Source organism: Leguminivora glycinivorella, chromosome 20 (genome assembly GCF_023078275.1).
Source record: "Leguminivora glycinivorella isolate SPB_JAAS2020 chromosome 20, LegGlyc_1.1, whole genome shotgun sequence".
NCBI lineage: Eukaryota > Metazoa > Arthropoda > Insecta > Lepidoptera > Tortricidae > Leguminivora > Leguminivora glycinivorella.
In genome coordinates, this window is record NC_062990.1 from 8,764,580 (window position 1) to 8,908,758 (window position 144,179).

At 38.5% G+C, this 144,179-nt stretch overlaps 3 protein-coding genes across 4 annotated transcripts in view; 1 reads left to right on the forward strand and 2 right to left on the reverse strand.

Moving 5' to 3' along the window:
• Positions 1 to 4,331, reverse strand: part of LOC125237159 — a 10,751-nt gene extending 6,420 nt beyond the window's left edge. Inside the window, exons 1-7 of one of the 2 annotated variants that reach the window (XM_048144141.1) lie at positions 4,142 to 4,327; positions 3,691 to 3,732; positions 2,897 to 2,941; positions 2,637 to 2,663; positions 1,147 to 1,179; positions 833 to 883; positions 16 to 36 (exon numbers count right to left, since the gene is read on the reverse strand). In XM_048144141.1, the coding sequence (XP_048000098.1) occupies positions 16 to 36; positions 833 to 883; positions 1,147 to 1,179; positions 2,637 to 2,663; positions 2,897 to 2,941; positions 3,691 to 3,732; positions 4,142 to 4,210 (288 nt within the window). In that variant the 5' untranslated portion in view covers positions 4,211 to 4,327. Of the gene's footprint in view, positions 1 to 15; positions 37 to 832; positions 884 to 1,146; positions 1,180 to 2,636; positions 2,664 to 2,896; positions 2,942 to 3,690; positions 3,733 to 4,141 lie in introns of both variants that reach the window. The other variant, XM_048144142.1, reaches the window with a different exon arrangement.
• A 12,441-nt stretch (positions 4,332 to 16,772) lies between these two features.
• On the forward strand, positions 16,773 to 17,624 carry LOC125236918. Its single transcript, XM_048143835.1, has one exon. The coding sequence runs from the start codon at positions 16,773 to 16,775 to the stop codon at positions 17,622 to 17,624; it is 852 nt and encodes a 283-aa protein (XP_047999792.1).
• A 12,493-nt stretch (positions 17,625 to 30,117) lies between these two features.
• On the reverse strand, positions 30,118 to 106,297 carry LOC125237037. Its single transcript, XM_048143970.1, has 5 exons — positions 106,268 to 106,297; positions 105,042 to 105,170; positions 95,037 to 95,119; positions 52,551 to 52,689; positions 30,118 to 30,223 (listed from the first exon to the last, which is right to left on the reverse strand). Coding segments are annotated over exons 1-5 (426 nt in total). The 5' UTR covers positions 106,269 to 106,297; the 3' UTR covers positions 30,118 to 30,149.
• Positions 106,298 to 144,179: the final 37,882 nt, after the last annotated feature.

The following is a 144,179-nucleotide window of genomic DNA, read 5'->3' on the forward strand; positions in this document are numbered from 1 at the left end:
TATAAAATGTTTCACCTTGGCTTTCTCTTTAGGATGCTAAAATGATAAAAAAGAATTTCAAATTAATTGGTCAAGTAGTTCCGGAGAAAATTGGCTGTGACAAGGGTACCGTTTTCCTTTTTGAGGTACGGAACCCTAAAAAGGAATCACATGTGCAAATAAGAAAATTTTAATTTTATTGTCCTAAGTCCATTTTCACATTATCCGATCCGATATCGGATGTCGGAAGGATTTCAATGGAAAAAATCCAAGATGGCGCCTGTGTACGTAGCCGAATGCACAAACGCTCACGAAACGCTCACGATAATATCTCTTTCGTAGCTATTTATCTCTATCACTCTTGTGTATTGGCGCGACAGAGCCAGACTACCTTTCTGCGGCGTTTCGCGTCGCAGAAATGCCATTCGGCTACGGGGCCTGTAATCTATGGGATATCGGCCCGACATCCGATATCGAATCGGATAATGTAAAACGCACTAAGGGCCAATCAGGGTGGCTAGCCGAATGGCACAATCGCTCACGAAACGCTCACGAAACGAAGCGCTAGTAGATATCTATCTCTATCGCGCTTGCGTATTGGCGCGACAGAGCCAGCGGCGTATCGCTTTCGTTTGGCGTCGGAGAAATGCCATTCGGCTACGGGGCCAGGGCGCTACTAAACCGACGTTGGCCTTTTATGACCAAGGCTTTTTTATAGGTTTCACTGTCCACTTATTTTTTTAATACTTTGTCTACTGAAATTCGTGAGCTCTTTCGATCCTAATATTACAAGATATAGCCTGGTGACAGACGGACAGATATACGAACAGACCGAGACACATTAAATACCTACCAAAATTTCATCCGCTATCGAAGATGTGAATTCATCCAGAGCGGTCTTATTCTGAAATGGACATAGAAAACACACATGAAACAAAATAAGGTACATCGGGTCAAATAGTAGGTAACACTTCAAAGTGGAAATAATGTTATTGTGTATTTTGCCCATACTTAAATATTATCTTTGCAACTTATCAGTAAATATGTTAGTTTGGTAGGTAAATTGTTGTGAAAAAAAGTTTAGGCAATCGTATGTCGACCTTTTCTAATAGGTATTTTACGTATTATCATTGTTTTATTTTATTAAAGAGCTCCGTAAGTTCGTACCTGTAAAAGCCGCGACACAAACTCACGTTCGCTCTGGGAACATGGAAACATCATAGATTTAGAATTATTAAACTAGATTGTTTAGTTAGGTCAAAAAGTGTGTCCACATGAAAGGTAATTGTTTGGGCTGGTGTCCCTCTCGCACTTGCTGACAATGTCAACATTATTCAGTGACGTCATCACTGTCATAAATTGGGGATACCAGTCAATTTTCAAAGTTACTACTAAATCTACTAACACCCAATTGAAAGTATTTTTTAATTATACAAATCTTTGATTTACTGGCATCAAAATAATTACATTATAATTATTTTCAAATTTTTTGAAATATATCGAAACCCTAGTTTGAATATAACATTAAAATAAAATAAGAAGTTATAAAGTCAGGTAATATACAGATAAAAATACTACTAATATGGGAACCTCGTTAACACTGGCAACACGTGCGAGAGGGACACCAGCCCAAACAATGCCCTCTCATGTGGACCGTTTTCGCTAGTCTGATACGATCGACTTTCTGTTTCAGTAATAAGGTTTAATTTCGTATGGCAAAAAATGTGATTGAGCTGTCCCCTGTAAAAGTCTTTGGGAAACATACAAACTAAAATTCAGAAGATTAGGCATCAAACAAAATACATACAATATACGTACATATACTTTAGAGTATTATCAAGGTATTATTACTTATTTTTAGTAGTAGTAGTAAACTTTACTGCACAGAACAAATTACAAGTATAGTGGATAATTATAATGGTTAAATGGGATATGGGTTAAATTTGTGGCATAGGCGAGAGGCTGGCAACCTGTCACTGCAATGCCACAGTTTCGTTTTCTTTCAACCCCTTATTTGCCAAGAGTTTGGCACTGAAGCTTTAGTAGTTTCATGTGTTCTGCCTACCCCTTTATGGGATACAGGCGTGATTGTATGTATATATGTATAATGGTTATGTACAAAGGCGAGCGTATCCCTTTAAGGGATCTCTTCCAGCTAACCTTAGAATAACTGAGAGAGGAAAATAGTACCTAAATTGCGGGCAAACATAACTAAAGTGTATCGGCATATATACAAAACGTACCTATCTTTACACATAATATACGTCTGCAGGATTAATAACCTAACCACAAAATTAAAATTTTGAAAAAACCCCCGACCGCGACATAGTAGACCGATTTTCATGAAACATGGCTAAGAACACTCCCGTCCCGACTAACTCAGCTTTCAGACAAAAATAAACTAAATCTGAATCGGTTCATCCGTTCTGGAGCTACGATGCCACAGACAGACAGACAGACAGACACGTCAAACTTATAACACCCCTTCGTTTTTGCGTCGGGGGTTAAAAATGAGTAATAATACTTACTCTGAACTACATGTTAATTTGAAACTAAAGGAAACTGATTTATTTTACAAGGTGGCAAAGTTGTTTAATCGCACGTGCCAATATTGAGACCCGAGCAAGCGAGGGATTCCAGTTTATTGTTATTCTTACCGCCGTCAGCGTTGGGGGCAAATCTGGCTGAAATTATTATAGAAATTAGTCGATTCTGTCACAAGGGAGTAAAACTACATAAACGCGCGCCACTTTGATCCCAAGAGGGAACAAAAGCCCGCTTTCCAAATTGATGTTCCTGATTTCTGATTTTAGTCTCTAGTGTAGAGAAAACTTTAAGGATTATTTTTTTATACAAAATATTATTTATTAAACAAGTGTAATTAATTTTAAATAACAAATATACTTAATACACTTACAAGATTAGGGTTTTGACGTCGTAAAACTCCGTTGTCTTGATTACTCTGAAAACCGTGAAGTTACTTATTATACATTAATATCCTTGTAGTAATGTATTTTAATCTCTTTATTTACATTAACATATTTACATAATTATATAAGAAACTAAGACTAAACTTAAAAGCTAGCTAATGTCTAAAATAGGCCCTTGAGGCATTACACCAAGAATACTGGCGACATGTCCTCGCTGTATCGCAATGCTGATACGTTGGACGAGGAAGTCGCCAGCTCTTCGGTCACCAGTTACCTCAACCAGACGCTTCGCGATTTCTGTGAACAACTTGTTCGCGCTGGGGCCCCATGGACCTAGAGTTTCTACACCAAATACATTATACATTAATTCCTGGTTCTTCTTCAAACTCAAGAGCTGTGCTCTTGGCGGTGGAGCAATCGGGTTAGTAAGTAGCAATTGGTCTAAAACGCAAAATGTCTACATTTTTTTCCGTTTTATCTTAACTAAAGCTATATCGAGCCCCGCTTACGCGGTTTTGTGCAGTTTAGCGTTCGGCCATTTGAAGATACCTAACACACCTTCGGCGCCCTCTAACTTAGTTTCGGGCGAATCCCGACGCATTCGGTCCTAAGCCGCGCATTGGCGCCCTCTGACTCTCGCACTCGGTCCTAACAAACAGACACACACACTTTCCCATTTATAATATATAGTATTTCCCATTTATAAAACCGTCTTGTAAATGATTACATTTATTACTGAATTCAGTTGCATTGCAAAAATTGTGCATATAGGTGTACTTACGATATTAAAATGTCGCATTTTTATATTAGTTCCTGAACTCTCCTGAAAGTCGAAATTAAAATTTCACTAGAATTTCACGTTAACTTTGTACCAGAGGATATCAAAAATGTCATAATAATATACAAAACACATGAAAGTAATGGAACCAATGCGTTTTAACATTTTTTGAAGACCTAATTGGTCCTTAGACCAAATTATCTTCATGGAATATACTTATTGTAATTTGTATTTGTTGTTTACCTACTAACAGTTAAACTGTTAATAAATACGTTAAAAAAGCAATAAAATTCAATAATCGAAAAATACATAATTTACCGAAATTCATATTAAGTACATGTTTCGCTTATTTTGGATCAACAGAAATCTTTCCTCATGATAGTCATGAATGTCATGATACAGTGTTTAGAAAAAATATCAATAATTTATTTTTCAATGAAAAACAAAATCTAACCTCATCTCCGCGGCTCCGACCTAGGACTACAAGAGGATCCAGCAGATATATCAGTAGTAAGACCCGCATTGTGCCTGTACAGTACTTCTACTTTGACTAGCAGATCTGATATTTCCAGCGTCGCGTCGGTTGTATTTGAGGGCCTTGAAGAAATGACAATCTTTGACGCTACGCGGTGATCGAACGCAGTCGCCTCTGTCACGCCACTGGTATAATTATACGTAGCCAAATGCCCAAACGCTTACGATAATATGGTTATCGTCTGTCTCTATCGCTCATCCGTATTGGCGTGACCATAGATTAAATATAACAAGATTATACCATCCCATACATTAAAATGCGACCGCCTAAGACCGCGCTTACACTCCACCACACATAGATGGCGTCACAAAAAAAATGTCTTGTAGCTTACGATTATACTTGTAGATTTTAAGTGTCACTTTTGACATAGATTTACGGCTCGGAATTGACACTTAATGCCAATCTACAAATAATCGGTGGCAACAAGGCATTTTTTGTGGCGCCATCTATGTGTGATGGAGTGTAAGCGCGTTCGTAGGCGGTCGCATTTTAATGTATGGGATTGTATGATCTTGTTATATTTAATTTATGGCGCGACAGAAACAGACTGCGCGTCAAGCGTCAACAATTGTCATTTAAGCTAGGCCAGCAGAAGAACTACAGGGTGGCTAGCCGAATGGCACAATCGCTCACGAAACGCTCACGAAACGAAGCGCTAGTAGATATCTATCTCTATCGCTCTTGCGTATTGGCGCGACAGAGCCAGCGGCGTATCGCTTTCGTTTGGCGTCGGAGAAATGCCATTCGGCTACGGGGCCAGGTAGAAGTAGCTACGTTACGCTGAAGCAGCTTAAGGCACTGGTCTCACCGCGAGCTAGTAAGCTATGAGCTATTGGCTATAAAAACGAAAAAAAGATAAGCACTCCCGTGCAAATAAGAGACACGGCGATTTTGATAGCTCACCGCTGGGCGAGTAACTATAAACATCGCCGTGTCTCTTTTATTTACACGGGAGTGCTTATCTTTTGTTCGTTTTTATAGCCGATAGCTCATAGCTTACTAGCTCGCGATGGGACCAGTGCCTAAGACACTAGTCCCACCGCGAGCTACTCGCCCAGCGGTGAGCTACCAAAATCGCCGTGTCTCTTTTATTTGCACGGGAGTGATTATCTTTTGTTCGTTTTTATAGCCGATAGCTCATAGCTTACTAGCTCGCGGTGGGACCAGTGCCTAAGCGATTGTGTCGTTGGCTAAGCACCCAGGGTACAGTCAACAACACAGCTGTGAATACTAAGTTCCAGAAATATGTATACACACCGTCTGTATACATAATTTTGTCACTTTGTATTGACAGCTGTGTTGTTGAATGTACTCCCACTACTCCCTATCGCTCTACCATCGTCGCCGTATCGTCGCTAGCTCTCCCAGTAATAGCTCTCTTGGGGGTTGGGGGCCTAGCCGAATGGCATTTCTGTCGACAGAAATGACCCGCAGAATTGTAGTCTGTCAATACGCAAGAGCGATAGAGCTACGAAAGAGATAAATTTTATTATTATCGTGAATGTTGTGTGAGCGTTTTGAGAGCTACGCACACAGGAGTGGCGCGACAGAGCCAGATTGCGTGTCGATCGGCGGCTAACGTCAACTATTGTCACTTTGGCTAACGCCGTGTCTTGCGTCTCATCTCGTCTACTTCCATTTCGATAAGGTTTGATTTCGTATGCGTCGCATCGCCGTCGCGCGACCATTGCGCGACCGTCGCCCACGCAAGCCACGCCGTAAGTGGTAGTACAGTCGAGTTCAGAAATATGTGTACAATATTTCACCCCATTGCATAGAGTTCAGGTGAAGAAATGTACACATTCGAATGTATTTAGTAGCACAATTGTTGTAACATTCTTCAGAAATAGAAGAGCAGTACCTCCTGGTACAGGCTATTATTAAAGCTTAAAAGGAGGTTTCAATCATTAGCTTTAAGATGAACATTGTAAAAGTATAATAAACATTTTTCATTTAAATTTTTCACATAATTTATGAACTCAACTGTACAGCGACCTATTCACAATATCTTAACAACTTAACTTTGAATACTTGAAGCAGATATTTCCAGCGTCGGTTATCAGATAATTAAGATATTCGACGCGCATCCATAGCCATTATGAATTTGATTTGGTTTGCAAACATCTGAAATTTCCATTACTTGTTTATAGGGGATTTTGTAATAGTTTCAGTCAAATACGATAGTTTTCTCCCACACATGAAATCTAAATACATATACCGGGTGCCCGGTAATGAATGGACAACCTTTAATACCACCTGAAATTTTAAAAAGTGTGAAGATCTCGAAAACCAGGCGACTTTTACTAAACCTTAATGTCGATTTTCTGGACCAGTATAAGGTGCCCTCTAGGTGGTTAAAAGGTTGTCCATTAATATCCATTAAAATTTTAAAAAGTGTGAAAATCTCGAAAACCAAGCGACTTTTACTAAACCAAAGTCGATTTTTCTGGACCAGTATGAGGTGCCCTCTTGGTGGTTAAAAGGTTGTCTATTAATTACCGGGCACCCGGTATAAAAGAAGAAACTGACTGACTGACTGACATATCAACACACAGCCAAAACCGCTGGTGCTAGAGATTCCAAATTAGGCACGTAGGTTCCTTATAAAGTGTAGAGGAGCACTAAGAAAGGATTTTTCAAAATTCACCTCCTATGGGGGTGAAATGGGGGTCCGAAGTTTATACGGAAAAACAAGGTTGCGAACGCGGCGAAGCTGCGGGAAAAAGCTAGTAGAGTATGTGCGGAAAGAAGATTAGCGATCTCTGTCGCGCCCATACGCAAGAGCGATAGAGATAGATATCTACGAGCGTTTCGTTTCGTGAGCGTTTGTGCATTCGGCTACGCATGCCGCAAGGCAATCATGATCGCGCGATAAATGATAAAACATCGGGCCGTCCCTATGGCCTGATGTTTTGTCATTTATCGCGCGACCATAATTGCCTGCCTGCCGGCGTATCATGCTGCCAATTTTATCACTTATCCACGTGGATAAAGCATCCGTCACGCTTTAGCAAGTATGTCAGTGTGAGAGTGACAGATGTCTTATCCACGTGGATAAGTGATAATATTGGCAGCATGATACGCCGGCTGGTCTGTTACGGATTAACCCTTAAATCCATGACCTTGACAAAGATTTATTCAAATTAGAACTGTGACATGTTGTCAATAGAGTCAAAAGTGCATGATGCATATATTTATATTCATCACTATGTATTATAGTAGGTACGTCAATGGCGTTTAAAAGGTTAATACAGACTTCCTCTACAATCAGTTTATATTTGAAATAAAAATACTATTATAAAAATACTCCTTTATTAACTAATTAAGTGGTGGAAGTAGATCGGCTGGGATTTAGCTTGGAAAAACTGCGCACCACAACTCCAGCGTATAATTCAAACGCTGAAAAAAAAAGAGTACTTAATTTTGTAAAAACTGTACCTAATACGGGGTGTTTTGTAATTATACTCTGTCAAACAAGTCTGTCAGTGAATAAGAACAAAGAAAACTATATGCATCCTTTTCTTTAGGGTGCTAGAGAAAAGGATACCTATAGTTTTTTTGTTCTTATTTACTGACAGACTTGTTTGACAGAGTACCTATAGGTCAATGGCAACTGTGAAAACTGTTGCTAAGGAAACGATTGACAGTGGATGGATAGGATAGCAAAAAACATAAGGAAAAAAGTTTAGTTTTTTGTACAAATAGTAAGTACTGGTACTGGAGAAATAATTACACGATTTTTGGTTTTTCTATCTGGGTTATTTTTTTGCACTCTGTATGTTTTTAAGCATCTTTAATCTCCAATCTTCATTAATTTGAAACTGAGGAAGGATCCACGATAAATATAAAAAAAAAATTTCGAGTAACAAGGACTCATATATCTAATAATTTCATTTCACAACATTTACATAGTATTGACACAGTATAATAAAGAGTAATATCGTACAGTATGGCCACTCCCACTCCCCGCTGAAAGTGCCGCCCACCCCCTCGCGGTTACCTCACAGTTACCGCATATCAAAAACGCGAACAGTCGACCTGTCATATCTCACTCATACAAGCATGGTACGCGTTCACCTACACGAGCTTCGACTGTGTGCTAGGAACGCGCCTCTTTCATATCCTCGTGGCGCCCCAATGTACTTTCTAAAGTACATAATGTTTTCAATGGAATTTTAACTTTCACGTAAACAAATAAAATATAATTGCTTTTGTTTCTAAAATTTTTCGAACAAATGAAATTGAATTAAATCTCAAGTATAATAAAAATCAAAATTCCCTAGCAAAATTATTGTATGGGTGGTGTTACGAGGATATATTTGATAGCCAGTGTCCGAGGTGTGGTATTGATCCAAACACTTACCTGCTACGATTATAAGAAGAGGAACAGTAATAACATAATTTCCAGCAACAATTGTGAATATCCCAGTTATTAAATGACAGAAAAATGATATTCCAATCTCTATTGTGAACAAAACTGGATTTGAAAGATTTGCGCAGAGGTTCTTTTTATTCTGTAAAAGAAATACATCAATGTGTTAAACTTTCGTGACATACAAAAACTTTCAGTAAAACTTTTAGCAATTAACCCTTAAATGCATAGTGATATATATGCATCATGCACTTTTGACTCCATTGACAGCGTGTCAAATTCAAATTTAAATAAATCTTTGCCAAAGTCACGCATTTAAGGGTTCAAGAGTCGATTAAAATAGGTGATATTGCAGTGACAATTTGCTCATCGCCACAATAGAACCCGTTTAACCCTTTACCAGCCGTATAGGTGGTACCGACGTTTCATCCACCAGATACGTGTCAACGCGATTTACACTCAACAAGAAAATATTGTTGCCGTTTATTTTTGTATGAAAAGGTGCAACGATTTTTTCAGAAATGATTAACTCGTCCCTATATTACACGAAAATGATATACGATTTGCCCTAGTCACTAACAGCAAAAAGAAGTAATGCATAGATTTCACCGAGGAAACCGGCCCTTTCCCTTTGTCTTTGTGGGGGGTAGTGACGTGCGATATCATGACTATTGAGCTAAATCGGATCAGTTTCACCCAAGGAACAATTATGTAAAGCAACATGGCCACAGGTAAAAGAGCAAAGTCGCTAGTCTTACTTATCGTTCAGGTTATCAAAGAGAAATATTGTTAGGGAAAATGAGCATAGTTTGAAAATTATAAATTCTAGCTTTATACTTCCATTGACAATATTGTAGATAATTTTATGAAGAATATACTTCTCCTAGACATCGTGATGATAGCTTTCACAGTTTTCATGGAAATATTAAAAAACTGAAATCAGGGATACATAAGTGGGGGAAAGAGGGGAAACATTGACACCTCGGCGTGTTTCTACTTCCATATTTTCTTATAAACCCATAAGCTATATACATGCCAAGTTTCATGTTTTCTGCCAGACCGGGCTGTACATCTGGTTAAGAACTCGGACTAAATATGTATAGTTTTAAGTATCTAAGTTCATAAGATCTCTTTCTTTCTTTTTTCAAATGTATGATGGTTTCTGCAATAAACGTTTTTCTATTCTATTCTATTCTATTCTATTCTATTCTATTCTATTCTATTCTATTCTATTCTATTCTATTCTATTCTATTCTATTCTATTCTATTCTATTCTATTCTATTCTATTCTATTCTTCTATTCTATTCTATTCTATTCTATTCTATTCTATTCTATTCTATTCTATTCTATTCTAAATAGGTATATGTATAATATATTACTCGGGTTAATCCACAGCATAGAAAGAGGAAGCCGCTTAATATCATATGGAAATTCATTAAAAGTATTAAATACATCTGCCATCCAGCTGAAATTATAAAAAAAATACATTAATATTATGACTTTTTAACCCCCGACGCAAAAACGAAGGGGTGCTATAAGTTTGACGTTACTGTCTGTCTGTCTGTTCGTCTATCTGTCTGTCTGTGCCATCGTAGCTCCCGAACGGGATGAGCCATGTCGCGGTCGGGGTTTTTTTTTTCAATTTTTTTGTTGTGGTTAGGTTAGTTCTTTGATATGTGTAATTTATTTCGGTTTGTTATAAGTTTGACGTGTCTGGCTGTGTGTATGTCTGTCTGTCTGTCTGTCTGTCTGTCTGTCTGTCTGCCTATCTGTCTGTCTGTATGTCTGTTTGTCTGTCTGTGTGTCTGTCTGTGGCATCGTAGCTCCCGCACGGATGAACGGATTTAAATTTGTTTTTTTTTGTCTGAAAGCTGAGTTAGTCGGGAGTGTTCTTATCCATGTTTCATGAAAATCGGTTTACTATGACGCGGTCGGGGGTTTTTTCAAAATTTTAATTTTGTAAAAGTGGGGTTATTTACGTACAATATTTTTCGAGTAATCCCAAGTGAATGAAGGCCAGAGGTCCGCTTGATGTCACGTAGACTATAGCTATTATAATGCAGCCCGTGCGCAAACTTAGGAAACGGCAGCATCTGTTCACCATTATTAAAGAAACTGAAACACACCATATGTATTCTTATATGTGTTTAAGCATTTGAAAAGTCTAAATAAGTTTTTTTGCAAAAAAAATATTTTTGGAACAAGCTTTTATCGCCGACTGTACCCTTCTTTCAACAGTCATCTGCTGCTTTCCGAGGCGTTTCTAAAACCCCTTACTCGGGGATAAGACGTTTCATAACAGAGTTCCTAGGACCACCTTTCTTCTCCATCATCAGATCAGCTCCATGATACCATAATATTGCATTGTCACGTGATTTACATTTATGCAAAATTTTAGGTCAATCAGAAAGGGAAGTGGGTCAAATTTACCTTCTAAGTTTTGACCCAAACTAACATACTTCATATATACATGGCAAGTTAAACTTGTAAACTTATTGTGACTTGTAGCTCCTCATAGAGGCGACGCGCACTAGGTCCCCATGGCCCCAAGGTTTCAACCCCAAACGCCGCAAATATGTAGCTACTGCCGAGGTTGGCATACTTGCGACGTTTGAGGTCTTCAGCCGAGGATGCAGCCGCACCAGCACCAAGTGCTTGGAATATGGGACGGAGCTAGGGTGTCTACACATGTAGCATCCCAGACGAGCGGCCGACCCATACTCCAAGGCACCGGCGTCATTCCATCAGGCCGCTTGCCATCAACCCTGGCCAGGCCGTTGGGTTCGAGGGCGGCCGGCACTTATGCGCTAGCAAGGGCCCTCCGGATGGCGTGGCGAGGAATTCTCCCGGCACTTCGGCTGCATGAGAAGCCGTGGTGGCCAAGACTGTCCACCGTAAACTTGTTGTTAAGATAAGCTTGTACTTAATTCAAATTGCAAACGGGACTTAAGGCGCAACAGTTACATGTTTTTGGTAACTATAAAATGCCAATGCCAATGATTACTATTATTGGGTATTTTTGGTTGATCTAACGTGGTCTAACAGACCAATTTTAATACACTGGTATGTTTCCTGTTGAGTCAATTGTAATAAATCGTACATTACCTGCTGACCCTGCTCACTCTTCATTCAGAAAATCATTTTAATCATTTTGCATGTAAATAAACAAGCAATTTATTAAAGGTACACTTGTCTTCTTTGACGTTTCATATTATAAGAAGGCATTTAGAACTAAGGTTGCAATACTCAAAAATTAGGTTATGGAGATCAAAGTGTTAAAGCCTGACCAGAAATATATGAATGCTAGCTTTTGTCCGCCGCTTCGCTCGCGTTAGAAAGGGACAAAAAGTAGCCTATGTCACTCGCCATCACTTCCACTAAAGCCTGTCAACCAAGAATTTTATATATATCTCTGGATAGTGCGTGCCGACCAATGAGTTGAAGCCAGGTTCATTCACCTTTACTCCTATGTTCTATCTCATTCCAACACTGTGATGTATTGCCAGATAAGTTAATAAAAAAAACGTATAAAACATTCTTCAATCAAATTGACTTACTTTTCTTTGTATTATACAAAAAAAAAACTCAATCAAAAACCTTATTTCTCCGGTATTTACCTCCTGCGTACTATGGGAACACTAATAATAAAAAAATATGCCCGATATGTCAGAATTGTCAAAATTCATTCACCGATTCAGAGATTTATTTTGCAAAATAAACGTTTTTCGACGATTTACTTAAGTTCTGAGCTATATATTGCATAGTGAACCATTGTGGAAGTAAATGGAAACCGAAATCCGACGTAAAATTTCACAAGTAAGTACTTATTTTACCAAAATGTTCATAAACCTCACTGGCAATAAATTTTCTTCTATTTTGCTTGTAATCTTGGTTACTTCTTATCATTATATTGTTTTCATTGTCTCAAATTATATCAAAATTCCCACGAATAGGTTTAGAACGATAAATATGACCTTTAAAGAAAAATAATGCTATGTGTGGTTTTACGACTAGGGTGACCAATCTTTTTCTTGCATGGTATTTACTCTTATTGAATGGAGCTAAATCTATCAACTTGGTACGGTTTCTATGTTCATAGTTCATATCACAGTATAATAATACCAACTTTATATAATTTATGTCTTTACAATTAACATGAATAATATTAAACTTTTCAGTGTTCCAAAAGATGAAGGAAGGAGGCAGCATTGGCTGTTGGCTGTCGATTGTACCGATAAAAGGAAATGTTTCAGAGCGTTCGACAATTTGCAGATTTGCACTTTAAGCCTGAAGATTATGACACAGAAAGAAATTTAGAAATTTTACCTGTCCTAACTACTGGGATTTCCCCCACATTGTTAATTACCACACCGGGGGTTGATAGCTACTGGGATTAGTTTTCCCAGTAGTTACTACCAAAATATTATTGTGATGGTTTAAAGTGACCAAAACACTAAAATATATATTCCATTGCATGCTTTAATAAACACAGGTGTCAGTTAGTAAAAGACAAATACTTATGTAACTCCGTATAGACAGATAAAGTCTAAGAAAAAAACGTACCTCAAAACCATACAGAAAAAGGTACGGTGAGCTAGATGGCGATACACCTTTGGGGTAGGTACGCTCAGATAGATGGCGCTAATATTAATATTTGACATTTTAACACATATCAATATCATATCAAGCTGAGAATATTGTCAAAACGGAGGTTCAAAGGTTTTAAGCCTGTGTCGAGAGATGTAATACGTCAAATTCCGCGGGATATCCCTAATGTATGCTTAATCATGGACACCCTAAAGAAAGAGATGCAAGACCGGCGTGACGTAATTCAAGGTCAAATTTTCTGGCTTCAAAGTAATGTTCGGCGTGCAACATCCAGTATGTATATAAGATTCTTGCTGTCAACCAAAGTTTGGCAGTAGCAATGTACATACATCGAACTAAAGTATGGTATCCCTATAAAACGAACAAAAACCAGCAATGTACGTCGAACAGCCACAGATATTTTTTTTCAAGGGGCTGGGAATGCCTTCATAATAAAAAAAGTATATGAAACGCGTATACTCATCCTTTACTTCCTTACGAATTAGATAATGTATTAAAAAAGGGACGGATATATGCTAGTTATTTCTCTTTTTCGTAGGGTGGAGGTTTCCACAGATAAGATACAAATGACACGCGAATATCCACCGATTTTCAAAACTAGTGTTGCTAGCCCGCGATTTTTCAAATTTGCCGCCTTTTTCTAGTGACAAGATTTGGTTGAGTTGACGGTCTATATCTCCAGTTAAAAATCACGTCAATTCGTCGCACCGTTTTGATGTGAAAGAGTCTCTCTGTAGACTGTACTAAGAAAAAAATGTACTTTTAAGATGCCTTTTTATTTAGGGTTCCGTAGTCAACTAGGAACTCTTATAGTTTCGCCATGTCTGTCTGTCCGTCCGTCCGTCCGCGGATAATCTCAGTGACCGTTAACACTAGAAAGCTGAAACTTGATATCAATATGTATATCAATCACGCCGACAAAGTAGTAAAATAAAAAGTGGAAAAAAATGTTTTGTTAGGGTACCCCCCCTACATGTAAAGTGGGGACTGATTTTTTTTTTCATTCCAACCCCAACGTGTGATATATTGTTGGATGGGTATTTAAAAATGAATATGGGTTTACTACAATCGTTTTTTGATAATATTTGTATTTATTCTTTATTCTTTATTGTATTGCAGTCATGTTCATAATACATTAGGTGTTACACAGTAAAGAGGTAGGTACATGACACCCTGTAAGGGTATTAAATATTTCTTAGGTCTAGGTGCATGCATTTTTTACTTAATAAATATAGCTAATTATAGCAATAAGTATATAAAATTAATTGGAAACATTAGAACAATTTTGAATAAATATTATGGTTATGTCAAGGTTAATTCCAAGGTCAGATATTTTAGGAAGGGTATGTTCGACACAAATTATTACAGGAGCGATAACAATATAGATAGGTTCTAAAAGGAGGGATAATTTAATTCATGTATGTACACGTACAGGTACTATAGGTAATATTATTCCAGTGTTTGGTCATTTAGGAATTCGTCTATTGTATAGTATGCTTTCTCTAAAAGAAGTTTTTTTAAGATTATTTTTAAATTTTGTATCATTCGGTTCTTGTTTTAATCTATCTGGGAGTTTATTTGTAATTTTTTCGGAAATAATCGCTCCTAAAGGAAAAAAAAAGTGTGCCTCTAGCTTTTGAACCAAACGTTAAAAAATATGAAAAAATCACAAAAGTAGAACTTTAAAAAGACTTTCTAGGAGAATTGTTTTTAAATTGGTAGGTTTAGTAGTTTTTGAGAAAAATACTGAAAACTACGGAACCCTACACTGAGCGTGGCCCGACACGCTCTTGGCCGGTTTTACTTAAGTGCAAAGATTAGAATATTCAAGAGCAATTACTCTTTGAAAATTCACTTATAAGACAACTGTACTTTTAAGTGACTAATAAAACGTTTAATGCAGAGTATACTAAGAAATAATGCTCTATGAGGTTGCTTTTTTAAGTGCAAAAAATAATCAAGAGCAATAGCTCTTTAAAAATGCACCTATGAGATAACTGTACTTTTAAGTGACTAATAAAACACTCAATGCAGAGTCTACTAAGACATAATTCTCTTTAAGGTTGTTTTTTTAAGTGCAAAAAATAATCAAGAGCAATTGCTCTTTGAAAATGCACTTATATGACAACTGTACTTTTAAGTGACTAATAAAGCACTCTATTCAGAGTCTACTAAAACATAACCTACTTTAAGGTTGCTTTTTTAAGTGCAAAAAATAATCAAGAGTAATTGCTCTCTGAAAATGCACCTATAAGATACTTAACTGTACTTTTAAGTGACTAATAAAACACTCAATGCAGAGTATAATAAGACATAATGCTCTTTAAGGTTGCTTTAAGTGCAAAAAATAATCAAGAGCTCTTCGAAAATGCACTTGTAAGACAACTGTTCTGATAAATGTCTTAACAACGGGATGTTGATTCGACGATAATTGTTCCGATAGTCGTTTCAGCGAACGGTCTCATACTCAACACACTTAAGAGACTCTCGCTAGAGAGAGACTCTAACATCTTAAGAGGCTCTCGCTAGATGGCTGGATCAAGGGCCAGATGCAGAAGGCGGTGATCATGGACACAGCGCGGACAGTCCGACGGTTCCTCTCTCTGCAGCCCTTAACCACCGGCAGCTTGGGCCCCGCCCCGCTGCTGGCGGCACCCTAGGTTAGGTTTTTTATGTGTTTATATATTTTGTATTGTTTTGTAAGTGGTTTTGTATTAGGGTTCCGTAGTCAACTAGGAACCCTTAATAGTTTCGCCATGTCTGTCTGTCCGTCCATCCGCGGATAATCTCAGTGACAGTTAGTACTAGAAAGCTGAAATTTGGTACCAATATGTATATCTGTGGCGACAGGTGTATTAAATATATTGTTAATAAATAATCAATATTTGAACAATAATATGTTTTAAAATGCTGTTACGCTTCGCGCGACGTAAGCGCGGCGTTGAGGTACTACCTTATCGCTCGGGCCGCTCCGCCGCAGATCGGCGGGCGAGCGCGCTTTCGTGTGCGCTCGGAAATCCCAGCCAGTCGGCAATTTATCACTCTCGAGGCTGGACGCATGCGCTCGCGCCGCCCGAGCTAACGGTTAATGCTTACGCGCCGACTCGCTTGCATTATAATATTCGGTTTGCTTGTGCGCCGCTTAATGCTTTAAGCTTACGCTTTTAATGTGTGCTTTCTTTATGTACTTTTCCTATCTTCTGTGCTATTTCTGACTTCCTCTTTTACTATACTGTGCTGTGCTTTGTACTCTTATTTTCTCTACTTGTGCTTGTGACTCTTGTGTGCCGTTATTTGACAATATAACTTATTAATGTGGAACTAGCTTGTTTTACTTATCTCGCTAGGCTAGTTCACCACATAATTGGTGACCCCGACGTGATTGGACGGTTGTGTAACGGACGTTTTAAAATTTTGCCGTGTAACGGTTATTTTTCAATTTTAATTTATAACGAACGTTTGTGTTTTAAATTTTAACAGACCTTTTTATCGTTTTATCTTTTAATAAGCACTTAGTATTGAGAACAGTTTTAACTTTTTATAGACGTTTTACAATTTTAAATATCAAAATGTCTGATACCGAGGTTGAGACACCTAGAAGGCCGGTGCAGGCCCCTGGAGCGGGGGCCGGCGCTGGTGAAGCAGCAGTGAGTCACATTAGCGTAAAACCGCCGCCGTTTTATCCGGATAAGCCGACTATGTGGTTCGCGCAGCTCGACGGCCAGTTTAATTTGACCAAGATTACGAGTGACAGTACCAAGTTTTATCACGCCATATCGGTTTTGGAATACAAGTACGCGGTAGAGGTGGAGGATATTATTACCAACCCGCCGGCGAGTGATAAATATGGTACACTTAGAAGAGAGCTCATAGCTCGGTTGTCGAGCTCTAAGCAGGAGCGTTTGAAACAATTGATGTCGAAAGAGGAGCTCGGCGACAGGAAGCCGAGCCAGTTCCTGCGGCATATCCGGAGTTTAGCGGGTGCGGATTATCCGGATGACTTTATCCGGCACTTGTGGATGAGCCGGTTACCGACGGTGCTACAGAGTATTGTCGCTTATCAGGACAACTTGCCCTTGGATACGGTAGCCCAGATGGCGGACAAGGTGCATGAAGTTACACCGCCGGGACCCGGTTATCAGGTGGCTGCGGCTTCAGCATCTAGCGTTCCAGTTTCTGTAATCGACCAGTTGCACCTGAAAATCGACGCGTTGACGTCGAGGCTTGACGCGATGTCCACCTCCCGGGGCCGTCAAGGTCCGCCCCGGTCGAGGTCCCGCGGCAAGCCACGGAACCGTTCCCGGAGCCGTTCGCGGGCGGGCAAGCCCAGTGGCGACGGCCAGCGCCTATGCTGGTACCACTACAAATACGCGGATAAAGCAGATAAGTGCCTTTCCCCCTGTGCGTACTCAAAAAACTAGTTAGTCGGTCGCTTGTAGCGACCAGTGATGGTGTTCCAGTGTCGAAGCGTTTATTTGTTACCGACGCAAAGTCGAAAGTGCAGTTTTTGGTGGACACCGGGTCCGATTTATGTGTTTACCCGGTTAGTTTTTTGCGTGCGCATCGTCGTCATTTACAAAAGACTGATTATGAACTTTATGCTGCTAATAACACTGCTATTAGTACTTATGGCTGGCTAACCTTAGCGCTTGATTTTAATTTACGCCGTATGTTTTGTTGGCGTTTTGTCATTGCTGATGTGAGCAAACCTATTATCGGAGTGGATTTTCTCTCGTTTTATAGTTTGCTTGTCGATGTTCGCTATGCTCGTCTAGTCGATGGAATAACTTTGCTCTCATCAGCCGCTGTAGATGCTTCAGCTTGCGAGTGCGCGCAAATCAAGGTCATTACTGGCAATGTGCCATTTCATGCCCTGCTTGAGGAATACCCGGACATTATTAGGCCTGCCGGTAATCCTCAAGAGCGTAAATGTAAACACCAGACGCAGCACTTTATTAAGACTACGCCAGGTGCGCCTGTGTTTTCAAGGCCACGGCGTTTGGCACCGGATCGCCTCAAAATTGCGAAACGGGAATTTGAGGATATGGTACGCTCGGGTATTGCGCGACGATCGGAGAGTCCTTGGTCGTCCCCGCTGCACTTGGTACCTAAAAAGGACAATGGCTGGCGTCCTTGTGGCGATTATCGCGCTCTTAACGCACGGACTGTTCCAGATAGGTACCCAGTGCGGCATATCGCTGATTTCTCGCATAACCTTTTTAAATGCAAGGTTTTTAGCAAGTTAGATTTGGTGCGCGCGTACAACCAGATTCCCGTCGCGCCTGAGGACGTTCCAAAGACGGCGATCACGACTCCCTTTGGACTTTTTGAATTCCCATTTATGAGTTTTGGTTTGCGCAACGCAGCGCAAACATTTCAGCGGTTTATGGATGAAGTCCTTAGGGGTCTTGATTTCTGTTTTCCGTTCATCGATGACGTTTTAGTAGCCTCCGCTGATGACACTGAACATGTAGCTCATTTGAGAGCCGTTTTTGAGCGTTTCAACGAGCACGGTATTTTGTTAAACGCTAACAAATGTGTATTTGCGGTACCTGAAGTAGAGTTTTTAGGTTACTTGGTTTCGTCGGAGGGTACTAAGCCTATAGGAGCTAGGGTTAAGGCTATCCAGGACTTTCCTAGACCTAAGACGATTAAGGATCTGAGGCGTTTTCTAGGTGCGCTTAATTTCTACAGGCGGTTTATTACTGGCGCTGCTAAATTACAGGCTCCTCTCCATGCACTGTTAAGTGGTCCAGGGGTGAAGAGCAACAGCCCAGTTGTCTGGACTCCGGAGGCAGGGGAGGCTTTCGATGCTTGCAAGTCAAGTATCGCTAATGCCGCTCTCCTGGCTCATCCAGACCCTTCCGCTCCTTTAGCGGTAGTTACAGATGCCTCAGATTTCGCGATTGGTTCCGTGATACAGCAGCAGGTCGAGGGTCATTGGCAGCCGTTGGGATTCTTCTCTCGCAAATTGACACCTGCTCAGACGAGGTATAGCGCTTACGATCGCGAACTTTTAGCCATTTACGAGTCAGTGAAGTATTTTAGGCATATGATTGAGTTGAAGCCGTTTTTTATACTCACTGATCATAAACCTATAGTCTCTGCTTTTAAAAAGTCCCTCGATTCATGTTCTCCGCGGCAATTCCGGTATCTAGATTTTATATCCCAATTTACGTCAGATATCAGGCATATATCGGGCGAGGAGAATGTTGTCGCGGACTCACTATCTCGGATTGATGCCATCACAGACGGGCTAGATTTGAAAGCTTTAGCTTTATCGCAAGCTACAGATACTGAGCTTCGTAGTTTACTTAGTGACGGTTCATCTCTGGATTTACAGAAAAAATCATTTGGATCTGACAAGCTGTTCTGTGATGTATCCCGGCCGATTCCACGTCCTTTCGTTACATCTGAGTTTCGAAAGCAGGTATTCGACGCTGTTCACGGACTCAGTCACCCTAGCGCTAGGAACACTATCAAATTAGTGACTGAGCGATATGTGTGGCCTGGAATTAAAAAAGATTGTAGGATGTGGGCGCGTGCATGCATTCCATGCCAGCGGTCTAAAGTTTCACGCCACGTGCACGCCCCGGTGCATGATTTCAAACCCCCCACTGGTAGGTTCTCGCACGTTCACGTCGACCTGGTTGGCCCTTTGCCTGTGTCGAATGGGTACAGATACTGTCTCACTGCTGTAGATAGGTTTACTCGTTGGCCTGAGGCAGTCCCTTTGTACGACATTACGGCGGAAAGTGTTGCGAAGGCCTTCATTTCGACGTGGGTAGCGCGTTTTGGTTGCCCGCAGAATATTACTACGGATCGAGGCAGGCAATTCGACTCCAATTTGTTCCGTCAGATAGCAACCATGACTGGATCGCGTCATTTGCAGACTACTGCGTATCATCCAGCAGCGAATGGGCTCGTGGAAAGGTTCCACCGTCATTTTAAGGCTGCCATAATGTGCCACGCAGATGAATGCTGGACTGAAACCCTTCCACTAGTGCTCTTAGGTATCCGTAGTGCATGGAAGGAAGACTTGTCTGCTTCGACCGCCGAGTTAGTTTACGGCGAGCCGCTAAGACTTCCCAGCGATTTGTTGCAATCGACGCCTGACCAGCTGACGGACTACACCGACTTCTTGTCGCGTTTGCGCCAACATATGAAAAAGTTGCAACCAACAAGAGTCGCTCGCCATGGTTCTGGCAAAGTTTTTATTTTTAAGGATTTGGCAACTGCAACTCACGTTTTTGTGAGACAAGATTTTGTTCGTAGGTCGCTACAGCCACCGTATTAGGGCTTGCATTCCGGAATTCCGGAATCTCGAAATTCCGGAATTTCGGACAATTTTTCCGATATTACAGTTCCGGAATTGAAACACATAATCTCGAAAATTCCGGAATTGAAAAAAGATATATTTTTGGACAAAAACGTGTAATATCAGCCTGGTTATTTTGCAAAACTACCACCGCGTCTATAAAAGATATGTAAATTCATTAAGTTAGACACTCCTCGGATTCAGGTAGTGCCTATTTTATGACCAAAGGGTTGCATCCAGGGCTAGTTAGAGCGAGATAGTGTAGTTTTAACCCGCTAATATTATACCATTGTCACTTTCTGGTTTTGCTCTCAATTGTTTTAGCTAATAAGTGAAATATATAATCATTTTAAAGTAAATATTTGTTGTAGAAAGTTTTGTTTTGTGATAATTTAAAATTACTATCCGGGAGTTCAGTGTTATGCTCGAATACTGAAGGACAATTAAACATAAATAAATAACATTAGGTACATTATTAATATTATTATTTTATCGGCGTTATTTATGCTCAATTTATTAGATCGAACTTAAATTTCAGTAATAATCTAAATTAATCGGTATTAAAGCGGCATAAACTCAAAATTTTACTTCTTTTCTCATAGCACTGAATATTTTAGGCATAGTCTTAAGTTCAGAAGCAAATCGTAGTATTTTGTATTACATTCATTCACAAGCATAACGTCTTAGTTACTTTATACACTTTTCACAAAGACGTGTGCATATTTTACTAAACTCTATCTAAGTCTATTACCACTTACCACAAAATCAAAAGATTTGAGAAGCAAATGTATGGAAAATGATGTATACAGGGTGTCCCAAGACTATGGGACATGAACGGAAAGTACCTTAAATATCGTAGATAGGGTATTTTGCTACAAGAAGACTTTATTTTATTTTTAAAACTAAGTAAAACTCCATTCATAGATTTTTAAATAATTACATGGTTAAACCGGGAATCAAACCCGCTACACGAGAAAAAAAAAACATCCTGTAATTTTGTCATACCGATCGATAGGCTTCATCATAAAGATTATCTTTCTCTAAATAACATAGTGTCGGAGATAAAAGGAAGACCATGAATTTTAACATTTTACATGGCAGACTCCTTAGCCTTAAAATTTGTCCATACATTAAAAAAAAAAAAAATTTTTTTTTGAATGCAGTTTTACCAAGTTTTAAAAATAAAATAAAGTCTTCTTTCAGCAATATATCCTATCTGTGATATTTTAGGTACTTTCCCTTCATGTCCCATGGTCTTGGGACACCCTGTATAAAAGAATGATTTATTTTTTTACAAAAAATTAAGGTGTAGGTACATGTAGGTACAGGTACCTAGGAGTAAATCATAAAATCTGTCTTTTGGGCTAGCTTGGATATCTTTTGTCCCTACTCGAGTCTGATAAAGGTAATTCAATATTTCTTTTATTACAGTTATGTGAACAAGACGTTATGCAATTCTTGTAAATTATTACTTTTATATTATAAAATAAATAAAAATAAAAATTCTTTATTTCAGATACATACATACATACATACATACAATCACGCCTGTATCCCATAAAGGGGTAGGCAGAACACATGAAACTACTAAAGCTTCAGTGCCAGATACAGTACGATCCATAATAGGTTAGTAGATACAATTACACAAAAATCCTTACCGACTATGTTAGTATAACTACAAACTAGTTAAAGAAAACTAAAACTAAGACTATGTACACTTAACAAACTAACAACACAATTGAGCAGAAATTTATTTATTCCTGCCCGTCACTACTGCCACCCAGTATTCAGTGACAGGGCAGTTAAGGCGCCCTTCTAATGCATGAAGGAGGCTGTTGCTGCTGCTACGCACTCTTCTCATCAGCGAGGCAATTCTCTTCCGCCTAATTGCAAAGAAGTCGTCTGTGTGCGCTTCCGCGAACATGCCGGAAGCACTGCAGTGTTTCGGTAGCCTCAGCAACAACCTCAGGGCATTGTTGTATTGCACACGCAATGTGTTGTATGCCCTTTGCGTAAACCTTACCCACAGACTGCACGTGTAAAACGTCTGACAGTATGCTTTAAAAAGCGTTAGTTTTACCTGTTTGTTACATCGTGCAAATCTGCGGGCAAGCATATTAGCACGTATCGACATAGCTCTCCTTTCTCTTTCTATGTCATGGTCATCGCTTAGATCTTCCGTGAGTATATGTCCCAGATACTTAAACCTATGGACTAGCTTTAGAGGTACGCCGCACAGCATGATCCTAGGCTCAGTTGTTGGGTTGTATTTGCGTGCTTTAAAGATCATCACCTCACTCTTTGAAACGTTGTACCTAAGACCATGCCGCTCAACATACCTCTCACATATCTTGATCAGTCTCCGCATCGAGTCGACCGAGGGGCTCAGCAGCGCCATATCGTCCGCATAGCTTATGTTATTAAAACATGTCCCAGTAATATGACATCCGACTCTTGTGCTACCAAGCTCCCCAATCAACCCGTCCACATAAAGGTTAAACAGCAGCGGCGATGTTAATCCGCCCTGCCTCAAGCCACATTTGAGCCTGTACTCTTCCGACTCCTCTCCAGCCCACCTCACTCGATTGACCTGGCTGTTGTACCAGTACTTTAACAGCGCGACACATTCCTTGGGCAGTCCGGATTTGTCTAGCTTGTCCCACAGTACGTCGTACACAACCAGGTCAAAAGCTTTCGACAGATCTAAAAAACACGCGTATATAGGTGTATTTCTATCCTTATAGTACCTGACAGCCTGCTTAAGGCACAAAATTGCGCTCTCCGTCGATAGACCCGGCCTGAAACCGAATTGGGCGTCATGCAGCTCTATATGCTTGCAAAGTTGTGCATTAAGCAAGCTGTCCAGGACCTTGGCAAGTATCGTGGCGAGTGAGATGGGCCTGTAGTTACTAGGATCCGAGAGGTTCCCAGTCTTATTCTTCGCGATTGGCACAACCACTGTCCTCGTGAGATTTATTGATTTTATGATTATTTCGATGCTCAATGGATAAAAAAATAACTTTAACGTTGACCACTATCAGAAAACTGGCAGTAAAACCTCGTTTGTATCGTTAACTGTAGTTCGAAATACCTTGCAAGACCGATTTTGACGCAAAATGGGCTTTCCTGTAAAATTACTAAAATGAAAATTTCAGTGTTATATGCCTTTCAGGTACGGAGTTATTGTCTTAAACGTCGATTTATAACAAATTTCAGTTTAAAATTGTATTATTTCATCAAAAATCCACCAGAAAACCAAACCAAAAAAAATTGTTCAATTCCGGAACTAGTTCCGGAATTCCGGAATTGAAGTCCAATCTCGAAAACCAGTTCCGGAATTGAAAACCGTCCGATATTGCAAGCCCTACACCGTATGCTGGCCCCTACAGGGTAGTTGATAGGTTGGATAAATATTTTAGAGTTGACATCGCTGGTAGGGAAGTTTCTATTTCCGTCGATAGGTTAAAACCTGCCTACATCTTGTCGGAATCGTCTGGCCCTACCAAAACGTCATCGACCGTGCCGCCCAGCTCAGTTGTCGTTCCTTCAGAACCTAAAGTGTCTCGCTCTGGTCGCCATATACGTTTCCCCGACTATTATCGACCTTAGGTTGTCGACCGTAAGGTCTCGGGGGGGCTGATGTGGCGACAGGTGTATTAAATATATTGTTAATAAATAATCAATATTTGAACAATAATATGTTTTAAAATGCTGTTACGCTTCGCGCGACGTAAGCGCGGCGTTGAGGTACTACCTTATCGCTCGGGCCGCTCCGCCGCAGATCGGCGGGCGAGCGCGCTTTCGTGTGCGCTCGGAAATCCCAGCCAGTCGGCAATTTATCACTCTCGAGGCTGGACGCATGCGCTCGCGCCGCCCGAGCTAACGGTTAATGCTTACGCGCCGACTCGCTTGCATTATAATATTCGGTTTGCTTGTGCGCCGCTTAATGCTTTAAGCTTACGCTTTTAATGTGTGCTTTCTTTATGTACTTTTCCTATCTTCTGTGCTATTTCTGACTTCCTCTTTTACTATACTGTGCTGTGCTTTGTACTCTTATTTTCTCTACTTGTGCTTGTGACTCTTGTGTGCCGTTATTTGACAATATAACTTATTAATGTGGAACTAGCTTGTTTTACTTATCTCGCTAGGCTAGTTCACCACATATCAATCACGCCGATAAAGTGGTAAAATAAAAATTGAAAAAAAAATGATTTGTTAGGGTACCCCCCTACATGTAAAGTAGGGACTGTTTTTTTTTCATTCCAACCCCAACATGATATATTGTTGGATAGGTATTTAAAAATGAATAAGGGTTTACTAAAATCGTTTTTTGATAATACTAATATTTTCGAAAATAATCGCTCCGAAAGGAAAAAAAGTGTCCCCCCGCTCTAACTTTTGAACCGTATGTTTAAAAAATAAATCACAAAAGTAGAACTGTATAAAGACTTTTTAGGAAAATTGTTTTGAACTTGATAGGTTCAGTAATTTCTGAGAAAAATAAGGAACCCTACACTGAGCGTGGCCCGACACGCTCTTGGCCGGTTTTTTTACTTTTATGATCATATTATAAATAGCCTAACTTAACCTCCTGGATCCTGAAGGTATTAAATCTGGAAAAACTGAATTTTTTTTTAAAAATCGATTTAATAAGTAACCAGTAACGTAGGAAAAATAGTAAAAAAAATCATAGTGTTTTCCCCTCGATTTTTCCTTATGGGCTCAGGCGAGTACATGGGGACTTTGTCCTCACTCGAGACACCAAACAAATAAAACAAAATACTACAGAAATCAACTTTAATTACATAAAAAAATATAAAAAATACTTATTATTTGAAAACTATATTATTTCAGTCTGAAATAAACCGAAATTCTATGAATCTTGCATAATAAACACAAAAAAATACTTCTATAGGTACTTAATAGTACAGGCAAAAAATAAAATTTTGGTTTGATATTAAACTCTTCTGGAATAAATTGTGTAGGTACTATTAGTATATTAGTACATGTGTAAAAAAGGTACGTTAGTTGCATATTAAGCAAATTACTTGAATGAAAACTAAACTAGAAATTACAGTAACAATTTTCCTTACTAAATAAATAACATTTTATGGCTGACATTTCTTAGGACATTTTTATATTATCTTAACATAATTATTGTTACGAAACCGTTCAAAAACCACCCTGGTTTTTGATCCTGTCTTCGTTAGGTTAAGATATTCATTTTTGTAATTAAAAATCAATTTTCAATTTTATAAATTTAATAATAATAATTCATTTTAATTTTAATTCATTATCATGTAACTGTTGACATTTCAATTTGTATATTCTTTCATTAAAATATTCAGTATTGTTCGAGTCGACATTATGCATTTTATAAATCTTCAGTATTAATTTATTCAATTTTTAATTTCATGTTATTGGTAATGTTTTAATTCATTCACATACTACTTGACTATTTTTTAAATAAAATATTCATTGAATTGTATAATTATAATAATATTTCAAATCTCTAGTTAAATCTAAATTTACAAATGGCAATGTGATAAGTTCAAATTTGACAGCTTTTAGAGCTTTTTTAAAAACTTACGGTTATTCAGCTCCACAACGACAATTCACAGTGTCACTTTCTTTGTTCTTTCCACAATTATTCATATTTATACAATTTGTAATCCATATCCATGTAACTTGGATTACATGGTCCTTACGAAGCCTCTGGATTGTGAGAGGACAGGACTGTGGCACCGAGTCAGGCTCCACCTATGCAACGGGTCTTCATCATCGAAGCCGTGGGTCGACCAGGTTGGCGCAGGGCGTATTCAGCTGCGTGCAGGTTCCAGGGCTTCCACTCATCGAGTCCCATCCCATCAGCCAGGATCCAGGACGGGTGAAAGTCGCGACGACCACACGCAGCATCCCATTGCAGTGGGCATCCATCCGTGACCAGCAGTCAGTCGCGGGATCCAGCCAATTCAGCGCCAACTAGACCAGTCCAGGAGTATTCAGTGGAGATCGGCGGGAGCCAATATTCAAGATCAAGCAGCATCCAGCACAGGAGGGAAACGAAAAAAGTGAGATCGTTCCATTTCCTTTCTTATTCAATCCATATTCCTTTGTTTCTTCCTTTTCTGTGTAGCTGCACTATCCATTAGGTATTATTCAATCATACCTACTCAAATACCAAATTCATTGCTTTCCCATTAAGTGCAGAAAGTTAATTCATTGCCATCATTTGGATTAGAAGCCAGTAGACATTTCGATAGGATTATTCACTAGAGATATTCATTTTAGTAGGTATAACCTCTTGACCCAGTTCACAGTAATAATATTTAAGATTTTAATATAAACTATCACTTTCACATAATTCCTATATAATACGATAACAATAATTCAATAATTTTGTAACTTTATTACGCTAATTTCAATTAAAAACTTCAAAAACAATAGGCAAACACGTTCTTAAAACAATCTTGATAACTAACTGCAGTGCAAATAAGTCGTAAACAAGGTTACGTAATACAAGTGCATACCTTTGATTCGCATAGCAAATAGTTTTAGCGCCTGGAGATTTTTTAAGAGCAAAGTTTTTATTTAAGGTCATAATTTGTACCAATATTTATAGGCTCATTTTTTAGCATTTTATTATGCCACAATGTCATCGGAACATGATTTTCATAAACTTAATTACAAGCTTGGACTTATTAAAGGCAAGCTTACTGCTTTTCACAATTTTGTGTCGCAACTTGCTGCTAAACCGCAAGTAAACGAGTTACAGCTTGCAGAGCTGCAGCTTCGATTTGACAAAATAGGGCTTTTATACAATGAGTTCGATACATTGCTGCTAGACATAGACATATTGTCAGAATTCACAAGCGAAGAGTGTATAGAAGATGAGCGGGTACTATTCGAAGACATTTACTTCGCTAGCATGTCGCTAGCGAAAGTACTAATTCATAAGTATGCAAAACTTAATTCAACAGTGAAAGTGTCCACTCAGGCTATCAAAAATATGTTAGATAGCACGATAAATACACAAGTATCCATATCCGCACATAAAACTCCCTCAATTACAAATATTCCGTTAATGGTTAGGGAATTAGATTCAAATGTTCCGAGTGACAGTTGTACGATACAATGTCAGTGTCCAAAAGCTGCTCATGATCAGCAATCCACGACATCCATCGCGTTTAATGAGCGGCCGTCAGTCCAGGGATACTCATTACAGCGAACTTCAGTTGCCTCCCTTTCTATGGAGCGTAGCTTGGAAGCCAAACATGGCAATACAATTCACAGGTGCAGTTACGATCGTGGGGTGGGAAGACCGAGCAACTCCATTCACATTCAGGTTCTTCAACGTTCAGGGTTGCTCAGTTCAAAACATCAGCGTCAATATGTATACATTTTTATATTCAAATATTACCGCCTCACGTTCTTACATGCAGGGCCTCTTTTGAATAACGAAACGATACAGCTCTTGATAGGTAACGTATCAAGAGAGCGTGAGGCGTTTCATTTATACTGTTATCACGTTATTTATTACACACTTTCACATAGGTACATTACACCTACTGATTCAAATTATGGTAATTTTCACCCAAACATATTTCAGTCCTTTCGTTCCTTTCCACTTCCTGATGGGCGATCCACACATTTCGTTCCACATGCATAGATTGCAGCCTCCAAGACATCACCGGTTCGTGGCACTCAGCAGCAGGACAACTTGGAAGGCATCCATGGCAGCGACGGTATCTCACGGTCTGCAACAACGTCTACCCTCCCCCTCGGCATACAGTTGAAGTCACAGACTTCAAGGCGGGAGCATGTTACGAAACCGTTCAAAAACCACCCTGGTTTTTGATCCTGTCTTCGTTAGGTTAAGATATTCATTTTTGTAATTAAAAATCAATTTTCAATTTTATAAATTTAATAATAATAATTCATTTTAATTTTAATTCATTATCATGTAACTGTTGACATTTCAATTTGTATATTCTTTCATTAAAATATTCAGTATTGTTCGAGTCGACATTATGCATTTTATAAATCTTCAGTATTAATTTATTCAATTTTTAATTTCATGTTATTGGTAATGTTTTAATTCATTCACATACTACTTGACTATTTTTTAAATAAAATATTCATTGAATTGTATAATTATAATAATATTTCAAATCTCTAGTTAAATCTAAATTTACAAATGGCAATGTGATAAGTTCAAATTTGACAGCTTTTAGAGCTTTTTTAAAAACTTACGGTTATTCCGCCTCCAACGACATTCACTGTACCACTTTCTTTGTCTTCCACAATTCGGATTAAAACCAGCACCAAACTACAGTCCGCTTATTATTTCTACCACCACTACGAAGACCTGAGACCAGCGAAGATTTTACATTATAGTTTAGTTTTAATTCAGTATCTAACTTTAATCTTCAGTTTTAGATTTCATAGGACATTTTTATCCTACCTTATAGATTAAGCTTTAATTAAGTAACTTAAATTCTCAGTTTTACATTGATTAGGACTTTGGTCTTACATTAAAATTTAGTTTTTAGTACATGTGTTTTTCGGTATCAGTGACTAAATATTGAAGATAATTATTTTGTATCTTAATTTTATTAACAATACAAAATAATAAGACTCACAATATTGACTGTTGTTTGGTATGGAATTCAGTATACATAACAGTTTCTCTGAATAGTTAGATACGGATACCCAAAGAAGTAGTACCAAATGCTCTAGCTATAATTTAGAGCATGTGGTTTTACTCTTTTTCCAGTTTGAAGGCATCCTTGTTTGCTTTTCAGTCATCATAGGCATATGACGAGCCATTTTGCTGATGAAGTCTAAATGAAGAAGATGCATGTGCAATCTCCATCTTCGTCTCTTTATCTTTTGGAGCCAGTTCACCCTCAGAAACATCTTCTTCATCACAGCTGACGGTGTTTAGCTCTAATACAATTTTATTCTATCTGATAACTTCTGATATATATCTTCTTCTTTCCTCTATTCGACAGTTTTTTAAGCCTGAAAATCGGAATTAAAATGTAATCAACTTTTATGTGAAATAAAAAATCTTACATTATTGAGACCGGTTGTACTCATCCGAGAACATAACTTACTTGTTTAAATCCGCTAGTACTCACACGAGTACATAAACTTCAGAGCTATATAAAACCAAAGTTTTTTAACTATATGGATGAAATTTACTTACTGGCATATGAAATACATTATATATTTATTAATTAAAACCAAATAAAAATATATAATTAGACTTTCAATGAGATAAATTCGGATTTACTTACCGCGGGACACCGTGTAGCCGATAGTGACAGATGTCAAAGCCGCACTGATCGCTGATTGGCCATCTGAGGCCAGGCGTCTGTTTTATTTGGTTGACAATTTCGTTCGGTAACGTTCTATGCCTACAAACTTGTTGTGCTGCTTTGACATTTCACAGGAGATTTTTTTTGATCTTATGTCCTCAAGTGAGGACCGGGGGATCCAGGAGGTTAAGAAGGAAAATAAATAAAGGAAATAATAAAATGATAATAATTTAATCTAAAAATTGAGAAACAAGTGTATTCAGGTTTCATTTTAAAAGGTCCGACAGGCTTCATAGCGCAGGACTCTAGGCATCGACTGGACGTGGTGGTTTTGACTGGTCATAACTGTAAACCACAAGGGCCGTGTAGCAGTAATAAACTGAAAAAAAAAAACAGATAATTTATAATGGATCATGGGCCCCTAATTTAGTAACATTTCACACTAAGGGCCGGTTTTTTAGTCGCCAGATAAACATATCTACCAGATAAAGTAATCACTATGCTTTTTATCACACGTATAAATGACAATGACAGCTAACATTTATCTGACAATAGTACATTACTACAGAGGCCGGGACAAAGGGGGTTGCCGGCCGAAGACATATAGACGGCCGAGCGAAGCGAGGCCGGATAAGTCTGAGGCGGGCAACCCCATTTCCCGCCGAGGTATGTATAGTGCTTTTCTCAAACATGGTATGAAATAAATAAAGTCTACTGAAAATAGTAACTTTGGATGGCTGTATCTCCTAAACGGTGCGTCGTAGCGCAAAAATAATCGAATTTTCGTTCCCCTTTGATGCCCAGTATACGCTTATAGAAAAACAAAAAGTTAAAAAAAAATTAAAAAAAAAACGAAAAATATTTTTTTTGTATGAAAACGCACCCAAAATCAAATATTGTCTAGGGCCCGTACCAGTTGCAGTTGGCACGTCTATAAAGCCCCTTATAGTTTTTTTTTAATTGGCTAAATACCTGGATGTTATGTCACAATTATCTGTGTTTGGAAATTAAAAAAGAAGACTTTGCCCGCCTTGTCCTGCAAGGTTTGTATGAAATTCCATTATCTATCAATCGTCCTAGCCGCACCTGCAACGTCATACTTCGCTGCCAATTATAAGGCACATAACATCAATATTTCATACCATGTTTGAGAAAAGTACATAACACCCAAAATAATCGCTGTCAACCCCGCATTTTATTACAAAATGATTCAAATACTGTAGGCCTAAAAGTAGTGTGTGGGGGTCGCAGTTCTAACCTTTTTTTTTTAACGAGGGGAAATGCGTTACGCATACCATCCCAGGCGCAGGGACCGGCCTGGGATGGTTATGTGGGACTCCCATTTAGGATAATGAGACCCATGGTTTACCCACTAAAACCCCTCGATTGCCGTCTCAGGGCTATAGGACGAGGTCTCAGGCACGTTTCGGCACTCCTCCGCAACCTCGCCAGCCACTAACAAATACATCTGTGTGGGATTTTATGCCCTCCCAATCACTATACAGCGCGCCTTAGATGCAGCGTGCTGACCGCCCCAGGGACCTTTATGTAGGCGGCAGACGTCCCCGAGTCTGTCGCCCACAGCATGCCCTCTCATCTGGAACATCGTAGAATTAATGTCAAACCAAAATCATAGGTGGCGCTACGTGCCACGATTAGCCATTATGACTTATGATTATTTAATAAATTTAAAGGTCTTAAAGGTATTATTTTAGTCTCATGCACTAAGAATATGGGCGATTCTCTGTAAGCTCGTGAAGGTCCCATACAAATGCTGTCCTGTCAATTTTTTTTAACTATTGCCAAAAATCTGAGTTCTATGTTGACTAAAATTAACTATTATTTTAGTTACATAAGGAGACCCACTGAATTTATACGTAATTTCCGAGTTATTAACGATTTTCTAAAAAATCGTAACAGGGGACTGTTTGGGGCATGAGGGGACTGTTTTTAACGTGTCATGTATTTAGATAAAAGTCATTTTATATTGATCAGTCATTTATTATTTCTATGGCATATTTGCACATCAATAATCAACAGAAGCTTTTTTAAGAAAATCTCAACAGAAATAAAAATTTCTTTTACCAGGGGACTCTTACCAGGGGACTGGGTGTGGCAGCGGTCCAAACGCGGGTTCACCTCACAAGTGATGCTCTGACACTAAACAAAATGGCGTCTCGCCGCCGCATTAGGCATGGTAACCAACTTCACAGCGATCGCGTTTCGTTTCACTCAAAAATACGTTTGCGAACATAGTGGTTATTTTTTAATATGGCTAAATATTTTAGGCAGGGGACTGTATACAAATTCTGGGGACAAAGTTTACTGGACTTTATTAAATAAATAACCAATTAATCAGACCTCGTTATACTACAATAATATAATTTAATAATTCGATTGTTTTGATTTAACTGCCGCTTGTATTTAGTTTTAATATTTTTTTCGTAACTTTCACTTCTAGGTGGGAAGACAGTGATGGGGACAGCCAGGGGACTGTATTTTTAGAGCTGCTATTACGTGTAGTAAAAGGCTTAAAATAGTTATGGTTATAAAAATGATGGCCCGTAAAGATTCGAGGTTAAAGTTTTATTAGACGTGCTTATTATTTAAATAATTGAAGTACTTTTTGAAAAAATCGGCCAGGACAGCCGATTACAAGCTTACAGAGAATCGCCCATATCATTAATTTAATACGCAAATCCACAAAAACACGAATTCAATGCAATATTTTTCAAAATTCGAATCTAAAATTTATTTCACGACTGAATACAACATCAGCAAACTCGCATTGAACGTTATTGAGTCTTCTAAGTATTATTACCTCTTGTCACTAGATGGAGCGACTGTGCATAACGTACGTGATATAATTCGAATAGCCACTTGAGTGCGGGCCAGTCATACGCTCAAAAAACCAGTGTAAGGGCGCTCTCCGGAACCATGATCTTCTTACGCGTCTCGACGGCACATTTTAGACTGGTTACGTAGCCGTATTCAACTCGTGTGCACTCCGTAACCACATTGTATCGTTAATGAAACTTATGAATGAAGGGCGCCGTTGGTAAAACTAAAAGCAATATGTGAAGCCTGGCGTCCACTAAGCGAGTCGTCACTAATGCACGCACTTTCATAACAAATTCAGAAGGCGAATTAACCCTTAAATGCATGATTACGACTTACGACCGTGGGCCTGAATAACCTGAAAGATTTTTTGATGTAAAAACAAACCAAAAATATTATATGACTTTTTGTAATTTTTGAACAAAATTCTTTTTTTGTATTTTTTTAAATATTTTTCACATAAAAATCAAATATTATTGATAAAACTTGCACTTATAATTTTTAAGAAAAAAAAACCGCCTTCCTTTGGGGTTCTGGTGATAAATACTTTCAAATGTTGGATTATGTTATCAATTCGTCTGTATATTTTTTAAAGTTTGTTATTCGATATCTCTGTCATTTCAGAACCAATTTTGAAATTTGGATGATTCTGAATTACTTACAGATGAGATGAGAATGATTATCAGAACGGAACTATAACCAGGGGCGGCTCACTCTTCATCAGCAGTTCCACTGCACCAAATGTCACTGTTCTGGACGTAAGTGCATGCTGTTCTTATAAAAATACCAAAGTCACTATTAGTGTGCCGTTCAGATTTGAGGAGTTCCATTCTGACCATCATCAGGAGTTCCACTGCACCAAATGTCATTGTTCCGTACGTAAATGCATGCTGTTCCTTTAAAAACGGAAAAATCATCATATGTATGCCTTTCAGATTTGAGGAGTTCCCTCGATTTCTCCAGGATCCCACCACCAGAATTGGGTTCTGAGAAAAATGGGACCAATCTGTATGCATATACATTCAATCAAAAAAAAAATTTCAAAATCAGTCCAGTAACGACGGATATATCGAGGAACAAACATGTATAATGCCCGGGCATTATCAATAATGCCTAGCTGTATTGGGCAAAGCGATTAATCATTGTCTAGACGCCATTTTTTATCACATTGCCCGGTCATTATGATAATGATAAGTGATCGTTGGGCAATTTGATAATAAGTTTAACAAGTTTGCATGAACGCCATTTTTTATCACATTGCAAGGGCATTATGATACTGCTACGTGATTGTTGGGCAATTTGATAATAAGTTTAATAAATATACTGGGTGTTTCCTAACAAATAATTAAATGTAAATTGTGCTTCTTGAAAAAGCATACTTTTGTTGAGTAGACTTGAACAATTATGAATGTTTTTCGTTTTTTTTATACAAATTAAATACCTATTTGCTTGTACGCCCTCATCGTTGTAATTGAAGTAGACTTTAAATTTAAAGTATAAGACTGTCTTCTCGACAATGGCCTTAATAAAAATCAATTCTTACAAATTATTTTAATAAGTCGTTGATCAAATAGTGGTCAGTAAACAGTTTATTGAAAGATAATCTATAGTTAAATGAGTTTCACAAAACGTACTTATTATAAAGCTCTTTCGGTGGCCCAACGACTGCATTGTCCCAGAGTGTGCTGTACCATATCGTCTGCCACGCCACATTTGACGCGATCCTCCAAGGTATCTCTCAAGACTCTCTGCGGCTGCCCGTAATAAGTCAGCCCCTCTTTTTCTGCTTCAAGAGTACCAGAAACCGACTAAGCCGACTGACCACCATTTGCAAATGGTACAATTTTATAGCCCGGCCCCGCCTACCACGGCTTAATGTTTGTGGGAGCATTCTGCAGAGCTAGTTCATCATGCATCTAAGTTTATTAACAATTGCTTTTTGACACCTAAAGTCCTATTTTATCCCTCTCCTAGCGAGAAAGGGACACCTAATAGAATAGAATAGAATAGAAAAACGTTTATTGCAGAAACCATCATACAGCATCACATACATTTTTAAAAAAAGAGAGAAAAAGAGAGATCTTATGAACTAAATACTTAAAACTATATTGCTTATTACAATACAACAAAAGATGCTGATGCTGCAGATAGAGGCCACAAAAGGACTCCACTCAGCATATGCTCCAGCATATAATGCTACAGCGCTGGTCTTCCGTGAAGCCCAGGAACTAAGAAGATAGCTCAGAAAACTAAAGGCAGTGTCAATATAAGGAACAAAAAAAGTAATTTGATTAAAATAAGGAAGTGGATAGCAATTATTTGAATAATATATAAACAGGTCTGTGAATGTAAGTATTAAATATAATATAAAGTGAAATATATAAATATTACGTAGTTGATAAATAGACATCATATTTTAAACAACTAAATACTCATAATTATCGTTGTAACGCCGTTCTGACATATAGAAAATCATTTATGTAGGTATTAGGTAGGTACGCACAGTGTTACGGCTAAAGGCTACTTGCATTAAATTATCTAAATGTGATGTACGGAACGCGAAGAACACGGCAGTTGCAAGTTAAAAAGATATTGCTTGAATTTAAGTTTGAAGGAGAATAATGTTTTGCAGTTGCGTATGGGAGGGGGTATGTTGTTCCAGCACTTCGTGGCAGAGTAGCGAAAACTGCCACGAAATGCTGCGGAACTGCCGTGTCTTGAACAGAGGAGCCGAATCGCTTCTCTCATTGGGCGGGAGGAAAACGATAACTTTTCAAATAGGTAATGAGGTTGCTTGGAATTTATTATCCCAAAAAGTAAGGACGCAAAGTGTAAAGACCGTCGTGAATTCATCTTTAGCATCTTGCCACTATTAAGATAAGGAGTAACATGAGTACGTGGAGGGATGGGAAAACAAAAGCGGGCGCAAGCATTCTGGATGCGTTGAAGGAGTGCCCTCGAACGAGCGAGCAAGCAACCGTTAATCACAGTATCGACATAGTTCAGTTTGGATAGTATTAAGGTATCGCACAATTTTATTCGAAGGTCGACACTGAGGTATTGACGAACCTGGTATAATACTCTCAGTCGATAAAAGCAGTTCTTAGTTACATCGAGTACATGTTGTTCAAAGCGTAAACGTTCGTCTAAGAGTAGTCCAAGGTTTCGTGCCTGGGCGACACGTTCGAGGCGACTTCCTCCGAGCATTACGTTAAGGTCAAAACTGGTGACTTTGTCTACTTGGCCTTTAGTCCCAAGCACCAGAAACTTTGTCTTGTTGGGGTTAAGAACTAAGTCACACTGCCCTGACCAAACATCAATACGATCGAGATCCTGATTCAACAACTCCAAGGCAGTCTTGGTCTCCCGGGGATGGAACGTTTTGTAAATTTGTACATCATCTGCATACATGTGATAGTGACAGTTCTTTATGCAGCTCGTAATGTCTGCCACGTACAGGATAAACAGAACTGGACCCAGAATTGAACCCTGCGGGACTCCACAATTTAAAGATGAGTTCAAAGAGTAATCCGTTAGTCCAGAGCGATTACGCAGTCCAACTTTTTGGGAACGCCCAGAGAGATAGCTATCGAACCATTTTATGGTTCTGCCGTCGAAACCATAATAAGTAAGCTTAGACAACAGTAGCGGTATATTTATAGTATCGAAGGCACGTGAAAAATCTAGGAGGACTAAGATAGATGCCTCACCTTTGTCTTGTCCTGTTAGTATGTCATCGATTACGTCAAGGAGTGCTGTGGCTGTGCTGCGTGCTTTCCGAAACCCAGATTGCTTACTTGGTAAAATATTATTCGTTTCTACAAAATCCGTTAATTGCCTACATACTACTTTCTCCAGGATTTTCGACATAAAACAAAGGATGCTAATAGGCCTGAGGTCCTTTAAGTCCGTAGGTTCAGTTGTCTTGGGTATAGGCCGTACTATAGCCGATTTCCAGTCATCTGGAAAAACACCGGTGCTGATGGATTGATTGATGATATTTGTAATGATATGTAAAGTCTTAGGCAACGTGAGTTCAACCATGTCCAACGTGATGTTGTCAGTACCAACCGCATTGCTTGAAAACGACTTAATTATTCTCAGCACAGTGCCCTCATCTACTGGTTTCAACGTGAATTTCGCTGAACCAAATCTATGAAACTCAAAATACATTAAACTGGCTATGGTGACACCTTTTCTTGAGGGTAAATTAAGAAAGTGAGAGTTAATCTGATTTGGGTCGCTGAAGTTAAGCGGTAAAACATCATTACTTTTTTTAAAATCGGCGATGTTATTTTTTATGTTTTGCCACATAATTTTGGGGTTTTTTTGATTATTTGTTATGTATGTTTGAAAAAAGGCTGACTTTTCAGTAAAAAGAGCTGTGTTAACAATGTTTTTTAAATCCTTATAGTATTGTTTATGTGACTCAAGCCCAGTTCGGCGAAATCTAGCGTGCGCCACATCACGCAGCCGCATCATTTCCCTAACTGTATCAGTGATCCAGGGATGATGTTGTTTTTTTATTAAAATTCTTTTAAAAGGCGCGTGAAGGTCAAAAAGCTGTAAAATGGAAGAATTGAAATGGAAGAGAGTATCATTAACATTATCACTAATAACCACACTAGGCGTTTCACCATCTTTGCCATTTGTGAAAGTACACTTTTATTAGCGCTTACCGGTAGCTCTGCCTTATGGCTCTCGCCCTCCCCTGACATCATCTATGTCTCACTAAAACTCGAGGCGAGCTCTGCTCTGCGGTCTATGTTGGACTTGACGTTTAACTTAGCCATCCTTGACATCGAGAGGTCCTACGGTACTGCAGATGACTCGCGACTGTGTCCTTTGTAATTTGATATGAAACTGTATACAGTCCCCTGAACAGATCGTCACGAAAGTCTGCTGAAGCTGCGCCAATCCATCTATTAGCTTTGCTACATGTTTTGCATATCTCTGGACCGTGGGGTCCCGGACCTTTGGGAGGCATGCGTGTGGCCGAAGCCAACAGCACAAAGGCCCTTTAAGACATTTTAATCTAATGGCAGGGGATACACGTGGCGGATACCATACCCGAGCGCACAATATGATATGATACAACCGGAGATGGTCCCCTCCAGGTGCAAAGACTATTGCAGTGCAGCACTTTTGTGCTACGATGGGAGCTAAAGTTATGGGTTATTTTGTAAGTTGGATGAACTGGATAGAGGGCTATGGGAGGAGACTATCGGACACCTGCCATGACAATAAGTCTCACAAGTTACAATTTTAAAAGACAGGCGGTGACTCGCCAACTCATTGAGTGGGCCCTGCAAAACCGCCGCACACACGGTGCGACAACAGAGCAACACTTGAAGAGTGGCTGAAAGGTTGTCGAGAGGTGAGACTGCGGTAGCCAGATTCCGGTGATCCTTTCAGCAGGCCGCCGGCGTTATGACAATTTCCCATTTATAATATTAATATGGGTTCTCATACTGTGTAATTTTCTTTGTGTAAATAAAATAAAAAATGTCTATTCTTGGACCAAATTCAGTTATTTGGTGTGTTATTATTACTTTGCCCAACAGAGGATGGGCACTATGTATAATGCCCGGGCAAAATTCAGCTATTAGGTATGTTATTATCACTTTGCCCAACAGAGCATGGGCATTGTGTATAATACCCGGGCAAAATTCAGCTTTTCGATATGTTATTATCACTTTGCCCAACAGAGGATGGGCATTATGTATAATGCCCGGGCAAAATTCATCTATTCGATGTGTTACTATTACTTTGCCCAACAGAGGATGGGCATTATGTATAATGCCCGGGCAATTTAATTATTTGAATAGTTATTAATTATTAAACTGCCCACTCACAATGGGCATTATTCATAATGCCCGGGCATTATGTATAGTGCCCAATTTATCAATTGGTCCATAACATATACATTGACGACGCTTTGGTAGCTTCCGCGAATGAAAAGCAGCACCAGGAACACTTGCGTTTAATTTTTAGGCGTTTTAGTGACCACGGGATTCTGCTTAACCCTAATGTTTATTCGCTGTACCGGAAATAGAGTTTCTAGGCTATCTGGTTTCTTCTAAAGGTTCGAAACCCATTACCGAATGAGTTAGGGCAATCCAAGATTTCTCAAAACCAAGAACATTTAGAGATCTAAGACTTTTTTGTGGGTGCAATCAATTTTTATAGGCGTTTTATGCCCAATGCTACAAAAGTACAGGCTCCTTTGTATTTTGTGGGACTTCCGTCAAAAGCAATAACGCTATAAATTGGACTCCTGAGCTGGAAAAAGCTTTCGACGCATGTAAACAGATCATTGCTCGTGCAGCCCTGTTAGTCCATCCAGATCCCCGGGCTCCTTTAGCCACTGTCACTGACGCATCTGATTTTGCTATTGGGTCGGTTCTTCAACAGAAAGTTCAAGGTCACTGGCAACCGCTAGGTTTCTTTTCTAGGAAATTAAATGTAGCTCAAACTAAATACAGCGCCTATCTATGACCGGGAACTATTGTCAATTTACGAATCAGTCAAGTATTTCCGTCACATGATAGAATTGAAACCATTTTTTATCATGACCGACCATAAACCTATAATATCAGCTTTTAAAAAATCATATGACTCATGCTCGCCTCGTCAGTTTAGGTACTTAGATTTTATTTCACAATTTACCACTGACATCAGGTACATCGCTCTCGAGAACCGACGCTATAACTAATACTACTAAATGGTCTAGATTTAGATGTTTTAGCGGAATCTCAAGGCACGGATACAGAACTCCAAAAATTAATGGATACCGGTTCATCTCTTAAACTTAAACAAATAATTTTTGGTAAAACTAAACTGTTCTGCGACATATCTGGGCCCGTTAAACGATCGTACATAACGCCCGAACTTCGAAAAACAGTATTTGACTCTCTTCATCAGCTGAGTCACCCTAGTATAGTGCAAGAGCCACTATTAAGTTGGTAACTGAACGTTACGTTTGGCCGAGGGTCAGGAAAGACTGTCGCACATGGGCGCGAACTTGCATAGCTTGTCAAAAATCTAAAGTTTCTCGACACGTACATGCACCAGTTCATGAATTCAAGACAGGGACCGGACAACCCCTTCCGCGCTACAAGCCTTTCATTGGGAATCCCTAACGTAAGGACGACCCAATCGAGAGACTCTCCCTTTCGAACTGCAAGCCCATTCATTTGACTAGCCCTTACAAAAAACTTAGCAAAACAATAAAGCTAGCCCTGTGCATTGGCTTACCGCTATCCGATACGGCTTGCAAGCCTTTAATAAGGGTTACCCTTATTTTAAGCGCTATTTATAAGGCTTTCCCTTTTGTTGAAGCGTAGTCGAGCCTTGCGTGAAAGAGATAGGATTATGAATCTAAGCTAGTGTAAGAGGCGGAAGGAAAATGCGCTGTTGCCACTCCGCACTATGCGCCCCATTTTTAATTTTGCAACGAAACATGTTTTCGTTGGATAGAAGTAGAACACGGCTAGAAATTATTTTTAATGAACTGGGAGACAAGGGACTGATGGATCGCCTGATGGTAAATGATCATCGTCGCCCATAGATCAGTATGTATGTTCGTACGTATGAATGTATGTAGGTATGTATGAATGTATGTAGGTATGTATGTATGAATATAAATATATAAATATGTAAATATGTATGTATGCATGTAAATATACATGTATATTTACATGCATACAGTGTTGGCCGAAAATCAATACAATTAACCATTATCATTACACATTAAAAATGTTAATTGCCAACATAAAAATAAGCCGTTTTCGTCATCCAACTCGCCTTGATGAGTTAATTGGGTGAGCAGTTCCTAAGATAGAGCTGATGCTGAACCCTGGCTTTTCCCAGGGGAACGCGGGTTTGGTTTAACATAGGCAAGCGCTGTTTTCGTCATCGGACTTGTTTTGATGAGTACTTGAGTGAGCAGTAACCAAGGTAGAGCTGATGCTGAACCCTGGCTATTTCTAGGGGAACTCGGGTTTCGTGCAACATAGGAAAACGCTGTTTTCGTCATCGGACTTGTATTGATGAGTACTTGAGTGAGCAGTAACCAAGGTAGAGCTGATGCTGAACCCTGGCTTTTCCCAGGGGAACGCGGGTTTGGAGTAACATAGGCAAGCGCTGTTTTCGTCATCGGACTTGTCTTGATGAGTACTTGTGTGAGCAGTAACCAAGGTAGAGCTGATGCTGAACCCTGGCTATTCCTAAGGGAACTCGGGTTTCGTGCAACATAGGCAAACGCTGTTTTCGTCATCGGACTTGTATTGATGAGTACTTGAGTGAGCAGTAACCAAGGTAGAGCTGATGCTGAACCCTGGCTTTTCCCAGGGGAACGCGGGTTTGGAGTAACATAGGCAAGCGCTGTTTTCGTCATCGGACTTGTCTTGATGAGTACTTGTGTGAGCAGTAACCAAGGTAGAGCTGATCCTGAACCCTGGCTATTCCTAGGGGAACGCGGGTTTGGAGTAACATAGGCAAGCGCTGTTTTCGTCATCGGACTTGTTTTGGTGAGTACTTGAGTGAGGAGTAACCAGAGCAGAGCTGATGCTGAACCCTGGCTATTCCTAGGGGAACTCGGGTTTCGTGCAACATAGGCAAACGCTGTTTTCGTCATCGGATTTGTATTGATGAGTACTTGAGTGAGCAGTAACCAAGGTAGAGCTGATGCTGAACCCTGGATATTCCTAAGGGAACTCGGGTTTCGTGCAACATAGGCAAACGCTGTTTTCGTCATCGGACTTGTCTTGATGAGTACTTGAGTGAGCAGTAACCAAGGTAGAGCTGATGCTGAACCCTGGCTTTTCCCAGGGGAACGCGGGTTTGGAGTAACATAGGCAAGCGCTGTTTTCGTCATCGGACTTGTCTTGATGAGTACTTGAGTGAGCAGTAACCAAAGTAGAGAGCTGATGCTGAACCCTGGCTTTTCCCAGGGGAACGCGGGTTTGGAGTAACATAGGCAAGCGCTGTTTTCGTCATCGGACTTGTCTTGATGAGTACTTGTGTGAGCAGTAACCAAGGTAGAGCTGATGCTGAACCCTGGCTATTCGTAAGGGAACGCGGGTTTCGTGCAACATAGGCAAACGCTGTTTTCGTTATCGGACTTGTATTGATGAGTACTTGAGTGAGCAGTAACCAAGGTAGAGCTGATGCTGAACCCTGGCTTTTCCCAGGGGAACGCGGGTTTGGAGTAACATAGGCAAGCGCTGTTTTCGTCATCGGACTTGTCTTGATGAGTACTTGTGTGAGCAGTAACCAAGGTAGAGCTGATGCTGAACCCTGGCTATTCGTAAGGGAACGCGGGTTTCGTGCAACATAGGCAAACGCTGTTTTCGTCATCGGACTTGTATTGATGAGTACTTGAGTGAGCAGTAACCAAGGTAGAGCTGATGCTGAACCCTGGCTTTTCCCAGGGGAACGCGGGTTTGGAGTAACATAGGCAAGCGCTGTTTTCGTCATCGGACTTGTCTTGATGAGTACTTGTGTGAGCAGTAACCAAGGTAGAGCTGATCCTGAACCCTGGCTATTCCTAGGGGAACGCGGGTTTGGAGTAACATAGGCAAGCGCTGTTTTCGTCATCGGACTTGTTTTGGTGAGTACTTGAGTGAGGAGTAACCAGAGCAGAGCTGATGCTGAACCCTGGCTTTTCCCAGGGGAACGCGGGTTTGGAGTAACATAGGCAAGCGCTGTTTTCGTCATCGGACTTGTCTTGATGAGTACTTGTGTGAGCAGTAACCAAGGTAGAGCTGATCCTGAACCCTGGCTATTCCTAGGGGAACGCGGGTTTGGAGTAACATAGGCAAGCGCTGTTTTCGTCATCGGACTTGTTTTGGTGAGTACTTGAGTGAGGAGTAACCAGAGCAGAGCTGATGCTGAACCCTGGCTATTCCTAGGGGAACTCGGGTTTCGTGCAACATAGACAAACGCTGTTTTCGTCATCGGATTTGTATTGATGAGTACTTGAGTGAGCAGTAACCAAGGTAGAGCTGATGCTGAACCCTGGCTATTCCTAAGGAAACTCGGGTTTCGTGCAACATAGGCAAACGCTGTTTTCGTCATCGGACTTGTCTTGATGAGTACTTGAGTGAGCAGTAACCAAGGTAGAGCTGATGCTGAACCCTGGCTATTCGTAAGGGAACGCGGGTTTGGTGTAACATAGGCAAACGCTGTTTTCGTCATCGTGAAATATCTGAGACTCGTCTTTATGACTGGTACTTGGTTGAGTTGAGTAGTACCATAGAATCTGTCAAACTATTTCTGTTGATTGTTGTGAATTCTATGAAGATCGTTTGAAACAGAAATACTTTTCTGGTGGAAATCAAGCATACAGCGCGTCTGATAGTAAGTAGTTACCGTAGTCTATGGACGCTTGGAACTCCAGTATTCTCTTTATTCCCTGTGTTACTATTAGTGAAATCGACTGTACTTAATTTTGATATTCAAATGGATATACATACGTATTTTTTTAGACACAAATAAAGTGTTTCATGTATGGCAAATTAATAAATGTGTTCTAACTACTTGATGTTAATATTCACTTCTGGTAAAATTTTTGTTCAATTAATATTATGTTTTTATGCCTAACTTGAGATTGCATGAAATATTTCTATATTATAATGTACCGAAACCAGAGTTGCCCTAGATACCGCCAGGGCTCAGCTACAGCGCTGTCTTGCGCTACTGCGCACCCAAGTCCTCGTCAAGACATGTCCGATGACGCAAACAGCGTTTGCCTATGTTACACCAAACCCGAGTTCCCCTAGGTACAGCTAGGTTTCAGCATCAGCTCTATCTTGGGTACAGCTCACCCAAATACTCATTAAGACAAGTCCGATGACGAAAACAGCGTTTGCCTGTGTTACACTAAACCCGAGTTCCCCTAGGTGCAAACAGAGTTCAGCATCAGCTGGACTTTGGGTACTGGGTACTGCTCACTCGAGTACTCAAGACAAGTCCGATGACGAAAACAGCGTTTGCCTGTGTTGTGTTACACTAAACCCGAGTTCAACTAGGTGCAGCCAGAGTTCAGCATCAGCTGGACTTTGGGTACTGCTCACTTGAGTACTCATCAAGACAAGTCCGATGACGAAAACAGCGTTTGCCTGTGTTACACTAAACCCGAGTTCCTCTAGATGCAGCCAGGGTTCAGCATCAGCTGGACTTCGGGTACTGCTCACTTGAGTACTCATCAAGACAAGTCCGATGACGAAAACAGCGTTTGCCTGTGTTACACTAAACCCGAGTTCTCCTAGATGCAGCCAGGGTTCAGCATCAGCTGGACTTCGGGTACTGCTTACTCGAGTACTCATCAAGACAAGTCCGATGACGAAAACAGCGTTTGCCTGGGTTACACTAAACCCGAGTTCCCCTAGGTGCAAACAGAGTTCAGCATCAGCTGGACTTTGGGTACTGGGTACTGCTCACTCGAGTACTCAAGACAAGTCCGATGACGAAAACAGCGTTTGCCTGTGTTGTGTTACACTAAACCCGAGTTCAACTAGGTGCAGCCAGAGTTCAGCATCAGCTGGACTTTGGGTACTGCTCACTTGAGTACTCATCAAGACAAGTCCGATGACGAAAACAGCGTTTGCCTGTGTTACACTAAACCCGAGTTCCTCTAGATGCAGCCAGGGTTCAGCATCAGCTGGACTTCGGGTACTGCTCACTTGAGTACTCATCAAGACAAGTCCGATGACGAAAACAGCGTTTGCCTGTGTTACACTAAACCCGAGTTCTCCTAGATGCAGCCAGGGTTCAGCATCAGCTGGACTTCGGGTACTGCTTACTCGAGTACTCATCAAGACAAGTCCGATGACGAAAACAGCGTTTGCCTGGGTTACACTAAACCCGAGTTCTCCTAGATGCAGCCAGGGTTCAGCATCAGCTAGACTTCGGGTACTGCTCACTCGAGTACTCATCAAGACAAGTCCGATGACGAAAACAGCGTTTGCCTGTGTTACACTAAACCTGAGTTCCCATAGGTGCAGCCAGAGTTCAGCATCAGCTGGATTTCGGGTACTGCTTGCTCGAGTACTCATCAAGACAAGTCCGATGACGAAAACAGCGTTTGCCTGTGTAACACTAAACCCGAGTTCCCCTAGGTGCAGCCAGGGTTCAGCATCAGCTGGACTTCGGGTACTGCTCACTCGAGTACTCATCAAGACAAGTCCGATGACGAAAACAGCGTTTGCCTGTGTTACACTAAACCCGAGTTCTCCTAGATGCAGCCAGGGTTCAGCATCAGCTGGACTTCGGGTACTGCTCACTCGAGTACTCATCAAGACAAGTCCGATGACGAAAACAGCGTTTGCCTGTGTTACACTAAACCCGAGTTCTCCTAGATGCAGCCAGGGTTCAGCATCAGCTGGACTTCGGGTACTGCTTACTCGAGTACTCATCAAGACAAGTCCGATGACGAAAACAGCGTTTGCCTGTGTTACACTAAACCCGAGTTCCCATAGGTGCAGCCAGAATTCAGCATCAGCTGGACTTTGGGTACTGCTCGCTCGAGTACTCATCGAGACAAGTCCGATGACGAAAACAGCGTTTGCCTGGGTTACACTAAACCCGAGTTCCCCTAGGTGCAGCCAGGGTTCAGCATCAGCTGGACTTCGGGTACTGCTCACTCGAGTACTCATCAAGACAAGTCCGATGACGAAAACAGCGTTTGCCTGTGTAACACTAAACCCGAGTTCCCCTAGGTGCAGCCAGGGTTCAGCATCAACTGCACTTCGGGTACTGCTCACTCGAGTACTCATCAAGACAAGTCCGATGACGAAAACAGCGTTTGCCTGTGTTACACTAAACCCGAGTTCTCCTAGATGCAGCCAGGGTTCAGCATCAGCTGGACTTCGGGTACTGCTTACTCGAGTACTCATCAAGACAAGTCCGATGACGAAAACAGCGTTTGCCTGTGTTACACTAAACCCGAGTTCCCATAGGTGCAGCCAGAGTTCAGCATCAGCTGGACTTTGGGTACTGCTCGCTCGAGTACTCATCGAGACAAGTCCGATGACGAAAACAGCGTTTGCCTGGGTTACACTAAACCCGAGTTCCCCTAGGTGCAGCCAGGGTTCAGCATCAGCTGGACTTCGGGTACTGCTCACTCGAGTACTCATCAAGACAAGTCCGATGACGAAAACAGCGTTTGCCTGTGTAACACTAAACCCGAGTTCCCCTAGGTGCAGCCAGGGTTCAGCATCAACTGCACTTCGGGTACTGCTCACTCGAGTACTCATCAAGACAAGTCCGATGACGAAAACAGCGTTTGCCTGTGTTACACTAAACCCGAGTTCTCCTAGGTGCAGCCAGGGTTCAGCATCAGCTAGACTTCGGGTACTCATCAAGACAAGTCCGATAAAAAAAACCGGCCAAGAGCGTGTCGGGCTACGGTCAGAACCTATCAAGTTCAAAACAATTTTCCTAGAAAGTCGTTATAAAGTTCTAGTTTTGTGATTTTTTTCATATTTTTTAAACTTATGGTTCAAAAGTTAGAGGGGGGGGACGCACTTTTTTTTCCTTTAGGAGCGATTATTTCCGAAAATATCAATATTATCAAAAAACAATCTTAGTAAACCCTTATTCATTTTTAAATACCTATCCAACAATATATCACACGTTGTGGTTGGAATGAAAAAAAAATCAGCCCCCACTTTACATGGGGGGGGGTACCCTAATAAAACATTTTTGCCATTTTTTATTTTTGAACTTTGTTGGGGTGATTGATTTGATATACATATTGGGACCAAATTTCAGCTTTCTAGTGCTAACGGTTACTGAGATTATCCGCTGACGGACGGACGGACAGACAGACATGGCGAAACTATAAGGGTTCCTAGTTGACTACGGAACCCTAAAAAGCAGCGTTTGCCTGTGTTACACCCGAGCAAAGCAGGAGCCTATCATAACTATAAGTATTTGGTATTGAAAATTGAACCTTATTTTATCTACAGCCGTTTCCATTAAACAGAAACGCGCAAATATCACACACAGTGCCGCCATAGGTAACGATCGTATGTTATTTCGTTCGGAGTAATGTGTGCTTTATGAGCGAGGTACAGGATTTAAACTCGCACGATATGATCTATAAGGGAAGGCAAATAAAACCCAATATAAGGCTCACCCTTATGGCGTTAGGCTGTGCCGATGATAAGGGTTTTGAAAGGGTATTGGGCTATTTTAGGTAAGCGCTTTCGTTAGGGCTTTAAAAGCAAAATGAAAGGGTATCGCGTCAAAAGGGTAGGGTAAGTTAAGCCTAACGAAATACCCATACAAAACCCCGTATAAGGGATAGCGGGCCGGTCCCTGATTCAAGACACCTTCAGCGCGGTTTTCACATGTCCACTTGGATTTAATAGGTCCGTTGCCTAGCTCAGACGGATACAGGTACTGTTTTACCGCAGTTGATAGATTTACTCGCTGGCCAGAAGCAGTACCGATAGTAGATATCACAGCGGAAAGCGTGGCTCTTTAGTTTATTCTTTTATCACCTCATGGATAGCACGATTCGGTTGCCCTGATAGAGTGACTACGGACAGAGGCAGACAGTTTGAATCTCACTTGTTCCGTCAGATTTCGGCATTAACCGGCTTTAATCATTTGAAAACGACTGCATACCATCCAGCGGCGAACGGATTGGTTGAACGTTTTCATCGTCAGCTCAAAGCGACAATAATGTGTCACGCAAACGATACATGGACGGAATCTCTTCCACTTGTACTGTTAGGAATTCGCAGTGCCTGGAAGGATGATTTATCCGCTTCTACCGCCGTTTACGGGGAAACCCTTAAACTCCCTGGGGATTTTTTCAGCAGTAATCCAGCTGACGGTTCGGTTGAATATACAGACTTCTTATCAAGGTTACGCCTACATATTAGGAAATTGCAGCTGTCCGCTGTGACTCGCCATGGTACTGCAAAAGTTTTTATATTTAAGGATCTGTCGACTGTTTCGCACGTATTTGTGAGACAAGATCTAGTGCGCAGATCATTAGAGCTTCCTTACGCCGGTCCTTACCTAGTGTTGCAAAGAAATGATAAATATTTTGTCATAGACATTTTAGGAAAGGCCGTTTCTGCTTCTATTGATAGAATAAAACCAGCGTACGTCTTGTCAGACGAACCAGGTAGTTCTAGTACTCCTCCAGTACCAGTTTCAACATCAGCACCCACAATAGTTCCTCCTGCTCCTCCCGTCACCGAGCCTAGGAAGACTCGTTCTGGTCGTCAGGTTTGGTTTCCGTTACGTTATCGACCGTAAAGGTCTGGGGGAGGCTGATGTGGCGAACCTCTTTTGAATCTTTGGGTTAGCTTACCTCCGCCTACGAACGCAGGCCGCTAAGATAATTGTATATACCTCGATGTCAAAACTGACTTATGTTATTATAGATTTTTGATTTGTCAATAAAATACGTTCAAGTTGTTTTGCTATTTATTTAATCTAAATAGTAGTCCCACAAGCTCAACTTGCGGTAATGTACTAAAGAGCCACAAATTGTAAAAAACTTTTCCACATTTTCCCCATAGTATAATCTTTCTATACAACATGTTTCCGGTATCACTCAAAACCTCAGACACCCCAACAATTTTTTTTTTAAACTCATCTAGAGTCTCTTCTTCTTTACATCCTGTTACCCTCTGCTGGGGTGTAGGGCTCGAATCATATTTCTCCATTTACTCCGGTCTTGGGCAGTTTGAGTGACCTCCTCCCACCCCTTGTCTAGCACCCTGAGCTCCTGCTGAACCGAACGACGCCAGGTCGATTTAGGGCGGCATGGTTTGCGCTTTCCGGGTACATTCCAGGTGAGGGCCATTTTTGATAGGTGGGTATCAGGTTTTCTGAGGATGTGTCCAATCCAATGCCATTTCCGCGTCTGTATTTCTTCTTGTACGGGTGCTTGTCCAGTTATTCTCCATAAGTGGGCGTTTGTGATCCAGTTAGGCCAAAAGATACGCAGGATCTGCCTCAAGCATTTGTTCACAAATACTTGGAGTTTTGACATTAGGTCTTTGCGGACAAACCAGGTCTCACACCCGTACAGTAATACGGCCTTTACATTGGAATTGAAAATCCTCAGTTTAGTTCTTCTAGTCAGGGTCGAGGAGCTCCACACCGATTTAAACTGACCGAAAGCGGCTCGGGCTTTGTTTATTCGAGATTCAATGTCAGCTTCAGTTCCTCCACTCTGGTCAACGATACTGCCCAGGTAGCAAAAGCTGGTCACTTTTTCGGTTGGGTTCCCTTTGATTAGCATTGGAGCTGAATCGGTAGTATTTTGGCGCATTTCCTTTGTCTTGCGGTAGTTAATGCGCAGACCTTCCTTTTCAGCCTCATCTGCTAGTTCTTCTGCCTTGTTCTGGAGTTGCTCACGCGTGGTTGCTATAAGGCAAAGGTCATCTGCGAAGTCGATATCTTCTAGGTCCTTTTCAGATGTCCAAGGTAAACCTCTTCGTTCTCTGCTAGTGACCCTGCACATCACGTCGTCGAGCACCATTAAAAAGAGCAGAGGGGAAAGCAAACAACCTTGTTTGACGCCTGCCGTGACACTTATACTCTCGGTGAGTTTACCCTTGTGAAGCACTCACTCTACAGGATGATCCATGGTAGAGTGCTTTTCTCGCCTCACTTAGATCAAATCCTAAGTGGTTCCTGAGATCCATTGCTTCTTTGGCCTTTCTTTGTAACCAAGCACAACCTCACAACTTTCCCGAAAAGCGTCTCTAACAGAGTTCCAGTGCTCTTCCAGTACACTCTGACTATGACGTATGTTCCCGCAGCGTTCACGGAGTTCATTTTGGAAGTGCACCCTAGTGGGAGGTTTTTGAAGCTCCTCGATATTGAACCTGCGGTTAGCCGATTTAAGGCTCTGTCGGACACTTGCTACCTTAAGTTTGATTTTGGCAACAACCAGGTGGTGATCGCTGTTCATGTCAGCCCCGCGCTTATTTCGGACGTCTAAGAGAGATCGTCTCCACTTCCGGCTTATCATTACATGATCGATTTGGTTCTCTGTACGACGATCGGGTGAGACCCATGTCACTTTGTGGCATTTCTTGTGTGGGAATATAGAACCTCCTACTACTAAGTCGTTTTGGCAACAAAGATCTATGAGCATGTCACCGTTTTCTGTTCGGTGTCCTTCCGCGTGCTTGCCTATCCACGGTTCAATATCTGAATTGTTCTTTCCTATTTGGGCATTGAAGTCTCCCATACATATAACAATATCTTGCCGCTTTGTTTTCTGTAGTGTGGCCTGGAGTTGGCTGTAGAACTTATCTTTTGTTCTTGCGTCGGCTGCATTTGTAGGCGCGTAACACTGTATAACAGTTATGTTTCTTACTTTCGAGTAAAAGCGAGCTGTTATAATGCGATCCGAGACCGGATGCCATTCCAACAAGCTATTCTTTGCTTTGGGCGTCATTAAAAATCCTACGCCATACTCGTGCTTGTCAGTGGCCTCCTTGCCAGAATAAATAAATGTCATCCCATCAGCCAGTTGCTCCCCGAACCCCTTCCATATGGTCTCTGAGATGCCTAGAATCTCGAGCTTGTAATTTCGCATAACTTTGGTAAGTTGATGTAGGCGGCTTTCCTCCCTCAAGGTCCTCACATTCCAGCAACCAATCGTTGTCCGTTGTTTCATGCCAAAGGTTGTTAGAGTTTTATCAGTCCGGTTTCTTTTGATTCGAGTTTCAGTAATAGTGCAGTTTCAGGCATACAGGTTATTAGCCCATAGTGCCCTAGACTGATGGCAGGGCTGCTGCCTCAAAGCGTACCGCCACGCTTGATTTGTACCAGAGTTTACTCTCCTCTCATTCATTTATCAGTTATTTGAACCGAAAGGCCGATGAATGCCTCTTCCAGCGGGCTGGGTGTATGGTTATACCGCCATGGCATCTAGAGTATTCATCTTTTAACCTGATGATTACTTTTTTTTAATTGAATTTTTAGATTTCTGTAAAGCTCTACTTGACTTTTAGCTCTACACTCAATAAAATAATTGCCAACTACCATCATAAACCATAAAACTATTTATTTGTGTACATTACTGCAACGACATAAGGTTTACCAATAGACAGCTAAGATGTCATTGTAAAACACTTTAAAGCTTTATCACAGTAAACTTCAAATTGGACAGGTAATCGCAGTAAGCAAATTTAAACCCAATATTCAGAATGACAAGGTTGTAATTAGGTACGAGTTCAATTTGTTATGACTTATGATAAACATCAATATTAAACTGACAAACAACGTCAAACTCGTAGCGGAAAAAATAATCGCCCAAGTAACCAGCCAGTATTAATACCCTAACGCAGCTCCCCCGCTTGACCTTACAGATAAAAATAAGGGTCCAGCGACTGTGTGCCTTCTATAATCTTAAATGGAACTGCTTTGAACCGTCACCCATTTCAAACATTTAGGTCATTTAGTGACTGAGGATTTAAAAGATGATATGGACACGGAGAGGGAGAGAAGGGTTCGAGGTGGCATGTTGGCGCACAGGTTCGCTAAATGTAGCATTGAGGTCAAAGTTACTCTATTCCCATCGTATTGCCAATGTTTTTATACTAGCGGTCTGTGAATCAACTTTAAGCAGAAAACATTTTACTCTCTTAGAGTTCAATATAATAACATTTCCATGGCCCTTTTGAGGCTTCCCCGATATTGTAGTGCCTCTGGCATGTTCGCGAATGCGCATGTAAGTCTAATGCTTCAGTGGTGCACCGTATGCAGGGGAGCGGCAATGGGATCCTGAAAATGATAGCAGAGCGTTTCGACTCTGACATTTTCGGGCGATATATCGAATGACATGTGTGTGTACAAACATGTGGTTCGGTAAATCACTCAATTCACTTTGTATTAGAGATTTAAATATATAAGTAGGTTATAAGAACGTAACATAGCATGTATTAAGCGTGCACTAACAACTATCGACTGTAATTGTCTGAAAATAAACATTTTTTTTTAAGGCTGCTTTCGAGAAAAACGTCAAAATAATGTAAAATTGATAGTTTTAGACGGTGAAATAGGTACTAAGTGCGCACTTTCCGTTATCTAATAGATATATTTAATTCAAGTTTCAATTAGAGCATCTTATTATCTTGATACTTATAACACTGGATTTTAGAAAACTTACTCACTAAATTAATTACGAATGTTTTTCTGATGCACACTTAGGAAAACCCGCGTATAGAGTTGGATTAGTCGATCTTATTTGTAAAATTTGGACAATTTGGAATACTGAAACTGGTAAATTTATAATACGTGTATCCTGTACATACTACAAACTTCTCAGACTACATTTTTATTTTAAGGTTTATAAAGAGAGTAAACAAGGCTAAGACGAATTCAATTTTTTTCAGAAATTACCTAATATGAAGTGACAATTTCTTTGAAAGTCTACATCACATCGGAGTTATTTTCATAAAAAATTAACTTACAAAGTTTTCTTAAATTCCTCTTATGCCTTAGTGATTATAAATTTCTATTATATATTTTTGACAATTTTTTGAAAACGAGCCTTCCCCGTCACAATTATTGCCACTTCTGGATATTTTCTCATTTTTTGTTACACCAAGTAGAAATAGTCATATAATATGTTATATATTTGTAAACTATTCGGAAAGCTCTTTAATTTGATACCACATACGGTATGATTTGGCGATTTGGGTTGTTGCTCGGTTGGGATTTCACTATTTTTCACATGAAAGCCCTCTTAAGAGTTTCACTTCAAAAATTTGCATATTCCTGGCATCAGTCTAGCATTTTTACATCATCTACATTTTTGAATAAGTTACAAAATTCCTCTAAATATCTTATTTGACTGGTATACGTATATTAATACTTACTTGGTACGACAGTTGCCAAAGGTATAGTGAATATGTAGTTTCCTTTTATTGCTGCCATTATGCCAAAGACTAAATTTAAGATACTGAATATTGCAAGATCCCCGTAGTACAAGCTCCACCACGGCATACGCATTGGAGGCTGTAAAATAAATTCAAATAAATATAAGTGCCGTTCTTAAAATTTACATAACCGTATACCTAAGTGAAAACTAGGAAACTATTGATTCTGAATCGCTTGGCATAATTAATAACTTAAATACATAATATTTAAGAAAAAAAACGCCTCTTTTGGGGTTCTGGTGAAAGGTACAGTCGCCATCAGATATATAAGAGCGCCCGAGGTACTCAAAAATATCTGAACACGCCTCTAACGCCTAGGCAATAGAGGCGTGTTCAGATATTTTGAGTACCTCGGGCGCTCTTATATATCTGATGGCGACTGTACTTGCGAATGTTGGATTATGTAGAAATATGTAGGTAATTTTTAAAACTGCTTTTAATATAAATCTTTGATTATTTGATGGAAACACACATTAAATGAATATACTTATATACCGGTAATCTGATATCCGATTACATAAAAGAAATCGAGCTTGACAGAATTTGACTTGAAAACTCAATAATGTAAGCATGACAAAGAGAACAAATCTCCTAACAAGTAAATGCCACTATTATGAACTAAAATGCATGCTGTTATTATAAAAATACAAAAGTCACTAAGTAAGTAGTATAAGCGCGCCATTCAGATTTGAGGAGTTCCGTTCTGATCATCGTCAGCAGTTCCACTGCACCAAATATCACTGGTTTGGACGTTAGTGTATGAAGTTCTTATAAAAATATCAAAGTCACTATAAGTGTGCCGTTAAGATTTGAGGAGTTCCGTTCTGATCATCGTCAGCAGTTCCTCTGCACCAAATGTCACATAACATGTAATTTTGTTCTGTACAATAAAGTGTTTACTACTACTACTACTACTAATGTCACTAATCTGTACGTAAATGCATGCTGTTCTTATAAAATCACCATATGTATGCCTTTCAGATTTGAGGAGTTCCTCGATTTCTCCAGGATACCATTATCAGAACTGCATGGATTCTGATAAAAATGGGACCAATGCATATATTTACATTCAATAAAAAAAAAAATCAAAATCTGTCCAGTAACGAGTAACGACAGAGATATCGTGGAACAAACATTAAAAAAATATTTTTTCAGAAAAAAAACCGCCGCTTTTGGGGTTCTGGTGAAAGGTACTTGCGAATGTTAGATTATGTAGAAATGTGTAGGTACATATTTTTAACCGCCGCCTCAAATCTCTCAAAGGAAGGTGGTTCTCAATTCGTCTGTATGTTTTTTTTTTTTTAATGTTTGTTCCTCGATATTTCCGTCGTTACTGGACCGATTTTGAAATTATATTTTTTTATTGAATGTATATGCATACAGATTGGTTTCATTTTTCTCAGAACCCAGTTCTGGTGATGGGATCCTGGAGAAATCGAGGGAGCTCCTCGAATCTGAAAGGCATACATATGGTGATTTTTGTGTTTTTAAAGGAACAGCATGCATTAAGATACGGAACGGTGACATTTGGTGCAGTGGTACTGCTGATGATGGCCAGAACGAAACTCCTCAAATCTGAACAGCACGCTTATAGTGAATTTGGTATTTTATTATAAGAACAGCATGCACTTACGTCCAAACAGTGACATTTGGTGCAGTGGAACTGCTGATTATGGTCAGAACCGAAATCCTCAAATTTGAACGGCACATTTATAGTGACTTTGGTATTTTTATAAGAACAGCATGCACTTACGTCCAGAACAGTGACATTTGGTGCAGTGGAACTGCTGATGATGGTCAGAACCGAACCCCTCAAATCTACACGGCACGCTTATAGTGACTTTGGTATTTATCTACACGGCACGCTTATAGTGACTTTGGTATTTTTATAAGAACAGCATGCACTTACGTCCAGAACAGTGACATTTGGTTCAGTGGAACTGCTGATTATGGTCAGAACCGAACTCCTCAAATCTGAACGGCACATTTATTCGCAAGTTCAGGATTCTATTCTCGAACGAACCACTCGCTTCGCTCGTGGTTCAACTATAGAATCCTTTCCTTTGCTCGTTTTCGATTCCACACTCGGTGTTAAAATACAACTTTGCCCCCTTGTATAACAAATAACTATTGTGTTTCCATCAAATAATCAAAGATTTAGGTACATTAAAATCAGTTTTAAATATTTTTTAAGAAAACCATCATTAGCAGTTCCACTGCACCAAATGTCACTGTTCTGGACGTAAGTGCATGCTGTTCTTATAAAAATACCAATGTCACTATAAGTGTGCCGTTCAGATTTGAGGAGTTGCGTTCTGACCATCATCAACAGTTCTACTGCACCAAATGTCACTGTTCTTATAAAAACACAAATTTAATATCACCATATGTTTGCCTTTCAGGTTTGAGGAGTTCCCTCGATTTCTCCAGGATCCCGTCATCAGAACAGGGTTCTGATAAAAATGGGACCAATCTGTATGCATATACATTCAATAAAAAAAAAAATCAAAATCGGTCCATATCCATATCGTGGAACAAACATTAAAAAGAAACATACGGACGAATATAGAACATTCCTTCCTTGACATTTGGGGCGGCGGTTAAAAAAATATACAGACTAATTGAGAACCACCTTCCTTGAGATTTGGGTGCGGTGGTTTAAAATTAAAATTTTGAAAAAACTCCTGACATAGTGGACCTATTTTCATGAAACATGGCTAAGAACACTCGCAGCTAACTCAGCTTTCAAACAAAAAAAACTAAATTAAATTGGTTCACCCATTCGGGAGCTACGATGCCACAGACAGACACTCACGCAGATAGACAGACAGGCAAGTCAAACTTATAAGACCTCGTCGTTTTTGAGTCGGGTGTTAAGAATAGGTTATGCTGCGTCATCGCGATTCTATCGCCGCGCTAGGGTGCGTAACGGTCGATATAACTTTTTTTGATATATTTTTAGTCGTAATGACGATCATTTCATATAATTATTGAATCGTATAACAACGAATAATATACTCAAATGGGCCGCGAGTTTTTTTAAGCTTTATAATTATGCGATATCCGCGCGTGAAATGACTAATTAGATCAGTCAATGAATTCTCAAAAGGGGGGTGTATTAGGTGGAATGGCCGAAAGCAGAAAGTTTCACTACGGGATGTTGTTAGGGATAGTCAGGAGACACATTTTTTGGCAGGGCACGTAGCCAAAGGCACAAACGATTATGATAACATCGTTATCGTAGCTTAGCTATCTCTATCACTTTTCCGTATTGACGTGACAGAGCTAGACTGAATTTCGATCGGTGTCTAGCGTCAACGATTGACGACGACATTTCAGTCAGGGAGACTAGAGATTATAACTTAGAAATTGTGCCTACTCTTAAAGTCCGGCATAAAAGAGAAAGGCAAGACGGCATACGAGAAACAAGGAGTTGCCAACATTTTTTAGGCTTCATTGGAAATAAGTCGAGTGTAAACGATATCAATATTTATATTTCGTCACTTCATTTTTCAGATATAAATTTATATTAACCATGTAGTTTCCCTGTTGTACTGGTAGCATCACACATATTTTAAGAGTAACTGTTTCCGGTTTCCGCCCCTTTGGCAGTTGGCGTTCCATTGCTCATAAAATGTCGACCAAATAGAAATTCAGTAAATTATAATATCGCTTTTAAATGGGCGATTTTCTGTTTGATATCTAATTCGAATACTTTTTATAAGTGATATTGAATCATTGTAATATTACCATTATGATTTTTTAATATCGGATAATAAATTAACAACAGTTAAGTATGTGTACTTAATGTTTATTATCAGAATAAAGTGTAATTCAAGCGAATTAGAGAATTATAAATGAGTTTCCTCATTCAATTTGATTTATCTAATAAAACCACTGCTTATTACAATTTCCGAGCACTAAAATACTTACGAAAGATGCTCTTCATTGTAAACATTCCAGCTCAGGGTGCGTAGCCGAATGGCACTAACGCTCACGAAACGCTCACGAAACGAAACGCTAGTAGATATCTATCCCTGTCGCTCTTGCGTATTGGCGCGACAGAGCCGGACTACGTTTCGTTTTCGTTTGGCGTCGGAGAAATGCCATTCGGCTACGGGGCCTGGTCGGCAACTTGGCAATACGATGTCACCTACTGTGCAATGCAATTTCATCATGTTAAAAAAGCAGGTCCCTACCTGCATATTGTGAATATACCGGGCTGATTTAAAAATAATACTTCTAGTAAGTTATTAATTCATTGCTTTTTAAATCTACAACATAACGCCTCAGAGCGAATATTTTAATTTAAATACAGATGGTTTAAGTTCTAAGATTTGATACATATTGCATAATAAATGAAACTCTGTTTCCTGCTCTTGGGCCAGTTTTGGGTTTACTTACTGAGCCGCTCTAGAATTAAGCAACGACAATGATAAGGGCAAAATAGTCAATCATATTTAGACCCCGGATTGTTGTCGCGATGACGTCACAATAGGGTGATTTGGGGAGTAAATGGAACAGTATTAATTAATAATGATTTATTTAGATAAGATAAGATAAGAAATATCATATATTATAGTGTTGATGAATACAAAATTGTTACTTTTTTTTTGTATATTATTGCGAAACTTCCTATAAAAAATATCGACGTTGCTCTTTCGTTAACAGACTCTCCGTAACAGATCAATAGTTTTTCTAAATGACTTGCGGTTAGGCTACGTCTTCTAGTAACAGTAGAAATTTAAGTTTTGCAGTTATATACCTACCAAAAAAATTATATTGATAAATTCACTGGGAATTTTTTTTATGAAAAATTTAGGTATTTGGATGTACCGTAAATGAAATTATGTTTTTCTATGGTGAAATTAATATACATTTTTATCTTATCTTATAATTTATGTATCATTTTGTTCTACCTGCCCATTTACTCCCCAAATCACCCTATTGTGACGTCATCGCGACAACAATCCGGGGTCTAATCATATTAGTGCCTGGCACTCAACAATATTAAAATAAAATAAAAAGGTTTATCATGTTTATATCTCTTGAAATGCTAAAAATTATCACATGGTAACTTCTCCATGTATAAATGTGCTTGCAAGCTAATTACTAATGATGCTTAGTGTACTTATGCAGATTGAGAAGGTTGTTAAAATTGTCTGTATAACAGAAGTCATAAAATATATTCTGATACCTTTAATAGACTTCCTTGCTCCTTTATTACATCTAACAAGAAGGTACATCAATGAACATTCTTTTTCCGGTAAACCATAAATCGTTTTAAGACGTGTTTTACTTTCGTTTTTAAATTAAAATAATAAAAAAATAAAAATAAAAAAGCCATTTATTCATCCTTTTTTTTTTTTTTACATGTCTTGTGTTCTTGTCTGTTCTTCTTCTGATGAACCCCTCATTGGGTGAAGGCCTCCTCCATCTCTTTCCAGGTGTCCCTATCTAGGGCTAGCATCATCCACTGTTTCCCTGCTGCCTGGGTTACATCGTCAGCCCATCGTCTGTTTGGGCGACCTTCGCGCCGCTCTCCTGGTGGACCTTTCCATTTTGTTACCTCAATGGTCCATCTTCGGTCAGAGTATCGCGATAAGTGCCCAGCCCAACGCCATTTCAGTGATAGAGCGTGTGTGAGAGCGTCTACTACTTTTGTCCTCTGTCTGATTTTAGTGCTGTTAATTTTCTGTATTTTCCTGATCTTTAATATACTTCTTTCCATCGCTCTTTGGGTTCTTATAATTCTCATTTTTATTGATTTTGTGTAGGTCCATGTTTGGCAGCCGTATAGTAGACATGGCAGAAGGCAGGTGTCCATAACTACTTTCTTCATATGGAGGCTGTATTTGCCCTTTAGCACCTCTTTTAGTGACCAGAATTTTTTCCAAGTTATGCTTGCTCTCCTTTTCACTTCTTCCTCGTTGCTTGTTTTGTCGAATGACACTTGTTTCCCTAGATAAGTGTAATTGTCTACATAGTCTATATTTCTGTCCCCCACACTAATAGGTCTTTTGTGGCTGTTTGTCATTAATTTTGTTTTGGCTATATTCATTTCTAGGCCTACTTTTAAGCTTTCACGTTCTAGGGATATTAGCATAGATTCTAGGTCCTTAGGTGTTTCGGCTAATATTGCAATGTCGTCCGCAAATCTCAGGTGGCTCAAGTAGCGGTTATTGATTCTTATGCCTTGTTTTGTCCAATCTAGCTTCCGGAATATGTTTTCGAGAACAGCTATGAAGAGCTTTGGTGATAGGCCCCTTGCCTCACTCCCCGTCCAATCTGTATTAGCTCACCTCTGGTTTCAAGTTTTACCCTGCTTGTAGCATTTTTATAAATATACTTTAATATATTCAAGTATGTTTGGTTGATTCTGAATTTACTTAGCGCTTCCCAAATTGATATATGACTTATGCTGTCGAAGGCTTTATTGTAGTCAACAAAGGCCACATATAAAGGAAATCCATATTCTTTGTATTTTTCCAGCACTTGTTCTAGTGTGTGTATGTGGTCCATTGTGCTATAACCTGAACGGAAGCCAGCTTGCTCTATCGGTTGTTCAGTGTCTATTAGATGTGTAATTCTTTTAAGTATTAGCGCAGCAAAAAGTTTGTAGGTGCTTGCTAGCAAGCTTATAGGCCTGTAGTTCCCTATTTCTAATGGGTTGCCTTTTTTGAACACTAATGTTATATCTGAGGTGCACCATTGCTTAGGTACTATTTCTGTACGCATTATCATGTTAAATAGTTGTGTCAGGTGGCTTGTTAGAAGTGGTGCACCTAGCTTGATGGCTTCATTGCTTATACCGTCTGGGCCTGGGCTCTTGTCCTTTTGCAATTGCTTTATCTGATTTTGTACTTCTTTTTCAGTAAAAGGTTCCATTTGGTCTGTTATTGTCACGTCCATATTTGCTGGGATTGAGGTTTGCTCATTTCTACTTCTGTAGAGATCTCTGTAAAAGTTAGTTGCAAGGCCTTTGACATCTTTACGAGTTGCTGTTTCCTTTGATTTGTGATTCAGTTTTTGGATCCATGTTTTTTGTGTGCTCAGTTCCTTGAAAGCTCTCTTTGTACTCCTGTAGTTATTCAGGTTTCTTGATATTACTTCGTATCTATACTGGCTGTAATCTTTTCTTATTGCTTTTTTTGTTCTTTTGTATATTATACTTAACTCCTTTTTTACTTCTTTATTCTTATTTTTTGTGCAGATCAGCTCAGAGCGCCTTCTTATCAATTCTTCCGTTTCCTTACTGAATATTTTGTGGCCTTTGCATGAAACGGTATTGTTTTTATTTAAACTGTCTCTTACAGATTTCTCCAGTATGTTGTAATAGTTTTGAACACAATCATTGCTTGAATTTGCCGTCTCTAGTTGTTTTTCTAATTCTGTTAAGTATACTTTAATATCTTCTTCCGATTTTAAGCCAACAGTGGGAGCTTTGAAGTTTGTTCGGCTTTTTTTTGGTTGTTTCATACATATTGTTGCTCTTAGTACTCTGTGGTCCGAAGGAAATGGAATGTTATTGAGAACTTCTAGATTTGACATTATCGATGGATTATTTGTGAGTATGAAGTCTATTTCATTTTGAGTCCTCCCATCAGGAGAAATCCAAGTCCACTTACGGTTGTGTTTTTTCTTAAAATAGGTATTCATAATATGTAACTTATTTTCCATGGCATATTCTATGAGGCGCTCACCCTTTACGTTTCGCTGCCCATATCCATATTTACCCATTATGAGATTTTCTTCTCTTCTTGGTTGGCCTATTTTCGCGTTGAAATCTCCCATAATGAGTAGTGTGCCAGTACTAAGTGTTTGGGCTTTTTCAATGTCATTGTAGAATTGATTAGTATCATCTTCTGACGAGTTGCTTGTTGGTGCATAAACTTGAATCAAAGTGATATTATGTGCTCCGAACGAGAGTTGTAGAAGTGCTACTCGGTCTGAAATACCTTGGAATTGAATTATTTTTTCCTTATGTTCCTTTTTGATTATAAAACCAACTCCGTACAAACCTTTTGTTTTTCCGTTATAGCATAGTATATGGTTAGGGTATTCCTCAATGTTGCATCCTAGTTTTCTCACTTCGGAGAGACCAATTACGTCCCACTTTAGGTTTTTCAGTGCATGTTCGAGTTCTAGATGCCTTTCAGTAGAAGCTAGGGACCTCACATTGTATGTGCAAAGTTTTAGGTTATTTTTTCTATTGTTATTTTTGTGGTTTTCTCCTATGTTAAATTGGGTTTTCATGGTTTCGCTTTGCTGATATTGTTGTTGATCTTTTCTTGTCCTTTTTGTGTTTTGTGATGGAGGGTGGTGGTCATTTTTCCCCACGGGGACCGGCCGGGTTGGGGAAGGGGTGTGGTGGGTTGTTGTTGCTTGTGTTGTGTCTATTTCAGTTTGGTTCCGGTTTCTGTTGCTTATCAGTTTTTTGCTGTCTCTGCCTGTACTGTTGGCGAGCCTGCTCTTATAACATAGTTTAAAATGCTTGGTTTCAGTACATCTTTGGATGGTTCGCTTGTCCTGCTGGTGCTTGCATTTTTCTCTAATACAGGGTTAATTATGTCTTCTGTTAGTTGCTTTTTTGGTATGTTGTTTGCTGAAGGTGACTCAGTTTTGCCTCTCTTCCTTTTCTCCCGATTGTTGTCCGTAGATTTTTTAACTATAAGCTTGTCGTAACTGAAGTAAGCAATGTTTCCCTTAGCCCTCTCTTCTTTCAGTTTTGGCTGTAGGCTTTTTCGTATTTCCAGTACCTCTTTGGGACAATCTTCTTTCACATAGATACCTTCTGGCAAGCTGGAGTTGTTTCGTTGCACTAGGTGTTTCTTCCATGATGATGTAAATGTCACTACAACCGGTCGTTTGCTCGCTTCATGTCGCCCGATTCTGTATATGTTAGCTATTTCTTGGCTGTCCAGTGGTACTCCTGTTTCTATAATCATTTCTTTTATATAGTCAACCAGGACGCATTCGCTTTTGCCTTTTTCTTCCAATCCGAAAAATACCAGGTTGTATTTGCGTTTATCCTTTTCCATGGAACTAATCTTTTGTTGTAAGTCTGTCACTTGTGTTTTTAACTTATTGTTTTCCTCTACGAGAGATTTCAGGTTTTCATCTAGTACTTGAGTGACGTTTCTAGTAACTTCGGCGGTGATTGTAGTCGTCTGTTGGTTTAATTTCGTTTCTAGTCTTTCGAACAGTTTTTCAATACTGTTTTCCATTGTTTACGTTGTTTTTTGACGTTTGGCAGGTTGGTAGATTTTTGTTAGTTTAGACTGGCAACACTGTAGCTGTCACTAATGTCACTGTTTGCTGTTGTAACGTTGGCACACCTGACAGTTCACTATTTGTCTATGGCGTATGATTTTGAGGTTATGTCGTCGGATAGTTTTAGTGAAAGGTTTTCACCGTTTCTCGTTTACTTCACTGTGATTTATACTTGTGTGTACACTTTAACGCTTCGCGCAGCGTTTTAACACTGTTAGTCTTCCGATAGTCACTTTTTTTAGCGCGTTTCGATTAATTTCGGCAGAGCTCAGTAACGTTGATGTTTATCGATCTATAACCGGAACCGAAAAAAAAAAAAAAAAAAAAACCACCAAACCTTTATTTAATAAATTAAAATATAATTTATTAAATAAAGGTTTGGTCTGATACCAAACCTAATCTGATAAATAATTTCTGTTTCGTAGTTCATTAAACTATAATTTATTAAATATAAAGGTTTGGTCTGATACCAAACCTAATCTGGTAAATAATTTCTGTTTCCTAGTTCATAACATGACTGAACTGAATGCATATTCATAATGCTTATTTATAGGCATATTATTATATTGTACATATGTCACCGTAAAATTATAAAAACCGTTAGTTTATAATTTCACTAGCGAGATTATGAACTAACGAAATATTGTGAACCGTAACGTACAGTTCACAATTTGACGGATTATTTTTACGTTAGATTATAATCTAACGAAGAGAAACCGTCAAATTGTAAACTGTCATGGCGTCGGAACGAAGCTAGCGCTCTGATTGGTCGGTTTTATAGTAAATCGTTCTATGTCCATAGTGTGACACAAATAGAGACTGCAATCACAGACTGATGTCAATCAAAAACCTTTATTAAACTTTTATCATCAAAATTCGATATATTGTTTAAGGAAATGGTCGAACTCGCCAAATAAACAAAATTGTCAGTTACTTCGCTTGTTATATGGTGGCTTAATTGGTATATTTCTTGTGATTAAATATATAGTTTTCGAAAAAAAAATCGTTAGTTTATAATCTTACTAGTGAGATTATGGACTGACGAGTTATGGTGAACCGTACCGTTCACAATTTAACGGATTATTTTTCGTTAGATTATAATCTAACGGAGAGAAGCCGTCAAATTGTAAACTGTCATATGCGTCAGGAGCTAGCGTTCTGAATAGTCAGTTTTTTATTAGATCTTTATATGCCCATAGAGTACCTAACATAAATAGTCACTACAATCACAGATGTCAATTAATGTATTATACGATACAAGTGCGTAAAAAAGGAAGTTAGAAACGAGTGGCAATAAATTAAATAATTTAAAAATTAATTAAATCCGCCATGATACGAGTTACGAATTTCCTTTTCGCACGTGTATCGTACGACGTTTTTGAGTACAGATGTCACTCCGAAGTTTCGTTCTGACATAATATGTCAGAACGAAACTTTTACGCGGCGACAAAAATAATTATTTTTTCAGTACAGATGGTCGTTTTTTTACGCACTAGTTCGAGAAGTGGTTCATTATATGCCAGGTCGAAACTCCGGAGGCTCATCTGTACTGAAAATCGTCGTACGATACACGTGCGAAAAGGAAATTCGTAACTCGTGTCGATTTAAAACACTCCCTTCGGTCGTGTTTTAATTTATCGCCACTGGTTTCGGACTTCCGTTTTTACGCACTTGTATCGTAATGTACTATTTCAGTAGGTACAGATGGTGCTTTTTTACGCACTAGTGCGAGAAGTGGTTCATTATACAGGATGTAACCATAATGCCGGTGATCCATTTAATAGCATAACCGGTATCGAATAGCGGTTACGTTACGAATACCACATCCTTTTTTTAAAATAAACACCATGAAAATTAAAGGTACTATAGAAGGTAATGTATAAGACGTAGGATTTATCTTAGGCAATTATGTTACATAGTGTATTATAATTTAAATATAATTAAAACACGACCGAAGGGAGTGTTTTAAATCGACACGAGTTACGAATTTCCTTTTCGCACGTGTATCGTACGACGTTTTTCAGTACAGATGAGCCTCCGAAGTTTCGACCTGGCATATAATGAACCACTTCTCGAACTAGTGCGTAAAAAACGACCATCTGTACTGAAAAGTATATTTCTGTACACATGGTGCAGTTTTATGGCACTAGTGCGAAATGTGGTAAATTATGTGCATATATCGAAACTTAACGAAATATAAAGGGCCATACGTATGCACTGAAAATCATCGAACGATACAAGTGCGAAAAAGGGGAAGTTTGAAACAAGTGTCGATAAATCAAAACACGACTGAAAGAAGAGTAATGTACTAATAATTGACATCTGTGATTGTAGTGTCTATTTATGTTAGGTACTCTATGGGCCCAGAACGATTTAACAAAAAACTGACCATTCAGAGCACTAGCTTCTGGCGCATATGGCGAATTACAATTTATCGGTTTCTCTCCGTTAGATTATAATCTAACGAAAAATAATCCGTTAAATTGTGAACGTTACGGTTCAGCATAACTCGTCAGTCCATAATCTCACTAGTAAGATTATAAACTAACGGTGTTTTGTCGAAAACTGAATATTAAATCACAAGAAATATACCAATTAAGCCGCCACGTAACAAGCAAAGTAACTGACAATTTTGTTTATTTGGCGAGTTCGATCATTTCCTTAATCAATATATCGAATTTTGATTATAAAAGTTTTTGAGGTTTTTGATTGACATCTGTGATTGCAGTGTCTATTTGTGTCAGTCACTCTATGGCCACAGAACGATCTACTATAAAACCGACCGATCAGAGCGCTAGCTTCGTTCCGACGCCATGGCAGTTTACAATTTGACGGTTTCGCTTCGTTAGATTATAATCTAACGTAGATTATAATCTAACGTAGGTAAATATAATCCGTCAAATTGTGAACTGTACCAATCGGTTCACAATATTTCGTTAGTTCATAATCTCTCTAGTGAAATTATAAACTAACGGTTTTTACAGTTTTACGGTGACATATACATATTTTTACATACCTATAGATATGTCTTGGTCATAATAGATCTTAAATTAATAAAAAATCAAATTTGCATATTTTCATGGATAGATCAGAGGACTCACAATATTAGACACCTTTGAAGAAAATAATAATTTAAATGCAAGATTAAAATCTTAAGTTTCGCTAGGTCGCGTGAGTCTTTCTCTGTTGTGTTACTATTCGATCAGCAGGAGCTGGTATAAACCGACATGGGTGTGCAATTGTGCATACGCCGAATAATTTTCTCATCTTCTTCGTCCCCAAATAGTCGTATACAGATAGTCGGACCGACGTCACGCGGCCGATATCTCATAAGCGTCAAGACACTATATCACAGCCACACCACAACGTAACCTACCTTGTCTGGAGGTAACGCTGTATTATGTGCGTCTTATTTTCGTTACTTATGTATACTTATGGGAGTCTATTATCTTGATATCGCTCTTGAGCCTGGCCGGGCCTTTCGTTTAGCGGACAGGGTATATTCTAACAAAAAAAAAAGATATATTTTACCTCTGTACTTTTCTTAAACTTCTACAAATTATTGAATTTAATGTAAAATTGACAAGCTGAATATCTCGAGTCAGTCATGTTCTATGCGTATTCAACGAACAAAAGACTTGAACAGGTATACGTATTATGCTTCGTTTTACTAGCCTTATATGTTCAAAAAATAGAACCTACGAGTAGTAATGGCTGTAGCCTTTATGACCCTATCTATGTACATAAGTTACATAACTAAACTTACCTTGTGCCTTTTAAGATTTTTTAATTACTTTGTTAGTATACTCGTTTACACGTGTTTACTAATATTTTATCCTGCACTAGGTGCTAATTCTGCGTAGCTCGCAGGTGGATACAAAAGATATATAAGATAATGATAAAAACTTACATAGTAAGTTTAAGTTGCGTAAAAAATCAATCGTTTGCTTGCAGCAGTAAATAAATCAAAAATATCATCATTCATATTATATCATTCATGTGGTCATCAGATCATATTATGTTTAATACTGGATTGGTTAAAATTAAATAATTGCAGCCAATTGAATTTAAATCATGTATATAACCTGCAACACACAAATATTGTATATTCTAAAGAGTATTTAGAATATCTTCAGTAAATACCATACATTATAAACGTAATAAATCCTATGCACTATGGGGGATGATCAATTAATATAGAACTTTAACAAATGAATCCATACCAAGGATACTGTGTATGATTCAGCGGCCTAAGTATTCTGCAAAAGTTGCAGGCCTAATAAAAACGAATATGTCAGTTTAACAGTATGGTTAAAGAATACTTCTTGTCCTTTAAATTAAAATTATATTACGCACGAGTCCTATAGACTCGTAGTGTTAGTGTCTTGTTTTACTCCGGACTTAAATAAATAAACATGTGTTTTGAGGGCTGCTCTCTATTGTTTTTTAACTTATATTATACTGTAGGTCTAGTATCATAAGTAATACAGCGCCAGTTATTAGAATTAAAAATAAATAAATAACGTGACGCCCCAAGGTTCACGCATTAGTTAGAAGACTTAGAAGAAATCTTCTAAACTAGACCCAGGTGCCCCGAAAAAGACAGCCCAAACTTTGTATTTATGGAACCAAAACTTATATCACTAAACATCTACATGGTTAATATAAATTTATATCTGAAAAATGAAGTGACGAAATATAATTTATGATCAAACGAACTTCTTGAAGTGAAGCTCGATCGAAATTATATGAGTCACTTCATTTGAAGACATAAGATCCCTCCCACCCTTAAACCCAAGTATAAGTTTTGGTTCATATCTACTCTAAAATAATGAGCAATGGAACGCCAACTGCCAACGGGGCGGAAACCGGAAATGACCGGAAGTTGGTTTGACAGTTTTAATCAAAACAGTTACTCTTAAAATATGTGCGATGCTACCAGTACAGTAAGGAAACTACATGGTTAATATAAATTTATATCTTCAAATGAAGTGACTCATATAATTTCGATCGAGCTTCACTTCAAGAAGTTCGTTTGATCATAAAATAAGTACGTTTTTGGCTTATTAATGATTGCTTATACAATAGGATTGATATAAAAACTTCAGAGGCGCATTATTATTAATAATTATTTTACACATCTGAACTAAAAAAAAAAACATTTATTTGCATGAACAAAATTACATTATGGAAACTAAAACAAAATAGAAAACTCAATAGTGTTAGCTTCTTTATGTTAAAAGTATAATTTGACTATGTGAATTCAAGTGAAATAAGCTTCTAAAGAAAAATGAGACTAATGTTTGTCGGTTAAATTAAATAAATTGTCATAATATAAGTTAAATCTATTAATAAATATTCCTTGTACTAATAAAATTGATAACTAGCTGTTAAGAAAATATTGTACTGCAATTGACTTGGGATCGATTACCGGTTTTCGTTATTGGAGGGAGTTGGGTAGTTTAGCTGGTAACCGATACCAGGCTCAGTGGCATTATAGCTTTGGATTGTGAAAGAGAACGATGCCGATGGGATCGGAAAGATAGTGGAGTTGATGTTGTAAAAAGTGAAGGTTATGGATTGAATCGAAAATATAGTGGAGTTCATTTTTAACCCCCGACGCAAAAACGACGGGGTGTTATTAGTTTGACGTGTCTGTCTGTCTGTCTGTCTGTTTGTCTGTCTGTGTGTGTGTCTGTCTGTGGCATCGTAGCTCCCGAACGGATGAACCGATTTCGATTTTTTTTTATTTGAAAGCTGTGTTAGTCGGGAGTGTTCTTAGCCATGTTTCATGAAAATCGGTCTACTAGGTCGCGGTCGGGGGTTTTTCAAAATTTTAATTTTTAATAAATATAGGTATGCTAATATGTGCATGTCTGTTTATGTAACTGTGGTTTCATTAGTTATAAGACTAGTCTTGAAGACTTTTAAACCTTAAAGACTTGCAAACCCTAAAGGTTCACGCTTTAAAGACTCAAGCGTTAAAGGTTTTAGAAGAAGCGGTTCAGAACCTTAACGAGTCAAGCTTTTTATGAGCTTTTTATGAAAGTGAGTCTTTAAGACTCGGGCTTCATAGAGAGCTCAAGCCCCCTAAACCTCGAAGGCCTGTGTCAAGCTTTAAGAGCTCAAACAACGAGCTTTATAAGAATAAGAATAAGAATAAGAATAGTTTATTGTTAAAAGAAATTAATACAATCGTACATTATTTGTCCCGTGGCCCCACACTAGGCTAAGCCTGTCACGTGGCAGCCAAAATAAGGTGAACATAACATTTTGGTATTCTAGTAATATTAAAATTATGCGTTAACAATAAGATAGTTGTGTGTGACTGTGTACGAGTGTGGGTGTGTGTGTCTGTGTGTATGTGTGTGTGTGCGTGTGTGTGTGTGTGTGTGTGTGTGTGTGTGTGTATGCGTGTGTGTGTGTGTGTGTGTACATTTGTGAGCGGTCAGGTGATGACTTTCAGCAGCATTTCAATTTGCCTATAGTTAAGATCTTTTAACCAGTTCTTAATTACATGTTTAGCTTCTAAAGGGGACTTTTTAGATATGTTACATGCTTTAACTACAGAGTTATAAATATGTGGATGGAGAAAGTTAGGGAAACGTCTAGCGAACACTGTTTTTGTGGTGGGAATAGGAATTTTAAAGGTTCTGTTACGGATTAATGAGGTGTATTCTTCAGAATTTATAGTTTTTCTATGTGTGTGAATTGAGACGCGAAGTATTAGTAATTTCCTCACACTGAGGACGTCCGCATCCTTATAAAGAGTGACCGTTGGAAACCATCGGGGCTTTCCAAGCATGATTTTAAGCACAAACCTTTGGGCCCTTTCAAGGGGTAGTAGCGCAGAGCTAGAGCAACCACCCCATACGCCAATGCAGTACGATAGGATCGATTCACAAATGGATATGTAAATGAGCTTTAGCAGCTTCTTTGAAGCAGAATTTCGCAATAGCTTCATAATAAAAACGACTTTTCTGACTCTTGACGACAGGACATCGATGTGTTTTTTGAAATTTAGGTTTTCATCGAGTGTAATGCCTAGGTACTTTATGGTTCTGCTGTTACTGACTACATCGCGTGTCCTTTGAGAGAGAGTAGTAGAATTGTCACAGTAAAGCGTGAGGTTTCGTCGAGTACTGGGGGCAGAAGAAGCCGTTTTATGGAAACATAAATATTTCGTTTTTGAAGTATTAAGAGAGAGCAGGTTGTCTGCAAGCCATTTGGCGATCAAAGATAAACCTGCCTCAGCTACAGCAAAGCAACGCTCCCAGGAGATATCGTGGAACAGCAGAGCAGTATCGTCTGCGTAGCAGATAATTTCAGCGTGGCTGAGCGGTAAGGAGATTAAATCATTGAGGTAAATTAGGAATAGGGTTGGGCCGAGGATGCTGCCTTGTGGTACACCAAAGGTTATCGGAGTTGAGTCACTAAGTAGGGTGCCGAGTCTCACACACTGTCTCCGGCTTGTAAGGTAGCTTTTAAACTTTATAGGCAGATAGTATTTATTTTTAACCCTTAATTTGACGTGTCGGTTTGGTAGATTTTAGGGTTCCGTACACAATGGGTAAAAACGTAAGTCTATTACTAAGACTCAGATATCCGTCCGCCCGGTCACGTCACCACGCTGTACCTCATGTATCTCAGGATAGTAAAAAGTATATACGGAGCTTTCAGTGGGCGAGTCCGACTCGCACTTGGTCTGTTTTTTTTTAATTCTGTGGACCTTTGGATCTAGTTTATTAAAAGCTCTTAAGATTTAAATGCTACAAACCTTATAGACTTAAACCTTCAAAGCTTAGGAGTCTTTAAAGCTTGAGGACTAAAGACTCGAGGATTCTGTGCTCGCAAGCAGCAACGCAAACTTTTAAGGTTGAGGCTTATATGGTCGAGGCTTTAAGGTTCAAGGCTTTAAGACTCAGAAGTCGCGACTCGAGTTTTGTAGTTTACGCCTCAAAGCTTAAATTCACAACACTACCATACTGTCAAATTTTCTATCTCTTTCACTTTGAGCGTAACGTCAATAATTAGTAATATTACTTTCAATATATTTAAAGTTTAGATTAATGAGGCCATTTCGAACGGTGTTTATGATAGATATCATGCTGACAATCAATCTCCTGACCGTCTCGCTCGCACCAATCCTATATTTGAACGAGTGCGACCGAAACAGTTGAGTATTATTTGAAGTTTTTGAATATGCAAAATCTTATTGGTAGTTGTTAAAGCCTGGCATCCACATATGCGGAATCGAGCCGCGTCGAGTCGAGTTCACATCTTACCTTTGAATGCTATTCAACACATCATGAGAAATGCAAAATTACGAAAGCGAATTAACGAGGTTCGACGTTCGTTCGGCGAGCCTAGTGGACGCCAGCACGGAAGCATGGTCGCGCGATAGACGATAAAATAGTAGGCCGTCCCTATCGCACTATTTGTAAGTGCGATAGGGACGGCCTGATATTTTATCGTCTATCGCGCGACCATGCTTCCCGTACAGGCTTAATAGCTCCAATTTGATATCGATCTTATTCACATCAAAAGGTACCTACCACACGACAATATGGTACGCCGTGTCCCGTTGAAAATCGGAAAGATTATTTTCCTTAGCACATTTAATGTTTACAAATTGGATTCGCCTTCTGGCACCTAAACTGGTAAATTTATGTAAGTATGTGGTCATTGGACAAACAATTTTAATTTATGAAGATTACTTCTTGCATAACAGATATCCTTCCTATCTTCTGTATCTCTACTCGCATTGCTGCTGCGATTCTAAAATATTTAATATCCATATTATGAATATTCAATAAATCATACAATAAAATTTGTGATGTGACATGGATGTCACCTCTGTTGGCACAGTGATTGCATTTTGTTAAACGTATTTGTACTCAAAATATACATGTTTAAATTATTATCACTAAGTATATTATATTAATGAACAACGAAACGGATATGACATTTTCCTAGTCCACCAACGCACCACCAACGTCATTTTATTTGGCAAAAATTCTTTATTCTTTATTTATTTATTTATTAAATTATTAGTTAAATTAACACTAACAGCCTAGCTAAACATATCAATCGTACAGGATGGTATAATAGTGTTGTTAATAGACTAGCCTTGAGGACTTCTCAACCTTAAAGACTTGCAAACCTTGAAGGTTCGAGCTTTGAAGGCTCAAGCGTTAAAGGTTTGAGCTCAAAAACGGTTCAGACTCAAGCTTTTTATGAGCTCTTAAGAGTAAGTCTTTAAGACTCAGGCTTCATAGATAGCTCAAACCCCCTAACCTCGAAGACATGGGTCAACCGTCAAGAGCTGAAACAACGAGCGTTATAGGCAGAAAGTATTATTGTGTATTTATTTTTAACCCTTAATTTGACGGTGTCCGGTGGTAGTTTTTAGGGATCCGTACACAAAGCGTAATAACGCGACTCTATTACTAAAATTCCGCTGTCCGTCAATCCGGTCACATCACCAGGCTGTATCTCATGTATCTCAGGATACTAAAAAGTACGAAATCCTCAGTGGGCGAATCCGACACGCACTTGGCCGGTTTTTACTTCTGTCGACCTCAGGCTTAAAAGCTTTTAAGACTTAAATGCTACAAACCTTATAGACTTAAACCTTCAACGCTTAAGAGGCTTTAAAGCTTGAAGCCTGAAGACTCGAGGTTTTTGTGCTCGTAAGCAGCAACGCGAACTAATTAAGTTGAGGCTTATATAGTCGAGGCTTTAAGGTTCGAGGCTTCAAGACTCGGAAGTCGGGACTCGAGTTTTGTAGTTTACGCCTCAAAGCTTAAATTCACAACACTATGGTATAAACATGAATAAACATGGTACATTTATATAAAATAGTGTGGCGGAACATAAAGTACATAAAATAGTAGGTACTCACACTTGGATCGAACTTGGAGTAGTTATAGACTCCAAGTGACGGGCGCTGATCGCAAAGAATTGCGACTCCGTGCTGTGAAACATATCCAGTTTGCTGTCGCTGGCCAGTATGTCATTGAGAAGGGTTAAAGCGTGGTGCAGTGCTTGGTGAGTGTGACAGAGCATGGGTGCGTGCCACCGGGATGGCGAATAGAGTCAGTCGGCGGGGACGGAATTCTAAACCGGTGACTGGACGCACTTTGAGTGAAATGATCGACAACAAGGAAGGGTTAGAAATTTGGCCGCGTAAGAGCGTTATAACATTTCGGCGTCGGGCGAAATTAGGTATTTTACCCGCCGCGCGAGCCCAATATGCCGACCCTTTCTAGCACGTCTTATCACTCGCTCGCACTACAATAATGGACAAAACAATCTTGATCCTTTCTATGGAATTTTGATAACAACCACAATCTACTATCTCGATATAAACTTTTGGTTTCTAATAAACATTATTTTGTACGAAAATACGAGAATATAGCGCGAAATAATATCAATTATGTTAAAATTTATTTAAAAAATTAAAGTAATAATTATAAAAGTAGATCCCATCCCAAATATTTGCTTTTGTTATATGATAAGTATTAGAGTAAAGTATATATTAATAATATTAATATGAATATACAATAAGACAAATACAATTCTAATTACTTCAAGATGGTGCTCAGGGTCTGATGATGGAGCCAGATGGTGGTCACCAATACCAATGAACAATATGACTATACAACTTCGTGGTTTACATGTCATTCTAGCATTTTCACTTTCACATTTCAAGTGCATATACCACGAGTATAGGTTTTCGGGTGTGCTGATTTAAAAATTAATGACCGATTTGGAATCTGACATTGCTGACTGTCACTTTGACACAAAAGTCATCATGGGTGTCGTAAAATAGGTTTTAGGGGGTGCTGATTCCAAAATTAATGACCAATGTGGAATCTGACATTGCTGACTGTCACTTTGACACAAAAGTCGTCATGGGTGTCGTCAAATAGGTTTGCGGGGGTGCTGATTCCAAAATTAATGAACAATGTGGAATCTGACATTGCTGACTGTCACTTTGACACAAAAGTCGTCATGGGTGTCGTAAAATTGGTTTTAGGGGGTGCTGATTCCAAAATTAATGACCAATGTGGAATCTGACATTGCTGACTGTCACTTTGACACAAAAGTCGCCATGGGTGTCGTCAATAGGTTTGCGGGGGTGCTGATTCCAAAATTAATGAACAATGTGGAATCTGACATTGCTGACTGTCACTTTGACACAAAAGTCGTCATGGGTGTCGTAAAATAGGTTTTAGGGGGTGCTGATTCCAAAATTAATGACCAATGTGGAATCTGACATTGCTGACTGTCACTTTGACACAAAAGTCGTCATGGGTGTCGTCAAATAGGTTTGCGGGGGTGCTGATTCCAAAATTGATGAACAATGTGGAATTTGACATTGCTGACTGTCACTTTGACACAAAAGTCGTCATGGGTGTCGTAAAATTGGTTTTAGGGGTGCTGATTCCAAAATTAATGACCAATGTGGAATCTGACATTGCTGACTGTCACTTTGACACAAAAGTCGTCATGGGTGTCGTCAAATAGGTTTGCGGGGTGCTGATTCCAAAATTAATGAACAATGTGGAATCTGACATTGCTGACTGTCACTTTGACACAAAAGTCGTCATGGGTGTCGTAAAATAGGTTTTAGGGGTGCTGATTCCAAAATTAATGACCAATGTGGAATCTGACATTGCTGACTGTCACTTTGACACAAAAGTCGTCATGGGTGTCGTCAAATAGGTTTGCGGGGGTGCTGATTCCAAAATTAATGAACAATGTGGAATTTGACATTGCTGACTGTCACTTTGACACAAAAGTCGTCATGGGTGTCGTAAAATTGGTTTTAGGGGGTGCTGATTCCAAAATTAATGACCAATGTGGAATCTGACATTGCTGACTGTCACTTTGACACAAAAGTCGCCATGGGTGTCGTCAAATAGGTTTGCGGGGGTGCTGATTCCAAAATTAATGAACAATGTGGAATCTGACATTGCTGACTGTCACTTTGACACAAAAGTCGTCATGGGTATCGTAAAATTGGTTTTAGGGGGTGCTGATTCCAAAAATAATGACCAATGTGGAATCTAACATTGCTGACTGCCACTTTGACACAAAAGTCATCATGGGTGTCGTAAAATAGGTTTTAGGGGGTGCTGATTCCAAAAATAATGACCAATGTGGAATCTAACATTGCTGATTGTCACTTTGACACAAAAGTCATCATGGGTGTCATCAAATAGGTTTCCGGAGGTGCTGATTTGAAAATTAATGACCGATTTGGAATCTTGACATTGCTGACTGTCACTTTGACACAAAAGTCGTCATGGGTGTCGTCAAATAGGTTTGCGGGGGTGCTGATTCCAAAATTGATGAACAATGTGGAATTTGACATTGCTGACTGTCACTTTGACACAAAAGTCGTCATGGGTGTCGTAAAATTGGTTTTAGGGGGTGCTGATTCCAAAATTAATGACCAATGTGGAATCTGACATTGCTGACTGTCACTTTGACACAAAAGTCGTCATGGGTGTCGTCAAATAGGTTTGCGGGGGTGCTGATTCCAAAATTGATGAACAATGTGGAATTTGACATTGCTGACTGTCACTTTGACACAAAAGTCGTCATGGGTGTCGTAAAATTGGTTTTAGGGGGTGCTGATTCCAAAATTAATGACCAATGTGGAATCTGACATTGCTGACTGTCACTTTGACACAAAAGTCGTCATGGGTGTCGTCAAATAGGTTTGCGGGGGTGCTGATTCCAAAATTAATGAACAATGTGGAATCTGACATTGCTGACTGTCACTTTGACACAAAAGTCGTCATGGGTGTCGTAAAATAGGTTTTAGGGGTGCTGATTCCAAAATTAATGACCAATGTGGAATCTGACATTGCTGACTGTCACTTTGACACAAAAGTCGTCATGGGTGTCGTCAAATAGGTTTGCGGGGGTGCTGATTCCAAAATTAATGAACAATGTGGAATTTGACATTGCTGACTGTCACTTTGACACAAAAGTCGTCATGGGTGTCGTAAAATTGGTTTTAGGGGGTGCTGATTCCAAAATTAATGACCAATGTGGAATCTGACATTGCTGACTGTTAAGAATCGTTTAAAAACCCCTAGTTTTTAATCCTTTTCCTTATATTCATTTTTGATAACTCATTAATTTTTAATTTAATTCAAATAATAATTGTTAAATAATATATTCAATTTTCATATTCTTTCATTCAAATATTCAATATTGTATTAATTCAAGTTGACATTATTATACATTATTACATTTGTATTATTTTTAATTCATTAAGCATTCATGGTAATTCATTATTTATTCAATTTGTATTTTTTAAATAAAATATCAATATTGTTTAAAGTCACATAATAATATGTAATTCAAATAATCTCTATGCACAAATTTACCTATGGCAATATTCAAAATTCAAATTTGACAGCTTTTAGAGCTTTTCAAAAACTTACTGTTACTGTTCGTTATTCCGCTCTCCAACGACACTGTACTACTTTCTTTGTATTCTTTCACATTTCGGAGTAAACCAGCTTTAAACTACAGTCCGCTTATCATTTAACACCTCTGCAACACCTGAGCCCAGCGAAGATTAGACATGGTCCATCGAGCCTTCGAAATTGTGAGGGGGCAAGATTGTGGCACCGAGTCGAGCTCCACATATTCAACGGACGTTCTTCAGCGAAGCCGTGGGTCATCCAGGTTGGCGTAGGGCACATCCAGCTACGTGCCAGTTCCGGAGCTGACACTCATCGCGTCCCATCAGTCAGGAGCGACGAGTGAATTCACACACAGCATCCACCGGACACACGGAGCATCCCACTACAGTGGAAATTCACCGTAACCAGGACAGTTACGGAATCCAGCCCCATCCAGCACCAACCAGACCGATACAGGAGCAATTCAGTGGAGAGCGACGGTATCAGCCAGATTCAACCATCCAGATTCAGATCCAGGAGCAGTCAGCGCAGAAGGAGGAAGCACGAAATAGTGAGATCGTTCCTTGTCCTTCTATTCAATTCACATTCCTATGTTTTTTTGCGACTGCACCGTCCATACATTTTTATTCCAAACACATTCATATTCACTGCTATTCCTTTAAGTGCAAAAAGTAAATTCATTGTCTTCATTGCCATAATTTGGTCAGTACACAGTAGATATACACATTTATTCACAAGCGATATTCATTTTGTAGGCATATCCTAACCTTTCAACACATTCCGTAGCAATACATAACATTTAAATTCACAAATACACTTTTAACTTCATACCTAACTTTTATACATTAATCACACATTCATTTCAATAATTCACTATCCTAATTTTCATTTTAAACACTTTTAATCTCACGCGAACACGTTTTTAGGTCAATTTTATGTCTAACTGCAGATTGCCGGTAAGGTGTAAACAAACTCATTAAGTGATTACATAACCATCAGTGCATCTCATATCAGCGTTGCATTGCATTTAAGTTTGAGCGCCTGATACTTTTGAATAGCAAATTTTATTCATGACATTTTATTTAAATTTATTTTCTTAGGCAATTTAATTAATTTATTATGTCACAATGTTTTTTGACCCAGATTTACACAAACTTACTTACAGGCGTGAGATTATTACAGGCAAACTTACAGCCTTTCAGAGGTTTGTTACAAATTTAGCAGCCGAGCCACAGTTAAGTGATTTGCAGCTTGCAAAATTGAAGTTAAGATTTGACAGGATAGGACATATTTATGACGAATTCGATGCAATACAAACTGATATAGACATATTATTATCAGAATTCACAAACGGAGAAGATATCGGAGAGGAGCTGGCTCTCTTCGAAGATGCCTACTTCGCATGCATGTCATCGGCTCAAGTACTAATTCAGAAATACTCAAAGCCTAATTCTACCATCCAAGTGTCGACTCAGGCTTTGAAAAATAATGTAGACTGCAAAACACATAATTTGCAGTCTACCTTTCACACAAATATATGCAAAGCCGCTACTGACATTTCATTAAATTCAAATATTCAGGTCCCGGTTTGTAGGGAGTCAGATTCAATCGGTCCCAGGCACAGCTTGGCGCCAGAACAAGACGCTTGTGAGGAGCAGTTTACAAAAACTGATCCTGATGAGCAATCCACATCATCCATTAAGTCGAATGAGCCGCCGACAGATGGCTATATCATTAACAAATGCAATCCCAATCGTGTGGCGGGAACACCGAGCAACCCCATTTACGGTCACGTTCTTGAGAGTCCAGGGTTGCTCAGTTTTATACATCACATTATTGTGTACATATACAAATATTACCGACTCACATTCTTTCATGCAGGGCCTATACTGAACAGCAAAACGGTGCAGCTTTTGATAGGTAGCATGTCAAGAGAGCATGAGGTGTTAGAGGATGCACCTATTTATTTACACAGGTTACACACATTCACATACATCACTGATTCAAACTAACGGCAATTATTATCCAACGTAAATTCAGTCCTTTTTCATTCCTTTCCATTTCCTCACGGGGCGATCCATTATTTTCATGCACATGCACAGATTGCAGCCCTCAAACTTCACCGGTTCGTAGCAGCTACACTTCGGGAGGTATCCATGGCAGCGACGGCATCGCACGGGTTCTCAGCATCTTCCATCCTCTCCCTGTCTACACATTGTTGAAGTCATAGACTCCAAGGCGGGAGCATGTTAAGAATCGTTTAAAAACCCCTAGTTTTTAATCCTTTTCCTTATATTCATTTTTGATAACTCATTAATTTTTAATTTAATTCAAATAATAATTGTTAAATAATATATTCAATTTTCATATTCTTTCATTCAAATATTCAATATTGTATTAATTCAAGTTGACATTATTATACATTATTACATTTGTATTATTTTTAATTCATTAAGCATTCATGGTAATTCATTATTTATTCAATTTGTATTTTTTAAATAAAATATTCTATTCTATATAATATAAAGCTACAACCCGACTGACATTTTTCAAAAAATAGGCAGAAGGGGGATTTGAAGGTGGCAGCGTTTGGTGTGGTCGTATAGAGTTTGGTCCTGCGACCCCGGATAGATCAGACCGTCGGTCTACCGGTTCCGGGTAAAAAAATGTTGGACGGCCTGGCCAAACGGCTGGAGTTAGCCGGGGAGTGTTCGACCAAATGTCATAGAGGACCCTGGGCAGTTTTTGACGCCGCCATTTTTTTTTCAAAATGGCCGACTTTTTTTTTTGACGATTTTTCAAGTTTGTCGTAGAGAGCTCAAATTTTGGTCATAGAATCTCCAAGTGGCCTCGATTCGAATGAAATAAAAAAAAATTGAAAAGTGCTACAAATGTGGGAAAACTGGCCACTTTTATTTTGTATGGCAACTTTTAAACCGTAAGAGATAGCCGGGGGGTGCTCGACCAAATGTCATACAGGTATCCGAGTAGAAAAAAGTTGCATTAAAAAAAAAAAATTCAAAATGGCCGACTTTTTTTTTTTGAAAAATTTCAAAATGGTCTTAGCGCGCTGAAATTTGGCACATGGGTGGAAGGTCGCCCCAAGATTTGTATTCAAAAAGAAAATTTTGAAAAATTCAAAATGGCGGCCTTTGAGGGCCAATTGAAATTTGAATGGAGGTTTTTCTTTTAATTACCATAGCTCCGTAACGGTACAAAGAAGTGAAAAGTGCTCAAACAAATGTTATACAGTCACCCAAGGTCCATCGAATGGCATTAAAAAAAAAATCAAAATGGCCGACTTTTTTTTTGAAAAATTTCAAAATGGTCCGAGCGCGCTGAAATTTTGCACACGGATAGACAGCCACCCCAAGATTAGTATACAAAAAGAAAATTTTGAAAAATTCAAAATGGCGCCCTTTGAAGGCCAATTGAAATTTGTATGGAGGTCCTTTTTTAAATCCCCATAGCTCCGTAACGGTAGGGAAAAGGTTAATAGTGCTTGAACTAATGTTGTACAGTTATCTGAGGTCCATCGAATGGCATTTACTAAATTTCAAAATGGCCGACTTTGAAATTTTTTTTTTTTTTTTTCGGTCCGAGCGCGTTCAAATTTGGCACGTGGTAAGAACGAGGGCCAAAAATAGAAATGAGAAAAAAAAAATTTGGAAAAGTCAAAAACGGTGGCGAGAGGGGACAAAGTCAAATTTCCCTACCAGTTTGTATGGAGGTTTTTTTTTTAAATCCCCATAGCTCCGTAACGGTAGGAAAAAGGTTAATAGTGCTTAAACTAATGTTGTACAGTTATCTGAGATCCATTGAATGGCATTTACAAAATTTCAAAATGGCCGACTTTGAAAATTTTTTTTTTTATTTTCGGTCCGAGCGCGTTCAAATTTGGCACGTGGTAAGAGCGGGGGCCAAAAATAGAAATGAGAAAAAAAATTTTTGAAAAGTCAAAAACGGCGGCGAGAGGGGACAAAGTCAAATTTCCCTACCAGCCTGAGGGAGCGTTCTACAGCCCGACGGTCATTGCTCCGGTCCAAGTTCCGAGCTGCGTACAGACAGTGCTCCCAAGCAAGAAAATATAAGTAAAAGTATCTAAAAAGCGACGCGGAGGTTCGAAACACAGCGAAGGCCGAAGGCCGAGCTCCGCGTAGGGCCGAAGGCCCGGAGCGTCCCTGAGAGGGGCGCCAACTTCGCTACAACCCCCACAGTAACTATGCGGAGGGCCGAAGGCCCGGAGCGTGTCTGAGGCTCCCAAGCACGCGAAGGCCGCAGGCCGAGCTGCGGGCAGAGAATCCTCCCAAGCAGAACAATAATTAAAGTGTCTAAAAAGCGACGCGGCGGGCCGAAGGCCCGACGCGGAGCTCTGAAACCCAGCGAAGGCCGAAGGCCGAGCTCCGCGTAGGGCCGAAGGCCCGGAGCATCCCTGATCGGCTCGCCGGCGGTCCGGGAAGTTGGAGCTTAAACACGACCCAACAGTAAAAGTGTCTTAGAGAAGCGAAACGACGGGCCGGAGGCCGCAGGCCGTAGGCCCGTCGTGAGCTTCTCAAGACACTTTTACTATTGGGTCGTGTTTAAGCTCCAACTTCCCCACAACCCCCACAGTAACTACGCGGAGGGCCGAAGGCCCGGAGCGTGTCTGAGAGCCTCCGAAGCTCGCGAGGCCGCAGGCCGAGCTACGTGCAGAGAGTGCTCCCAAGCACGCCAAGGCTAAAGCAAAAAAGCAAACAAGCAAAACAATAAAACAAATAAGCTTAGCAAAAAAACATAAAGCAAAAACTAAAAAGCATAAAGCAAAAGCAAAAACAAAAAAACAAGAAAGACCGCGGGGCCCTCGGGCCCCGCGCACCTTTAAAAAACTAGTCTATATAATATAAAGCTACAACCCGACTGACATTTTTCAAAAAATGGGCAGAAGGAGTTTTTGCAGGTGGCAGTGTTTGGTGTGGTCGTATAGAGTTTGGTCCTGCGACCCCGGATAGGTCAGACCGTCGGTCTACCGGTTCCGGGTAAAAAAATGTCGGACGGCCTGGCCAAACGGCTGGAGTTAGCCGGGGAGTGTTCGACCAAATGTCATAGAGGACCCTGGGCAGTTTTTGACGCCGCCATTTTTTTTTCAAAATGGCCGACTTTTTTTTTTGACGATTTTTCAAGTTTGTCGTAGAGAGCTCAAATTTTGGTCATAGAATCTCCAAGCGGCCTTGATTCGAATGAAATAAAAAAAATTGAAAAATGCTACAAATGTGGGAAAACTGGCCACTTTTATTTTGTATGGCAACTTTTAAACCGTAAGAGATAACCGGGGGGTGCTCGACCAAATGTCATACAGGTATCCGAGTAGAAAAAAGTTGCATTAAAAAAAAATCAAAATGGCCGACTTTTTTTTTTGAAAATTTTCAAAATGGTCCTAGCGCGCTGAGATTTGGCACACGGGTGGACGGTCGCGCTAAGATTAGTATTCAAAAAGAAAATTTTGAAAAATTCAAAATGGCGGCCTTTGAGGGCCAATTGAAATTTGAATGGAGGTTTTTCTTTTAATTACTATAGCTCCGTAACGGTACAAAGAAGTGAAAAGTGCTGAAACAAATGTTATACAGTCACCCGAGGTCCATCGAATGGCATTAAAAAAAAATCAAAATGGCCGACTTTTTTTTTTGAAAAATTTCAAAATGGTCCGAGCGCGCTGAAATTTTGCAAACGGATAGACAGCCACCCCAAGATTAGTATACAAAAAGAAAATTTTGAAAAATTCAAAATGGCGCCCTTTGAAGGCCAATTGAAATTTGTATGGAGGTCCTTTTTTAAATCCCCATAGCTCCGTAACGGTAGGGAAAAGGTTAATAGTGCTTGAACTAATGTTGTACAGTTATCTGAGGTCCATCGAATGGCATTTACCAAATTTCAAAATGGCCGACTTTGAAATTTTTTTTTTTTATTTTCGGTCCGAGCGCGTTCAAATTTGGCACGTGGTAAGAACGGGGGCCAAAAATAGAAATGAGAAAAAAAAAATTTGGAAAAGTCAAAAACGGTGGCGAGAGGGGACAAAGTCAAATTTCCCTACCAGTTTGTATGGAGGTTTTTTTTTTAAATCCCCATAGCTCCGTAACGGTAGGAAAAAGGTTAATAGTGCTTAAACTAATGTTGTACAGTTATCTGAGATCCATTGAATGGCATTTACAAAATTTCAAAATGGCCGACTTTGAAATTTTTTTTTTTATTTTCAGTCCGAGCGCGTTCAAATTTGGCACGTGGTAAGAGCGGGGGCCAAAAATAGAAATGAGAAAAAAATTTTTTGAAAAAGTCAAAAACGGCGGCGAGAGGGGACAAAGTCAAATTTCCCTACCAGCCCGAGGGAGCGTTCTACAGCCCGACGGTCATTGCTCCGGTCCAAGTTCCGAGCTGCGTACAGGCAGTGCTCCCAAGCAAGAAAATATAAGTAAAAGTGTCTAAAAAGCGACGCGGCGGGCCGGAGGCCGCAGGCCGGAGGTCCAACTTCCCTACAAATCCTACAATCCCCACAGTAACTACGCGGAGGGCCGAAGGCCCGGAGCGTGTCTGACAGGCTCCCAAGTACGCGAAGGCCGCAGGCCGAGCTGCGGGCAGAGTGCTCCCAAGCACGCGAAGGCCGCAGGCCGAGCTGCGTGCAGACTGTGCTCCCAAGAAAACAATAACAAAAAGTATCTAAATAAGCGAAGCGGCGGGCCAAAGGCCCGACGCGGAGCTTCGAAACCCAGCGAAGGCCGAAGGCCGAGCTCCGCGTAGGGCCGAAGGCCCGGAGCGTCCCTGATCGGCTCGCCGGCGGACCGGGAAGTTGGAGTTTAAACACGACCCAATAGTAAAAGTGTCTTAGAGAAGCGAAACGACGGGCCGGAGGCCGCAGGCCGTAGGCCCGTCGTGAGCTTCTCAAGACACTTTTACTATTGGGTCGTGTTTAAGCTCCAACTTCCCTACAACCCCCACAGTAACTACGCGGAGGGCCGAAGGCCCGGAGCGTGTCTGAGAGGCTCCCAAGCACGCGAAGGCCGCAGGCCGAGCTGCGGGCAGAGTGCTCCCAAGCACACGAAGGCCGCAGGCCGAGCTGCGGATAGACAGTGCTCCCAAACAAAACAATAATTCAAAGTGTCTAAAAAGCGACGCGGCGGGCCGAAGGCCCGGCGCGGAGCTTCGAAACCCAGCGAAGGCCGAAGGCCGAGCTCCGCGTAGGGCCGAAGGCCCGGAGCGTCCCTGATCGGCTCGCCGGCGGACCGGGAAGTTGGAGCTTAAACACGACCCAATAGTAAAAGTGTCTTAGAGAAGCGAAACGACGGGCCGGAGGCCGCAGGCCGCAGGCCCGTCGTGAGCTTCTCAAGACACTTTTACTATTGGGTCGTGTTTAAGCTCCAACTTCCCTACAACCCCCACAGTAACTACGCGGAGGGCCGAAGGCCCGGAGCGTGTCTGAGAGGCTCCCAAGCACGCGAAGGCCGCAGGCCGAGCTGCGGGCAGAGTGCTCCCAAGCACGCAAAGGCTAAAGCAAAAAAGCAAACAAGCAAAGCAATAAATCAAACAAGCAAAGCAAAAAAACAAAAAAGCATAGCTCAAAAACAAAAAGCAAAAGCATAAGCAAAGCACAAAAAGCAAAGCACAAAAGAACACCGCGGGGCCCTCGGGCCCCGCGCACCTTTAAAAAACTAGTCAATATTGTTTAAAGTCACATAATAATATGTAATTCAAATAATCTCTATGCACAAATTTACCTATGGCAATATTCAAAATTCAAATTTGACAGCTTTTAGAGCTTTTCAAAAACTTACTGTTACTGTTCGTTATTCCGCTCTCCAACGACACTGTACTACTTTCTTTGTATTCTTTCACATTTCGGAGTAAACCAGCTTTAAACTACAGTCCGCTTATCATTTAACACCTCTGCAACACCTGAGCCCAGCGAAGATTAGACACTGACTGTCACTTTGACACAAAAGTCGCCATGGGTGTCGTCAAATAGGTTTGCGGGGGTGCTGATTCCAAAATTAATGAACAATGTGGAATCTGACATTGCTGACTGTCACTTTGACACAAAAGTCGTCATGGGTATCGTAAAATTGGTTTTAGGGGGTGCTGATTCCAAAAATAATGACCAATGTGGAATCTAACATTGCTGACTGCCACTTTGACACAAAAGTCATCATGGGTGTCGTAAAATAGGTTTTAGGGGGTGCTGATTCCAAAAATAATGACCAATGTGGAATCTAACATTGCTGATTGTCACTTTGACACAAAAGTCATCATGGGTGTCATCAAATAGGTTTCCGGAGGTGCTGATTTGAAAATTAATGACCGATTTGGAATCTTGACATTGCTGACTGTCACTTTGACACAAAAGTCGTCATGGGTGTCGTCAAAAAGGTTTCCGGGGGTGCTGATTCCAAAATTAACGACTATTTTGGAATCTCACAGTGCTAATTGTCATTTTGACACAAAAGGAATCATGGGTGTAGTCAAATAGTTTTTAGGGGGTACTGATTCCAAAATTAATGAAATGATTTAAAAAGTAATGACCGATTTGGAACCTGACATTGCACAGTACCCCTGGAAACCTATTTGACGACACCCATAACGACTTTTATGTCAAAGTGACAGTCAGCAATGTCAGATTCCAAATTGATCATTAATATTGAGATCAGTACCCATGAAAACCTATTTGAAGACACCCATGATCACTTTTGTGTCAAAGTGACAGTCAAAAGTGTCAGATTCCAAATTGGTCATTAGTTTTCAAACACCTCCGGATACCTATTTGACGACACCCATGACGACTTTTGTGTCAAAGTGACAGTCAGCAATGTCAGATTCCAAATTGGTCACTAATTTTGGAATCAGCACCCCTAAAACCTATTTTACGACACCCATGACGACTTTTGTGTCAAAGTGACAGTCAGAAATGTCAGATTGAACATTGGTCATTAATTTTGGAATCAGCACCCCCTAAAACCTATTTTACGACACCCATGACGACTTTTGTGTCAGAGTGACAGTCAGCAATGTCAGATTGAACATTGGTCATTAATTTTGGAATCAGCACCCCCTAAAACCTATTTTACGTCACCCATGACGACTTTTGTGTCAAAGTGACAGTCAGCAATGTCAGATTCCAAATTGGTCATTAATTTTGGAATCAGCACCCCCTAAAACCTATTTTACGATACCCATGACGACTTTTGTGTCAGAGTGACAGTCAGCAATGTCAGATTGAACATTGGTCATTAATTTTGGAATCAGCACCTCCTAAAACCTATTTTACGACACCCATGACGACTTTTGTGTCAAAGTGACAGCCAGCAATGTCAGATTCCACATTGGTCATTAATTTTGGAATCAGCACCCCTAAAACCTATTTTACGACACCCATGACGACTTTTGTGTCAAAGTGACAGTCAGCAATGTCAGATTCCAAATTGGTCATTCATTTTGTAATCAGCACCCCCTAAAACCTATTTTACGACACCCATGACGACTTTTGTGTCAGAGTGACAGTCAGCAATGTCAGATTGAACATTGGTCATTAATTTTGGAATCAGCACCCCCTAAAACCTATTTTACGACACCCATGACGACTTTTGTGTTAAAGTGACAGTCAGCAATGTCAGATTCCAAATTGGTCATTAATTTTGGAATCAGCACCCCCTAAAACCTATTTTACGACACCCATGACGACTTTTGTGTCAGAGTGACAGTCAGCAATGTCAGATTGAACATTGGTCATTAATTTTGGAATCAGCACCCCCTAAAACATATTTTACGACACCCATGACGACTTTTGTGTCAAAGTGACAGTCAGCAATGTCAGATTCCACATTGGTCATTAATTTTGGAATCAGCACCCCTAAAACCTATTTTACGACACCCATGATGACTTTTGTGTCAAAGTGACAGTCATCTGAGGTACTACATATTCGTAATCTGAAAGTAATCAAGTCAATAATTTCAGTTATTTTGAACCGACTATGATTCCGAATTATTGGTAATAGTAATGATTGTATAGATGATTAGTGATTCCTTTACATGTAATGGTAATTTACCGTTTCACTTGATTACATTACAAGTAATCTGACACCCAGTAGTGTCAGATTACAAAGTAAAATCAAGTAATCGTGTAATCCGGAATCGATTACGATTTCCCCATCTCTGGGTTTAGTTATATGGTTCATTGGTACTGGTGACCACCATCTGGCTCCATCATCAGACCCTGAGTACCACCTCTTGTCAAAGGTCTTGTTGAGACGAACCCAACGAGCCTAAACACGAAGTCGTTTACTTACATGGTTCACTGGTACTGGTGACCACCTTCTGGCTCCATCATCAGATCCCGAGTACCATCTTGATGTGTCTTATCATCTTGACCGTATTGTAATTTTCACATTTTTATCATCACAACGTTGTAATACTTTAACATTCAAACATAACAAAGTATTACAAAAGCAAATATTTACGGGTCTAGGATCAAATTCGTTGGTCGCTGTTTACACACACACAATGCGAGGATAGCCCGTGTAGAAACAAGGCGTCCGACCCACACAACAATAAATATTCTCCACGTTTGCGATGAAAACTCGGAGACCAAAGCGACATACGTCTTACCTGCTCGAGCTCCGGCGCGGCACTGAAATCGCAGGCGTCCGTCGCCGGTAAAATAGCGACAGGAAGGCTAGTTTTCAAAAAATTGGCAAAAAATCATGATAAAATATTATAACGACAAATGGATAACAGCAGTTTAAGCACATTGTGCAGATTATTTATATACTAAAATAACTTCGATAACATGTAGATTTTCGGAGAAATGATCACTTGTTTCGATGTATTTTCAAGACAAAATTGAGTTCGTTTTACTTTCAATTTCTCAATTTCAAAGGATTAAATGATAAATATTGTTTAATGGGCCTTAAGTACAAGATATTTGGAACTTAAATTTACCTCATTTATGAGAGTGATCTTATCAAATTGTACATAATAAGAGCTCCGAATTCTGTGCTTCACGCGGTTTTTCCTAAACGAGCATCAGAAAAACAATCATTACTAATTGAAAAAGCTTTTTTTTTCATATGTTTTTTATTTAACCGACAGTTAATAAGATGTTCTAACTGAAACAAGTACTTTCACTGTCTTTTAGTATGAGTAAAGTGTACAATTTTGTCGATAAATATTGTGCATTTTACAATATATCGCCTTTTTTGTCATAGCGCTCTTAACCTAAAGAAGAATCTTAAAAGGGACAAATTCCTTCTGCACTCTAGTGAAGTATACCTAGTTTACCATTCCTAGTACATAGAGGGTGGGGTAAATATGTGGATAATATCCATATTAGGTTTTAAGAAAAAGGAAGCGCACAAATGACTTTTGCACCCTCTCTAACATAAGAGTATATGCTCATGAGGTCTCCATATTGTGGCGTTACATTCAAGCCGGCTTCGAACATTGTATAATGCACAAAAGACACAACGACGTCGAGGCCGACTAAAAAATATAACTTGTAAAAATTGTGTTTTGAGCCAATATTCTGATATTAAAATAAAGTTTTTTAAAAGTTATTCATAGTATGATATAAAAACAAGTAAAAATATAGGTGAAAATATGTTTTTTACAACTCCCGGGTTGCCAAACAATGCCATCTAGTTTTAAACCAAAAAAACCGGCCAAGAGCGAGTCGGACTCGCCCACCGAGGGTTCCGTACAAACTTTCAATTGTAAAAATAATCATTACTCACACTCATATTCATTTATTTGTAACGCCATTTTACACGTCAAGATTTGATTTAAAAAATAATTATATTATTCATACAACAATAATACTTAGAGAATAAATAGACAGAAGATTGAAATTACAAAAAGTTAGGCAATATTCACATAAAAAATGCACAAAAATATTTTTCTAATTAGGTAATAAAAAAATTGTCATAAGTGTAGAATGGGTGCTCGACCAGCCAAATTTTTAAGCGATACTTAAAGTTCGACACACTAGGCGCTTCAACCACATATTGCGGCAATTTATTTTTCCCGTCACTAGCTCGGAAACACGTGTTTTGTCCTTCAATACCAGCGGATAAAAACGCATTTCATCCACTAGTGGATAAAGTAATTAGACCTTGAATATAGTCATTTTTTATGCTTTAAAATTAATAAAAGTGAGTGAATCTAGTGATGACGATGATTTACCACCCGTGGAACTACTGGAAGCAGTGATAAACGCGCTTTTTGCGTTGTACTTTCCTCGCTATAGTGAGGGGAAAAGTTTTGTGTTACACTCGGGTGCAAATGTATTTTACTTCTCGTGTGTTAAAAAACTCGCAAGTTCAGGATTCTATTCTCGAACCACTCGCTTCGCTCGTGGTTCAACTATAGAATCCTTTCACTTGCTCGTTTTTCAATTCCACACTCGCCGTTAAAATACAACTTTGCACCCTTGTATAACAAATAACTAATAGACGGCACATGTTGTTCGTTTTGTCACAGAATATATAATAGTACAAGTACAGAAGGCTCACTCCTTTGATGTTCACAAAATGCCGCCATTCTAAATTCTTACCTACATTAACAAACGGACCGCACGCGAGCAGCCAACATTGAATTTTATTGCGCGAAGGTCGTCGCCAATGAATGGGCCGCGAACTCGCGGCCGCTGACATGTACAGTTGTACACTGACATAACTCTAATACTAAATTGAATATACTCTAAGGCCGTTTTCACATTATCCGATCCGATATCGGATGTCGAACCGACATCCTACAGAGTGTCAGGCAAAATAAATAATTTTACATTCAACTATATAAATATATATATTGTTATATATAAGTATATTCAATATTATATATTGTAAATAATATTGCTATACTTGTCAATAGTTGTCATGCTTTCTAAATTTATTTTTCTCACTGCACCCACATTTGCGAATTTCTGTTTGGCCCTATTAGTCCTGCGGCGCTGGCTATATTTTGAGCCCTAAGTTAAAATAATATTAAAGTCGATTCTGTTTTCGTTAATAGATACATTGTTAATTTATACATTTTACATTTCGTTTTGTGCAAAGTACGTAAGTTGCTTTTTCAGTAATTTGGTAAATTGTCGTTATAATTTTTGTTTTGACCTAATTTGCTCAAAAAAATATTCGAGATAAAACATGTAACTGTGTTGGATTTAGAATGATATTTTTAACATGTATAAGTAGTTTGTGCAAATTTTGTCAATTGCGATATGGTATTATGTCATACCTAGCGAAACAGATACAAAAAAATATTCATGTTAAAAAAAATAAGAAACGTCGCTTTGACTCCTTAAAATATGCCAAAGAACTGATATTGTGCTGTCTTAAACAATTGCTTTATTAAAATTGCAATAATTTAGCCAAAATGTATTCTTAACATTACAAAAAAATATTAGAGTTACTAGAGTTTACATCTCATCAACTTAAAAGACATGATAAATAAGATACATGAATTTGTGCAAGTTTAATCAATTGCTCCTTAAATAATACGATATTAATATTAATTTTATTTGCGTACGATCGAGTCAAGCGGGCGCAATCCACGCGGCGCGGGTAGTGTAGGTATCAGCGCGGCAGCGGGGAAGGGCAATGACCTCTCTCGGCAATCGACAAACGACGCGTTGCGTATAAAACGCAAGTTTATTTAAACTGTGCGCCCAAATGAAGCTATTTAATTCAAAGCCTGTTGTGTTCGGTATTAGAATAGCATTTTAACTAAATAATATTTATGTTTCCCAGATATAAATTATTTCAGGCATAAAATAATTCCATTAAAAATTAGCGTGCCTTGTTACTCGTAACACGAATTAGTATGAATATTATGGTCCCGGCCGGCAAAAAGCATTTATCGAAATCTGTATAATTTAATATATCAAAATGACATTTTTCATATCCACCCGCTATATCGCTTTTTGTTGTACATTATTTTATTTTTATAATAGACATTACGATTTACGATACAAGTGCGGAGAAAAGGAAGTTCGAAACGAGGGGCGATAAATTAAAACAGGACCGGAGGGAGTATCTTAAGTTGACATGAGTTATGAATTTCCTTTTTCGCACGTGTATCATACAACGTCTTGCAGTACAGATGGCCCTTCGAAGTCTTCCTCTACTTATACTTCTCGCGCTAGCGCGTAAAAAAAAAACACCATCTGTACTGAAAAGTAACTTTATTATATAATTAATACAAACAAATTTTCAAAAGTCATTTTGATCATATAATCTGTCAAAATGTGATTTTGGGTAAAAAATGTCAAACTGGAATTACGAGTCTAAAATGTCAAAAAAGCATGTTGAGTCAAGACAAGACTGTCAAAATGTAATTTTGAGTCAGAACTATCAAACTGACATTTTGGCTCGAATCTTATTGACATTTGCTGTCATAACTGTCAGAATGAAATTTTGGGATCAAACTGTCAAAATATATTTGGATCAAAACTGTCAAACGTCTGAGATCAAACCTGTCAAAATGACATTTTGAATCAAAACTGTCAAAATCTATCATTTGCCATTAAGGTACTATATCTTATACAACGGAATGACTTCAATTTACATTTTGGGTTAAAACGATCATATTGACATTTGCTGTCAAAAGTGTCAAATTGACATTTTGGTCAAAACCGTCAAATTTAAATTTTGCTCTAAACTTTCAAATTGACATTTTGGTCTAAACTGTTAAATTGACATTTTGGTCAAAACTGTCAAATTGACATTTCGCTCAAAAGTTCAAAACTGTGAAATTGACATTTTGGTCAAAACTGTCAAATTGACATTTTGAGTCAAAACTGTGTTAATTCTGTTATATTGAAATTTTGGCTCAACAGAGTCAAAATGTCACTTTGGGTCAAAAATTAAAAATAAAATGTAGGGGCAAAACTGTCAAATTAACATTTGCTTTAAAACGATCAAATTGGCGATTATCTGTTGAACTGTCAAAATATATTTTCGATCAAAACTTCCGAATTGACGTCTAATTTCAAACCTGTCAAAATGATATTTTGAATCAAAACTGTCAAAAATTGTCAATTGCCTTTATGGTATGTGTAATCTGTCGTGTTGACAACGGAATGACTTCTCTTTACACTTTGGGTATTTATGGGTTAAAACGATGATATTGTCATTTGCTGCCAAAACTGTCAAATTGATATTTTGGTCAAAACTGTCAAAATTGCATTGTGTCAATTCGGTCATATTGCCCTTTGGGTTAACAATGTCAAAATGTCACTTTTCTCCAAAAATGTAAAAATGAAATTTTGGGTCAAAAATGTCAAATTTTCATTTTGGGTTAAAACGATCAACTTGGCATTGGTGCTCAAAATTGTCAAATTGACATTTTGGGTCAACTCTGTCAAAACATCATCTTGGGTCAAAACTGTCAAAACGATATTTTGGGCCAAAACTGTCAAAATGACATTTTGAACCAAAACTGTCAAAATCTGTCAATTGTCTTTAAGGTACCTACGTAAGTAGTTTATACAACGGTATGACTTTATTTCTAAGCAAGAACCCAAGTTAGTCTAATTTGACTGTATGACTCATACACCGTGTTTTTTTTTCGTTTTCCATGAAATTCGACATGCAGTTAGGTTCATTATCGGGAACCACCTGGTATACAACGTGTTTTTATTGATATCCGTTAACTTTAAGGGAAGTTTGCTTAGGTGAATTACAATTAATTTCTCTAAGAAAAAGAAAGTAATTTAAAAATAAATTTAATGAATCAATTAGTGTAGTAAAAAAAAAAGTGTAGTACGGCCTTTATACTTTCAGAATACTATTTATTATGACATGTGACGTCAATTACTAGACACTGGTTGAATGTTATTTTATTCTTGTTTCTCACACGGATTTAACTTTAGGAAATTTTATAGGATGTCACACACGTGTCCAGTAATTAAATTTATTTTTTTAAATAGATCGATAACCGTACAAGTTAAGACGCTGGTTTCATAGATAACATACATACATGCATACAATCACTTCTGTTTCCCAGAGGGGTAGGCAGAGATCACGGATTTCCATTTACTACGATCCTGACAAACCACTTTCACTTCACACACTTTCATAACGTTTCTTATACACGCCACGCACGTCGGTTTCGAGTACTTCTGACCTGGCCTTTTTGCAATATTTCTCCGATTTGATCAAGAAACGATAGATAATTCATATGTAAATATATAGATTCATAGATAAATAATTGTTTTTGACCTAAAGAACCTTTCCTTAAAGTTAACGGAATTCAATAAAAACACAGTGTATACATACAAACACGCTGGTTTCTCGTCCATTTTGTGACAATAGTGCCTGGCAGAACTAAATTTTGGGAAAGAAATCGCGAAAGATTTTATACTCCATTTACTGTACCGCCGTGCGTTTAATTTGCATTATAATTGGAAATCTAGAAAAATATAGAAAAAAACACGTTACTCTTTTTTGGGTTTTGCATCAGCTCTATGGTCAGTTAATCACTTCCTTAAATACTTCCCGTTATAAAAATTACACCCTGTATTGTGTAACGAAAAACTGAAATTAATAGTTACAATAATAAATATAATCACGGTGTATGAATAGGATACTATACTGGATCAAATTACCCCCATATTGGGAGAAAGGCGAATTTAGCGCAATTACGAGGATTTCGTAGGGAAATGTAAAATGAAATCATATTTTCGATACAGATTGGTCTTTTCGTTAATAATGTAATAAAATAAAGTTCAGTAATATATATGTAAGTTTTAATTGGGAAGACATGCAAAAAATTGAGAGAATCCCGTCAAATCCCGACCATCTGGCAACCCTAAATTATGCATGACTGCGCACGAGACGTATGTACTTACGCCGCGAGGCAGCGCGGCGTCGCGCCAGTGGCACGCCCCAACCTGATTGGTTATCGGTTGCGCGCCACACTGCGCGAAAATTTAAAATACTTTGCTATTGAAATATCGTCAAATATTGAAAACCCATTGATCAAAACCGCACAAATTAAATTTGATGACTCGATATTATATTATAATAATATAGACGTCAACTTATGAACATGAAAATTTTTTTGAGGATTTGAACGGGTTTTTATTACAAAATATTTTTTTTAAATATAAGCAATCTATGAATGTCGCACACTTTTAAAAAAATAAGATATTTTAATGCCCTGAATCGTACAAGACTTCACTTACTGACTCTAATATTTTTTTAAGGGTTTTAGGATCAATATTAAATTTTTTTAAATATCATTAAACCCATGGATGAAAATTGCACAAAATGCATATATACATCGGCAACCACTTTGTTTTTAGACAAATACAAATAATTTCTTCTCGAATATTTTTTTGACTGAACACTGCTTAAAAAGAGAAATACCTAAAGTTCGTGCTAAGCAAGTACCTAGGAACGCACAAAACATTATTTTTATATTTGATCAATAGTCTAAAAACTATATGCAAAAAATAAGCAACATGAATATTATCGAAACCTCAAAAGTTATCGCTACCCGACTATATGGTTGACTGGTAGAGAATGCCTTAAGGCATTAAGTCCGCCATTTGTACTTTTTTCCAATTGTGCAATAAAGTTAAAATAAATAAATAAATAAATATATCTACTAAAATATGAAAAAACTAGTATCCGCAATTCGGACTGATGCATTAGAACCTTTTTTTTTCAATGGAAATTGTCAACTAATTTGAATTTCGATCAATTAACAGCTGTTTAATAGACACCATTTTTGTCACGCACACTACTACATACGTATACCTACATTATATACGCACACAAATAAATATTATCGGCCGACAACTGGCGGGGGTCCGGCATGCCAAAAATAGTCGTTTTTTAGTAATAATGATGTATTAAATACATAAATGAAGACCTGGAAGCGCATAAATCTTACATTTTACGTCCTTCCTACATCCGATATCGGATCGGATAATGTGAAAACGGCCTAAGGTAGAGCAGAGTCTAACTGGGGAAGTATACCTCCGCTTTACAAAAGACCGCAGTCAAGTAGCACTAGACCTTACTCATTGTTGTGTTCCTGCCGGTGAGTAAGGCAGCCAGAGCTCAACGAGGGTGCGGTATGCTGACAACGGAAGTAATTAGGACAATAGATTGTCCTTTGAGCCGTCGGCACCCAAGCCCCTTCTAAGTACATATTTGTACAAGTTTCTAATGAGTCGAGTCGGCAACGCATATGTGCCACTCCTTGAGTGGCAGGCGTCCATAGGTTACAGTGACCGCTTTCCATCAGGCGAACCGTATGTCTGTTTGCCACCTACGTGGTACAAAAAAACTCTCGACGAATTCACCTTAAACATTAAAAACTAAATCAAAATCGATTGATTCGTTCGGGAGCTTCATAGCCACAGACATACAGACATGTCAAGCGTCAAACCTCTTATTATTATAACACTCCGTCGTTTTTGCGTTGGTGGTTAAAAACAAGAAACCTCCTTCAAAACTATAATAAAACACAACTTTCTAAGAAAATTGGTCAAGTGCGAGTCGGATTTCGACATTTCCATACAAAAAGGTCATGAGCGCCTGACGAAATGTAATGGCAACGTACACTAAATTTCGTATTTTAAATATTTTGCGTATATTTTGAAAACTATAAGAGATAGAGCAAATAGACTTCAGATTTTGGTTGTCGGTGGCACAATTTTTTTGTTTTCGTATATATACATATACAGATACACCCTTTTTTGGACCTATGTGGGCAATATTATGGTCAGTGAAGTTCTAAACGGTCTTAAGTGCCTCCTTTTTAGTAGGAACTTAAGTCATTTTGGAAAATGATTTTTTTTAACAATTTCTAAAGCAAAACGAAACAAAAATTGATTTCTTTATACCTGTCCAACGCGCTTACACAATTTTAAGACGTTTAGTAACTACTTGCAGCGGCAGTGAGTGAAATTCGTAATCTGAGTTTTTTTCTCTTAAGTCCGACTTACGCTTGACTGTAGATTTCTAATAGGTTTTCCTGTAATCTACAGGTAGAGGGCTATCTCGTGTATTTTTTTGAAAATTTTACGCTAAGTAGTTTCGGAGATAAGGGGGGGGGGGAATGGTCATTTTTTGCTTATTTTCTTAAATTACTTCTAAATTACCAAAATAAAAAATATAAAAAAAATATATTTCAGATGCTGATAAAATGCTCTTTCATTTGATATGTAACACAATATAGTTTTAATAACTTTTTATTTTTAATTTTCAATTTTACCCCCCAAAAGTGACCCCTGTGATTAAATTTCATTTAATTAAATTACATGTCCGTCTTTGGGCCACAGGTTTACATACGTGTGCCAAATTTCAAGTAAATCGGTTCAGAAGTTTCGGAGAAATCGGCTGTGACAGAGGGACAGACAGACACGCGAGTGATCCTATAAGGGTTCCGTTTTTCCTCTTTGAGGTACGGAACCCTAAAAATTGAGCTTTTTTCAGGGGTACGCTTTTTTGTATGGACTTTGTCAGTCCACTCTTCAGCGTGCTTCCATATCGACATTGAAGCACATATATGAAAGCTACATTCATGCCAAGTTTCATGCTTTCTTCCGTATGGGACCGTATTTATCATTATGGACCCCTACTATAAGGGTTCCTAGTTGACTACGGAACCCTAAAAACCACCGCGTTTTAAGTCCTGTTGCATATATTACACGTTAACTAATTAAGTAGGTACTTACCTTATTTCTTTCGTTCCATAAGAAGATTATGCCGTCAGGTATTACTAGCAAGTTGCTCAAAAATGCAAAATACCAAAACAAACCTGAAATTATAAAACAGTATTAGTACAGTCAGCATCAGAAATAGCGGATCAGTTGACGGTTCAGAAGTGTCTATACCATTCTGTAGCAATAAAACGGTATTCAATTTTAGTTCCAGCAGACGGTGACTCGCCCCGAAAAGATGGGTCCCCACAAAAAAGCGACATCTAAGATGGCTCAACGGCAACACCGGTGTGTCAAGGGTGTCGAGAGGTGTACAGTGTACAGGGTTGAATGCGGTATAAAGTGTACACCGCATTCAACCCAGTGGCTGTAAAGCCACTTTGCCAATTCGCGTCTTAGGCAACACCTTACGGATAACAGAACTCCCCAGGAGCACTCGGGTACGTGGGGTCGCCGTTCCCCAATAGCTCGCCACAAGCTGCCCTGCGTTGACTGATTGCACTAGTAAAACCGGTGGGCGATGGGAGTTTAGTACCGTTTTGTCACTAAATGGTAACCAAGCTTGGAAACAGGAAAAAAAATTGGACTTTCACATTACCGATTTGTAACCACGTTTGGTAACCGGCTTCGAAACGGGAAAAAGAATCCTGTGTTATACTTAATTGGTTACAATATGAGACTTAGGGCCAGTTGCATCAACCACATTTGACAGACACATCATCGTCACGTAGCAGATGTCTATGGAACTTCCCATACCGTGTCCCATACAATAAAATTTTACGAACGCTTGACGGTGACAGACGGTGTGATTGCAACCGGCCCTAAATCATTCATTACCAATTCGTAGTCATGGTTGCTAGGGTAGTTGCACCATTAGATGATCGACATCCAAAAGTTAACCGATGGGTCGAAAAACCTGAATAATTAATTAAAAAAATATTTTTCTCAAACGTGCAATGAAATATTGTCTTTACGTTCCTTAAAATGGGCTGGGAAGTATCGCTTTTTGGGCGCAACGACTCGAGAGGACTGTAAAGGGATTTCATATTATTTTTTAGGCCTAGGCCTGCAAAGTAACTTTTTTTTATAAAATATTGTCCTTTAGAGCATTTTTTTTATTTCATTGTATGTTTGAGAAAAGCACTATACATGCCTCGGCGTGAAAACGGATTCCCGGCCTCGTATCCCTATCCGGCCTCGCTCGCACGCTCGCTCGGCCGTATATACCCACTTGGCCGGAAATCCTCATTTTCCCGACCTCTGATGTAATGTACTATTTCGTACCCGGGAGTATTTTTCATAAACGCAACAACTTATCACCGAAGTTAAAATTGGAATTCGAAGACAATTGAGCAACTTACACGTCCGTGAGCGGTCGTCAATTTCTTATTAAGTGGTAGTAGTAAACACTTCATTGCACAGAACAAATTACAAGTACAGTGAATAATTATAATGGTTACTTATGTACAAAGGCGAGCTTATCCCTTTACCTGTCTGACCTTAAAGATAATATGGACGTAGAACGAGAATGGAGGACTCTGTCGGTTAGGGCAAATATGATTTCACGTAGGTTTGCGCGGTGTACAAAGGAAGTAAAACTTACCTTATTTAGAGCGTATTGTACTTCCATGTACACATGCAGCCTATGGAAATTCTATACGCAGCGGCCTTACGGAGCCCTTCGGATCCAGTACAACAACGCGTTCCGGGTATTGATGGGGCTGCCTCCTTTCTGCAGCGCATCAGGGATGTTTGCAAAAGCGCACATGGACTGTTTTTATGCGACTATGCGCAAACGGTGTACATCCCTGGTGCGCCGGGTGCGGGCCAGCCCCAACCTGTGCATGTTAGCGGATAGATTGGACTGTCCGTATATGCGACACTGCTGTGAAATGCATGTTTCCAGCAGTGAATATATATTGTAATTTGTAATTATAAGTAGTCATAAATAGGTTTCAGTACTAACACTTTAAACGTAAGTCTACTAACAAATTGTATATGAGTCATTAGTTACTCGAAATAAACAATTTTATTTCATTTCATTTAAGGGATCTCTTCCAGCTAACCTTAGAATAACTGAGAGAGAAAAAGGAAGCCCTCCAAAATTTAAGCTTTAAAATTCGTAAAAAATTGAATACATATTACATTTATTGACGCGATTTACTTCCGTAATATATATTCTTGAATAATGTCTCTATTGTTTACATTAAGTATTAAAAAATGCGTTTCTTTTTACTTCTTTTATGAGATATTTTCTGGTCAAGATATGGTTTAAATGTTGTACATTCGAGCCAAAAGATAAACGACGGTCAACTTATGGGCAAAGGCTCGTTTTGAACACGCTTTTATTAGATCGTCGTGTATGTAACTAACTATGTAATGGAATCTAAGGGACCTAATTTAACCATCTTTCAGGGGTCGTAGCGTAATGAAAATTGGCAGTTGTATGAAGTTCCGATGGCAATACAATAATATGGTACTGTTGAACTGATCTGATGATGGAGCCGGAAGATATGAACTGGAACTACATGATGGAACATCGTATCATAGCTGTTTTTTGGGTTTCTTATTTTTTTATTTTTTTTTATTCATAAGGCACACAAACCAGACAACATTCAACACATTATTATAGAAGCTACAAGTTACAGGTTTAAAATAAGAATGCCGTCCAAAAAATGTATGCACAGCAAGAAAAAAATACCGGGTGCCCGGTAATTAATGGACAACCTTTTAACCACCAAGAGGGCACCTCATACTGGTCCAGAAAATCGACTTTAAGGTTTAGTAAAGTAGCCTGGTTTTCGAGATTTTCACACTTTTTAAAATTTTAGGTAGTAATTTTAAAAATTGTGAAAATCTCGTAAACCATGCGACTTTTACTAAACCTTAATGTCGATTTTCTGGACCAGTATAAGGTGCCCTCTTGGTGGTTAAAAAACCTGTCGCCTAATTTTCGAGATTTTCACACTTTTAAAATTTTAATACTACCTAAAATTTTAAAAAGTGTGGAAATCTCGAAAACCAGGCGACTTTTACTAAACCTTAATGTCGATTTTCTGGACCAGTATAAGGTGCCCTCTTGGTGGATAAAAGGTTGTCCATTAATTACCGGGCAGCCTGTATAAATGAGTATTAAAACCTATCCTAAAATTACAAAATTAATTTTTTTTTATCACTTTAAATTATATTAAAATTAAACAAATTAAACAATTCATAATTAAATCATCAATTTTAGTTATGTTGTTGTTGTGGTGTACGATGGCCAAGAACCTTGACAACTTGCCTCCTGAATACGGCTAACCGTGAGTTGAAGATATCGACATCGTTATATTTTAGGACCAAATCATTATACTGACGACACAACCTAACCATCGGATTATCTTGTAGACCAGGCCCCTATTTCTCCATCTTGACAAATGTCGGCGACATATGTCGGCTGACAATCCGACACATTGTCGACGACATGTGACAATCTCATAGAAAAATTGTGACAGTTGTCCCCGACAAATGTTTCGTGAAACAGATGTCAACTTTTCCAAGTTGACACTTTTGTCGAAATGTCGCTAATTCTTGACAGGACTTTAGAGAGCGGTCGAGAATTTCTTGACAATTGTCGAGTTTTAGGGATAGTTGCAAAATGGCGTTATATAATTATACCTAGATATTTTTCTGGCACGAACGAAGTGACACTAGTGACTTTTAGTATAAGCTTGCTTGCTTTTAGTATAAATTTGCTTCCTTCCGATATTTAGTCCATAGATAACTTACATTATAATATGTCATTAATTATTAGAATTATGTCGTTAATTATTGCCCTGACTCTTGAGTAGTTTTATGTGCTCTGCCTACCCCGTTTAGGGAATATGGACTTGAATTTATGTGTATATAACATAAAAGGTTAAAAACAAATTTCAAATGTTTGTAAATAAATTGACAATAATAATAAAAAGAACCACATTTTAATAGTTTACATAATATCTTACATGATTATTCAAGATTTTATGTATAGATATTATCATTGGGGGTAATTAATAACCTTATGTTATGTACTTAAGGCTATTTGTCGATAAACGGATTGTCGATGTTTTTGTTTTGTCGAATACTAACAACGACGTTCGTGCCAGAAAAATATCTAGGTATAAATATTATATACTATATATTATACTTTGTGGTTATAGTTCAAATGGATTGGGTAGTATTTTCGATAAAATATTCCAGTCAGCTTAGGTTTTTTCTTGCTTACAATATCGTTTTCAACCAATTCACACAAAAATTAACAAATTATATTAGTACCTAAACCTTCCTCATTCAAATACTTTTGTGATAGATGAAAACCATAAGAAAATGTGTTTAGTCGTTTTTGAGTTAATATCCCTAAGTTTAAAGATATATATTTTGGTGGGGTTTAAAGTATTATTTATTTTATGTTTAGCGTACTCTTTGGTTATTTGATAACATATAAAACGTCCGTGATTAAATTACCTAATGTTATAAATTAAACACGTTCACTTTACAAAAATATGACTATTTAAAAAAGAAAAGATAGTTTATTTATAATTATACCTATAAAACATTACGCGTCTACGTTTAAGAAAGTAAAAATATTTTTTTATTAAAAGTTCCATGAGACTACCCGACGAGTACCCGTTAGCTAATAGATATTTACTATTTTGGCACTTCGGTAGCGACACATTTGCTTTTATATATGGCCGGTATGGATGATTTATTATTTTTGATGGCAAGAAAAAAAATAGCTAAGATAACCGCTCGCCGCAGACATAACACGACGAATTTAAAATGGATTTTCATGATGCCGAATGTTACCTATAGCGAATCCATACTAATATTATAAATGGGAAAGTGTGTGTGTATGTTTGTCTGTCCGTCCTTCACAGCAAAACGGAGCGACAAATTGTCTTGATTAAAAAAAAAAACATTTATTATAGACTCAAGGTCCATAAACGGTTAGTAGAACATTAAAACTCTAAAGAACTAATATTAGTGTTAGTAAGACATTTCCTAATGAAGACTTAAAAAACCGGCCAAGAGCGTGTCGGGCCACGCTCAATGTAGGGTTCCGTAGTTTTCCGTATTTTTCTCAAAAACTACTGAACCTATCAAGTTCAAAACAATTTTCCTAGAAAGTCTTTATAAAGTTCTACTTTTGTGTTTTTTCATATTTTTTTAAACAGTCATATGGTTCAAAAGTTAGAGGGCCCGGAGACACACATTTTTTTCCTTTAGGAGCGATTATTTCCGAAAATATGAATATTATCAAAAAACGATTTTAGTAAACCTTTATTCATTTTTAAATACCTATCCAACAATGTATCACACGTTAGGATTGCAATGAAAAAAAAAAGGTACTCCCCACTTTACGTGTAGGGGGTACCCTAATAAAACATTTTTTTCACCTTTTATTTTTGCACTTTGTCGGCGTGATTGATATACATATTGGTACCAAATTTCAGCTTTCTAGTACTAACGGTCACTGAGATTATCCGCGGACGGACGGACGGACGGACGGACGGGCGGACAGACAGACATGGCGAAACTATAAGGGTTCCTAGTTGACTAAGGAACCCTAAAAACTAAAACAATTCAAACTTAAAACCTACATAGCGACAGCGTGCAGCATTTGCCATCGGTTGAGCATGGGGCCATTTTCACGTGGAGATAGTTGAAGGGATGGAGAGTGACATAGGCTACTTTTTGTCTCTTTCTAACGCGATTCGCTCGCCGCGGGTAAAAGCTAGTATAGGTATAAAGTACCGGGCAATGATAGTACATTAAGTATGACACAAATGTGCTAGTTTGGTCAATGTCAATACACATGAAGTGATATTGTGCGTGCAAGCGAAGCGAGTGCGCATAAGAGAGCCAATGTGTGTAATTTTTAGTTATTTAAAACCTGTGTTTAAAACATATTAATTATGAATATGTGGTTCGTAGATCAACAAATCCTATGTAAGTAAATGACCAATGCACATGTGTTTCATACGTTTTACGAAAAAACAAACAAAATTTACATATTAATTAGATTTTATTGGCTAAAACAGTTAGTAAAAGTCCAAAATGTGACACGTTGTCCGCCCCACCCGGCGCTTGCTCCACGGGTATAATGTGAGTGTGACCAATTTTAAATGGAGCCGTATCCATGTTGTTAGCGGCTAGTTTCAATATCAAGTCTATCGGGTTATCATACAATACCCGTAACACAAGTGCGGTAGTGTAATAAAAAGCCACACAGTGTAATTTCTTATGAGCTTAAAAACGGTTCAATAATATCATTGTTATGAGCAAGTGTGTTGAAATAGTACATTTCGATACAACGTGCGATTAATAAGAAATTCTAAAAACGAGTGGCGATAAAAGTGGCGTTACACGTTCATACAAAAAAATCAAAAAATGTGATAAATAACATTATATTTATTATATTATATACCTACCGGTCATAAATTTGATACAACCCGGTACTGTACACGTAACGTCAAGCGTAAAAAAATATGGGTATACAGTCGAGTTTATAAATATGTGCATATTTTTCACCTTATTGCAACGAGTTAAGGTGAAGAAATGTACACATATTATTATTAATAAACTCGACTGTACATCTTACCCAAAAATATGTCCCATAGCATCTCAGTCCGGTGTGATAAGAGCGTAGTATATGAGACATATTTATGAGACGATTATTTCGATACCTATTTTTGCACTTGACTGTACTATAGCAGCAAGAAGAGCGCGATTACTATATTTGTCTCGCATTAATAATTTGCGCGTATAATTAGAACGACGCGACGCAGGTACATTGCGGTCCTACTTAGTTGACCGGTTTTTTCTGTCTACGGGTTAATTTATCGTGTGACAATTGTAGATTTTGGTGAAACCAAAACAATATGCCAATGTCAATTTTTCTTGACATATGTCGGATTGTCACGATGGAGAAATAGGGGCCTGGGTGGCTAGCCGAATGGCACAATCGCTCACGAAACGCTCACGAAACGAAGCGCTAGTAGATATCTATCTCTATCGCGCCTGCGTATTGGCGCGACAGAGCCAGCGGCGTATCGCTTTCGTTTGGCGTCGGAGAAATGCCATTCGGCTACGGGGCCTGAAGGGCAAAAATCTTAGGAGCACGGGTTCTAAAACGAGGAGTATTGAAAGTAATTAGGGATAATAAACTAGGAGAAACATTATGATGTAGCAGTTTATGTAAGAATAAAAAGTCATGTAGACGGCGACGAGATTCAAAGGAGAGAAGGTTAAGTGACTGTAATATCTGTTCATAACTCAGACGTGTAAGGTCAGGTTTGTATCGATAGGACAACAGTCTGGGACATTTCTTTTGAACTTGCTCGATGTTGCCAGAGTGCACAGCGTAATGAGGTGACCAAATGATACAACCATACTCTAGAACACTACGGACGAGACTCTGGAATAGGCAGAGAAGACTGTCTGGTTTTTTGGAGTCTTTGGTAACACGACGGATAAAACCGAGCATTTGGTTGCCTTTCTTAGTTATGTACTCGTAGTGGTACCGAAAGTTAAGCTGTTCATCGAACCAAATACCCAGGTCTTTCGCAACCGACCTACGCTCCAATTTCTGACCGTGCAGTTCGTAGTCGTAGTAAAGTTTCTGCTTTTTATTAGAAAACGATATTACAAAACATTTGCTGACATTTAAAAACATGCGATTACTAAGGCACCCGTCAGAAATGGTACGCTAATCGGTTTGTAGCTGAGTACAGTCACGGATATTATGTACCTTCGTGAACACCTTCAAATCATCAGCATAAAAGAGTGAAGAACAAGACAGATTCTCAGCTAAGTCTTTTCTCAGATAACTCAGAAGAATCATTTAATTACTTATTGTCAAAAGTTGAACACGAGCTACAGAAAAGAGATACTGTAATGCGATGTGCATTAGGACCAAAATTAAAACTACATATTGTATTATATTTTCTCAATACTGGAAATAGTTACCGCAACCTATCTCACTTTTTTAGAGTTTCTAAATCAACTATATGTTTAATGCTGCCCCACGTGTGTGAAGCTATATACCATGTCTTGATGGATTTCATAAATTTCATATGTGGTTTGTAAATGTCATCGGTGCCAGAGCCGGATCTTGTAGAATCTTTAATTTTTTTTAATTCTTGAGAGTATGTCGATCGGATACTTTTGATCTTTGATTCGGCTTCTTTGATACCAAAATTAGGTATCGCCATGGCCGACACTATATCGGCAAGCCCTTGTTGTTTAGTTTGCTTATTTCTATAATTAAGGCTTCTTATATTCCACAGACAATCGCGTTTTATTCTTCGATAAACTTTACTGTAGTGTCTTCCGACCACTTCGACATTTTCAAAAAAGATACTTAAACTCACGAACATACGATCGCAACCGCTCCGCCAAATTTATACAATTAACTAATATTTAACTAAATCGTGCTTGTCCAAACGTATCAAGTGGTAATTCACGCCCACCCACTTAACCGAAAAATAGACGAAATTCTAATCTACTTGCTTAAGTGTACACTAAATATTAACTTGTAACCATCTTGTAACTTATTACTAAATTGATTGTTTACACGCTTTAGTCCGTTTTCACATTATCCGATCCGATATCGGATGTCGGAAGGATTTCAAAGGAAACAATCCAAGATGGCGCCTGTAATGTATGGAATATCGGTCCGAGATCCGATATCGGATCGGACAATGTGAAAACGCTCTTAAGTCGCTTAAAATTAAGTTAAAATTTAGTTAAATACTTGACAACTTAATACGTGTGAACCGGCCATTAGCGGTAGCCACACTCACGTTGTGTCCCTGACGCCACTCGTAAATGATGATCGTTCGAAGTTGATGTTCACTAATCATTTTCACAAACTAACCAAAACCTCACTACCTTTATATACCCTAGATGTGATAGCTTCGAGAACCTTCTACAATATTTTTACGTATCCCTGATCAATACTAAATATTCCGGAAAATTCTGGTAATTTACAATTTCTTGTGCAATATTTTTCCTCCGACCTAATAATATGGCAATAATTGCTTATGGCGTTTGAATATTCTATTAAACCATATTATTGTTCTTAATAATATGGCTAACAAATACTTAGTATGGCATTGTATGATTATGGAAGGTAATGTTCGGATAAACAACCAGTATGTCATACGATTTTTATGGTAAACAAATCATTCGGGTAAATGAAATTCAGGCAAGTTAGTTAAGTATGCTGCGCATATGTATACTCTATTATTATATTTTACAACCTTATCAAGGACAGATTGAGCGTCATATCCTGTTATTCGCAAAGTTAATCAGTTCAGGTGTCCTGGACAACAAAGTAATTTATCATATTATTTTACGACCGGCCCTAATCCAGTTTTCACACTATTTTTCCGTACGTGTTTTCTAGAAAGAAACGTAATTAATTATCTTATGATTTTACGACCGGTTCGAATTCAGACGTCATGCATATTTTCTTATCAATATCCCCACTACCGGAAGATGGGTATAAAACCCTTTGCTTATCCTCAGGAGCTCATTCTGTCCTCTGCGAAATAACTTCTGACATTCTGCCTGACACTCTGTCCGTCAGTTATTAGTAATAATTATAATTAACCAGTTGTAACTAAGTAATAAAGTTAGTATCTGCAATCTGAGCGTTAATTATTGACGACAACCAGCGCGTAGTTCCCGACACCGAAGATAGTAGACCTCCCCCTCGGTCGAGACCATCACTAGTTAGATTCGGGCAAATGAATATTATGTTAAATGACTGTCGGGCAAACAATAGACAACCAAAATATTACTTTAGTTGAAATTATCCACCAGTCTAAATTGCCCCCAGCCCCCACACCATTAGAAACTGTATAGTGTAATTTGTAGTAAATATTACACTGCTGTTATGGCCGGTAAGTACTAACAAAACATCAATAACATGCATGACTGTGTCTATCTAATCTAATGATGATTTATGGGATACATATACTATGAACATTAACGTACCCTCTGCATGCATGAGCGTTGGGTAAGCGTAAGCAAGAGGCCAGCATATTATACACATTTGTACTGCTATGATGATGCTTCCTGTGCGCAAATTGAAGTAACAACAGTATGTTTTCGGTAGCGAGACCACTGAAACATAGTTCAAATTAGACATTTGTTAGTCGTATACCTTGAAATAAATAAATCCTTGTAGCTTTTCACCTATTCGCGTTTCGCCGCGCATTTCGCATTTGTAGTTTTAATCCTGGTTATATAATTAACTCCTCGTTGTAAGTATTACTGATATTACCAAGATATTGCAACCTACTTAATAAAATAATAGACACTATTTGCTGTCTGTCGCAGAATGCAAATGTCGATGTTGATATATGATCCATTTGACCACGTATTATATCCCAGTGATATAATTAGTTCTTTTTTAAAACCATGAAGTAATACAATATGCGACCCAGGTAAAATGCGACTAAATATAATATATTTAAGACTAACTGATAGTGATAAATGCTAAATAAAAATCTGCTATTGTTTTAAAAATCTATTGAAAATATATGCGGTTAAAAAATAGGCTATTGATAATGATGCTACATCAAAATTTGAAATGAAATGAAATTAAATGAAATATTTATTTATAACGATGGTTACAAGTCAGCTTATAAGTACAAGAGTTTAGTTGAACTAAACTTTTACAGTTTACATAATATATGCATATCTAAATAATTAGTTTATAATTGCACATCTATCAAGTAGTACTCACTACGTGTAAGTGGCATATCAAAGAACTCGTTATATTCGTAAAACGCTACTGCTACGCTACGCTTTGCTACTGTTGTAATAATCTAATAAAAATATATGCGGGTAACAAAATTATACCATCGATATTACACTCTACAACAAAATATGCTATAGCGGCAAAACGCGAATAGGGAAAAGGCTACAAGGATTTTTTGATTTCGAGGTATACGACTAACAAATGATCTATAAGCTTTATGTTAAGTCTAAATTATTGTAAACTCGTCGTGTAACTGGTTTTGTCGCACCAGCACGGAAGAGCGACAGAGAGAGAGAGAACTATAATACCTGCCAATACGGAGCGTCAGCGATTGTACTCTTGACTACAGGCCCAGAGCTGAGTACATGTTAACTAAAACGTCTCAATAAACGTAATTTAGTACCTATGGACGTACGCATAATGCTTCATAAATTAAATTCTGTTCAATGTTACTCACTTTCTTCAAACGTTGTCCTCTTCTTTATTACATTTGAAATTAAATTGCCTTTCCTTGAGTTTGATTTTGGTGACAAGCATGTGACAAGATTGTCTTCTGATTTTGACAAGTAGATTTTTTATTTTATTCGGAGCATTGGCAACTTGGCCATCAGCTCAAATAACACTTTGCCGGAGTGATTAATATACGACGGACGCCCGCCGGCGCCCGGGATGGCCAAGGATGAGCGGCGTGGGCGTGGAGTAGTTCTTCGTTTATTACTTACGTCACAACTACACTCGCATGCTGCCATTGCATGAAATAAAGTCTCGACAGCGTTAACCACTCTTATGCCAGCCTAACCTTATAACTCAGTACCCAAAATCAATAAGGATTGCTCTAATAAAGACGGATTGCTCAGAAATAAGAAACAACATGAAAGCGGTTAATACTTTATTTTCAAATAAGCTAGACCGGTTCTAACCCTACACCACTTTCCCGGGAAGTTTTCAGTCCCCTAGTAATTTCCCCAAGGGTATCCCATAATTCCCATATATTCGGTTGGCACAAAAGCTTAGTCGATGATGTAATCAGTCACCATTAGCATCTATGACTTCTTGTCAACGATCCGGCAAAGTTTGAATGCCTTTCGCCCAGAACTCTGATGGCTGTGCCTCAAAAAAGTTGTTCAACTCCACCTGTACATCATGGAAATCATTGAATTTTTTACCCCGCAAATGTCGTTTCAGGGCTCTAAACAAATGAAAGTCTGATGGTGCGAGGTTTGGAGAATAAGGTGGGCTCCTAGCCCAAATTCTGCAGCTGTTGGCGAACGGTAGATGCGACATGAGGTCGAGCGTTATCATGTAGTAAAATTACAGTAGCTCGTCTTCGTCGTTTTTTATTGATAGCAGAAGATAGTTCGGTGAGCTGTGTTGAATATTTGTTAGCGTTTACAGTTTCATGTTCATGAAACAGCATGCCTTGCGAGTCCCAGAAACAACAAAGCAAAACTTTTAAGCGGTTCTTTTGACTCAGCTTCGGTTGAGTTGGTGGCGTTTCTTCTCGAGGTAGCCAAAAAGCACGACGTGTATCGTTCTCATAATAAATCCATGATTCATCTCCCGTAACCAGATCAGTCAAAATCTCTTTACGTCGGGGTCGCAGCAAAAGTGATTGTCAGATGGCGACACGGACTGCACGACTGGCGTCGGTAAGGATGTGCGGTACCCATCGAGCCAAAACTTTTCGATACCCGATGGATGCAGATGGTATTCCACAGCGTGGTGACTGCAGTTAAGTGCATCCGCTAATTCACAAGTAGTAGCATCATCAGGATTCGACTGTAGTTCGCGGCGTAAATCGTCATCATTGAATGCAGGTGGTCGCCCTGAGCGTGACTGACTTCCAAGGCTTTTAAAACGGTCAAACCATCTGGACACCGTGGCATGGCTTTTACTTCCAGCGCCCAATGCAGTGTTGATATTGTCAGCCGCAGCCCGCGCACTGTGGCCTAACAAGTACTCGTATAAGTAAAGTGTTCGAACTTGTCGCTCGTCCATTTTATTTCAATCTAAGTAAACCAATCACGAGGGCGGCTTTATATACCCTCACATTAGAAGTACCTAGAATGTTCTACAACATACTAGAATATTATCGAAAACAATTAACTTAAGAAAGGAAATGTATAGAGTTTTGTAGAGAGTGTCATTACTTTTGTGCCAACCCAATAATATAAAATTATTTGAGCTGATGGCCAAGTTGCCAATGCTCCGAATGAATTTAAAAAATTTACTTGTCAAATTCACTTACCTACCTTACTATGGAGATTAGAAATATAAGGAGCGATAGCTGTAAGCAAAGAGCATTGAATCACTACGTTTTAAGAGTCGGCACTCTCGAACAACCCTCGAACCGATTTATGCAGGCGTTTTTTCACCGTTTTTTCGACGGTCGTGACGTCATGTCACTGCTACCAACACAAAAAAATCGCTAGGGCTCGACCAACCCGGTCCCTAATATTTATCGATATCGATAAATGTGCGATATTTTGCAGTATGGCGACTTAACAGTAAATTTATACATATATTTAAAAAAATGTCTGGGATAGCCATCCCATGGGATGGCTGTCAGAGGCGTATTTCAAGGCTGTAAGTATCAGAAATGCACATATAAAAGAAAAGATAGGTGGCGCTGCATTCGCAGGTGCATAAGGGTTTGACAATCTCTTTGCCTTCTCGGTAGTGACCCCGCCTACGGAGCAAGAGGTCCCGGGTTAAAATCCTGATGAGACCTTTTTTATTTTTTTCTACTAATATTTTTCTTGAATTATTTTATTTTTTTAATGTCCAATATATTTTGTTTTGTTACAACTTTTCGAAATTTCATTCGCAAGACTTACAACATATCCTAAGATGGGGCAAACAATGTAAAAGGTCTTAAGTTAACATTTGTATGAATAAAACAATAAATAAATACAAATAAAATACACAAAAAGAAAATTAATGTATAAAAAAAAACAAAAAGCAAAAAGATCGCTGTCAGAATCGAACCCTAGAACATCTGCGTACGAAGCCAGCGCACTACCACGGGACTACGTCTTGACTTGCTCGGTTTGACGAAATTAGCCTAGAGAAAAAACCGGCCAAGTGCGAGTCGGACTCGCGCACCGAGGGTTCCGTACAAACCTGCAAGGTTTACAAAGTTCGTTCATTACGACAATCGAGTCATAATATATATTTTGTAATGTAACTAAAAATTTAAGGTTTTCGGAATTTTTCCTTTATGTGTGCTATAAAACGTTGCTTCATGCCAAATTTCAAGATTCTAGGTCGACTGGAAGTACCCTTTAGGTTTTGATTCCCTTGCGAGTACTTGCGAGTTTCAAAATATGCAGCTTAAATTGCTGTTTCTTTTGATTGCGTTGACATAGAAGTTTGATTTTGTTACAGCTTAAAGGTATTATAGACCTGAGTATTTGGTATGAATTTCAATTTAATACCTCTACGCGTTTATGAGGAAATGGGTAGTAAGGTTAAAATTATTAAAAAAAATATATTATGTGATGTAACTAAAAATTTATGGTTTTCGTAATTTTTCCTTTATCTATGCTATAAGACGTTGCTTCGTACCAAATTTCAAGATTCTGAGTTCACGGGAAGCACCCTGTAGGTTTTGATTCCCTTGCAAGTGTCGAAAATTTGCGGCATAAACGGCGTTATCTTTTGATTGCGTTGGCTTAGAAGTTTGATTTTTTCACAGCTTCAAGGGACAGTAGACCTGAGTAATTGATATAAATTTCAGCTTCATACCTCCACGCGTTCCTGAGAAAAAGGGTCTTGACAGACGGACGGACGGACGGACAGACGGACAACAAAGTGATCCTATAAGGGTTCCGTTTTTTCCTTTTGAGGTACGGAACCCTAAAAACGTCTAATGTCATCTCACATCGCTGATCATTGAGCGAGACATGCGCTCCAAGCGTAGAGATTTGTAACTGCAATTACAAGGCCTCAGCCGGTAATTTTTGCGACTGTTCTACTTCGACAGACTGTCCTCCTTATCTCTAGTCTCCCTGGTCGCAATGTTGGGAATTTGGGATGATATAATATATATATAATCTCCATACACTAATGTTTTTTGACAGTTTGTATGACATTATGTCAAATTCACAAAGCAATTTTTTTACAAAATATGTAAATAAATTGCTTATTACTTTATAAACTCAAGAACAGCATTCGGAAATAGTGAGTTAATATTTGCGTATGAACAGTAGATATCCGACATGTGTTGGTATCAGAACATAAAGGGCCTGTAGCTTATACATATCATCATCCTCATCTCTCTCCTCCACCTCTTGGGAGCCTGGGTCCGGTTTGACAACTAATCCCAAGATTTAGCATAGGCACTACTTTTACGAAAGCGACTGCCATAATGACCTTCCAACCCGAAGGGTAACTAGACCTTATTGGAATTAGTCTGGTTTCCTCACGATGATTTCCTTCACTGAAAAGCGAATGACGGTGTAGCAGCTTATACATATAATTATAATTATACATACATACATACACATACATACGATCACGCCTATATCCCATAAAGGGATAGGCAGAGCACATGAAACTATTAAAGCTTCAGGGTCAGTCGATCTTATTTGTAAAATTTGGACAATTTTGATTACTAAAACAGGTTAATTTATAACTCGTATAGCCTGTACTACAAACTTCTCACACTACATTTTTAGGGTTCCGTAGTCAACTAGGAACCCTTATAGTTTCGCCATGTCTGTCTGTCCGTTCGTCCATCCGTCCGTCCGTCCGTCCGTCCGCGGATAATCTCAGTAACCGTAAGCACTAGAAAGCTGAAATTTGGTACCAATATGTATATCAATCACGCCAACAAAGTGCAAAAAAAAAAAATTGAAAAAAATGTTTTATTAGGGTACCCCCCCTACATGTAAAGTGGGGGCTGATATTTTTTTTCATTCCAACCCCAACGTGTGGGTATTTAAAAATGAATAAGGGTTTACTAAGATCATTTTTTGATAATATTAATATTTTCGGAAATAATCGCTCCTAAAGGAAAAAAAAGTGCGTCCCCCCCCCCTCTAACTTTTGAACCATATGTATAAAAAATATGAAAAAAATCACAAAAGTAGAACTTTATAAAGACTTTCTAGGAAAATTATTTTGAACTTGATAGGTTCAGTAGTTTTTGAGAAAAATACGGAAAACTACGGAACCCTACACTGAGCGTGGCCCGACACGCTCTTGGCCGGTTTTTATTATAAGGTTTTAAAAAAGAGTAAACGAGGCTAAGACAAATCAATTTTTTTCAGAAATTACCTAAAATTAAGTGACAATTTTTTTGAAAATCTACATCACATCGAAATAATTTTTATATTTAATGAATCTGCAACATTTACTTAATTTGCTGTTATGCCTTAGTGATTATAAATTGCTATTATTTATTTTTGGCAATTTTTTGAAAACGAGCCTTCACTGGTACAATTATTACCACTTTTGGACATTTTCTCATATTTTGTTAGACCAAGTAGAAAAAGTCCTATAATGTGATATATATTTGTAAACTACTTGCAAAGCCCTTAATTTGATACCACACACGGTATGATCAAGCGCTCGGTTGCGATTTCAATGTTTTTCACACGAAAGCCCCCTTAAGAGGGCTTTGTTCAAACACTACCTAAACAAAACTTAGATGCCTCTTTCCATTCAATTCTTTCCATCTTTGGCAATATACTTATGTAGATCTGTATACATTATCATGACAACTAATTATAATTATGTACCTTTAGACTCACCCAGATCCCACAGTCAAACTGTGTGTAAACAGTTTTGGGGGACATTGTACTTACATTTAAGTTTCTATGTGAGATGTTTTATTCAATAAATAATAATAATAATAATTCGGCCCCACGCACGCCTCCCAAAAGTCCGGGACCCCATGGTCCCGAGATATGGCAAAGACAAACAAATAATACGTAATCAGATACATGGGACCGATTTTTGAATCTCGAACGCATGAATTCACCGTTCGAAAGTCTGTGGAAAACAACGTAATGCTACGACTAACAAACGGCGAATTCATGCGTTCGACATTCAAAAAACCGCCTTCAAAAAAAAGCGTGTTACAAAACACGGAGAAACTAAAAAGCCAAAAATAATAAACCTTCGAATTCAGATTTCTTATCGGATTGCAATAATCTAAACATCCAAATTATAAACAAATCAATTATTTTTGTAGTCGGTACCAGACCTGTTCGTCGCCTTGCTATTTCCTGTTTGCCCTACCCAACCATACGCAGGCTGGTCCCGACTCCAAAAATAATTGATTTGTTTATAATTTGGATGTTTAGATTATTGCAATCCGATAAGAAATCTGAATTCGAAGGTTTATTATTTTTGGCTTTTTAGTTTCTCCGTGTTTTGTAACACGCTTTTTTTTTGAAGGCGGTTTTATTTTTTGTTAAAAAGTTAATTTATTTGTTGATTTTTAGTGGTTCCTAGTGATATTATATGTATCAGTCCGAATATATGTACAGTAGTGAAAGAATTGTCCTTTAACTCCTAACCATTGAGGAGTTGACCTTCCATCATCAGCTCAGCCACATAAAATTATTACCATCAGGCGCAAATACTGGTGCACCTTTGAAAAATACACAAAAAACATTACATGTGCCTATAACATTTGAAGAGTTCCCTCGATTTCTCCAAGATCCCATCATCAGACCACGACTTGGTGCCAATGGGACCATCTCGGGGTTATACCCGTTCGATCAAAAAAAAAATTTTGAAAATCGGTCTACGATTCTCGGAGATATCGAGTAACATACATACAAAAAAAAAAAAATTCAGTCGAATTGAGAACCTCCTCCTTTTTTGAAGTCGGTTAAAAATCGGTCCCCTGCGCGCGTAGCTGAATGGCATTTCTCCGACGCCAAACGAAAACGAAACGCTCCGTTGAAGAGTTCCGTTCTGATCATTATCAGCAGTTCCACTGCACCGAATGTCACTGTTATAGACGTAAGTGCATGCTGTTCTTATAAAAATAGCAAAGTCACCAGGAGATATCGTGGAGAGACCCCCTTGACATTTAGGGCGGCAGTTAAAAAACAGACTAATTGAGAACCTCCTCCCTTGAGATTTGACGGCGGTTAAAAAGGGAAGCTATCATATTGATCTACTTAATCTTAACTATATTTCAGTGTGCTGCTGCCCACTGCCGAAAAAGTACTGTTGTTACTTCAAATTACGCACAGGCAGCATCATCATCGCAGAACTAACGTGTATACTGTCCTGGCCTCTTGCCTACGCTTACGCAACATTCAGTCAGTTTGAGGGTAGGTACATTAACTTTCATATGTATGATTAGATTAGTACACTGAGAGAAATTTGCATTGTGAATTTAACAAGTTCGACTTGTTGCGGTTTATCCGTTTGAATCAGCCAAACGTATGTTTAAAACAATATGTGTCAGGTTGTTTTTATAAAATCGACTTTAGTCCGTTGCTTCTGGAAAGTTATGTATGAAAATGTTGGCATAATTAATGGAAGATTTTTTTTGATTGGGATATGTACATTACAGGCCGAAGTTATTTTTCATCAACCCTCCCCATCCCTCCCCCCTCTGCGTCACCCCTCTTCCCCCCCTTAAATAGCCGAAAATGCGGTTTTTCGCGATTTCTGCCAAAACCGTTGTAGATACAGAAAAAGCGTGTAGGAAAAAGTAATCCTTGATAAATTTACTACAAATCGTTCATTGACACTTTGGTTCTAGCACTTATAGGTTTCGCGTGATCCATCACGAAAGTTGGTCCTTTACTGCAATTTTCTTTAGTGAATGTTAAGTTTTCTCCCAAATTGCTTACGAAATCTGTTTGATATTACTAAAATATTATAAACTGAAAATGAATTTCAGGGGGAAAAATCACTACCATGGGTGGGACTTGAACTCACGGCTACTGGATTGATACTCCAGGGCTCTACCAACAGCTACCAAAAGCTCATCCCCAGTCATAGATACACTATATAGATCAATGGTACTCCTAGCGACTACTACCGTGAAAATATTACGTCTTAAATAGTTACTACGGAAACTACGGAACCCTACACTGAGCGTGGCCCGAAACGCTCTTGGCCGGTTTTTTCAAAGTAGTGACGACATATTACATTTTGAAGGCGCCATTTTAGTTGCGCCCCCACCACCACACCGCTTTTACATCCTGCCTGCATCCGATATCTTTGACTGGATAATGTGAAAGCACTCTTAGACGTCAAAAAGTCCTAATAGAGGCTCAAAGATGAATTTAAAAACTTACCATATAAGTTTTCAATCCCACAACAGGCACTTACTCCTCTCCCATGGCACCAGAGTTAACCCATCTCTTGCTGTCCGACCGGCGGCGAAGTCCAGGTGGCTCCAGCATGCGGTTGCAGGGGACATTGGCAGACACCAGTGCTCTCCGAATGATGTCGTTTTGTTTTTAACCCCCGACGCAAAAACGACGGGGTGTTATAAGTTTGTCGTGTCTGTCTATCTGTCTGTGTGTATGTCTGTCTGTGGCATTGTAGCTCCCGAACGGATGAACCGATTTGGATTTAGTTTTTTTTTGTCTGAAAGCTGAGTAAGGCCGGAGTGTTCTTAACCATGTTTCATGAAAATCGGTCTACAATGTCGTGGTCAGGGGTTGCTTCCCGTGGGTGTCGTAGAAGCCGACTGTGGGATATGGGTTAAAATTGTGGCGTAGGCGAGAGGCTGGCAACCTGTCACTGCAATGTCACAATTTTAGTTTTCTTTCAACCTCTTTTTGCCAAGAGTGGCACTGAAACTTGAGTAGTTCATGTGCTCTGCCTACCCCTTTATGGGATACAGGCGTGATTGTATGTTGTATGTATGTAGGTATGTAAAAACAGAGCAAAATCGCATTTTATCCACAAGAGTGAAAAGAATATTTGAAATCCGAACGTGTCATTAGTTACTTTTTTAAATATAATTTCGTGTAGGTAAAGGCATGTCCCAGACAGGACAATGTTCTCCCTGTGCTTAAATTGTCTTAACAAATCATATGATGCGAACGTAAAAATATTTTTACGTAAACGGAACGCACCCAAATAGATTTTTCTTCTCGATTCTTTATTTCAAACTTTTGTGGTGCCGGTCGATGCGAGATTGTAATAAACGCAAATTGACTTATTTCTGTGCAATTATGTTCCAGTTGATTTTATTGCGTGTTTCCTCGCTTTAGTGAGGTGAAAAGTTATGTGTTTACACACGAGTTGCAAAGTTATTTTACCTCGTGTGTATTGCAACACTCTCTACAGGAGCGAAATAAATAAATAAATAAATAGAACTTAGAACAGAGAACGAAATAAATAAATAGAACTTAGAATAGAGAACGAAATAAATAAATAGAACTTAGTGTCAAGTGATTGACGGCGCATGTCAAAACAAATAGCATTGGGAAGTGGTATAAAAGGCTGTCACACACGTGTTCAGTAATTATTTAATTTTTTTTAATAACTCGGTAACCGTAAGAGTTAAGACGCTAGTTTCTTAGAGAAATTAATTGTATTTGATCTACAGAACCATCCCTTAAAGTTAACGGAATTCAATAAAAACAAGGTGTATATCACACGTTAGGGTTGAAATGAAAAAAAAAATCACTACTCCGCTACTTTTACACAGGCAAATCTGTATTGGTTTAGCGGGTACAGCATCGTAGGTACTCCTGAGGCATTGTCTGCTTCCGATCACTTTTACATAGGCAAATCTGTATTGGTTTAGCGGTTACAGCATCGTAGGCACTCCTGAGGCATTGTCTGCTTCCGATCACTTTTACACAGGCAAATCTGTATTGGTTTAGCGGGTACAGCATCGTAGGCACTCCTGAGGCATTGTCTGCTTCCGATCCGATACTTTTACATAGGCAAATCTGTATTGGTTTAGCGGTTACAGCATCGTAGGCACTCCTGAGGCATTGTCTGCTTCCGATCACTTTTACACAGGCAAATCTGTATTGGTTTAGCGGGTACAGCATCGTAGGCACTCCTGAGGCATTGTCTGCTTCCGATCCGATACTTTTACATAGGCAAGTCTGTATTGGTTTAGCGGGTACAGCATCGTAGGCACTCCTGAGGCATTGTCTGCTTCCGATTCGATACTTTTACACAGGCAAATCTGTATTGGTTTAGCGGTTACAGCATAGTAGGCACTCCTGAGGCATTGTCTGCTTCCGATCACTTTTACATAGGCAAATCTGTATTGGTTTAGCGGGTACAGCATCGTAGGCACTCCTGAGGCATTGTCTGCTTCCGATCACTTTTACATAGGCAAATCTGTATTGGTTCAGCGGTTACAGCATCGTAGGCACTCCTGAGTCATTGTCTGCTTCCGATCCGATACTTTTACATAGGCAAATCTGTATTGGTTTAGCGGTTACAGCATCGTAGGCACTCCTGAGGCATTGTCTGCTTCCGATTTGATACTTTTACATAGGCAAATCTGTATTGGTTTAGCGGGTACAGCATCGTAGGCACTCCTGAGGCATTGTCTGCTTCCGATTCGATACTTTTACATAGGCAAATCTGTATTGGTTTAGCGGTTACAGCATCGTAGGCACTCCTGAGTCATTGTCTGCTTCCGATTCGATACTTTTACATAGGCAAATCTGTGTTGGTTTAGCGGTTACAGCATCGTAGGCACTCCTGAGGCATTGTCTGCTTCCGATTTGATACTTTTACATAGGCAAATCTGTATTGGTTTAGCGGGTACAGCATCGTAGGCACTCCTGAGGCATTGTCTGCTTCCGATCACTTTTACACAGGCAAATCTGTATTGGTTTAGCGGGTACAGCATCGTAGGCACTCCTGAGGCATTGTCTGCTTCCGATTTGATACTTTTACATAGGAAAATCTGTATTGGTTTAGCGGTTACAGCATCGTAGGCACTCCTGAGGCATTGTCTGCTTCCGATCCGATACTTTTGATGCTGACTGTACTAATACTGTTTTATTATTTCAGGTTATTACTTGATTGGAGTATGTGTACTCTGCGTAGGTGCAGTGCCCGACAGCTTGCTCTTCTTATGGCTAGAAACAAGGAAGGTAACTCATTACCTACTTAATCAGTTACAGATGTAGTATGAATAGTTGTTTCTAAAGGTGCAAAGTTGCATTTTAACGCCGAGTGTGGAATTGAAAAACGAGCAAGTGAAAGGAGTCTATAGTTGAACCACGAGCGAAGCGAGTGGTTCGAGAATAGAATCCTGAACTTGCCAGTTTTTAACACGCGAGAAGTAGAATAAATTTGCACCCGAGTGTAACACTAAAATTTTCCCCTCACTATAGCGAGGAAAGTACAACGCAAAAAACGCGTTTAGTTATCACTGCTTCCAGTAGTTCCACAGGTGGTAAAACATCGTCGAAAGCAGAAAAAACCGGCCAAGAGCGTGTCGGGCCACGCTCAGTGTAGGGTTCCGTAGTTTTCCGTATTTTTCTCAAAAACTACTGAACCTATCAAGTTCAAAACAATTTTCCTAGAAAGTCTTTATAATGTTCTACTTTTGTGATTTTTTTCATATTTTTTAAACATATGGTTCAAAAGTTAGAGGGGGGGGACGCACTTTTTTTTCCTTTAGGAGCAATTATTTCCGAAAATATTAGTATAATCAAAAAACGATCTTAGTAAACCCTTATTTATTTTTAAATACCTATCCAACAATATATCACACGTTGGAGTTGGAATGAAAAAAAATATCAGCCCCCACTTTACATGTAGGGGGGGTACCCTAATTAAACATTTTTTTCCATTTTTTATTTTTGAACTTTGTTGGCGTGATTGATATACATATTGGTACCAAATTTCAGCTTTCTAGTGCTAACGGTTACTGAGATTATCCGCGGACGGACGGACGGACGGACGGACAGACAGACATGGCGAAACTATAAGGGTTCCTAGTTGACTACGGAACCCTAAAAATGACTATTTTCAAGGTCAAATTACTTTATCCACTAGTGGATTAAATACGTTTTTACCCGCTGGTATCAAAGGACAAAACACGTGTTTCCGAGCTAGTGAGGGCAAAAATTAAATAATGTCATTATATAATACAAGTTGTCATAAAATTTCACATAAGTATTTTATTTACATTTAATCAATCTATCAATCAAATACAATAAATTTATTTCGTTATCACAGGTAACAATTAGGTGACAATATGTAGAACTTATTCTGTGTTTGAGCAGTGTTTACTGAACTCTGTCAAACAAGTCTGTCAGTAAATAAGAACAAAGAAAACTATTATGCATCCTTTTTAACCCCCGACGCAAAAACGACGGAGTGTTATAAGTTTGACGTGTCTGTCTGTGTGTATGTCTGTCTGTCTATCTGTCTGTGTGTCTGTCTGTCTGTCTGTCTTTTTGTCTGTCTGTCTGTGTGTGTGTCTGTCTGTGGCATCATAGCTCTCGAATGGATGAACGATTTTGATTTAGTTTATTTTGTCTGAAAGCTGAGTTAGTCGGGAGTGCTCTTAGCCATGTTTCATGAAATTAAGTCCACTATGTCGCGATCGGGGGTTTCTTCAAAATTTTAATTTTGTGGTTAGGTTAGGTTAGTTATCTTTAGGGTGCTATAGAAAAGGATACCCATAGTTTTCTTTGTTCTTATTTACTGACAGACTTTTACGCCGTGGCTTGCGTGGGCGACGGTCGCGCGATGGTCGCGCGACGGCGATGCGACGCATAGGAAATCAAACCTTATCGATATGGAAGTATGAGACGCGACGGCTACGGTCGCGCGACCGTCGCCCACGCAAGCCACGGCGTTATTCTGTGTTTGAGCACTGAGCATTTTGTGGATCACTGCCTTCGGCCTTCTCAATAGTTGTGGACCACTCCGTGTTCGACATCAAACTTTGCGGCGCTTCCCTGACACAGCTTACTTTATTTCTAACCCTTTTACGAACTTCGAACGGCACTTATACTTGTATTTTTTTACAGCCTCCAAATTGTTATACGTGGTGGTACAGTACGACCCTCATTGAACTTGGTGTCTTATATTTTATCATTGGATGTTTCGGAATAGTAAATAGTGACAAGAAATATTTAATACTCACTGTACCTCTGACAATTGTCGTACCAAGTAAGTCAATGTAGGTACTTAATATATTCGGTTGGCACAAAAGTAATGACACACTCTACAAAACTCTATACATTTCCTTTCTTAAGTTAATTGTTTTCGATAATATTCTAGTGTGTTGTAGAACATTCTAGGTACTTCTAATGTGAGGGTAATAAAGCCGCCCTCGTGGTTGGTTTAGTTAGATTGAAATAAAATAGACGAGCGACAAGTTCGAACACTTTACTCATACGAGTACTTGTTAGGCCAACAGTGCGCGGGCTGCTGCTGACAATATCAACACTGCATTGGGCGCTGGAAGTACAAGCCATGCCACGGTGTCCAGATGGTTTGACCGTTTTAAATCAGGAGACAGGAGCCTTGAAAGTCAGTCACGCTCAGGGCGACCACCTGCATTCAATGATGACGATTTACTCGTTACTTACTACAGTCGAATCCTGATGCTACTACTCGTGAATTAGCGGAAGCACTTAACTGCAGTCACCACGCTGTGGAATACCATCTGCGTGAGCTTGGGTATCGAAAAGTTTTGGCTCGATGGGTACCGCACATCCTTACCGATGCCAGTCGTGCAGTCCGTGTCGCCATCTGTCAATCACTTTTGCTGCGACCCCGACGTAAAGAGTCTTTGACTGATCTGGTTACGAGAGATGAATCATGGATTTATTATGAGAACGATACACGTCCTGCTTTTTTGCTGCCTCGAGAAGAAACGCCACCAACTCAACCGAAGCTGAGTCAAAAGAACCGCTTAAAAGTTTTGCTTTGTTGTTTCTGGGACTCGCAAGGCATGCTGTTTCATGAACTATTACACAATGAAACTGTAAACGCTAACAAATATTCAACACAGCTCACCGAACTATCTTCTGCTATCAAGAAAAAACGACGAAACGAGCCACTGTAATTTTACTACATGATAACGCTCGACCTCATGTCGCATCTACCGTACGCCAACAGCTGCAGAACTTGGGCTGGGAGACGAAACCCCACCCACCTTATTCTCCAGACCTCACATCATCAGACTTTCATTTGTTTAGAGCCCTGAAACGACATTTGCGGGGTAAACAATTCAATGATTTCCATGATGTACAGGTGGAGTTGAACAACTTTTTCGAGGCACAGCCATCAGAGTTCTGGGCGAAAGGCATCCAAACTTTGCCGGATCGTTGGCAAGAAGTCATAGATGCTAATGGTGATTACATCGTCGACTAAACTTTTTGTATTGTAATAAAAATAAAAAATATAAAACGTAAACCACGTGTCTCATTGCTTTTGTGCCAACCCAATACATTATGTAGGCTAGTATAATTCGATTTTGAGGAGGAATTTTGTATGACTGAATTTTGTAACATACCTAATCATAATCATAATATCGTTAATTGCACCATGGTAAAAAGTTAAAATAGTAAAAAAAATATTGGGGACACCTTACACAGATCAACTTAGCCTCAAACTAAGCAAAGCTTGTATTTAGGTGTCCGTGCCTTCGCTTGAACCACTAATGAGATTAACACCTTCGTAACTCAGCCCTAATCGATGAATTCCTTGACTAGTAGCGCCATCTGGCGCGCTAGTCAAGTACTAGTGTCGCCCGGTTACCAGCGCTCGGCTGCTTTTTCATCAGTACGCTTTTGTAATCGGCCGAGAAACACGTTTACTTCAAAAACTTCAAACTTTTATTTTGCAAGAATACACAAGAATATACATAATAGGTCTTAAAACTAGGGAAGTGTCAGTGTATTCGACCAACAGGCATGCAAAAGATACTTAAACAGATTAAAAATTGAAGTTATAAAATGTCAACATGTAACTAACCTACCTTCGGAAATTACAAAACAATAAATTTTAAATCATGTCAAAAAATAGGGTAGGTTCACATTAAAGGTATTAATGGTTACAAAGCTAGACAGAACGGAACGGTTATACATTCAATGTCAAAATAAAACTAACACAAAAACAATATAGGTAAATCAAAATTTGAAATGGAAAAAAAAAACAGAAACATGAAAAAAATAATAATAATTTAGGAGTCAAATTTAAAAATCCGATTGTCTATGGTCACAACAGTAAGCAAACATGTGTTAACCGTTATTATTTATTAATATTAGATCATGAGATCAGTCATTGCAGTTATTAAAGTTAAGAAAATCTGTTACTGAGTAGAAACAGTGCTCATTTAAAAACTCACTCAGGTTTTTCTTAAAGACAACTTCGTTATCCGTCAACCTCAGCGATTTCGGCAAACAGTTAAATATTTTCGGCGCCATTGAAAAGAAACTTTTTTGAAAAAGAGCCGATTTACCAGGTACTGGGTGTATTTTGTCACAATTTCGTGCCCCCGTAAGGTGCCTGAACAGATGCATATTTCTTTTAACAAACATAGCTGTTTCTAGAATATATAAATCAAACACAGTTAACACTTTAAGTTGCTTAAAATATGGTCTACAGCTGTTAGTGCGTCTCAACTTACAAATGGATCTAATACACCGTTTTTGAGCTTTATGGACATCAGTGACATGGCTGGAGTTCCCCCAGTTTACAAAAGCAAGTCTTAAAAAAGTTAGAGATATTTCAAACATCAAAAATATTATGATTACTTCTAACTTCGTGATATTCCGCTCGGTGCCCATGGCCCAGCGACGAGACGCAGTGACCTCCTGTAGGCACCGTCATAAGTACGCGGGGTTTACTGACGATTCGCCAAAAAACGTTTCCCAAAGTTTCACATCCCAAACTATTATTCCCAAATTATCATTTCCCAAATAAAAGTTTGGCAAAACAACTAATCGCAAATTGACATTTAGCAAAACTTTTTTTGGCAAGTATTTGTTTTCCAAAATATTTACTTGCTCAAATTTCATTTTACCAAATATTATTTAGTCAAAGGTATTGTTAGGCAAAATTTCCATTTCCCAATATATTGTAATTAAATGGCGCATTAGAAATTTATTTCTTGATTTTATACTTTGTATCCAAGATTTTGTGTGAAATAATGTGTATATCGTACCTACTTTTTTCCTCCTGCTGCAAATGTCAAGGATGACATTTTCACTTACATGTCCGGATACATTTTATTAAAAAGAAACCTTATGTTTTCAAGACCATTATGTTCTATTAATTTTTAATTACTTTAAAAAGCCATTTCCGTTTGCTCACTGTCAAGCTAACACGCTCCTCCTCGCATCGCTCGTCGACGCACCTAAACTGACCCTGCCAAACACGAGTTTTCTGTTACAATACTAATACAATTATTACATTACATTTATGTCTTATAATATTAAATTTATTGACAAACGTGGTTTTGCATGGTGTAATTTGTAGAAACATTTCTTGACAAAATAGTCTGAATTAGTTGACAAAATAGTTTTGTCCAGTAATTAACTTAACAAAAATAAAACTGAGCAAACTTTTCTTGTCCAACTGAAGCCTTGGGAATAAAACTGAAATTATCTTTTGACAATTTTAAGTTAAATTTGGCAAAAAAATCTTCGGTAAATTAAATTAATCCCGTAGAAATGAAAATGCAAATGCCTAAATATTTTCGAAATTTGCGATGTGAAATTTTTACCAAACATGTTTTTGGGATATAAGTTTTGCCATTAAAAACGTTTTTTGGCGAAACGGCAGGACCCCGAGTGGGGCAAATGTATCCGCGGGTGTCCTGCCGTTTCGCCAAAAAACGTTTCGTCAAATTTCATTTCCCAATAATCATATCGCAATAGTTTCATTTCCCAAAGTATTGTTTGGCAAAGGTATGTTTCGCAATGAATTTGTTTGGTCAAATTATCACATATGGCACAATTTTACTTAGTTAAATTTTATTTAGACAAAACTTTATTTCGCAAACATTTTTAATGGCAAAACTTATACCCCAAAAACATGTTTGGTCAAAATTTCACATCGCAAATTTCGAAAATATTTAGGCATTTGCATTTTAATTTTTACTGAAGTATCTGTCAAATTATAATTTCAGGTATATTCCCAAGTGCTTCAGATGGACAAGAAAAGTTTGCTCAACTTTATTTATGTCAAATTAATTACTGGACTAAATTATTTTGTCAACTTGGTACTTATTTTTGTGTCAAAACATGTTTCTACAAATTACACCATACAAATTGCACCACGTTTGATAATAAATATTACAAGGCATAAATGTTATGTAATAATTTTATTAGTATTGTAACAGAAACCTCGTGTGTGACAGAGTCAGTTTAGGTGCGACGACGAGCGAAGAGAGGAGGAGCGTGCTAGCTGACTTGACAGTGAGTAAACCGGAAATGACTTTTTTAAAGTAATTTAAAATTAATAGAAAATAATGATCTTGAAAACATTAGGATTCTTTTATATCCGTATATGTAAGTGAAAATGGCATTTGCAAATGACATTTGTAAAGATGATTTGTGAAGTTGACATTTATTTTGCAGCAGGAGGAAAAAAGTACTACATACACATTATTTCACACAAATCTTTGACACAAAGTATACAATCAAGGAGGAGTTAGGGCATTGTAGGAGGTAGGGCATAGCGAATGATATTCCGCTTTGTGTGGTAGGGCACAGCACAGCGGATATCGTCTCGCTCGAATCTAGAGCAGAGCCCAACTGGGGTAGTACCTCCGCCTTACAGAAGACCGCAGCCAAATAGCACTAGACCCTACTCATAGTGTTGTGTTCCTGCCGGTGAGTAAGGCTGCCAGAGCTCAACGAGGGTGCGGTGTGCTGATGACGGGAGGACTTACGGAACTAACTTGTTCCGTATTTTGTCCTTTAGAGTCGTCGGCAACCCGAACCCTCCTTGGAACTTGTATACTCCTTTTTGCTGTGTACTTAACACAGCAAAAGGGAATGTACAAGTTTCTAATGGGGTGGCAACGCGCAGGTGACACTGTTTGCGTTGCGTGCGTTCATAGGTTACGGTGACCGCTTTCCATCAGGCGGACCGTATGCTTGTTTGCCACCGACGTAGTATAAAAAAAAATCAACAAACAAATTTCTAGTGCGCCATTTAATTACAATATTGTATTGGGAAATAAAACCGGACTAATTCCAATAAGGCCTAGTTTACCCTTCGGGTTGGAAGGTCAGATGGCAGTCGCTTTCGTAAAAACTAGCGCCTACGCCAAATCTTGGGATTAGTTGTCAAAGCGGACCCCAGGCTCCCATGAGCCGTGGCAAATGCCGGGATAACGCAAGGAGGATGATGATGAGGATTATATTGGGAAATGGAAATTTTGCCTAACAATACCTTTGACTAAATAATATTTGGTAAAATGAAATTTGACCAAGTAAATGTTTTGGGAAACAAATACTTGCCGTTACAGCTCGCTAGTGAGTACCCGGCTTTAGATTCCATCAACTCTTAACCCTACCTACCTACCTAGTCCTTACGGCTTGGCGTGGCGGGAGCTGCGTTTGCATGCGTCCCATCAGTCCCATGGCGTGGGCAAGGACAGCATCCACTCGATTTATCTACTCGTTATATTTTATCAAAGACCTATATAACTTCGTAAAGACCGATAAAGTCTAAGAAAAAAACGTACCCCAAAACCATACAGAAAAAGGTACGGTGAGCTAGATGGCGATACACCTTTGGGGTACGCTCGGCTAGATGGCACTAATATTAATATTTGACATTTTAAAACATATCAAGCTAAGCATATGGGCCAAATTGTCAAAACTGAGGTTCAAAAGTTTTAAGCCGGTGTCGAGAGATGGCAGTCTATGCAATGTGATTACACATTTTACTTTGACAGTCATTCTCTATAATACTCCATCCTCTTTGATTTTATTAAAGTGTTTACACAGTGGTGTCTGTTACGTGATGGGAAAGAAGGTTATGTATTATTCATCCTTTTTTTTCAGGTTATGAATTTTACGCTGGCGCGGTGATTTGCAGTTATTACAAGTCAACTGCCCCTCCAGATGACGAGAGTCCTACAGATGACGAGAGTCCTAGAAATGTCGAGAGTCCTAGAAATGACGAGAGTCCTAGAAATGAGGAGAGTCCTAGAAAAAACGAGAGTGCTAGAAAAGATGAAAGTCCTAGAAAAGACGAGAATCCCATAAAATACGAGAGTTCTAAGCAATGAACCTTATCGGATCTTTTTAAAGTAAATCTAGATTACCATACACTAATTCCCGATTTTTTATATACTTAATTAAACAATCAAGTACTTACCTAGTGGCTACGCCATTGTGAATATTTATTACTTTCCAATTATTTATTTAATAACCCACACACACTACTCGAACGCATCCTTTTTAATTTTTTTATGTATGGCAATATCATTTCCGTTTTTTTTGGCGGAAATTCAAAAAAGAAAGTTGGAAAATTTTCGCTCCGCGAGCTAAAATTGTAAAATAACTGTATAAATCAATCAAACTTGTGTATATAGTGTTCATTTTGTACAAAATACCTTGAGGTAGCTCCTTACAATGACTGACGACGAGGGGGGCGGGTCTGACCCGCCGACCTCCCACAAGAAGCGCTCCAAAGTTCGCGATGGAGTCCAGGACGATGCCGGAGGCGGTGAGCGTTCACATGAACTTTACTTACCGTACTTTAAACCTAATTATATAAGACTATTTCCGGAAAAATACCACAACGGACTTTTAAAAGTGTTTGTGGAGCACATCGACTCACAGGACAGGCTGGGTAATAAAAGCCCCATATATTTAAACCATGCCTTTACTACTGGCATTAAAGGTGTGACTGTGACGGAGATACAACGAGTGAACGCTAATAAAAAACAGTAAATACACACACACACACACACATATGTCAGATTTGCCATTATAATATTTAATAATTGTAACATTTTAAGGTACGTTTCTCTCAAACTTTTAAATTTATGGCAATAATGTCGGTAGACAAAGAAACCGGGTCGGTCTGGCAAGTTTACCTGGACTGGTTATAAAAGTGACTGCTCGTCGGCGAGCAGTCACTTTTAGTTCTACCAGCGCCACGAACAGAGATAAGTACCTTAATCTGATTATATAATAATAATAATTGCCTGAATTAATTTATAAAATTATCTGAAGTACCCTAATCTGATTATTTAATAAATACCTATTCAATGAAAATTGTCTGAATTCATTTATTTCATTTCATTTCATTTCATTTATTTATGGAAATGGATTCATGAAAATGTAATTAAAAAGTTAATGTTTCAGTGTTTCGTTATTGGCTTCGTGCGAAGTGCATGGAGGGGGTAAGCAAAGCGATCGCAGTGCTTGCGGTGGTCAAAATCGACACTGATTGTGGTTGTCAGATGACAAACACCAATGATGAATCCAATTTCCAGTGTGCTCTAAGAAACGCATAGAACGTGCAACGACTATTTATGCCATTATTTTTACAATTAACAACGAAACAACATTGATGCCCCATATCAAACATTACAACATTGTATTATATTTTATGAGTTTTGATCTCCTGACCCCGTCATGAGACCTTGGACCTCATCTAGTTCGATGGTGCTCGTCAGCCCAAATCTAATGAGCCCAAACATGATGGGGTTATGATGAGGAGAATAGCAGTTCTGTTGACCACCTCCTGACTCCATCATGAGACCTTGGACCTCATCTAGATCGATGGTGCTCATCAGCCCAAATCTAATGAGCCCAAACATGGTGGAGTTATGTAATGATAAGTAGAATAGCAGTTCTGTTGAACATCTCCTGCCTGACTCCATCATCATGAGAACCAGAACCTCATCCTGGTCCCAAAATATAATAATAATTCAAACTCTCAACAAACTTCACGTATAACTTAAAATCCAAAATCATATGAAAAGCATGTCGAATGCTAAAATTGCATAAGGTGTAAAAAGGATCAAGATTTGTTTAGTCGCAGTTTACGGCAATTCTCGGAACTATCGAGCTGCTTACGAAAGCTAGGTGCGCCGGACCACAGTATAAGGATATATCAGTAGTTAATCTCCGGCAGCGGCGGCGCGGTCGTTACTACTGCGCAAGGTCACGCAGGGTTGTACCTGTGCTACTGTCCTACTCGTAGTAACTGTGTATGGCGCTATGCTAGTACCAACGCTCTTTCTACCTTTTTATCTAATAAAGATTCAAGTACGTATTTGTTTCTTAAATACTGACGAAATCATATTTACATAAAATGTTTGAATAGATGTTTGCACAATATTTAAGTAGGTACCAAACTTTCGAGCTAGATAGATCGCAGCATCTACCTAAATGTCGTTACAGATAAATCCTTATTGATTTTAATGTGTCATTCTAGCTTTAAATCTCACTTTTACGCCATTTACGTAAGCAATAATGTACCTAACACTGCAAAAATATAACAACCACTTACTTTTCTGGGTGTCTAGGAATTCTAAAGAATGACATTTCCGCATTTTGAGAACTTTCCATACACCCATAAACACTACAGTAACGAAAATATGTCTTCGGTGCTGACGTCATTTTCTCCCGAACTCAACACGTCAACACAGCGCGCAAACGCGGCCCCGACTGTTCAGCCCAATAATCACCAGTTTCGCATGTTTTCGCCGCATGCGAGGGGTGGGAGGGGGACACACCGCGCGGCGTGAAGTTTGTAAGAAGAGTTATTACTGGTTTTATACTGTGGCCGGACGATCAAACGCAGGTCCGTTGTCTTTGAGCGCTCGGCGCAGACCACAGACCAACCCCTATAGACATCCATTACAAGACGACTCGTGGTCGCCAGCCTTCCTAGTATTTGCACTGATATAAGCGCGGGCGCTCGCCGTGCCCGATCAGTAGCGACTAAGTAACAGACCCGAAAGCAGCGCGTGTTATTCGCAGTAAAAAAATTGAAAAAGGGTATTTTGATGTCTTAAAGATGTCCACCTGTAGTGTGAAATGGTGTGGAAAGGTAACAAGAAGCTCAAATTTAAAAACAGACGACATTACATTCCACAAATAAGTCATATCTACACGGTCTGCCGTGTCATACCTATGTCATGTAACTTGAGTTACATGATATACGCGTAACAAGTTTAATTCGTGTTTTTATGAAAGTCTTTACCTACCAAGAGAAAAAAAAATCATAAATCTCTTACCAATTCCTCATACGAGCTTGTCACTAAACTCGTGTAACTCCGTTTTTGCCATAGTGAGCTGTGGCTATCTCCCGTAACTAACAGTTACAGTAGATAGCCACGACACGGCTTTTACGCATCGAGCAATTTGGAACTCAGTTACAGTACTTAGGCACGCCAGACTTAGTCTTATATTATAGGCAGTCATAGAAGACTTTGCCTTTATAGGCAGACATAGAAGTTTTTGTGGCAAAATAAAGTGATTGAAAAAATGAAATATTGACAAATATATTATCGATATGATAAGAAGCTAGCTACCGTAAACGGCACGCGGTTTTAGTCTCAGTGTAGTTAATAACCTAACCACAAAATTAAAATTAAACAAACAAAATTAAAATTTTGAAAAAACCCCCGACCGCGACCTAGTTGACCGATTTTCATGAAACATGGCTAAGAACACTCCCGACTAACTCAGCTTTCAGACAAAAAAAAACTAAATCAAAATCGGTTCATCCGTTCGAGCGCTACGATGCTACAGACAGACACACACACAGACAAACAGACAGACAGACATACATTCGTTTTTGCGTCGGGGGTTAAAAAGCAACTATCATGATAGTAATAAGGTTCAAATCCATAAAAAGTCATTTCGGAGATCTGATAACACGTTTTGTCATCATCTTCGAAAAAAGTTAGCTAAGCAAGAGAACATGCAAACAAAAACTGGAACAGGACAAAAAACGCAACAGCTTACGAGTCATTGCTCCTTTCTTTATTATCTATCCATCCCATTGTATTGTTGAATGTGGGTTACTAGGCCAGTAGTAATAAGGAGGTCACTGACCCATATTTCGCTAAACAATAGTACGGATAGATAACAAAAGGTTTTGGGTCAACCTGCTAACAAAAAAGGTGCATTGTTTATCTACAATTTAGGTCAGTAGTACAATCCTTTGTTAAGTTTATGCCGTAATTTATAAGAACGTAATAAATATAAATTTAACATCATATTAAGGCTAGATCTAGATGTGATCTATATTACATACCTATATAGTTATCTGATCAAACATTCAAATACTATATACAAAGTGCTTTTGTTGAATTCCGACAACTTTAAGGGAAGGTTTGTTTATTAGGTCAAATACATTTTTTTAAGAAACTGCTGTGTTAACTCTTATTCACAAAAAATAATTAAATTACTGAACACGGGTGGTTCAACATTTACCACTTTCTAATGTTATTTGTTTTGACATGTGCCGTCAGACAATTAACACGAATTAATTAATTTATTATGTATGAAAACGAAAAAGAATTTATTTTTTATATACTGCGTGTTTTCTGTTAATGGGCCTAACTATGTGTTGAATTTAACGGGAAACGAAAAAAACACGATGTATAATTATTAATTGATTGAATTACAACATTACTACAACAATAAACTTGTATCTAAGCCAACTGAGAAAAATATTTTAGTTAACGTGTCGTGCCCAACTACTGTAACTTGAGTTACAAGACGTCGCAAAACAGACTTTGTATGGGGAGCCTGTCGTGCCTAACTACTATATAGCCTATAATTTTAAATATATCCAAAAAATATGTTTTTTTTGTGCATCTACATCAGCATTACACTTACTACAATGTAACTGTGTAGTTTTTTCTTTATATTTCCACACCAGTATTGAATGCAGATCGAATTACCAAAAAAAACTTTAACCTGATTTTACTCAAAACTGTGTTTTTCGAGTTACATGAGATAGGCGTGACACGGCAGCGGTGTTTCCGGTATCACTCAAAACCTCAGACACCCCAACTGATTTTTATTTTTTTAAACTCATCTAGAGTATTCATCTTTTAATCTGATCGTTACTTTTTTTTTAATTGAATTTTTCATTTTCTGTACAGCTCTACTTGACTTTTAGCTCTACACTCAATAAAATAATTGCTAACTACCATCATAAACCATAAGACTATTTATTTGTGTACGTTACTGCAACGACATAAGGTTTACCAATAGACAGCTAAGATGTCACTGTAAAACACTTTAAAACTTTGTCACAGTAAACTTCAAATTGGACAGGTAATCGCAGTAAGCAAATAAACTCAATATTCAAAATGACAAGGTTGTAATTAGGTACGAGTTCAATTTGTTATGACTTATGATAAACATTAAGATTAAACTGACAAACAACGTCAAACTAGTAGCGGAAAAAATAATCGTCCAAGTAACCGGCCAGTATTAATACCCCTAAATACCGAAAAAGGTAAACAACCTCTAGCAATGCGATATACACAATGTTGTATTACGAGTACAATAGAATGGGCACGTAAAAAATAACTAATAATACTAATTTAAATAAAAATATTACCCCCATCAAGATATAGCTCAATCGATTCTACTCTCGATTCTGAACAAACTGTTTTCAGGTTTTTAGTGTTAAGTGAAACACGGTGTATAATTTATTCAGAGCCGGCATAGGTCAACTTACACTGGCCACTTACGCGACAGTAGAGGGACAGTCATACTTCTGTCCCTTTTCATCTGGCGCGACTGCCCGCCGTCCTTGAAACGGCCAATCACAGCGCGCTTAACACATTCCCCGCCCGCTCCTCGCACCCCTGGCACTGGTGACTCGTATCGCGAACTTTCATAAATCCGATGCTAACGCGACATCGAAATGTCATTTTCCCTAATATAATCCTAAAAAAAATACAAAAAAAATTGGTTAGGTTACGTCACGGAAACAAACATTTGCTAGAAAAGTGGGTTAGGTTAGGTTAGAACTGCGACCATACAGAAACAAACTTGTGCTAGAAAAGTGGGTCAGGTTAGGTTAGAACTGCGACCATACAGAAACACACTTGTGCTAGAAAAGTGGGTTAGGTTAGGTTAGAACTGCGACCATACAGAAACAAACTTGTGCTAGAAAAGTGGGTTAGGTTAGGTTAGAACTGCGACCATACAGAAACAAACTTGTGCTAGAAAAGTGGGTTAGGTTAGGTTAGAACTGCGATCATACAAAAAACAAACCTTTGCATAAACCCTTATGGCAAGGATTCTTAAGTCAAGTAAGAACTGCGACCGTGAGGGTCGGCAACAAACTTTTGTTAAAAAATTAAGGATTTACTGAACTTTTGATATAGCGGCTTGATAATATTTCGAATTATAAAACTATACGCCATACAAAATAGCTGTCAAAGGATACTTAGGAATTTTAATAAGTGTTAATTCGAATTTCGATCTTTTCATATAGCGGCTAAATAATATTTCGGATTAGAAACTTTACGCGACAAAAAGTAGTTGTCAAATGATTCTTAGGCATTTTAATAAGTGTTGATTCGAATCATAAGCGAAACAAAATTACAGCGAAATAATAATGGGGAAAATAATAATAGGGGAAAAGTACTTTCGGGCAAACAAAACTTAGGGCAATTAATAAAATGGGAAGCGTTTTCGGGCTACTAATATTCGACATTACAATTTTCGACTTTTGATAGGTAACCGGATATAACAAATAGGATTGTGATCATTTATTACCCCAAATAACATTTTTAACAGCACAATCACGATTCTAAACGAGCTATCCCACTACGAAATTTGAAAACGTCTTCCGAAAAAACTGATTTTTCGGAAGTATAAAAAGACATATTTTAAAGTAGTACCAATTGATTTTCTAGCTTAAGATATGTACTTTTAGGAACATTATCATTTTTTTAATAATCATTTATAGTTTCTTTATAATTTTGAATGAAAAAGGTTCCATTTTGCAAAAAAACGCTCGTCTTTAGGAATAAGGCCTCTTAATTAGTAGCACATTGGACCAGCAATTCGGAGGTTGTAAGTAAAATCCCACCTGAACCATATTTAAAAAAATACCACAGTTGATTTTCCTGTATCACTTTTGAAATTTGTTACTTACCACAATAATCCAAAGGTTCACTGGTAGAGAATGCCTTCTGGCATTAAGTTCGCCTTTGTACACGTTATATTTTGCAATACAGTTGAAATAAATAAATAATGTGATGAAATTAAGGACTAAATAATTTAAAATCGGGCAACTGTCCGGCCACGAAATTTACATTGCAGAAAATTTTATTTCAGTCAATGAAAACACATAAATTCCTTTATCACATCGTCTTTGATCTTTCAAAGTATTGTGTAATGCACTTCCTTGTAACTAAGTTTTATTTTATAAAAATAACCAAAAAATCGTGTAAAAACCACATGTTTAATCTCAATTTTCTTCAATGAATGCTTTATAACTGTATTGATATAACTAATATTATTGAGCACACGTTCTATAGTTATGAAGAATTTTTAAATAGTTAGTAACCTAATAAAGTATATATTAACCCATTTACAGTTAATAACTGTGAGCCAAGCCAAGGCTCAAGAGCTCAGTCACAGGGATCCATCATTTAATCTTGTCACGCTATTATGCTATATACATTGGGTTGGCTCGCCAATACACACCGCACGTCCGTCCTCTATCTCGCTCGAACACCGACTGCCATATGTACTCGAGACACCTATACACTACATCCCTTTCTTGTTTTAATTTTTTTTATTTATAAATATTTAAATAATAGGCCAATTTAGTTTTAATTCAAATACTTGCCATGCTGTGCCGTGTATCTTTTTTTTTTTTTTTGTAATGTACTACTTACATTTATTCTAATTGTCTGCCCACTTTCGTCATTCCTAACTTGATAATCTCCGTCTTTACCACTTAGTACTGTATGTGAAGTAGTGTTATAATTAGGGATTAATTTTCTATCTTTAGTCATATGTTTAGGACATTCCGGTCTGAGGGTTGACTCAGAGCGGACGCTGCACCACCACCTGCAGTGTATACTCAAACATACTTGTGTGTTTTATTAACTACAATTCCTAGATGTCAGTCTCATTCTTTCTTCTTTAAATCTGTTACCTTTTTCAATTCAGACTGTTTTGAAAACTAGATTAATTATATATAATTAATATTTATATACATATATGAGTGTTTTTTTTTTCTTCAATAGCATACAATATAATTGTACATTGCAAGCATCGCACATTTCTCGCGTCAGCATTAAAATTAATATAATTATGACTTGATTAGAATTGCTTTGCATTGCTTTATTGCATTTGCATGCATTTAGTTATGTTTTATTGCAAATAAATAATGATTGATGGATTGATTGATTGCTGTATTTGCGATTACGCTATACATCGATTTATGCATTAGTTTACGTTTATACGTGCTCCTAGCTAGTACTCAGTATACATTGGTTATCAATAAATTTATAAGTGTATCAAAAATCAGTGTTTCTATCAAGACTACAATCAACCATCAAGAATCATATCATCTAAGGTGTACGGCTCGTATATTTCACTAATTTCATACCTTTTCATGATTTACATTTTTTTAATAGGTCGCTTGTCAGGCGTCTAATGTATATTAGGTAATTATTGATGATAACTGATTGTATCGGCCCTATACTTCATTATATGCACCTATTATTGCTAGTAACTAGTATATAGTACATATAAGTATTTCGTTATAGAACCTAATGTATCTGGAGCCTCGTCTGCCGACAAACCATACTCTGGTTTGGCAGAAGATAAATTTAGTTGTAAGTTTAGTTTTTGAATAAACATTTATTTCATTTTATTTCATTTTTCATTTCATCTAATGCAATTCCTAATACTTACGGATATTATAATGTTTAGTTAGATCTACCTACTCATAAATTTAATTATAAATTGCAGTGCATAGTTATTAAAACTTTTACTGTCTCCTGTTTTTTTTTTCTGGATCGAAAGGGCTCGTGATTCATTGCATTGTAATACATAGAGATACTATATAGAATATGCATTAAAATCCGATTCAGGGTCACGTATCCACTTTATCGTTTTATTGATTTTGTTTCATCATGGTCAGCTTTCTTTCTCGTAGATACTTTGTACCACACAAATTATTTAAGAAGTGCTTACCCAATTGACCCAATTATACTAACATCCGATTTATATCTACACAGTATGTATATATTTTAGATAACACTTTTCTTTTAAAGTATTTTATCAACATCTTTTTTTATTATTATTATCTCTTTATCTATCTTAAGAACTTAACTCTTAGGCTAGGCTATTTTATAATATGATTATTAAAGAAATTACAAAACCACTTTTTTTTTTTGGCTGATTGGCGATTGACCATAGTCACACCTGATGGAAGGTGAAGACATAGTCGAAGATGGAGCTCACCGATTCAGTAATATAGCATATTCACTTTTATCTTAAAGAGACCGAGGTCGTATTTTTCTGGGAACATCTATGGTGGGAGTGCATTCCATTCCTTTGATAAAATATCATCTAAATTATTACCCTTCAAATATTATCTCCTTGATTTACTTTCTTTGCGCTGTTAACCGAACAAATCAGCATGCCCATTTACAAGGCATCAAGTCATACTGAAATTGACCGGAGTAACAGGAGTAACAGTATACTTATACAGCTCACCGAACTACGAGGTAGTTTATAGTAGGTAAGCACAGTGTTTCTCCCAAGGTACCACGATTTGATTTTGTTTTTGCAGCTGTGTCTTTAAATTCCTGCAGGAGATGTTATATCTTGACAGATTCAGCGTTTATTTATGTGTCACACGGAGAGAAAAACAACTAGATTTCATGTTCTTTCAACATTTCATTTTTTTTTTTTTTTTAAATTGCGCCTACGTGTTCTTTCATTCCAACTACAAGTTTGATGTTGTTAAGTGTAACTACCTTCTACAATTTTTTTTTTTTTTTTATATATATATCACGTCGGTGGCAAACAGTTATAGGGCCTCCTAATTGAAAGCGGTCACCGTAACCTATGGACGCCTGCAACTCAAGGGGTGTCACATGCGCGTCGCCGACCCATTAGAAACTTGTATACTCCTTTTTTTTTAGAACCCCATACTGTAGTTCATCGGGAATACCTTGACATAGCTCATTCCACAGCCGGAGCGTTCGTGGGAGGAATTTTTATTGATTTTTTTTTTGAACCAATGTTTTATTTAAACCAACAAGTCGATTTTGTAAAAGCACATGTCACATATTGTTTTAAACATATGTTTAGCTGATTCAATAAAATATATTTTAACAAGTTTGACCTTGTTGTTTGGTTCGTACAAATTCGACTTGTATCATCAATATTGTGATTTATTCCCTTTACTAAAATACTATTGTTTCAAACAAATAAACACGCAACAAGACGAGTTAGATTCACAAGGCAAATTTCTCTCAGTTGTACCCTTAACTTCACATCCGTCTATCAATCCATTTATATATAGAATCATGTTCCCTAACCTCTAAATAATGTACATTGTAGGTAGTTAGGTACCTAGATAATTGACGTGAAGCATTGAAATCTGTGATTATTTAACATTTTACAATCACTACAGACAAAGCTGATTCAGCCGCTGATTGTTGTCCTTTTGTTCATTTTCTTGACCAGACGAAATAAGGTCACTAGTGAGATTTATTTTATAAATTTACAAACTTAGGTTACTAGTTCGCTTGGAAAATCTTTAATATGTATTCACGAAAGAGAGACCACATTTTAATGTCCTCCCGTGAAATTACGCATACAAGTTCAGCATTTTTTTTCTTTTTTTTTTTCTATATTAGTTCAATAGAGGCTCACAGATCCATTAGTTTATTTGTTTTAACTGGACACCTGACTTATATGAGATTCACCTACATGAATCTCTGCAGTATGTACCTATTACCCTAACTGATAACGAGTACCTTCAGTACCAATATATTTTTGTAATGATTTTCAACTGACGTAGATTGTCTTTGAAAATCTATCATAGATCAACTTAAATAGGCATGTCTTTCTCTTGAGGTCACCCATACCTGACAAAGCCTTGTTGACGATAAGCAGAGTTAGCAACTTGTTTTTTTTTTTTCGCGTTGTTGAAATGTATCAAGCGTTCGCTTAATTTTATTAAATTCAGCTGCACCACTACGTGTTTTTTATATACAATGCAATGTCAAACCAATGCACTGTCTTTTTTTTCACTCTTTTCACTCTGATTGACGTTAGCGGCATCTAGGTATATAAAGAGTGCTTTTTTCCAGCGCTCCCACCGAACTCCTATTGATGTAGGATCACCTTCGCTGTCAAATGCCTCCAACGACAATTAAGAAGCCATACTAGACTTTCTTGGGGCAACCTGTACCCAATCAATTTAATGATTCTAACTAACACAAGTCAAAATATATTCTATTGAAAATATTTCAACTTATGCTATCTCAAAGTACTCAGTCATTGTACTTGAGTGTTTTACTGGGGTAGTTGTCTCAGACTCTCAGGCACTGGAGGCCTTAGTATTTTTTCTTTCATATGTGTAATTTATTTCGGTTTCATTTTAATGATATTTATTGACCGACGTCAATCTACTATTATGACAATTGAAGGCTCAGACAGTATTTATCATCTGATCTAAGCGTCATTTAAGCGCACGTTCAACCAGTATAACCGTAATTTACTTCGTGTTTAGGTTATTATCATTAAGCTGATATTTGCAACAATTCAATGTTCAGTTTTTTTTCCTATTGCTATTTAACTACTGTTTATAACAATTTAATGATCAGTATTATCTGCTGTATCCAACTTCGCAATTTAATGTCTTATTTTCAGCCACAAATGGCATAAAATTTCTTAGTATTTAAGTGCCAATTAAATGGTCGAAACTAAACAATACAATTGAATGTACAGAGTGCACCTCCATGTGCTGTTTCCAAATTCGCAATTTAATGCCTTATTTTCAGCCACAAATGGCATAAAATTTCATAGTATTTAGATGCCAATTAAATGGTCGATATTAAACAATACAATTGAATGTACAGAGTGCACCTCCATGTGCTGTTTCCAAATTCGCAATTTAATGCCTTATTTTCAACCACAAATGGCATAAAATTTCATAGTACTTAGGTGCCAATTAAATGGTCGATACAATTGAATGTACAGAGTTGCACCTCCGTTTAATGTCTCTTTTTTTTTTCTTCTGCCGACTTTACTGACAAAGTAATTTAATACTCAGATGGAAACATTGGAAACTGCTTATCATAAGTGCTTCAAAAATGTGTTTTTTTTTTTTTAATTCTATACCGTGTTTTTTTTTCGTTAAATTTGACACGTCATTAGGATCATTATCAAGAACCATCCTGTATATCACTTTTAGGTAAATATGCAATAAAAAATGTTCATCCTTTTCATACATAATAAATTAATTTATTATTGTGAGAGACCCTTAAGAATAACATTCAAGTTAGAGTCAAGTGATTGACGGCATATGTCAAAACAAATAACATTAGGAATTGTTGTGTTCAACACTCTTTTTTTTTTTTTTAACTCGATAACCGCAAGTATTACGACGCTAGTTTCTTAGATAAATTAATTGTATTTGTTGTAATGAATCTTCTTTTTTTTTTTCTTAAAGTTAACGTAATCCAATAACAACAGGGTGTATATTTCTTTATTTATTATAAGTAGGTATATTTAGCACTTAAAGTGAACCCATCTGGTTTTCTGGTTTTTAAGTAATTAAATACTCAGATAAAACTGCTCGAAATCGGCGTTAGGAATGTTTACGTAAGTCAATCCGCGACAAGAGTATTAGTCACGATTTTATGGCATGTTCAATCAATTCAAGATTCACGTTCAAGTGATAATCTATCTCTATATAAGTGTTACTTTCCCGACATATGCATAGATCCTTTCATTTGCAGCTGTAGTTCAAATAACCACTTAATGAAGTCGTGACTTACGTTACTTTTACGTAAATTCACCCATGTAAGTAAGTATACTTAATTACTTAGGTAAGTATTTATCTACTTTGTTTTGGTTTTCACCTTACTCTCAAACATAGACTAATGCTACCATAGGACATTTAAGTGTGATGGTTGTACAACATTTTATCATTCAAGTAAATGCCTCATTTAGGCAAATAACTTAACCATTCATAAATTTAGCAACATCACATAATTTTGTGTATTAAACCAACCAACAGGTAGATGGTAACTTCACTAATTAAAAATAAATATCATTTCTTTTGGTTGGACGGAAATTATTGTAATGATTCCGGGCTGTGATTTATGTAATAAATCAATTTTATAAACCCACTACACATAAACTCAAATAACATTTTGGTACCTAAAAACATTTTGCAATCTAGGTAGGTAACCAAACCGTTTACTAGGTAGGTAGGAGCCACACACCAACACCTGTATAGGCATGACAATCTAGGAAGGCTGGCCGTATGTTGACAATTACCTCAAACGTTTCATTAATTGCATCGTTCGGTTACCTGCTTAAGGTTTATATTCGCGCGGTTGAAAGAAATAACATTTCATTTATTTTTATTTGGTTTTGACTTAATTCTTGAAAAACTGCCGTTATAATCATTTCGCTTTGTAGTATTTAATGAACACTTTCATTTAGCTTCATTACGTTCCGAAACTACTAAGAATGCCAGTAATTTAAAACGGCAGGTAACCAAACCTGTTTACAAAAAGATAACGGTGCATCATGGCGCATCGTTACTCGATTTTATAGGTTATGTTACTTATGTTTCTATCCCATCTTTTCCGAATACTAGATTCACGTGGTAAGTACTTGCTTTTATCCTCGTCGCCACTTGTAATGTCACGCTATTATGCTATATACATTGGGTTGGCTCGCCAATACACACCGCACGTCCGTCCTCTATCTCGCTCGAACACCGACTGCCATATGTACTCGAGACACCTATACACTACACTTCCAGTTTCATGTGAGGGCATGTCCGTGGCCCTCGAGCTCCGGTATGGGGGTTTATCATTTAAACCACTGCTTCCAGCTACATTTGCTTTATTACATTGATTGCTTCAATTACAGTGTCAAATAATAATCAGGAATATAACATTAATCAAATCATTAATCATCTACTATCAGTAGTTACAATCCGTACAAAAACTCTTATAACCTAAAAAGTGAAGTGCCGCCAAATCTGACGTTTACTGTTGACATTCGTTAAGCCCATGCACAGATGAGCTACGATCAGTATAAGGCTATATATACAGAATGTTATTCACTGTGATGCTTACAGCTTCGGCCGTCCTTATTATAAAGTGAGCCCTCTCACTAAACATATTCACCTCAATAACAGTGATAACAAACGTACGGGTACCTATCTACGCTTAATGTCTACATTCATTACTACAGTATCAATCCACAGACATTCATTACTACAGTATCCTTCTCCTAAACCTTATTAAATAATCAGTATAACACATATACAAAATCTTAAATTCTTTCGTAACCTTATTACAGTTATTAAATATACAAGAGCTATCAGTTTAATAGATATAAAATCATCAGCCTTTTAATCTCATAAAATCACAAATCAAGATCACTTTTAATCTGCAGTTACCTATCTTTCATTAATATATTAAGGAACTTAAATCATGCTCTTCTAGACAGTTTATGAGTAAGTAAAAATCAACATCAATACAGCCTGTCCTAATGCCTGCTCTAAACCTATGCATAACTTTTTTTTTGTAATATTCAACATATTATAAACACTTGCATTACCTACATCAAGTAGCTGTAACAGCTTGCATTTCGTTGAAGTTTTCCAATCTAGCAACTAATTTACAATCATAGACTGCTCCAAGCAATTAATACAAGTAGGTATAAACGGCCATTAACAACCGCAGCCTGTCTTCAAGGCCTACTCAACATTCTGGCAAATTAGTTCATTATATTCAATGCGTGTCTTGATCAATCGCAACCCTCGGTCTTTCACAGCTTTCAGGAACTGTTCTTATCACATTAACAAAGTATATATATAAATAATAATCTCAGTCCGCTTTCAAAGGTCAGTTCTAAACATATTAACGAATTATGTATCATTTACAATGCCATAGGCAGTTTGAATTTTGTACATAATATAAAGTGATTATCAATACTTCAGAAATGAAATTAAACATTTAATCTCCCATCCAATAAATACACGGCAAGTAACAAACCAAATGCTTCGGAAACCACAATTTAATAATTTTTATGGCAGGAGAACGTCAGATTATATTATACCAGATTTAACTAATAAGTTACCTAAACAGTGTAGAGATAAGTTAACACCAACTAATATAGCAAATATACTTAAAAAAGAAATGCTTAACCAATTAAATAATTGTAACTGATAAAAAATAGTTCATTTGTAATAAATGGAGCAGCCTGTATCACGTACCTACGGCTGACCGGGTCTTGTTTTGCTCGGCCGGCCGGTGTGATACTGATAACGTGACGCGCTCAGTATTAAGTATGTTATTTAGGATGTAAGTATTTATCTGTAGTGCACTTATTTAGTTTTTTAGGGTTCCGTACCTCAAAGAGGAAAAACGGAACCCTTATAGGATCACTCGCGTGTCTGTCTGTCCCTCTGTCACAGCCGATTTCTCCGAAACTACTGAACCGATTTACTTGAAATTTGGCACACGTATGTAAACCTGTGGCCCAAAGACGAACATGTAATTTAATTAAATGAAATTTAATCACAGGGGTCACTTTTGGGGGGTAAAATTGAAAATTAAAAATCAAAGTTATTAAAACTATATTGTGTTACATATCAAATGAAAGAGCATTTTATCAGCATCTGAAATATATTTTTTTTATATTTTTTGTTTTGGTAATTTAGAAGTAATTTAAGAAAATAAGCAAAAAATGACCATTCCCCCCCTTATCTCCGAAACTACTTAGCGTAAAATTTTCAAAAAAATACACGAGATAGCCCTCTTCCTGTAGATTACAGGAAAACCTATTAGAAATCTACAGTCAAGCGTAAGTCGGACTTAAGAGAAAAAAACTCAGATTACGAATTTCACTCACTGCCGCTGCAAGTAGTTACTAAACGTCTTAAAATTGTGTAAGCGAGTTGGACAGGTATAAAGAAATTCATTTCTGTCTTTTTCTTTTTAGAACTTGTTCAATTTTTTTTTCATTTGTACAAAATGACTTAAGTTCCTACTAAAAAGGAGGCGCTTAAGACCGTTTATAAATTGACTGAGCAAAATTTTATTCAAATCGGTCCAAAAAAAGGTGTCTGTTGACGAAAACATAGAATTTGTGCCACCGAAAGCCCAAATCTGAAGTCCATTTTGCTCTATCTCTTATCGTTTCCGAGATATATACGTAAAGTCTTGAAAGTGCGAAACGTTAACTTTGCCATCATAGTCGTTCAGGCGCTCATGAGTTCTTTGTATGGAAAAGTCGAAAACCGACTCGCACTTGACCAATGTTCATAAAACGTTGTGGTTTTTTTTTATTAGCAAAAATGACTTAAGCGCCTTCAGAAGTGCAGGTGCTTAAGACCGTTTGTAAGTTAAAGTTAGCTGTGATGGCTCAACGAAGAAAGAAGATTTCAATATCCTACTTATACATATTTCATTAATTTAACTATACAGTTTTTATTACTCAAGCCAAGCGTTAGGTTAGCTATTGCTATTGAAAGGAAAACTTGTGTATAAAGCTTGAAACAAATTATGGGACGCGTCTGACGGACGCGGCTGATGACCGCGACTGATAAGCCGATGGCTTGCGTGGGCGACGGTCGCGCTATGGTCGCGCGACGGCGATGCGACGCATACAAAATCAAACCTTATCGATATGGAAGCAGACGATGCACACATTTGCAACTAAGCGATCGGACACTTTTGAGTGTCGATTTGTAGGTGACAGTGTATCCAGCCTCGTGGCGCCGAATGTACTTTCTAAAGTACATAATGGTTTCAATGGAATTTTAACTCTCATGTAAACAAATAAAATATAATTTCTTATGTTTCTAAAATTTTTCGAATAACTGAAATTGAATTCAATCTCAAGTAGAATAAGAATCAAAATTCCCTAGCAAAAATTTTGTATGGTGGGCGCCACGAGGCTAGGGAAGTTTAAATCGATGTTACGCATCGATCTACTGAGGGGGGCGGTACCTCCAGCAGTTGTAGTTATATGCATACCTAGCTCACGCACACAGACGCGTCCACTGGCGCCGCGCCGGTGTCCGCGTGCGCTCTCTGCAATATCTCTGCAAATTCTATGCACAGCGCAGAATATGCAGAAACCACATGGTGGTCTGTGGCAGAAACTCAATAGACATTTTTAGGGTTTTTAAAATAAGTACGTGAAGTAACATGGTAAATTAAACATTATCATTAGATACTTATTTGCGGAGGTGTAAACAATTTCCTTCGTTTTGCCATATATCAATAATTACCTATCTATATTAAATTCATTAATCCGTATACATTACATTTTTACAATTAAGTGTATGAATTAATTATAGTTTTTATCGTACGGTCAGCTACATAAATATCTATACACCTGTATTCATTCAATTTTGAACATTCTTCTTCAGTAATAAGTTTCGATATGTAAAGAAATTGAAGGACGATACACAGGCGGGCGGAGACACCGCGCGCCGCTGCGGGCGGGGTGGGAGGGAGGAGGAGTGTCGATGGACGATGTCACGCGGGGGATTCGCCGCACGAACTCATCATTCGCGCGGTCGGCTCCCTTCGCTGCCTGCACACGTTCGCTGCTCTCGTACGATTTGATATTATACAGGGTGCCCGGTAATTAATGGACAACCTTTTAACCACCAAGAGGGCACCTTATACTGGTCCAGAAAATCTATGGGATATGGGTTAAATTGTGGTGTAGGCGAGAGGCTGGCAACCTGTCACTGCAATGCCATAGTTTCGTTTACTTTTAACCCCTTATTTGCCAAGAGTGGCACCTATACTGGTCCAGAAAATCGACTTTAAGGTTTAGTAAAAGTCGCCTGGTTTTCTAGATTTTCATAATTTTTAAAATTTGAATACCTGCTACCTAAAATTTTAAAAAGTGTGAAAATCTCGAAAACCAGGCGACTTTTACTAAACCTTAATGTCGATTTTCTGTAAGGTGCCCTCTTGGTGGTTAAAAGGTTGTCCATTAAATACCGGGCAGGTGCACCCGGTATACTTGTCAAGCAATTTCTGTCGTAAGAAAGCGCGACTCATTCGCGCAGTCGGCTCACGTCTCTCGTTGTCGTACAATCTGACATTATTCAGCTACCTTTTATCGCTTGGCTTTAGTTCGCATATTCAAGAGTACCTATAGGTACTACCAGGGGCGGCTCACTCCGCGATTCCATAGCCGCGCTACAAGTACATGCGGGCGGCCGCGAGGCCTAATCAGGGGTGGCTCGAATTCTCACGGAACGCACGTTCGCACTTTCTATTGTTACTATACGTCGCGAGTTTTTTTAAAGGTTCATATGCGATATCCGCGTGTGGAATGGCTAATAATGCTTAGTTAAATAAACATCATGAATAAAATAGGACAATATTACACAGATCTACTATTGACTATGTCATTTATGCCCCATGGAAACGTTCAATCAGGCTTGTGACGTTGGGACTTAAACAAAAATATATAAATACTGTATATATACCTAGAAAGTACCCAAGACTTGAATATAATAACATAACATTTTATTTGAGTATTATTATTTTTTAATCCATAGGCAACCCTAACGTCCGACGCTGCGCACGTGCGGCTCGTTTCTTTGTAATCATTTTGTAGGCATTTAAAAAGGCGGCATTTCGTGAACTTCAAAGCAGTGGGCCTTCTGTACTTGTACTATTATATATTCTGTGGTACTACAAGGTCCAAGGCAAAATACAACAATAGATAATGTATTTACTAAATAATATTTATTTAGTAATTTCCCGCTAGAAACTTGCGTTATACTATTCTGTATACTTTTTCAGTAGGCCTAGCACATGATGGCCGCGGGAGTATGTCGCCGCGAGATAGATGACACGTCTTTGTCTAATTGTATTAATGACATAAGGACAGGTAGTCTATCTCGCGGCGACATACTCTCGCGGCCATCATGTGCTAGGCCTGCAGCTACCATAACCAAATTTGGATTAGATTAAAAAAACCTTTAAGTAAAACTTAGAACCTTTCAGATTGTTTTACTCACCCTTTCTGATGTTTACCATACTTACTTACCCCGTTATTCATAAACGTACACTAAAGTTATCAAGCCGATAAATTTCGTTTGTCCCTTTCCGACGTATTGGTGTGATAGAAAGGGACAAACGAACTTTATCGGCTGGATACTTTAGTGTACGTTTATGAATAAGGGTGTTAAAATTTATAGCTACGAAATTTTACATAAAACACCTA

Coding starts and splice junctions, on each gene's coding strand:
- LOC125236918 (XM_048143835.1), top strand. CDS start 16,773: ATGTCTGATACCGAGGTTGAGACACCTAGAAGGCCGGTGCAGGCCCCT.
- LOC125237037 (XM_048143970.1), bottom strand. Junction 52,690..95,036: donor TATGGAACGAAAGAAATAAG/GTAAGTACCTAC, acceptor TTTATTTTACAG/CCTCCAATGCGTATGCCGTG. Junction 30,224..52,550: donor TTTGGCAACTGTCGTACCAA/GTAAGTATTAAT, acceptor TTTTTTTTTCAG/TTTATTACTGCTACACGGCC.